This window comes from Tamandua tetradactyla, chromosome 5 (genome assembly GCF_023851605.1).
Source record: "Tamandua tetradactyla isolate mTamTet1 chromosome 5, mTamTet1.pri, whole genome shotgun sequence".
In the NCBI taxonomy this organism is placed as follows: domain Eukaryota; kingdom Metazoa; phylum Chordata; class Mammalia; order Pilosa; family Myrmecophagidae; genus Tamandua; species Tamandua tetradactyla.
Genome location: NC_135331.1, coordinates 86,399,599 through 86,543,777, shown reverse-complemented (window position 1 = coordinate 86,543,777; position 144,179 = coordinate 86,399,599). Strand labels below are relative to the sequence as shown.

The 144,179-nt window shown below is 42.0% G+C and overlaps 2 protein-coding genes, 1 long non-coding RNA gene, 2 other non-coding genes and 4 pseudogenes across 16 annotated transcripts; 4 read left to right on the top strand and 5 right to left on the bottom strand.

Moving 5' to 3' along the window:
* Positions 1 to 17,856: 17,856 nt before the first annotated feature.
* LOC143684372 (saoe class I histocompatibility antigen, A alpha chain-like) lies at positions 17,857 to 21,873 on the bottom strand. Of its 2 annotated transcripts, XM_077161277.1 has the most exons (8): positions 21,773 to 21,873; positions 21,471 to 21,691; positions 21,074 to 21,343; positions 20,547 to 20,822; positions 18,984 to 19,259; positions 18,768 to 18,881; positions 18,127 to 18,174; positions 17,857 to 17,967 (listed from the first exon to the last, which is right to left on the bottom strand). In XM_077161277.1, exons 2-8 carry the CDS (start codon positions 21,532 to 21,534, stop codon positions 17,963 to 17,965), a joined length of 1,053 nt encoding a protein of 350 aa, XP_077017392.1. In that variant the 5' UTR covers positions 21,535 to 21,691; positions 21,773 to 21,873; the 3' UTR covers positions 17,857 to 17,962. The 2 variants fall into 2 exon arrangements, with proteins under 2 accessions (XP_077017392.1, XP_077017393.1); XM_077161278.1 differs by lacking the exon at positions 18,984 to 19,259.
* On the top strand, positions 20,873 to 35,014 carry LOC143684373 (uncharacterized). Of its 2 annotated transcripts, none has more exons than XR_013176017.1 (3): positions 20,873 to 21,315; positions 33,589 to 33,662; positions 34,742 to 35,014. It is a non-coding gene; the product is annotated as an uncharacterized LOC143684373 (long non-coding RNA). The 2 variants fall into 2 exon arrangements; XR_013176016.1 differs by lacking the exon at positions 20,873 to 21,315 and adding an exon at positions 29,528 to 29,649.
* On the top strand, positions 32,589 to 32,694 carry LOC143685412 (U6 spliceosomal RNA). The gene has a single exon (XR_013176642.1). It is a non-coding gene; the product is annotated as a U6 spliceosomal RNA (small nuclear RNA).
* A 13,965-nt stretch (positions 35,015 to 48,979) lies between the features above and the next one.
* Positions 48,980 to 53,705, bottom strand: LOC143682187 (signal peptidase complex subunit 2 pseudogene; annotated as a pseudogene).
* An 11,897-nt stretch (positions 53,706 to 65,602) lies between these two features.
* LOC143684369 (patr class I histocompatibility antigen, A-126 alpha chain-like) lies at positions 65,603 to 88,771 on the bottom strand. Of its 10 annotated transcripts, XR_013176015.1 has the most exons (9): positions 88,677 to 88,771; positions 88,397 to 88,593; positions 87,998 to 88,267; positions 87,475 to 87,750; positions 85,900 to 86,175; positions 85,262 to 85,294; positions 85,047 to 85,094; positions 84,796 to 84,877; positions 71,544 to 71,641 (listed from the first exon to the last, which is right to left on the bottom strand). XR_013176015.1 is itself a non-coding variant. In XM_077161267.1 (8 exons), exons 2-8 carry the CDS (start codon positions 88,458 to 88,460, stop codon positions 65,708 to 65,710), a joined length of 1,119 nt encoding a protein of 372 aa, XP_077017382.1. In that variant the 5' UTR covers positions 88,461 to 88,593; positions 88,677 to 88,771; the 3' UTR covers positions 65,613 to 65,707. The 10 variants fall into 10 exon arrangements, 9 of the variants coding, with proteins under 9 accessions (XP_077017388.1, XP_077017382.1, XP_077017389.1 ...); XM_077161267.1 differs by lacking the exons at positions 71,544 to 71,641; positions 84,796 to 84,877 and adding an exon at positions 65,613 to 65,859; XM_077161268.1 differs by lacking the exon at positions 84,796 to 84,877 and having other exon boundaries at positions 71,449 to 71,641.
* Positions 88,772 to 95,396: 6,625 nt separating this feature from the next.
* Positions 95,397 to 97,231, top strand: LOC143682593 (eukaryotic translation initiation factor 2 subunit 1-like; annotated as a pseudogene).
* An 8,157-nt stretch (positions 97,232 to 105,388) lies between these two features.
* On the top strand, positions 105,389 to 105,495 carry LOC143685387 (U6 spliceosomal RNA). The gene has a single exon (XR_013176627.1). It is a non-coding gene; the product is annotated as a U6 spliceosomal RNA (small nuclear RNA).
* Positions 105,496 to 121,047: 15,552 nt separating this feature from the next.
* On the bottom strand, positions 121,048 to 121,757 carry LOC143683205 (signal peptidase complex subunit 2 pseudogene; annotated as a pseudogene).
* Positions 121,758 to 128,964: 7,207 nt separating this feature from the next.
* On the bottom strand, positions 128,965 to 137,859 carry LOC143682185 (class I histocompatibility antigen, B alpha chain-like; annotated as a pseudogene).
* Between the last annotated feature and the right edge of the window lie 6,320 nt (positions 137,860 to 144,179).

Below are 144,179 nucleotides of genomic sequence, written 5' to 3'. Positions count from 1 at the left end.
TAGCCAAGCTGACACCTGAAACTAACTACCACATGTCCACCCCTTGTCAATTTGGCACCTACATGCATCACCTTAAACAATATTAAGGTGCAAAAAAATTCTCTTCTGGCTGTGGACCTATGAATCTCAAAACAAGTTGTTCTAGTTTGCTAGTTGCCAGAAGGCAATATACCAGAAACAGAATGGCTTTTAAAATGAGGAATGTAATGAGTTGCTAGTTTATAGCTCTGCAGCTGAGAAAACATCCCAATTAAAGCAAGTTTATAGAAATGTCCAATCAAAGGCATTCATCCAGGGAAAGATACCTTCGTTCAGGAAGGCTGAGGAAGGTTAGGGTTTCTCTCTCAAGTGAGAAGGCACATGGCAAACACAGTCAGGGCTTCTCTCTCAGCTGGAAGGACACATGGTGAAAATGGCATCATCTGCTAGTTTTCTCTCCTGGCTTCCGGTTTCATGAAGCTCCCCCGGAGGCGTTTTCCTTCTTCATCTCCAAAGGTTGCTGGCTCATGGACTGTCTGCTTTGTGGTGCTGCAGCATTCTCTGCTCTCTCTGAATCTCTCATTCTCCAAAATGTTTCTTCTTTTATAGGACTCCAGAAACTTATCAGGACCCACCCAAATGGGTGGAGACATGTCATCACCTAATCCAGCTTAACAACCACTCTTGATTAAGTCACAACTCCAGGGAGATGATCTGATTACAGTTTCAAACCTACAGTATTGAATATGGATTATTCTGCCTTTACAAAATGGGATTTTGATTAAAGCATAGCTTTTCTGGGGGACATACGTCATTTAAAACCAGTGCACAAGTTATCTGGTGCCAATGTGCAAAGGAGGATATTTGTAGGATACAGGTTTTCATTTCCATATGGAGAAATTGGAAGGAACACAGATGTAAATCCTGCAGGGCAAATGCCATTGGATTTCAAAGTCTGAAAGTCATTTGTCCTTCAGCTTTAGAAAGTGGCAGCCCCACCCTTTCCAAGGGTCTATGCAGTGGCCTGCCTCTTTCCAAATCAACCTCAGGGGACAGTGAGGAGACTACCTTTTTCTCGGCTCAACTCTCTCCAGGGATTGGGGCCACACCTGGGCTCTCTGCCATTTCCAGAGCACAAGCTCAACCCCTCCATGTGGTGGCAGGCAGGCATTCCCCAGTCCCCTAAGGAGTGTGCTGTACCTTCTCCAAGGCCTGAGGCTGCACAACTCTTCCACTGCAATGAAGTGGGAGACTCATCCTTGCCCTTCAGGGTAAACTCACCCACTCCACGTATATGGGTGGTTCCACTCTCTTGGCTGAGGTTTCTTGGCTTCAGACCTGAGCTTCCATGGTTCTCACTCTGCAAACTCCAATTTTTTGCTTTTGTGTCCCCCTTTGTCCAGATTGGCAGTGATTCTGTTTACACCAACAGTCTCTTCAAGCACTCCAGGACTTCTCCATCATTCTCTTCACAGTTCCTCCAAAATCTTCCCCTTAGCCACCCAAAAAAACATTCCAACATATCTGGTATTTGCAAACCACACCAGCACCTCACTCTGGGTACCAAATCTGTTCTAGTTTGCTAACTGTCAGAATGCAACACACCAGAGATGGATTGACTTTTAATAAAAGAGAATTTATGCATTAGCTGTTCACAGGAAAGGCAGTTAAATTTCAACTGAGCTTCTTTTTTATATGGGAAGGCACAGGGTGATCCCTGCTGGCCTTCTCTCCAGGCCTCTGGGTTCCAACAACTTTCCCCGGGGTGATTTCTTCTGCATCTCCAAAGGCCTGGGCTGAGCTGCAATTGCCAACATGAGGTATGCTGAGCTGCTTGGGCTGTGCTACACTGAGCTCTCTCATTTAAGCCTCACCCAATTAAATCAAAGATCATTCATTGTAGTGGGCATGCTTCCTAGCCAACTGCAGATGTACTCAACAGATGAATTTCACATTCCATTGGCTCATGTCCATAGCAATAGAACTAAGCACCTTCACCTAGCCAAGTTGACACCTGAATCTAACTACCATAGTAGGGATGGAGGTTATGCATGGGATCACCAGCATGGACCTCCACCCATTAAGCTGAACTGGCTATGGCCTGTGCTGAATGCCCAATCTCCCAGCAACGGAGACACACACTCAGACCCCAATATGGCATCATTCTCCAAGGTGATCATCTTGCATTCTCTGCACGCAATGTTTCTGCAAAAACTACCATCCATGGTCTTACAAAATGCCTTATCCACCATCATTGTATTCCACACAGCATTGCTTCTGATTAAGGAACCCACTTCACAGAAAATATAGGCAAGGACGGGCACATGATCATGGAATTCTCTGGTTTGACCATGTTCCCCATCATCCAGTGGCAACTAGGTTCATAGAAAAGTGGAATAGTCTTTTGAAGGTCCAATTGCAGTGCCAACTACATGGCAATAAGTTTCAGGGCTGGGACTCTGTTCTCCCGGAGGTTGTGTATGCACTGAATCAGCATCCACTATATGGTGGTCTTTCTCCCATGGACGGGATTCACGGGTCCACGAGTCAAGGGGTGGAAATGGGAGTGGCACCACTCACTATCACCCTTAGTGATCCAATAGGAAAATTTTTGCTTCCTGTCCCTGAAACCTTAAACTCTGCTGATCTACAGGTCTTAGTTCCAAAAGGAGGAGTGCTCACTGCAGGAGACACAAAAATGATTCCATCAAACTGGAAATTTAAGACTGCCACCTGGCTACTTTGGGCTTCTCATGCCACTGAATCAACAGGCACAGAAGGAGATTACTGTTATTTCTTGGGTGATTGATCCTATCAAGGGGAAATAGGACCACAACTACAAAATGGAGGTAAAGAAGAGTTTTCCAACAGAAATTCTCCACACTCATTCGCTAATACATAGAACTATGTGATGATGGTGTGAGTTATTGATTATATAACAAGAATGGAATGATCATGTGTTCTAGTTTGCTAGCTGCTGGAATGCAATATACCAGAAATGGAATAGCTTTTAAAAAGGGGAATTTAATGAGCAATATTGAATTGGCTTTTCTGGGGTCCACCACAGATTCAGACCAGCACATTCCACCCTTTGACCCCAAAAAGACATGCTCTTTCCAAATGTAAAATACATTCATTCCATCACAATATCAGAAAACCTTAAACCTTTCAGTGGCGATACAAATGAAGTACCAAATTAGAGACAGTATAAAATCTCATCAAGTCAGTTATAGGCATGGTCTGTCCTAAGGCAAAATTCTCTCCATTTGCTCTGGACCTTTGAAAACTCATAACAAGTTATTTGCTGCCAACATACAAAGGAGGAACATTCATAGGATACATACATACACATTTCCATAGGGAGGAAGGAACACAGGGGTCACCGGACCCATACGGTTTCAAAAACCTGTAGGGCAAAGTCCATTAGATTTCAAACTCTGAGAGTCACTTATCCTCAGGGCTTTAGAAAGCGGCAGACCCACCCTTTCCAAGGGCCTACACAGAAGCCTGCCTTTCTCCAAACACAACCTTGGAGGACATTGGGGAAACCACCTTTTTCTCAGATCTATCCTCTCCAAGCATTGGGGATGCACCCAGGCTCTCTGCCATCTCCAGGCATACAGCCAACGCCTCCATGTGGTGGCAGCCAGGGTCTTCCCAAACCTCAAGGAGTGTGCTTCACTCTCTCCAAGGCCTGAGGCGGCATGACTCTTCCATTGCAACGAGGTGGAAGGCCCATCCTCTGCCTTCAGGGCAAACTCACCCTCTCCACGGGCTTGGGTGGGTTCACTCTCCTGGCCCGAGGCTTTTGACTTCAGATCTCAACTTCAATGGTTTTGCCTCTGAAGTTATTTTTCCTTCAATGTGTCCCTTCTCTGAACCCCTCAGTCCAGACTGGCAGCAGCTCTATTTATACAGGTCCCAGAGCACTCTCATTGGCTTTCTGTGCAGTAGTGTTGGGTCATGCCCATCAGACATAAGGAGTTTCCACAAATCTTTCTTGGATAACTCCATGTCCGATCCTGGCTTTCTCTGAAATAGCTGAGTGGTTTCACATTTGGCCAAGACCTCATGTGGGGCACTATTCTCTGGGGACTCCCTTGCTGGAGGCCCAGAATTTTCCAGAACTTCAATTTCTGGTTTCTTTGTACCCAAGAGTTCAGTTTTTAGCTTATCTCTTTCCTGTCGCATTTCACTATAAGCTGCAAGGAGAAACCACGCTGCACTTTTGACATTTAATTTGGAAATCTTCTTTGCTAAATATCCAAGTTCATGGATTTTAAAACCTGCCTTCCAGCCAAAGCCACTGGTCAATTTTTCCAGATTATCTGCCATTTTAAAACAAGGATTGCCTTCCTTCCAGTATGTAATGACACATATCTCATTTCTGTCTAAGACTTTATCAGAAGTGTCTTTAGAGTCCACATTTCTACCAACAGTCTCTTCAAAGCATTCTAGGCCTTCTCTATCAAGTATCTCAGAACTCTTCCAGAATCTTCCCCTTATCCATTTAAAAAGCCATTCCAACACGTCTGGTATTTGCAAACTGCAGCAGCAGCACCCCACTCTCCAGTACCAAAATCTGTTCTAGTTTGCTAGCTGCCGGAATGCAATATATCAGAAATTGAATGGCTTTTAAAAAGGGGAATTTAATGAGTTGCTAGTTTACAGTTCCAAAGCCAAGAAAATGTCCCAATTAAAACAAATCCATAGACACATCCAATTTAAGTCATCTGGGGAACGATACCTTGGCTCAAGAAGGCCAACGACGTTCAACGTTTCTCTCTCAGCTGGAACAGCACATGGCAAACATGGCAGCATCTGCTGGCTTTCACGTGGCTCTACCAAAAAGGGACTCTCTCCAAAATGTTTCCTCTTTTAAAGGATTCCAGCAAGCAGCTTCACATTCAGTGGGTGGAGACACACCTCCATGGAAATCATCTAATCAAAAGTTACCACCCATAATTGGGTGGGTCACATCTTCATGGAAACAATCAAAATGCTCCCACCCAGCAATATTGAATGGGGATCAAAGGGCATGGCTTTTCTGGGGTCCACCACAGATTCAGACCAACACATCATGTGATAAGAATGTTTGTATTTGTATATGGTTGGGTATCATAAAAAATAAAATAAAATAAAAAAGAAGAGTTTTGCTGGAATACAGGAGATCCCCTAGGGCATCTCGTAGTGCTACCATGCCCTATAATTAAAGTCAAAGGTAAAATACAACAACCCAATCCAGCAAAAACTACATATGACCCAGAAACTTTAGGAATGAAGGTCAGGGTCACCTTACCCAGCAAGAACCATTATCAGCTGAAGCGCTTGCTGATGGTAGAGGGAACTTGGAATGGTTAGCAGAAGAAGGCAGTGATAAATAGGAACTATGACCACACAACCAGTTACAGAACTGAGGACTATGATTGTAAGAATATTTCCTCCTGTTTCGTTATGAGTATGTTTGCATTTGTACATAAGGAAAACCTTGTTTTCCTCCTATCATGTGAATAATTTGTATTGTTCCTGTTATAGTATTTAAGTCATAGTGTATGAAGTTTAAGAGTGAATGCTATCTAAGGACTTCCACCTTATTCTGGAGACAAGTAGTGCATTTCCAGTTGTATGCAGGATAGTTGATTGTTACTCAAAATCTATGTCTGTTACTATGTTCTATTTGGAAATTAATTCTATTTCAAGGGGATATATACAGTTGCCAAGTTGACAAGGGTTGGCCTGTGATATTTAAGTTCTGGTGTCAACTTAGCCAAATAATTATGCCTAGTCATCTGGTCAGGCAAGCACTGGCCTGACCATTGCTTCAGGGATATTTCAGGCTGGTTGATTAAATCATCAGTCCATTGATGGCATCTGTAGCTGATTACATCTGAAATCAACTAAGGCTTGCCTCCCACGATGAGATAATCCAAGGCTTTTAAAGAAGAAGAGAGACTGTTTCACTGCTTCTTCAGCCAGCAAATCTCTCCAGTGGAGTGCCTCCAGACCCTTCATCTGAGCTGCCAGTCTCACACACTGCCCAATGCACTCCACTCCCATGGTTGTGTGATGCACCTTTTTAAATCTCGCATTCACAGATCACTCTTATTGATTCTGTTTCTCTTGAGAACGCTGACTTACACAGAGAGACATAATTAGAAATCAAGCTGAACATATTGGGATGAATGTACCAACAGATTGGAATACTTTGAGCAGCAGAGGGTAATTCAATCGTTTCAGTGGGTTTAAAATTTGACTCATTGTCACGTTCCAGTCATGTGTAAACTTGACCAGGTGGTGATGCCCGTTTGTCTAGCTGGGAAGTGCTGGCCTGTCTGTGGCTATGAGGACATTTCGTAGAATTAAATCATGATCGCGTCAGCTGCATCCACAGCTAATTCTATTTGTAATCAGCCATGGGGAGTGTCTTCTGCAATGAGTGATGCTTAATCTAATCACTGGAAGACTTTTAAGGAGGGTTCAAAAGAGACAAGCTCTCTTCCTACTTCAGCAAGTGAGCATCTCCTGTGGAGTTCATCCAGACCCTCCATCAGATTTTCAGCTTAACAGCTTACCCTACAGATTTTGGACTCTATGTTCCCAAGGTTATGTGAGACACTTTTATGGATTTCATATCCACAGATATTTCCTGCTGATTCTGTTTCTCTAGAGAACCCTAGCTAATACACTCATCAAGAGCCTACTCTGGAGGCTGCTCTTATGCATGCTTAAGTTTGGCCTTGCTACCTATCATATCCTGCCAAACCCCAAGCAGGACCATTTCAGACAATCCTAAAGAACACCTACTGGTAGAACTTTCCAGAAAACTTTTCCAGATGGGTCCCTGGACCAGATAAGTCCTGAAACCTAGAGGGCCCAGTCTCTCCAGAACTTCAGATAGTTCCATCTCCCTACCCCATATTACTGACAGACCCTTACAACATGAAAAAGTTACAATGATCATAGCCCAAACACCCGTAAAGAGAAAGGGCTAGAAAGATCAAAGCTGATGGTGGAGTTATATAGAGACGGTAGGGTTGAACAAATGAATATGATTTGCTGAATGATTAAATTGATATCTATTTTAGTCTCCAGTGTCTTAGAGCTTAAAAAACTAAAATTGTGGAATTGTAACCCATCTCAAACTCTGAAATATGTTCCACAATTGATCATGGTGATATGCATTAAAATTCATTGCTTTTTTGTATATATGTTATTTTTCACAAAAAAATAAGAAAAACATTCAATTGTGGTGATAAAAAAAAAATATATATATATATATATATATATATATATATATATATATAAACCTTCTAGCCTCCTATATTCTGGAGCAGCTAGAAGGAAAAACCTGAGAGGGTCACATGGTAGCCTATGACAAAGTCTGGGAACAATCCTATAACTAATTGTGGATGAATGCTTTGAAAACTATTGCTTGTTTATTTCTTTGTTTTGTATATATATGTTATACTATACATTAAAAAAAAACTTGACTCATGCACATCTTGACTCATGAACATCTCAGTCATGGTTTAACTAATGAGATTAGATGTCAGAAATTTTTCAGTATTGGGTACAGGAAAGGAGCAAAAAAATTAGAGACAGAGACTTTGAAACAGATGTGCATGAGCCTCGAGTTCTCCCTCCCTGTCTCTCTCTCAAGGGACTAGAAGATATGCTCTTCCATGCCCTGAAAAACATTGTTTTTCAGGGACCAACTGTATCTTTGTAACACTCTAGATGACTGTTCTCTAAAGGACAATCAGGGAAATTGGAGATGCCCTAATATCACTGGGGTGCTGGGAAGGCTGAGAGTAGAGAAGGTGAGGCACAAACAAGGCAGTTTTCATAACGAATATCAAGAATAATTCATGTGTTGCAATTGTTATTTCTAAATTCTAAGATACTGAGCTATTTGGATATACCCTGGTCATTTGCAGAAGCTTCGGGTATTTATGTCACACTTGAGACTCAGAGTTAGAGTTCTGAGGCTATAGAAGACCACAGCACCCATGGAGGAACTGTTGAAAAAAGGTACCATACTTTGACCAAAGTTATAAACCAGTTGATCTGGATAGGACTAAAGTAGATCAGAATTCAGGGTGAAGGATGATATTGTCCATATTTTAAAAGGTCAACTACTGCATGAGACCAAAGGAATAGATATTTATTTGGCGCAAAATTTATATTTTGGTTACTGTATTATTTAATTTAACTTGCATGGTCAGTTTAGTTGAACACCATAAGTAACTGGAATCTTGAACATAACATAAAATTTGGTTGGTTTTCCCAGGTAAGTGTAGTGCTCCAATATATCCCAAAGTAATTTGGGCAGTGAATAAAGAAGTATTTGTGACATCACCTTACAGAACTGGAAGGAAGGAGGAAATATTTAACTTCTCCATTTGGAGAATTTCTGATATTCTCACAACTAGTGGGGACAGCCAACTCAAAAGGCCACGCCCTGGATCTTCTGGTTCGCCCTTATGAAATGTATTCCTGCCAAGGACAGGCTAAACCTACTTAAAATTAGGCCTAATAGTCAACCCCAGAGAACCTCTTTTGTTGCTCATATATGGCCTCTCTCTCTCTAAGCCAACTCAGCAGGTGAACTCACTGCCCTCTCTCTTACATGGGACATGACTCCCAAGGGTGTAAATCTCCCTGACAGTACTTGCAGGAGGAGCCAGGACCGGGTATCATGGGATTGAGAAAGCCTTGTTGATCAAAAGTAGGGGGGAGAGGGAAATGAGACAAAATAAAGTTTCAATGGCTGAAAGATTTCAAACAGAGTGGAGCAGTCATCATGGAGGTTATTCTTATGCATTAAGATATAACTTTGTAGTTTACGGTGTACTGGAGTAGCTGGATGGAAGTACATGAGAGTGTTGAGTACTGTTCCAGTAGCCTTGATTCTTGAAGACAATTGTATAACTACATAACTATTACAAAGTGACTGTGTGATTGTGAAAATCTTGTGTCTGATGCTCCTTTTATCTATGGTATGGACAGATGAGTAAAAGATATGGGTAAAAAAATAAATAACAGGGGGAACAAAAATTAAAATAAATTGAGTAGATTGAAATATTAGTGATCAAGGAAGGGAGTGATAAGGGGTATGGCATGCATGAGCCTTTTTCTTTTTTCTTTCTTTACTGGCAAGATGCAGTTGTTCAAAAAAATTATCATGGTGATGAATACACAACTAGGTGATGATATTGTGAGCTATGGATTGCAACCATGTTGTGCTGGTTTGAAAGGAGGTATGGACCCTAGAAAAGCTATGTTTTAATCAAAATTCCATTTTCTAATGGCAGAATAATCCCTATTCAATACTGTATGTTTGAAACTGTAATCAGATCATCTTCCTAGCAATGTGATTTAGTCAAGAGTGGTTAAACTGGATTAGGTGATGATGTGTCTCCACCCATTGGGGTGGGTCTTGATAAATTTCTGGAATCCTATAAAAGAGGAAATATTTTGGAGAATGAGGGATTCAGAGAGAGCGGAGAATGCTGCAGCACCATGAAGTAGAGGGTCCACAAGCCAGCGACCTTTGGAGATGAAGAAGGAAAATGCCTCCAAGGGAGATTCATGAAACTGGATGCCGGGATAAGGAATTAGCAGATGATGCCATGTCCACTATGTGCCCTTCCAGATGAGAGAGGAACCCTGACCTTCATCGACCTTGTTGAACCAAGGTATCTTTCCCTGGATGCCTTAGATTGGATATTTCTATAGACTTGTTTTAACTGGGACATTTTCTCGGCCTTAGAACTGTAAACTAGCAATTTATTAAATTCTCCTTTTTAAAAGCCATTCTGTTTCTGGTATATTGCATTCTGGTAGCTAGGAAACTAGAACACATATCAAAAGTGTTCATATCTCAAGAATGTTGGTACGTTGGTCATTGTTCATAATAGAAATACTGAAGAAAAAAAAGGAGAAGACCAGCAGTAACAGCACCAACAGCAGCCTTGCTCTAAGTACAGATACTCATGCCTACTCCAAACCATCTCAACCAAAATTAGATCCTCAGGTAATTGGCGTATAGTAAACATTACCATCCAGATTCACTGCCAGATCTGGGCAGTGTAACTTTGGTGTATGGTCTGAACAAACCATTTAGTTCTGGAGGGTTCAAGGTTCAGGCCTTGTTACCTTTCTCTTCTATGGCAGTGAAAGCTAAATTCCTGAATGAACATGGCCAGATTATGATACCCATTAGTTTGGTGAGGCAAAAAATCTGGCCTGATGGTACTGTGACCATATTTCATGAATTGATTTGCATCTATAATCAGTAATTACATCAAAAACTGATTGAGTCTACAATCAACAAAAGAGGTTATGTTCAACAATGTGGGGAGTCTCCTCATACAATCAGCTGGAGATCTAAAAACCAAGAACTGAGGATTGAAGATGTCAGAAAGAACCATTTCTCCTGTACTTAAGCCAGCCAGCTTGCAACCTGCTCTATGGAGTTCATTTTGCCAAAATTCAGAATCACCTTTGTGAGTTTCCAGCTTGTGGCCTGCCCTACAGAATTATGACTTGGGAGAACCCTGGCTAATATAAAGCTGATGCCTCCTGTGCTAGTTAGAAAATGTTGATGCCTCAGAAAACACATGTCATTTGATCCTAGTTCAATATTGTAGGGTGGGAAACTTTGATTAGATTGTTTCCATGGAGACATGATCCACCCAATTGTAGGTGTGGCCTTTGATTAGATGGAACTGTGAATCTGCCAAACTGAGGTGTGTCTTGATTGCTTTACTAGAGTCCTATAAAAGGGGAAATATTTTGGAGAGAATTCAGAGCCAACAGAGAGGGCCAACATGAGACCCAGATGTATGGAGATGCAGAAAGATAAGGCACCCAGGGAAGCTATTTGAAACTAGAAGCCGAAGGACCAGCAAATGCCAGCCCTGTGCCGTCCCAGCTGACAGAGGCGTTCTGAACCCATTGGCCTTGCTTGAGTCAAGGTATCTTCCCGTAGATGTCTTCATTTGGATATTGTTTATGTCCTCAGAACTGTAAACTTGCAAGTTAATAAATTCCCTTTTTAAAAAGTTCTTCCATTTCTGCTATATTGCATTCCAGCAGCTTTAACAAAGCAGAACACCTCCTTTGAGATTTCATCTATTCTCAAGGATTTAAATATCACTTATATGACATTACCTGCCAAATCTATTTCTCCAGCCCAAGCATTTCTCCTAAACTCCTGACAAATAAGTCCAACCAGCAATTCGACAACTGACAGCCAGAAAATATGCTTTTCCTAGCTAAGCTTAGCAATTTACTCTTTGTACTTAGTTCCCAGGACATTAACCAGACCTTCTGAGGAATGGCATCAAGAACACACTGGGGCCTACTGAATCAGTCACTTCCTCCTCAAAAGACAAAAGTTTGGCATCCCTGAGAATCAGACACTAAGAGAAGTGTCATGAAGACCCTGCCTGCAAGAGCTTGCATGTCAATATCTAAATCTAATTACTAAAGCTGGAACAACAAGACATGCTGAGACAACATAGGATGAGACTTTGCCTGTGACTTCCTCAAGAAAATCCACCATCATTGCTGACTTAAGAAGAATGCATCATGTGGACGTTACTTTTTGACCACTTCCACTTCTGTTGGACTATAAAAACGTTAACTCACATGCCCACTTTGAACTGGTTAAGGAAGATTCTTCCAGCTCCTTGCAAAGTGCACTTGCAGTAAATCACCTTCACACTGAGAGGCATGTTTCTCCTTTGTAGTGCCAGATCAAGCAGGCCCTTCTATGGAATGTGCCATGCTTGCAGTAACACAATCTCAATGCATTTCAGATAAACATCTCAGAGTCACAATTGCCTACACAAAATATCTGTGTTGCCGCTTCTGCAACTATGAACCTTTCACCTTTTTCCCCATTTCTGCTGATGGCAACTCCATCTTTCTAGTCACCTAGTCAGAAATTTTGGGTATCCTCCTTGATTCTTCTTGGTTCATCCACCAAATTCAATACATTAGGAAATCCTGAAAATCAACCTTCAAAGTATAACCAAAGATGATTCTAGTCCTGGCACTGTGGGATCAACAATTCCATCCTGACCAAAAGGGGAAAATGAAGTGTCACTAATAAAGTCTCAGTGACTGAGAGAGTTCGAATACAGTTCAGAGACTGCCGAGTGCAGGTCACTCATATGCAAGCTACAGTTACACATTATAACTTGTCAAACCCCAACCAAAACCATTCCAGCCTATCCTAAAGAACACCTATGGCAATATATAAGATTCTACAACAGTTTCATGCACGAGGGTAACTTTCCAGAAATCTACAACCTCCAGATGGATTCCTGGACAAGATAAGCCCTGAAACCTCGAAGGGCCATCCTCTCCAGAACATCAGCTAATTCCATCTTCTTATCTCATATTATCAACAGCCCCTTCCAACATGAAAAAGTTAGAATGGCCATCGCCCAAATACTCCTAAAGAGTGGAATAGAACGATCAAAGATGATGGTGGAGCTATACAGAGAATGTAGGGTTTAACAAATGCAAATGATTACTGAATTATTAAATTGATATTTATTCTAGTTTCCAGTATCTTAGAGCAGCTATAAGTAAAAACCCAAAATCGTGCAGTCGTAACCCATACCAAACTCCGTACTCTGTTCAACAATGAATTCTTACATTGTGCTTTGAAATCTATTGATTTTTTGAATATATTTTATCACAAAAAATAAAAACAAAATTGATTGTAATGATAAATATTTTTTATCATTATCTCCTATATTCTGGAGAAGCTAGAAGGAAAAATCTGAGAGCATAGTATGGTAGCCCATGACAAACTCTAGAATCTGACTTGTAACTACTTGTTGAAGAATGCTCTGAAAATTATTGCGTTTTTCCTTCTTTGCTTTGTATATATGTTATATGATAAAAATTTAAAAATATATATGTAATATATATATATATAACCTGAATCCAACAGTTCCCACTATTTTCATTGCTCAGACCCCAATCAAAGCAACCAACATCTCTGGTTGGAAGACCGCATTCATTTCCTACCATTTTCCATAATGCCCCACTCAACACTCTCCTCTCATTTCTCTTCAAAGCACAGCAGCCAGAGGGATTTTTTAAAAAGAGGAGCTGTACATGTCTGTGCTGATCTGAATCTGTGGTGGACCCCAGAAAAGCCATGCCCTTTGATCCTCATTCAGTATTACTGGATGGGTGCATTTTGATTGTTTCCATGAAGATGTGACCCACCCAATTGTGGGTGGTAACTTTTGATGAGATGATTTCCATGGAGGTGTGTCTCCACCCACTGAAGGTGAAGTTGCTTACTGGAGTCCTTTAAAAGAGGAAACATTTTGGAAAGAGTCCCCTTAGGTAGAGCCACGTGAAAGCCAGCAAATGCCGCCATGTTCACCATGTGCCCTTCCAGCTGAGAGAGAAACCCTGAACTTCATCGTCCTTTTGAACCAAGGTATCTTTCCCTGGATGGATACCTTTGCTTGGACATTTCTATTGACTTGTTCTAATTGGGACATTTTCTCAGCCTTAGAACTGTAAACTAGCAACTTATTAAATTCCCCTTTTTAAAAGCCATTCTGTTTCTGGTATATTGCATTCCGGCAGCTAGCAAACTAGATCAATGTGCATCTTCTGCTCAGAACCATCTTGTAACTCCTCATCTCACCCAGAGTAAAGGTCAAAACTCCCAATTTCCTCAAGGCTCACATGATCTGGCCATATGTTTTCATGTCCAAGCTGGCAAAAAAAAAAAATATTATGCAATGGGTTGCTCAAGCAATGGGAATTTCTTGCTTCCTAGTTTTGAGGTGAGGAGAAGTTCAAAATCATTTGCTCATTCAGGTGATACTTTCTTTGCAAAGACTTTGACCGTGTGGGGCTGGATTCTGGAGACCCTCAGTCATTGGGTTTTCTGTCGTGTAGCAATTCACATGGTGCCTCTCCTGCCTTCCCTCTCCATCTGACTTTCACTCTGCCTATAAAGGACTCCAGTAATCCAATGAAAGTAGAGCCTGATTTGGTGGGGCCACACCTTGAATGAAGTAACATCTTGAAGAGATCCTAGTTACAATGGGTCCACACCCACCAGAACACATATCCAGACCAAGGACATGCCCAAACTGGGGTACACAGTTCAGTCCACCACACCTTACGCTGATCTCCTCTCAGTTACTCTCTGCTTCACCTGTACCAGCCTCCTCACTCATCCCTGAACAAAAAGACACATCCTGCTGCATTAGTTTTTAAACCTGCCAGAATACAAAACACCAGAAATGGAATGGCTTTCACAAAAGGGATTTACTCAGGAGCAAGTTTACAGTCCAAAGGCTGAAAATATGTCCAAACTAAGGCACCAGGAGGTTACCTTTACTCAAGAAAAGATGATGCCTTCCAGACATCTCTGCCAGCTGAGAAGTCACATGACTGACTTCTGCTGGTCCTTTTCTCCCAGGTTCCACTGCTTTAGCCTCTGTTTCATGTGTGGGTTTCTCACATGGCATCTGTGGACCTTCACTTTGCTCCTCTGGAACATAACTCTGGATTCTGGCCTGCTTAGTATCTCATGGGAACACAGATGGTGACATCTGCTGAAACCTGGGTCTCATGTTGGCTCTGAAGCAACTGTTCTCTAAGTATTGACATCTGCTTTGACCACTCCTCAAAATGTTTCCTTTTTTAAAGTTACTTCAGTAAACAAAACAAGACCCACCTGGAATGGGTGGAGTCACATCTCCATCTAATCAAAATCTCACAGCTACATCTCTGTGGAGATGATCTAATCAAAAGTTTCTAACCTACAACAATGAATCAGGAGTAAAAGAAATGGCTGTGTCTTTAATCCTGTATATCTGAATGTAATGCCTGGATATATCCTAGAGTATATTCAGCAGACAATCAAAAAGTACTGGGAAAGTCCCTTGAGGGATGGGAGAAACAATATGGAACTATTAAACTTTACCAACGGGAAACCCAGGATATTGTGTCAAACATTTGGAAACCCAAATCAATAGGCCAAACCCTTGATCTTGAGCCTTGCTCCCATGAAACTTTTGTATGTAGCAGCGAAGCTTACCTACCTACAGTTATGCCTAAGAGTAACCTCTAGAGGACCTCTTTTGTTGCTCAAATGTGACCAAACTCTCTCTAAGCCCAGCTCTGCAAGTGAAACCATTGCCCTCCCCCATAGCCAAGATATGACATCCAGGGGTGAGTGCGGCCCTGGCACTCAAAATACCATCCTGACCAAAAGAGGGAAAAGAAGTGTAACAAATAAGGTATCAGTGGCTCACAGAGTTCGAATAGGGTCGAGAAGCTAATCTGATCACTCTTACCCAACGTTGAGTTAGACACTGGTAATTTGCAAAACCCCAACCGAAACTATTAAGCCAATCTTAAAGAATACCTACGGCATTACATAAGATTCTACAAAGGTTCCATGTACTAGGGCAACTTTCCAGAAACCTACCTGCAGCAGATAAGTCCTGAAATGCAGAGGGGCCAGCCTTTCCAGAATATCAACTAGTTCCACCCCCCTATCCTATATCATCAACAGCCCCTTTCAACATGAAAAAGTTAGACATAGCCATCCTAAAGAAGGGAGAAAGTAAAAAGGTGATGGTGGAGTTTTCCAGAGAAGGTCAGATTTAACAAATCAATATGAGTGCTGAATTAGTATATTGATATTTCTTTTAGTCTCCAGTACCTTAGAGCTGCTAGAAATAAAAACCTAAATCTGTGGAGTTGTAACCCATATGAAACTCTGAAATCTGATCCACAACTGATTGCTGCCATGTGTTTTGAATTTATTGTTTGTTTATATATATGTCATTTTTCACATAAAAGAAAAAATAAAGAGAAGGAAGAGTATACTAGAGAAGGTAGGATTTAACAAATGAATATGACTGCTCAATCAATATATTGAAATTTCTTTTGTTCTCAAGTGTCTTGGAGCAGCTAGAAGAAAAAATGAAAAATTCTGGAACTGTATACCCCATTCCAAAACTTAAACTGTTACATAACTACCTGTTAAAATGTGCTTGGAAATTTATTGCTTTTTTCTATATATCTTACTTTTCACAATAAAAAAAAATTGTTAAACAAAAGGAAAGAAATGGTTGCCCTCACAAGACTGGATCAGGATTAAAACATGGCTTTTCAGGCACACATAACGGCTTCCAACAGGCACAGCCGCCACTGCCTTTGCACTGGCTGTTGCCCTGCCTGGGAAGACCTTGCTCCTGACACGCTCAGAGCTGATTCCTGCCTGTCCTTCCCACCTTTCCTCACACGCCTCCTTCTCAGTGTGGCATCTTCCTTCCCTCCCACCCCACAGACACGCACACCCTGCACTCACCTTCCCCATGGCACTTTCCTAATTTCCTAAGCTTACAGAACACAGCCTGCTTCTTCCCATCAGAACTGATCTTCCACAAGGCTGGTGATTGTTCCCTACTTGTAATTTACTCATATTTCACAGATAAAAAAAATAACGTGCTATAGCCAGTACTCAACAAATATCTGTGAAGGGGACGATCACTGCAGACCACCTCCTTATTTCAGAGACAACCCCTTATTAATGTAGCCTCAATCCAAACTCTGTCCTGAGGCAGCTGCTGCACAGCATCCACTCACGCTGACATTAATGCCGCCTCTACCTGTTCTCACGAATGTGCTCAACCCTCCACTCACACCCACCCCGCAGCACACAACTTCATTCCCTTTTCAGGCAAGAATGATCCTAGGCTGTGGACCCTGTATTACAACCAGATGGGAATCTGTACTAGACACAGCTTTATAAATTCAGGAGCTTAGACTGGACCCAGCACTAGGAATACAACAGCTAAGGGCAGGGGGAGAGGGTGGGCGAGCAGAGAAGACAGAAACCTAAGAGGAATTGATCCCAGACTAGAAACTATCACATACCTCCTCTCGGCTAATGCCATAATCTGACTTCTTAAAAAATATTTGGGAAAACGTGGAAAGAGCAATCCAGGGAACAGCCCGAGTGGAGGCAGGAGCTGCATGCGGCTGAGAATTAGTCTCTGGATACCACAGACTCCTGTGTTCAGGGGCCGCCCTGTTCCTTGTGGGGACAATGACAGGACACAAGAGTCTTGCTGCCATAAGAGACGGGGACACCCAGGGGAGGAGGAGCCCAGGACTCGTACATGAGAACAAGAATGACCACAGTCCTCTAAGAAAAAGAAGAATCAGCAATAAACACACCCACGATGAGGACCGAGACCAGACCCAGGCCTGAGCGGGGGCTGACCCAGCCACACCGAGCCCTCGCGGCCCACGATCCTGCAGACGGGCGAGGCCCAGGCGATGTCTGAGCCCCTGTGACCACAGCCCTGGTGGGACAAAATCCTACTGAAGGGACGAGGACGAGGGGCAGTGAGAATGGCCCAGCCGAGGAGGGACCGAGTCACAGCCCATGATGTCCTGAGCACCGAGTGGACACAGGCCCCGTCCACCCTCAGCTCCCCACAGCTGTCTCCTGCCCCACCTGCTACGCTCAGCACAGCAAACACACGGATTCTGGAAGGTTCTCAGGTCCTACATTTATTTTCTATCGCACATCAGGAATCCTCCCCTCCTTTAATTAACCCATCAACCCCATTTAATGGCAAAGAATTTGAAAAAAGAAATTCAGATTCTTATATTCATAGGGTAGTAAGAAGGTGTAGTTTTGTGAAACCAGAGTTAAACCAGGGATGGACGCGTCCCTGCCCCGCCTCTGCTGGATCAGGAAGGTGGGTCTGGGGAAGGGAGCACAGGTCCATGGGGGATAGAGTGGGGAGGGGGGTGGATTGGTGGGGAAGAGTGGGCTAGTCTGTCCACATCCTCACATTAAATGTGTAGGAATACAGACACGTGCCAACACCAGCCGCAGAGAGAGAAGTCAGCCGTCGGGGAGAGAAGAAATCTTGCATCAGTCAGTCCCACAGAAGACAGGGTCTCACGCTACAGAAGAAGATAACCAAGAAATATTTCAGGACAGTCACTGTAAATATTGACATTATGAACAGCCCTCCACACATATAAAATGTCCAAATCCCCATCACCCAAGCAAGTCCTCTCAGCCCCAACCCCTCTCCCAGTTCAAGCTCTCCAGGGTTATACCTTTAGAAGCCCTGAGAGACACATCAGAGCCCTGGTAACTGCCGCTGCCTGTGGAAGAACAAAAACAGGATCTGGTCAAGTGAACAAAGGAGATCTGAAAAAAGGAAGAATTATGGGGTGGGTGAGCTGCCCCGTTGGCAACCGTCTGCACTCCCCCAAAGTCTCAGGGATCAGACTTACACCCTCCATCCCACCTCCCCCTCCATCCCACCACTTTTCATAAGCCTAAGTGTAGCTCCCTCCTTTTCCCTCTGTGGGAAAAAACAATTAGTGAGAGGCAGGACATGAGGTACTGTTGATCTAGTCCTGGAACCCAGGGAAGTTTCCAGAACTGTGACTGCAGACCCAGGGCAGGATCAGGAACCATGAGGAAAGGAGATGTGTGGGGATGGGACTATCTGTCCTCATGTACATCTGTTTTCAGCAGGGACCTTCCCTTTGACTGCTGGGAACAGATGCCTCGGTATCATCATTGGAGGAACGTTATCCAAATTAGTGTAGCTGACACGTCCCAGACTGGATCAGCACATGTGTGAGGAGGGGCTTCATGGAACAAGGGATGGGGAAAGAGAAAACTGCTACCCAAGGCTGGAAACCCAGCAATTCCACAAGAACCCTCAGACCCCTGCCCCCTTTCCTACCTGAGCACTTCTTCCTCCAGATCAGAATTCCAGCCACCACAGGCACTGTAACTCCAAGGAGAACCAGGCCAGCCACAATTACCACCAAGGGGACGGTGAACTCTGAAGGTGGCTCTGAGAAGGGAAGGGAGGGTCAGGGGCCCTGACCCTGCTGGAGGAGCTCAGAAGGGCCCCTGCTTTTCCTGAGAAGACGCCCCACACTTATCCCCTCCTTACCCCATCTCAGGGTCAGGGGCTCAGATAGCCCCTCATGCTGCACATGGCACGTGTATCTCTGCTCTTCTCCAGGGAGAACCACCACAGCTGCCCACTTCTGGAAGGTTCCATCCCCTGCAGGCCTGGTTTCCACAAACTCCGTGTCCTGGGTCTGGTCCTCCCCCTCCCGCTGCCAGGTCAGTGTGATCTCCGCCGGGTAGAAGCCCAGGGCCCAGCACCTCAGCGTGACCTCACGGTCAGAGATGGGGTGGTGGGTCATGTGTGTCTTTGGGGGGTCTGTGTGGGAAAGTGAGAACCTTCAGGAACTGTCCATCACCTCTCATGGGCCATTCAAGCAACATTCATGTGTCCATCAGGAAAAAGGACAGGACAGTCTTTGTGGGGGAGGCAGTGCAAACCCCAGACATCAGCCTGGACTCAAGGATCTGGCATCGTCTCCTACTCCTTAGAAATTCTAGGATCAGGGTGAGACATCCTAGGGTAGGAGGCTGCAGGTGTCTGAGGGGAGATCAGAGTTCAAGACCTGACCTGATGATGAATACACAACTATGTGATGATACTGTGAGCCATTGATTGTAACCATGCATGGAATATTTGTATGGTAAGAATGTTCGTGTTTTATGGAATGTTGATATATTGTTTTGGTGTGTCAATTAAAAAAAATTTAGATAAAATTTAAAAATTCCAACATCCCACCAAAGAGAAAGCCATCATAACCCTTTCCTTAGATATCCCTCTTTGAATGTACATGCATGAATTTAAATAATTTAACGTAAATGGAATCATACAGTAATGCTATTCTACATCTGCATTATTTGAGTTAAGAAATATTTCGGTTTTCCTGCTACTTAATATAGTTATGTTACTCTAATTTATAATTACAGTGTTCCTTTAGATGGATGTCAGAATTTATTTAACCAGTATTCTATTGATAGTTTATATATTTTCCAGTTTTTAACTGTTATTTGTAAATGCTAAAATAAATATCATTGCCCATATATCGTTGCATCCACCTATTGGTATAAATTTGTAGAAAGTAAACTGGCATTGTCATTTTAAAATATCTTTAATGTATGCCTATTATAAATAAAAACTTTTTAAAAAAGAAAAAAAGGAATAATTGCATGCTGTTTTTTAGTAAAAATATTTAAAAAAAAAAATAGCCGACCTGAATAGAGGGCGAGTGACCCAGCAAAGCTAGAGCCACACCTCCAAAGACAGTGGTGTGGGGCAGAGAACAGGACCAGAGAAAAATTCACTTAGTTCCCAAAGTTGCCAGGGACAATGGGAACTGCTGACCAGTTATTTCCGGGATCCTCTCCCTCCATCCCCGGAGAGGCTGGATCCCTTCATTGGCCCTGACAGATGTCGGGCCGGCTGGGCAAATCCCTCTCTGATTCAGGGTCTGGAAATCCGGGCTGACTCCCTTCCCTCTGGAAGGAGAGTGTTCCCAAGCAAGAGAGAATTCTGGCATCAATTCTATTTCTTCCCCTGTGGGACGCCAGCGGTGGTCGCAGTCCCAGCCCGAGGGAGACCTGGGAGGAGCCCCGCGGCCCCTGGTACCTGTGCGCTGCAGCGTCTCCTTCCCGTTTTCCAGGTGTCTCCGGAGCCACTCCACGCATGTGCCCTCCAGGCAGGCCCTGAGGAGCTCCGCATACCCGGCCGCCTCCCACTTGCGCCGGGTGATCTGAGCCGCCGTGTCCGCCGCCGTCCAGGAGCGCAGGTCCTCGTTCAGGGCGATGTAATCGTGGCCGTCATAGGCCCACTGAGAGTATCCGCGGAGGAAGCTCCCGTCGGGCCCCAAGTCGCAGCCATACATCCACTGATAGGTGTGAGACCCTGGCCCCGCCCCCACGGTCAGCCCCGCCCACGTCACCCGCCCCGATCCCGGTCCCACGCGGTGATTGTTCGGAGCCCGTTGGGTCTAAACTGAAACTAAACCCAGTAAAAGTCCCTCCGGTTCTTCCTGTTTGGGGGTCGGCGGGTCCCGCGGCCTCGGGGTGAACCTTAGACACAGACTCGGGGCGACCCCGGCCTGTCCGCGCGGTTCCCGGGTTCGTGACCTGCGCCCCGGACCCCGCGCCGCTCACCGGCCTCGCTCTGGTTGTAGTAGCCGCGCAGGGTCCGCAGGCTCACTCGGGAATTCTGTGCGTTGGTCTTGGAGATCTGCGTCTCCCGCTCCCAATACTCCGGCCCCTCCTGCTCCACCCACCGCGCCCGCGGCTCCATCCTCGGACTCGCCGCGTCGCTGTCGAACCGCACGAACTGCGTGTCGTCCACGTAACCGACTTCAACGTAGCGGGAATCCCCGCGGTCGGGCCGGGACACGGTGGTGCTCAAATACCTCATGGAGTGGGGGCCTGGGGGCGGGGGGGTGTTAAGACCGGTCCGATCCTCCCCCCGCGGCTTCCCGGGCTCCTGCGCCCCCGCCGGGCGGGCCCCTCGCTCCCCTCCCCGGGGGCATTTCCCCCCGGACGCCGCACTCACCCTCCCGGGTCTGGGTCAGGGCCAGGGCCCCCGAGAGCAGCAGGAGGAGGGCTCGCGGCGCCATGGCCCGGGTTCACGAGACTGGGGAGGATCCGAGTCCGGGCGGGTCCGCAGGGACTTTATAAGCGGGAGCCGCGGGGACGCTGTTTGGCGTCTCCAGGAACCGGAGCCGCAATGGGAGTGAGCCCTGGGGCCGCGTCACGAGTGTCCGGGCAAAGGATCTGACACAGATTGTGACAGGAAAAGTGAAATTCGGGAGATGGGGATCCCCAGCGCTCGGCCTCCCGACCCCACACACCCACCTCGGGGCGATACCCGGGACCTGGGACCGGCCCTGACCCTCTTCCCCTGCACGGAGCACTCTGTCTCCCGAAGTCCTTTCCTCCTCGCTCCTTCCGGGAATCCCGCCCCCTGAGCCTCATTCCCTGCCTCCCACCCTCACCTCTCCCCAGGGATTGTCCTAACAAAACTGACCCCAGGGACTTAGATGCCAGAGACGGAACTCTCCCTACCAGGGGAGGTGGGGAGCCCGGGTTCTCTCTTTAAACCTGGAGAAGTTGTCCCTGAGGAACCAGATGGAGATTCCCATAGAGACCAGGTTCCTTTTTGTTAAGTACAAAAAGGCAACACGATCTTGAAAACCCTTGAGCACTCAAGAATTTCTTCTGTAAAAGAAATTATATTGATATTGTTCGGTAAACACATAACTTTTCTCATAAAAATTTTTAAAAATAAATTATGTTGGCCCCTTCATACATAAATGTGTCTACCCAGCACTGCAATAAGGCTCACAAAGCTCCAGTTTATTTTCCCAAACAATGTATGTTTTAAACTTTCTTACTGTTAAATATAACATATAGCCAAAGAAAAGTAAAGAAAAGCAAAGTACATTTCAACAAATAGTTACAGAATAGATTTCAGAGTTTATTATGGGTTTACTATTCCATTATTTCAAATTTTTCCTTCTAACTGCTCCAAAATACTGTAGGCTAGAGAAAATATTTTTTTTCTTTTTTCTGGGAAATGACATATATGAAAGAAAAGCAATAAATCTCAAAGCGCATTGCAAATATTAGTTGTAGAACAGATTTCAGAGACTTTCGCAAATAATGTATGTTTGACTCCCAGATTGCTGTTATTAAAGTTATCTTCTTTTCATACTTTGAGTTTGCCTGTGACCTCAGGAGGTTTCTTCAATACAAAGAAGCATGTGAAAAACACAATTGGTTACTGTATTTCAACCAGGAGAGGGGACAAATTGTTATCCCCTCAAAGTCAGTGATCCATGCAGTCAAAATGCCTTGCTCAGTGCTCATGCACTGCCTGTGCTAATGAATTTTAATACCTCAATGATGTGCATATTTTGGGGGGATAGTTGGCAGTATTTTGATTAACCTGATTAACATAAGGAAACCATTAGCTTTTAGGCAGCCCCACAGAATGTATTAATTACCAATTACAAAGAATTCTCTGCTAGGTTCTGTAAATTGTTTAAAATAAATATATTTAAATCTGAGAATTCTGCTTTAGAATTTGCTAACGCTGCTTGTATTAGGGTTCTCTAGAGAAACAGAGTCAACAGGACACTCGCAAATATAAAATTTATAAAAGTGTCTCACGTGTCTGTGGGAACACAGAGTCCAAAATCTACAGAGTAGGCAGTGAAGCCGACGATTCCAATGGAGGGTCTGGAGGAACTCCACAAGAGAGGCTCGCCAGCCGAAACAGGAAGAACCTGTCTGTTCTAAATCCTCCTTATAAGGCTTTCAGTGATTAGATTAAGCATTACTCATTGCAGAAGACACATCCCTTTGACTGATTACAAATGGAATCAGCTGGGGATGCAGCTGACATGATCATGATTTAATTCTATGAAATGTCCTCATTGCAAGAGACAAGCCAGCATTTGCCCAACCACCACTTGGCCAAGTTGACACATGAACCTGACCATGACAGTCTACCCCTCGTCAACCTGGAAACTATACATACCACCTTAAACCATAACTAATTTCTAAATAAAAAAAACAATAAAACACACCTTTTTTCTTTCATCTAACAATAGATGAAAGAACTGTCCTGTATATAACTGGAAACACATTAAATCTCTCCAGAATAGGGTGCAAATACTTTGGTAATATTCATTCTTAAACTTGATATCTTACAACTTAAATAGTGTAACAGGAACAAAACAGCATTACATTCCTCATTTCTGTAACTGATCACGTGGTGGAAGTTCATATTTATTACTACCTTCTTCCACTACCCATTCCATGTTCCCTTTACCCTCAGCAAGCATTTCAGCTGGCCGTGGTTCTTTGCCTGCTCGGCTGACCCAAACCTTCATTCCTGAAGTTTCAGAGCCATTCGTAGTCCTGCCTGGATTGCATCATTGCAGTTTTCCATTGATTTTAATCACAGGGCATGGTAGTACTAAAAGACGCCCTAGGGGATCTCCTATATTCCAAGAAAACTCTTCTTTACCTCCATTATGTAGTTGCAGTCTTTCTTCCTCCTGATAGTCAGGGTCAATTACCCCAGGCAATAATGTAATCCCCTTCTTGGCTTGTTGATCCAGTGGCATAAATAGCCAAAGTGACCAAGTGGCAGTCTTAACTTCCAGTTCAGTGGAATCATTGTTGTTTCTCCTGGAGGAAGCACTCCCCATTTTGGAACTAAAACCTGTACACTGGCAGAGCTCAGGGTCGCATGGACATGAAGCAAAAATTTTCCTAGTGAATCGCTAGGGGTAATAGTGAGTGGGCAAAGGATTACTAGAATTAAGAGACCTAATTGAGATTCCTCAGCTAATAGGGAGAAATGGAGTGTTGGGAACCCTATAAATGGGGGAATTCCTAAGGCCATGAGCACATGCCCAGGAAAGGAACATGTGTTCAGAAAAGACTGGAAAGAACCAAATTTTGTTCTGGGACTGTTCTTCATGTCCATTCCCAAGATGCCCTGAATGAAAGCACCAGCCAACACAAAGCCAATCTGCAAAGCCTGTGAAAGATGTTTTGCATCTGTTAGTTTTGTCTTATTTGTTTGATTAGTTTTTAAATAATTTTAATAGAAATTATAGGTTTGCCTAGAAATCATGCAAATTACAGGGTTTTCATATATTCCCCCAATTAATAACACTTTGCAATAGTGTACTTAATTTCTTACATTTGAGGAAACAATATTATTATACTGATACTGTTAAATACATGCCATAGCTTACATTAGGATTTACTGTTTGCTATGCAGTACTATGGTGTTTTTAATTTTTTTTCTAGTAATGTATATAATCTAAAATTTCCCATGAAATGTGTAATTTAGTGTCAACTGAATGGACATTCTCAATGTAATCACCACCATCCAATACCAAAATTTTCTATCACCTAAAACAAAAAGTGGGTACGAATTACGTATTAACACCCCATTCTGTACCCGCTGTGGTCCCCGCTAAACTGTGTTTCAGTTGCTTACTCTCTAAATTTACTCATTCTACTTATTTCCTCTCAGTGAAATCATGCACTACCTTGTCCTTTTCTGTCTGGCTTTTTTGCTCACATGATGTCTCCAAGGTGCATTCATATGGTCACATATATGAGAACTTCATTCCTTTTTATTCTTTAATAATATTCCATTATACATATATGTAGTATGTTGATCCACTTGTCTGTTGTTGATGACTTGATTTGGATTTTCTCTTAGTCTCAAACCATGAACTAATAAATTCCCATTGCTTAATGAGATCCATTGCGTGGAATTTGCTTACATAGCAAAGGAAACTAAAATACCTCATATGGTAAATCTATACTTAACTTTCTGAGGAACTACCAAACATTTTTCCATAGTGGCTTCACTATTATACATTCCCACCAACAATGAACATACATCCTTATTTCCTTTACATCCTCCCCAAGACTTGTTATTTTCCATTTCTGAAATAATAGCCATTGTAGTGGGTGTGACGAGGTATCTCATTGTGTGCATTTCCCTAATGGCTAATGATGCAGATGGAGCATCTTTGCATGTGCTTTCTGATCATTTGTATCTTCTTTGTAATAATCTATATTCAAATGTTATGTTCATTTTATGCTTCGGTGATTTGTTTCACTGTTGTTGAAGGGTCGGATTTCTTTATGTACTGTGAGTATTAAACTCTTATCAGATACTTCGTTTCCAATTATTTCCTCCTATTGAATAGGTTGCGTATTTACTTTCATGAAGAAACTTTTTTCAACATTTTCTTTTGTATTGTGAAATATGACATATATACAAAAAAACAATATCTTTCCAAGTCCATTCTAACAAGTACTTATAGAAGAGATTTTAAAGGTTGGTATGGGTAACAATTTGACGATTTTTCATTTTTTCTTCCAGGTGCTCCAAGACACTGGAGACAAACAGAATTATGAATATAATGATTCAGCAGTCAAAATCATTTGTTAGATCCTATCTTCTCTGTTACACACCTCCGTCTCTTTAAATAACATCCACCATCACCTTTAATCTTTCTCCTATTCTTTAGGGGTATTGGGACGATGCCCATTCTACCTGTTTTGTATTGGAAGGTGCTATTGATAATATGGAATAAGGGTATGGAACTAGCTGATGTTCTGGAAGGGCTAATCCCTCTGCATTTTCAGGACTTATATAGTCCAGGGAACCATCTGGAGGTTACAGATTTCTGGAAGGCTTCCCTAGTGCATGGAACCTTTGTAGAATCTTATATATTGCTCTAGCTAATTTTGGGGATTGGCAGAAATGGTTGTGGTTGGGGGCTAGCAAGATATAATAGGTAGCAATGTCTGACTGAAGCTTGGATAAGAGTGACCCACAGAGTACCCTCTCGACTCTAGTTGGACGCTCAACCACTGATACCTTATTTGTAATAATTATTTTCTCCCTTTTGGTCAGGATGGCATTGTTCATGTCATGGTGCCAGGGCCAGGTTCTGAACTCTCCCTCTTTTTCTTTTTTTTTTTTCATGGCAGGCACCAGGAATTGTACCCAGGTCTCTGGCATGGCAGGCAAGAACTCTACCTGCTGAGCCACCATGGCCCATCCTCTACCTCATTTTGATAAGCACTTTTGCCACTTAATGAATAATGAATTCTTGGCTGCCAGTTTCTCGCTTTCAGTGCCTTGTATATTTCATTTATACTGCCTTCTCACCTCTGTGGCTTCTGATGAGAATTCAGGAACTAGTCTTACTGAGCCTCATTTGTATCCAATAAATTGCTTTAGTCTTGCTGTGTTTGAGAATCCTTTCTTTGCATTTGATATTCCGATTAGTATATCTCATGGAATGAGTCCTTTAGGATTTAGTCTGTTGGTATATATTATACATCTTGGACATGTAGATTTATATCTTTCAGGTGAGATAAGAAATTTTGACCATTATTTCCTCAAATATTCTTTCTACCCTTTTTCCCTTTTCTTCTTCAGGAATACCCATGAAGCATATGTTTGGTTTTGGTAAATTAATGTGTATTTCATCAAATAAAGAATGCACATAGTTTGAAAACTCATGTAGCATTGGAAAGGCTAAATAATGAAATACAACACACATGTTTTTGTGCTTCATTCTCTCATTCAATTGCCTGGACCTGCTCAATTTTTTCCATTCTTCTATCGGTTCTTTTTTCTGTAAGATTTCAGATGCCCTATCCTCTCATTCACAGACCCTTTCTTCTGCTGCTTCAAATATGTTGTTGTATGCATCGTGTATTTTTAATCTTTTCTATAGTATCTTTCATTCAAACAAGCTGTTTTATTTTTCTATGTTTTTCAAATTCTTCTTATGTTCACCCAATATCTTCTTAATATCCTTTATCTCTTTTTTGGTATGTTACTTCATCTTCTGCAATAGGTTTAAATTTGTTGAGCATAATCAATTAGTTGTTCTCAATCCTGACTATTGTCTAAAAGTTGAATTTGTTCCTTTGACTGGACCACATCTCCCTGTACCTTAGGATGGCTTGCAATTTTTTGCTGGTGTCTAGGCATCTGATTTTCTTAGTAAGTTTACTCTGGAGGTCAGATTCTCTCTCTCTTGCCTTAGGCTTTTCTTTTAGATTTGATTTGTGCTAAAGCTCTTTGTTGACACTAGGTACAACTTATTCTATACCTTTGGGATAGCTCATATTTAATTCATCAGGTTATTTTGTTCTTTATTGACTGTTTTTGGTCCTGGATATATGGTACAATTTTTTTTTGCATGGGCAGGCACCAGGAATTGAGCATACCATATAATTTTTGAGACTCCACCATTTGTGCAATTGTTTGATCCAAGGAGAAAGCTTCTTTCCCTTGTTCTTCCTCCAGGAATGTTGATCTCTTCTCTTTGTTTCTCATTTGTCTTTACGTATTTGAACACTCCTTTCATTATGTCTAACTGCTTCTCCCTGGACAGCTGATTCAGGGAAGAGGATCCCCACAGAGTGGACCTGCCCTAATCAGTTCTTCCCCATCAAACAGGCCGAGGGACCCACAAAGAGGGTACAGATCAGTTCCAAAGTGCCCTGGTGAGGAGATTGGGAAAGACCCCAATCTTTTTGATGGTTCCCAGAATCTCTGCTTTCCAGGCCTGCCCAACAGATGGAGGTTCACTCAAGTGTTCCTTGTGATACGAAACTGGTCCTGTGCTTTTTGCTCTCAAAGGACTCTGCCCCTGCTGGGATGCAGCCGAGACAGAGGCTGCCAGCCACTTTCGGAAACTGTTGCTGAGATCCCAGGCTGACCATTTGAATTCTCTAATCAAAAGCTGCAAACTGGGGCAGTGCAACGGTGGCTCAGTGGCAGAACTCTAGTCTGCCATCCCGGAGATCTGGATTTGATTCCCGGTACCTGCCCATGCAAAAAGAAATAAGAAAAATGCTGCAAACTGTTCTGACATGCCTCTTCCTTTACTCAGGGAAGCGCTGCCCTTCAGCAAACTCTTCCGTGCTGCCTCAAAGGCACTGTGTCTCTAAATTCAGTCCAGCTCTCTCCCCTTTCAGGTGTGGGTTGAAACCTCTTTTGTGGTATGTTCCTTCATCTTCTTGAATAGGTTTAGATTTGTTGCGCATCATCAATTAGTTGTTTTCAATCCTGCGTATTGTGTAAAGTTTGAATTTGTTCCTTTGACTGGGCCACATCTTTCTGTACCTTAGTATGGCTTGCATACTAAGCCATGTTTTTTGGCTTTCTACATATGGCTGCTTTCTGTCCTGGGCGGGTTAAAACTATAGCTGTCCTTGGAGGTGGAACCAGGTAATCCGAATTAGCTAAACAAAGCCACAATTGGTGGCCAGCCATGCTGCCCGCCCCCCCCCCCACCCGACACCTAGCACTCATACTTAGGAAAAGAGGACTGTGCTTTCCAGCACGGAGTGGTATCCATAGCAGCCTGGCACACCTGTGGAGGATGAGCACTGGGGTCCCCAGTGCAAAGAGATCTACTCAGGTCTTCAACACAATTTATCAGTCTCTTCCTTCTGCTCTTTCCTGGATGATGTGTACTGTTCTTCTGTTCTCTGGAGCATTCAAACAATGGTTTCAGACCATTCCTGGCTATTCACTAGCTACCCTGAGGATGAACTGAATCCTAGCACTCCCTATTCCACCATCAGGTTTGCTGGCCCCCTCCATCTTTTAGGTCCCTAATGGTGGTGCTGAGATCCACAACACCTACACCCTGGGACACTACCTGGGACACTATTTCTTTTGTGATGTGGCTGGGATGGGGGCATTTTCAGAGATTTCCCTTTGGCTTTTCACCCTATGGTTGTCCCTTTTCCACAGACCAGGGATCCAACATGAGATCCTTCCACTGCCAAAGATATCAATGCCCATTATACACTCAGGGAATGGAGTAAGAAGCACCATATGGGTCTGGGAACCCAGTGTTCCATTGCAAACCTGGTTTTCCCCCAACTCCATTCATTCCCTGGCCTCTATCAGCCCCCATTGTAATAAGAGAACATGGTGAGCCAGTGGGTATTTGGAAAGTGTCAACCCAAACCCAAAGGTCCAATAATCCTCAACATTTCTGATTATTCTCCTTTCCACAGTAGACCATCCTTTGAGTAAATGGTGCAGGAAGGGAAGGAACTTACTCTGGGCTCGGGACTCAGGGGAACCTGACCTGGAAGTGACAAGACCTCCCAGAGCTAGCCATCTGCAGGGCCCTTCCCAGAGAAGAGCTGAGGTACTCACTGCCTGGTGGAGCCCCTGGGCCTGTAGGGGCCCCTCAGGGTGACCTGGGGGGAGGTCTTTGTTGCTTCCTATTGAAACGGAGCTCGAAGGATATTAAGGAATGATGAGAAAAAAAGAAAGGAAGAAAGAAAGAAAGACACAGACGGGCTCAGGGGGTCTGAAGCTTGAGTTTACTTCAGACAGACTTCAGACAATTTTATTCTCAACCAGATCCTAGTTATATACCACAGGATGTCAATAGATATGCAGGCATTTCCTGAGGGAGCAAGATTCTTATCTCACAGTGTTCTTCATACTTAATATAACTGTTTTGGGTAAACATTCTCTTCCTCACAGACTGCTCTACATAACAATCTCCACAGTTTACTGCCTATCTTGAGGCCAGCAGCTTGCAACAAATTCTGTAGGTCTTGCTTTAAACTCTTGGCTTCTACAGGTCTTGTCAGAAGACAAGGACAAAGATGAGGGTGAATCTCCTCCAAGCCTCTCTCTCTTCGCTCTTAATGGAGATGCTCTGCCACCTGGGCTACATGACCCAGCAGATGCAATGGTGCTAGATGTGCCAGTGGCAAATAGAGACGCTGACTGGAGCCTTGGCAGGCCCTTATGGAGGAATCACAAAACAGACCCTTAAGATTTTGGAGCAAATCTATCTCATCCTCTGTAGATAACTATTCTCTTGAAAAACAGCTTTGGTAGAGACTGAACACTTAACCATGGCCACCAAGTTACCATGAGACATGAGTTACCTCTTACCGGTTGGTGTTGTCTGACCTGCCAAGCCACAAATGGGCAGGTGCAGTAACACTTTCATTATAAAGTGGAAGTGGTACTTATGAGACAGGGCTCGAGTGGGTACTGAAGGCACAAGTTAGTTACATGAGGAAGTAGCCCAAATGCCCATAGCCACCACTCCTGCCACATTACCATCTCTTTCACAGTCCAGATGCTCTCCCAGTCATTTGACTGAGAAAGAGAAAACTCAGTCCTGGTTTACAGTCACTTCTGCATAATATGAGATAGACACTACCCAGAACTGGATGGCTGCAGCACTGTAGCCACTTTCTCACATGTCCTTAAAGATAGTGGGAGGCTCTCAGAGCAGTGCACCTGGTTGTTCATTTCATTTGAGAGGACAACTGGCCAGACATGTATTTTTTACGGACTCATGGGCTGTTGTTAATAGTTTGGCTGGATGGCCAGGGACTTGGAAGTTGCCTGATTGGAAACTTGGCAACAAAGAGGACTGCAGAAGTGGTATGTGGACAGACCTTTTTGAGTGGGCAAGAAAACATGAAAATATTTGTTTTCCGTGTGAATGCCCACCAGAGAGTGATTTCAACAGACTGGATAATCAAATGAATAAGATGAGCCCTTTTGTGGATTCCAGTCGGTCTCTTTCCACAGTCACTCCTGTCCTTGTCAAATAGGCTCATGAACAAAGGGGTCATGGTGGTAAGGATGGAAGTCATGCATGGGCTCAGCAACATGGACTTCCTCTCACCAAGGCCAACCTGACTACAGTCACTGCTGAGGGCCCAATCTTCCAGCAGCAGAGATCCACCCTCAATCCCCGATATGATACCATTCTCCAAGGTGATCAGCAGCCACCTGGTGGCAGGTTGATTTCATTGGCACGTTTCCATCATGTAAGAGGCAGTGATGTGTTTTAAATGGAAAAGACATGTACTCCAGAAATGGGTTTGCTTTCCCTGGAAGTATTGTTTATGCCAAAATTATCACCCATGGATGATAGAAGAAAATGCCTTCCACACCATCATGTTATATTCCACACTGCATTACTTCTGATCAAGGAACCCACTTCATGACAACTGAAGTGCGGGAATGGACACATGCTCATGGAATTCTCTAGTCTTACCATGTTCCCCATCATCCTGAAGCAGCAGGATATATAAAACATTGGAATGGCCTTTTGAGGACTCAATTACAGTGCAAGTAAAATGTCAATACCTTCCATGGCTGAGGCAATGTTCTTTAGGAGGCTGTGTATGTTGTGAATCATAGTCCACTTTATGATGCCGTTTCTCCTATAGCCAGGATACATGAGTGGGCTGGTTTGAAAGGATTTATGTTCCCTAGAAAAGCCCTGTTTTAATCCTAATCCCAATTTGTAAAACCAGCTGTTTATCCTAATCCCTATTCAGTATGATAGGTTGGAAACTTGAGTTATCTTCATGGAGAGGTAACTTCACCCAATCCATGTGGGTCTTCATTAGTTTACTGGAATCCTTTAACAGCAGAAGCATTTTGAATAAAGCTTTAGAACACAACAGAACCACGAAAAAGAGAGTCCACCAGCCAGCAACCTTTGGAGATAAGAAGGAAAATGCCTCCCAGGGAACTTCATGAATCAAGGGGCCTGGAGAGAAATCTAGTAGATGTCACCATATTCATCCTGTGCCCTTCCAGCTGAGACAGAAACCCTGAACATCATCAGCCTTCTAGAACCAAAGTACCATTCCCTGGATGCCTTAGATTGGACATTTCTATAGACTTGCTTTAATTTGGACAATTTCACAACCTTGGAACTGTAAAGTTGTAATTTATTAAGTTCCCCCTTTTAGAGGCCATTCTGTTTCTGGTATATTGCATTCCGGCAGCTAGCAAACTAGAACAATGGGTCCAAGAATCAACGGCTGGAAATGGGAGGAGCAACACTCACTATTAGCCCTAGTGAAGTTCTGGAAAAAATTTTGCTTTCTGTCCCTGAAACCTTGAGCTCTGCTCAGGTACAGGTCTTACTTCCAAAAGGATGAATGCTTCCGCCAATAAACACAATGATGATTCCATAGAACTGGAACTTAATATAGCCACATGGCCACTTTGGGCTTCTCACGCCTGTAAATTAATAGGCAAAGGGGCATTATGGTACTGGCTGGGGTGATTGATCCTAACTATCAAGGGGAAATAGGGTCCTTGCCTTGGTTACACATACACCAAAATTGAAACAATACAAAGATTAGCATAGCCCCTGCGCAAGGATGATACTCAAATTCATGAAGGGGAAATAAGAGTGAACCTACACAATAAAAGTAAAGAAAAGTTTTCCTGCAATGTAGGAGATCCATTAGGGCACCTCTTAGTTACCACCATGCACTGTGATTAAACTCAATGGAAAACTGCCACAACAAAATCCAGGCAAGTCTCTCACTGAACTCACCTCTCACCTACAAGGGACCTGACTTCCCAGGGTGTTAATTTCCCTGGCAATGTAAAACCTGAATCCCAGGCATGAGCTGGGACCCAGCATTAAGAGAATGAGAAAGCCTTCTTGACCAAGAGGGTAAGAGAGAAATGAGACAAAATAAAGTCCCATTGGCTAAAAGATATCAGAGTTGAGATGTTGTCCTAGAGGTTATTTTTATGCATTATATACATATCCCACTTTAGTTTATGGTGTATTGGAGTGTCTAGTTCAACAATGAAGCTGTTGAACTGTATTCCAGGAGACTTGATTCTTGAAGAAGACTGCATAACTATATAGCTTTTACAATGTCTCTGATTCTCCTTTAATACAGAGTATGAATGGATGAGGAAAAAAATAAGAATTAAAAAATAATTTAATACAGCAGGCAGAATTCTTGCCTGCCATGCTGGAGACCTGGGTTCGATCCCTGGTGCCTGCCAATAGATAAATAAATAAATAGATAATAAATAAATAAATAAAATTAATAGGGAGAGATAAAGGCTAAATATTGGGGAGATTGAAATTCTGTGGGTCAATGAGAAAGAGGGGAAATGGGTATAGAAAGTATGAGTTTTTCTTTCTGGAATAATGCAAATGTTTTTAAAATGATCATGGTGAAGTATACACAAGTATATGATGATATTGTGAGTCGCTGATTGTATAATATGGTTAGGCACCAATGTGTGTGGCTGTTTCTAAATAAAATTATTTTTTTTTATCCAGGCAGGACTTCCTATGGCCCAGAAACTTCATGGATGAAGGGTTGGTCACCCCATCAGGCAAAGAACCCTGGCCAGGTGAGGTGCTTTCTGAGGGGTAAAGGGAACGTGGAATCAAAAGTGGAAGAAAGTAGTGATAAATATGAACTACCACAATGTGACTATTTAAAGAAATGAGGACTGTAACAGAAATGAGGACTGTGATGGCATGGATATTTCTTTTTTACTTTGTATTTTCACATAAAGCATTTGTATTTTACATAAAGGAAGTATCTTTGTTTTCTTCTCTATCTTATCCCTTTATCAAATGACATAAGTTGCATTGTTTCTGTCATAGTATTTAAGTTCTAGTAAATCAAGTTTAAGAGTGAATATTACCCAAGGACTTGCATCCTATTTCTGGAGAGATTTAGTAGGTTTCCAAGAGGACAGTTGAATATTGTTAGGCAAATATATGTCTGTTTTTGTTTTTTTTTCCTTTAGAGATTAAGTAAAATTTAAGGTGACATGTTTAGGAGCCAAGTGACAAGGAGTGGAATGTAATGGTTGGGTTCATGTGTCAACTTGCTCTGGTGATGGTGCCCAGTTATGTGGTTAGGAAAGCACTGGCCTATTTGCCACTGCCAGAACATTTTGTGGATTTAAATCATCAGTAAATTGATTGCATCTATGGCTGTAGTTGTCTAGAGCCAATGAAAAAAAGAGTCTTCTGAAATCAGCTGAAGCCTTTAAAAGGAGAAATTATGACTTCAGTACTCTGAAGAGACAACTCTTTACTTTAGCCAACTGGTTTCTCCTGGAGAATTCATCAAAAACCTTCATCGGAATTTCCAACTTACAGCCTGCCCTATGGAATTTGACTCTTGCATAGCCACAGTTCCTAGAGACACATGCATAAAATCTAATATTATTTACAGATATCTTTTTTTTTTCTCTATTTCACTAGAGAACCTTGACTAACAAATTACCACCCACATTGGGTACTCTCTTTGTCTCTAACATTCTATCTTCCTGCTATTCCTAAAGCCACAGCCCCATCTCTCTCTCTCTCTCTCTCTCTCTCTCTCTCTCTCTCTCTCTCTCTCTCTCTCTCTCTCTATCTATCTATCTATCTCATTCTCTCTCTCTCCCTCTCCCTCTCTTCTTCTGCCTTCCAGGGAGTACTGGTTCACTTCTTCCTGGACCCAGCTCTAGGTGAAAATCTGGGCTCTGCCTGAAATTTGCTGAAGGAAACGCTCACAGTCCATGGCTTGGGAAGAACATGGGCACATTGAAAGGGCTGGGAGTTGTGATGAATGAAGATGGGTCTGCATCACGATTTTCCTCTCGAGTTCCAGGGAACCATCCTTCCCTCATTCCCTTGGACATGGGAAGAGTAGTTGGAATGGGGACATTATTCAAGTGAAAGAAAAATAAAGGTATTTCCTCTCTCTGTTGGACTTCTTCCTCTTACATTGATGGACAATGTTTGTGGTATAAGTTACACTCATTTTTTGCAAAAGTACCAGAATTCATCAATATAGAGACTCCCTCTGAACTTAAACAGTATCTTTTAGGAGGGACTCCAAACACCAGAGAAGAATTTCCAGGACACTTGGCAACTAGAGCCTTGAGACAAATGATTTCAAGAAAGCATTAAAGTATTCATGGGCAAATAGCCAGTAATATTTGGCAAGTACAGCTTGCATTTAATAAAATAATCAATTATAGGGTGGAGTTAAATCAGAATGACTTGTTTCCTTTCCATTTTTATTTGGATGTAATTTTAACCTTAGAGAATTGTTGAAAGGTCAGTACAAAGAAATCCCATATGCTTTCCCCCCAAATCACCAACAATTAACATTTTACCACATTTACTATACATATAAGGATGCGACAGGAATTGCAGGTATCACTGTCCCTTCTCCCTAAATATTTCAGCATGTTTTCCAAATAGGCACATTCTTTCATAATCAGAGCACAATGAGCAGAATCAATACTATTGCCCTTATTCAAATTTCTCAAGTTATGTCAACAATGTCTTTTATATGATTTATCTCCATCTGGGATCTTATCCAGGAACACACATTGCATGGATTTGTCTGTATATTTCGGCTTCCTATAATCTAGAACAATTTCTTAGACTTAGTCTTTCAGGACCTTGATATTTTTGTAGAGCCCACGTCATTTATTTTGCAAAGTTCTTCAACTTAAGTTTGTTTGATGTTTCCTCTTGGTTTGATTCAAACTATACTTGTGGTAAGTGATGCCTTTGGAGCAGGAGTATCACAGCAGTGACGTTGTCTCCTTCTCTGACCTTCTCAGCAGGGGCCCTTGATGTCAGTTTGGATCCTGAGGGGTGAGATTAAGTTGGCCATTTGGTTAAAACTGTGTCTGCCAGGTATTTCCACTGTAAAGTTACTCTTCTTCCTCAAAGTTGAGAAGTAACTTGTGACAAGACACTTCGAACTATGTAGATATTGTGTTCTTGACCAAACTTACACTCGGACATTTTTATGGATGATTCTTGGCCTGTATCAATTATTATTACCATGGTCACAAAACAATGGTTTTGAAACTCCACTTTTATACTAGTTCACATTCCTTAGTAAAAAAAAAAAAACCCTTTCCTGTATTCTACATTTACTGATTTATGTGCCCAAGTATAATCAGTAGGCATTAATGAATTTTAATTTAATTTAATGGGGTATAAATGAAGGGCTTGTTTTATATCCTGATTCTGTTACTTTATTGCTGGTGTAAACTTGGACAAGTCACTGAATGCCTATGTGTCTTAGTGGCACCCTTTTAAAGAGCAAAGAGAAAAAAGCTCTTTGTAAGGTTCTTGTAAGGTCACCTCTAATATGCACAGAGAATGACCAGCCAAGTCTCCGATACTGAATTATTGAATGGGTGGACTTCAGGCATAGCATGCTGCCTCCTACAGCAGGTTTCACGAGAAGGTACAATGACTTGTTTTCAGTTACTCCAGGCCTGCCAATCCTGCGTGCAGTGCAGAATTAAAGAAGGCATCATCAGGAGTTCCGGAAAGATGGCCGAATAGGGTGGATTGAGTTCAGCTCTGCTCCAAGGAAAAGTTAGAAAAGGGAGGGAGGGTGACTGAGATGGTGATTCAAGAGTGCACCACATACAGCAGCCTTGGTTGCAAAAGCTGAGGAACTGAGAAGCAGAAAACTGGAGCCTAATGAGGAAGCACAGAGCCCACAGGAGTGTACGGATGGGGAGACAGGGACTAGGAAGTAAGCCAAGCCACGTTCCTTGAACGCACTACCCTCACCAGCACAGCTCCATGACCCACTACTCCCACCTCACCAACCCCTAGCACACAAACCCACCCCACATTCCATCCGAAATGCAGCCTAACCTACCTTTACTACACCCCTCCTGAGCACTATTTCACCCTCCCTGCTCCCCGTAGGCTGTTGCCAATGCATAAAGGCTACAGGCACATACCTCCATATCCAGGATACACTGCCCATAGTATCACACAACCTCACCCCACTTCCCTGAGCTCTGTGTGACAGTTTACAGATCTCCTAGACGCACACATGTGCTCAGCCCCCAGTTACACCCCTCAGCTCTGGGAACATCCGTTTACAGCACACCTAAACCCACACATGTGCACAGACCCCAAACATGTCCTTCAGCTCTGGGAACACCAGTTTATGGCACTCCTAGAAGTGCATGTGAATGTCCATCAGTCACACTTCCCAGCTCTGAGAACGTGCTGGCCAGTGTACTGGGTCACATCTGCCCCCAGCCCATGAAGGCATGATACTGACCTGCTGTCATAGCTCTGCACATGCACAAAGGATCCCATACCCTAGACCTGAGCAACCAGGGTTATGTCCCTGGGATGTGTGCACCCGCAAAGCTACACCGTCCCTGGCTGCTGTGCACCCATGTTCACAAGACCCAGCATAACATCCCTAACCTGTGCCTATACTGCAATGTTGTGCCCTGCCCCATGCCCTGCATCCTGCTACACATCCACCCCATAAACACAAGGCTTAGACTACTGAAGGAAATCAACTCCCAAAGTAAATCAATCAAGGTATTCACAAGGGAAAAAAGCAATAGAAGATCACTAAGCATATTACAATGCAGATAGATATAGCCCAGCCTAATGACCAAAGGAGATTAATGCACCAGAGGAGACACAGGTTTGGGAACAACTAATCAAAGATGTTCATATAACTCTACTTAATAAAATAAGTGAGATGGCTAATGACATAAAGGAGATCAAGAAGACAGTAGAAGAACAAAAAAAAAAAAAAAGAATAAATAGAAAAGTGGCAGATATCACAGAGATTAAAGACTCTGTTGACCAAATAAGAAACATGCTAGAGGCACACATCAGCAGATTTGAACAGATAGAAGAAAGGATAAGTGAAGTAGAGGAAAGGATAACTGATTTTGAACACTCAAAAAAGCAAAAGGTAAAAAGATGGAAAAAATTGAACTGGATCTCAGGGAAATGATAGGAAAAACAAAGCACACAAATATAAGAATCATTGTGTCCCAGAAGAAGAAAGGAGTAAAGGGCTAGGAAGAGTAGTTGAGGATATAAAGGGGCAAATTTTCCAAAACCTTATAAAGGACATAAATATAAGTCAAAGAAGCCCAATGAACTCCAATCAGAATATATCCAAATAGGTCTTACCCAAGACACATACTAATCAGTCTGTCAAATGTTGAAGAGAAGCAGAAAATTCTGAAAGCAGCAAGAGAAAAACAATCTACTACATAAAAGGGAAACCATATAAGACTGAGTTCAGACTACTCAACTGCCACCATGATGATGAGATAGCAGTGGTATGATATATTTAAGGTCCTGAAAGAAATATTTCCAGCCAGGAACTCCACATCCACCTGTTCTAGTTTGCTAGCTGCTGGAATGCAATATACCAGAAATGGAATGACTTTTTAAAAGGGGAATTTAATAAGTTTCTAGTTTACAGTACTAAGGTTGAGAAAATGTCCCAATTAAAACAAGTCTATAACAATGTCCAATCAAAAGCATCCAGGGAAATATACCTTGGTTCAAGAAGGCAGAAGAAGTTCAGGGTTGCCTCTCTAGTGCGAAGGCATATGGCGAACATGGTCAGGGTTTCTGTCTCAAGTGGAAAGGCATATGGCAAACATAGTCAGGGTTTCTCTCTCTCAGCTGGAAGGGCACATGGCGAACATGGCATCATCTGCTAGCTTTCTCTCCTGGCTTCCTGTTTCATAAAGCTCCACAGAAGGTGTTTTCCTTCCTCATCTCCAAAGTTGCTGGCTAGTGGACTCTGCTTTGTGGTGCTGCAGCATTCTCTGCTCTTTATAAATCTCCCATTTTCTCCAAAATGTTTCCTCTTTTATAGGATTCCAGTAAACTAATCAAGACCCACCCAAATGGGTGGAGGCGTGCCTCCACCTAATCCAGTTTAGCAAGCATTCTTGATTAAATTATATCTCCAGGGAGATGATCTGGTTGAAGTTTCAAACATACAATACTGAATAGGGAATAGAAGAAATGGCTGCCTTTAAAAATAGGATTAGGATTAAAACACGGCTTTTCTAGGGCATATACATCATTTAAATTCAGCACACTGCCCTAATTGTCCTTAAAACTCAGGGAGATTCCCACTGTCTGCCCATGCAAAAAACCAAACAAACAAAAACACACACACACACACATTCAGGGAGAGTTTAAAATTTTCACAGACAAATCGTGAAAGAATTTGTCAACAAGAGACAGCCCTACAAGAAATATTAAACCAGTTGAAAAAAAAAAAAAGACAGGAGAGGGAAGTTTAGAGGAGGTCACAGTATTGAAGTGTGCCAGTAAGGGTAACTTACAGGATCAAAAGAGAAAGAGGGAAAAAGAGTATATAGATCTGACAAATAAAATCCAAAGATAAGATGGTGAATTCAAGAAATGCATTTCAGTAATAACATTGAATGTTAATGGACTAAACTTGCCAATTAAAAGATATAGATCTACAGAACAGATTAGGAAATATAATCCAGGTATATGCTGCTTACAAAAGACTCACTTTAAACAAAAGGCTACAAATAGATTGAAAGTGAAAGGACAGAAAAAGACTCTCCATGCAAGCTGTAACCAAGAGAAAGCAGATGTAGCTATACTAATATTGGACAATACAGACTTTAAATGTAAAAACATCACAAGAGACAAAGAAGGACACTACATATTAATTAAAAGGACAATTCACCAAGAAAATATAACAATCATAAATGTATATGCTCCCAATCAAGGAGCTCCAAATTACATGAGACAAACAGTGGTAAAACTGAAAGGAGCGATAGATGTTACAACAATAATAGTAAGAGACCTCAGTACACTACTTTCTTTTATAGATAGAACAAGTAGAAAGATGATCAACAAGGAAACAGAGAAGTTAAACAATTTGATAAATTAATTAGCCCTAATAGACATACATAGGTCATTGCACCACAAAACACAAGGATATACATTCTTCTCTAGTGCTCATGGAACATTCTCCAGGATAGATCATATGCTAGGGACCAAAACAGGTCTCTATAAATTTAAAAACATTGAAATCATTCAAAGCACTTTCTCTGATCACAATGGAATGAAGCTGGATCTCAATAACCAGCAAAGAACAATAACATTCAAAATATATAGGGAGATTAAATAATACAATCTTAAACAAACAGTGGGTCAAAGGAAAAATTGCTAGAGAAATCTGTAGCTCTCTGAAGATGAATAAAAATTTGTATAAAATTTATCAGAACTTATGAGATGCAGCAAAAGCAGTGCTGAGTGGGAAATTTGTTGTCTACATGAAAAAATAAGGAAGCAAAAACTGAGGACTTAACTGCTCACCTGGGGGAACTTGAGAAAAAGCAGCAAACTAACCCCAAAGCAAATAAAAGAAGAGAAATAACAAAGATTAAAGCAGAATTACATGAATGGGAGAACAAAAGAACAATAGAAAGAATCAATAAAACCAAAAGTTGGCTCTTTAAAAAAATCAGTAAAAATTGAAGGGCCACTAGCAATATTGACAAGAATAAAAGAGAGAGGACACAAATAAAATCAGAAATGAGATGGGGTGTGAACTCACAGTTCCTAAAGAAATAAAAGAAATCATAAAACGATACTATGAGCATTTTATGCCAACAAACTAGACAACTTAGTGGAAATAGACAAATTCCTGGAAACACACAATCAAGCTACATGGACTCAAGAAGAAATAGAAGACCTCAAAAAACCAATCGCAAGTAAAGAGATTCAATCAGTCATCAAAAAAATATTCTTTCAAAGAAAAGCCCAGTGCCAGATGGCTTCACAGGCATTTTATCAAACATTCCAAAAAAGAACCAAAACCAATCCTGCTCAAAATTTCCAAAAATTTGAGGAAAAAAGGAACACTACCTAACTCAGTTTATGAAACTAATATTATTTTAATACCAAAGCTTGATAAAGATACTATAAGAAAAAACAACTACAGGCCAATCTCCCTAATGAACATAGATGCCAAAATTCTCAACTAAAAACTAGCAACTCGAATCCCACAACACATTAAAAGAATTATACTCCATGAAAAAAATGAGGTTTATACCAGGAATGCAAGGATGGTTCAACACAAGAAAATCAATTAATGTAATACAGCACATCAACAAATTGAAGGCGAAAATCACATGATAATTTCGATTCATGCTGAAAAAGCATTTGAAAAAATTTAGCATCCTTTTCTTATAAAAACACTCCAAAAGATAGGAATCAAAGGTAACTACTTCAATATGATAAAGGAAATATTTGAAAAACTGATAGCCAGCATCGTTTTCAATGGAGAGAGACTGAAAACTTTCCCCCTAAGATCAGGAATGCGACAAGGATGCCCACTGTCACCACTATTATTCAAAATTGTGCTAGAAGTTCTAGCTGCTGCAGCCAGGCAGGAAAAAAGAAATAAAAGGCATCCAAATTGGAAAAGAAGAAGTAAAACTTTCATTTATTTGCAGATGACATGATTCTATACCTGGAAGATCATGAAGAATCTACAGCAAAGTTACTTAAGCTGATGAACAAATTCGGCAAGGTGGCAGGATATAAAACTAATGTGCAAAAATCCATAATGTTTCTATACACAAGCAAAGACCTAACTGAGGAGTCATTTAAGGAAAAAAACCCATTCAAAATAGCAACTAAAAGAATCAAGTACCTAGGAATGAACTTTACTAGGAATGTAGTGGACTTCTACACAGAAAACTACATAACATTGCTAAAAGAAATCAAAGATCTAAATAGGTGGAAAGGGTAAGCCACCGTGGCTCCACAGGCAGAGTTCCCACCTGCCATGCCAGAGACCCAGGTTTAATTCCTGATGCCCGCCCATGCAAAAATAAATAAATAAATAAATAAATAGGTGGAAAGACATTCCCTGCTCATGAAGGTCAAATATAGTTAAGATGTCAATTCTGCCCAAATTAATCTACAGATCCAACACAGTAACAATCAAAATTCCAACAACCTACTTTGAAGACTTGGAAAAGTTAGTTGCCAAATTCATCTGGAAGGGAAAGAGGTCCAAAATAGCAAAAATCATCCTAAAAATGAAGAAGAAAGTGGGCGGTATAACACTCCCTGAGTTTAAAACCTATTATAAAGCCAGAGTGATCAAAACAGCATGCTACTGGCACAAAGATAGAAGCATTGACCAATGAAATCAAATTGAGAGTGCGGAAATAGACCACCAAATCTGTGGTCAACATTGACAAGGCCTTCAAATCCTCTGATCTGGGTCAAAATAGTTTTTTCAATAAATGGGCATGGAAGAACTGGATATCAATAGGCAAAAGAATGAATTAAGACCCTTAACTTACACCCTATACAAAAATGAACTCAAAGTAGATTAAATGCCTAAATATAAGAACTAGCACCATAAAACTTCTAGAAGACAATGTAGGGAAACATCTTCAAGACCTAGTTATAGGAGGTAGCTTCCTAAACTTTACACCCAAAACACAAGCAACAAAAGAAAAAATACATAAATGGAAACTCCTCAAAATCAAATACTTCTGCACCTCAAAAGACTGTGTGAAAAAGATGAAGAGGAGGCGAAGTCAATGGAGGGAAATATTTGGACATCACATATCAGACAAAGGTTTGGTATCCTATATACACAAAGAAAACATACAACTCAACCATAAAAGAACAAACAACCCAATTATAAAATGGGCTAAAGATATGAATAGGCATTTTCTGAAGAACAAATACAGATGACTCAAAAGCACATGAAGAAATGTTCATTTTCATTGGCCATAAGGGAAATGCAGATCAAGACTACAATGAGATACCACCTCAAACCTATAAGAATGGCTGCTATTAAACGAATAGGAAACCATAAATATTGGAAAGGATGTGGAGAAATTGGGACACTTATGCACTGCTAGTGGGAATGTATAATGGTGCAAGCACAATTCAAGACTGTTCAGTGGTACCTTAGGAAACTACATATTGAGTTGTCCTATTACCTAGCAATAGCACTACTTGGTATATACCCAGAAGAGCGGAAAACAATGACACAAACAGACATTTGCACACCAGCGTTCATATAGCATTATTCACAATTGCCAAAATATGAAAACAAACCAAACACCCATCAGCAAATGAGTGGATTAACAAATGTGGTACATACATATGATGAACTATTATGCAGCAGTAAGACCAAATGACATCCAGAAGCACATGACAGGATGGATGAACCATAAGGACATAATGCTGAGAGAAGTAATTCAGTCTCAAAAGGATAGATACTGAATGATACCACTTTTATGACCATGGTAAAGGTAAAATCAGAGGCTTATAATAGAGAATATGGGGGACTTGGAGAGATGGGTGACCGGTTAGCTAACGAGGTTGAACTCCAACGTAAGGGAATAGATAAAAGTGAAGGCTCAATTTTCTACTGAGTCTATAAGGAATATTACCATATTGAAATGAACAAGATTGAAAGGGGATGTATAGACCTACATGTCCCCCTGATTAACATTAGATATAAATTAGTTCTTGCAAGAACTACTTCAAAGGTATGAGTCGTGTACAGAGTGCTTAAGTCCAGGACACAGGGGGAAAATTGTTGCTGCATGCTATGGGCTATGTTTAACAGAAAAACATGAGCAGCACCACAGCAACAGCAGAGGTAAATAATGGGGGGAGGGACAAGAATTAAGAGGAGGTTTAATGTCCTATTTGGTGAGGGTGGTTTTATTGGTTTTCTTTCTCTTGGGAACAATGAAATTATCTAAGATGACAGTGTTGATGAACTGTGGACTCTGGGCACTATACATGGTCCCTGATGAAAGCAGGTGGCTGAAGGATGCACTGACGGAGAAATAGATTGGTGAATGATGGTGTATACTTATAAATGAGTGTTGTGCTACTACAAAAAAGAATAAAGTCCTGAGGCAAGCAATAATGTGAATTAATATGTGGGACATTTGGGGAGGCAAAATAAGCCAGAAACAAAAGAACAACAATGGTATGGTCTCATTTAGAAAATGCTTACCAGAAAACAGGGGCCTAAATTGTAAGCTTTTATAGCAGACACATTTAGTCTGGAGTGGTAATTATTATTGTGGATTTCGAGAGACTGATATATATAACCTGATATTTAGAGATGAGATCAAAGCTGACCAGGTTGGGGTTAAAGTAATTCAAAACACAGGGATAAGGAAGACAATGTCTATATTTTAGAACCACACATACTCTTTGAGACCAAAGGAAGAAAGCTTTATTTGGTCTGGAACCAAAATTTTCTGTAGCACATAATCTAACTCAACCTATATGTATAGCCCATTTGAACAACGGGAGCTCAGAATAAGAAAGAGTTCCCTTAATCCTGTAGAGCTCAGTGTAATGCCTGGATCATCCTAGAGTATATTATGCAGATAATTAAAATGTATTGGCAGTGTCCCTTGAGGGTTGGGAGAAAATATATGGAACTATTAAATTTCACCATCAAGAAATCCCCTGAGGGGCGGGCCACGGTGGCTCAGCAGGCAGAGTTCTTGCCTGCCATGCTGGAGACCCGGATTCTATTCCCAGGGCCTGCCCATGCAAAAAAAAAAAAATCCCCTGATGCTATCATACATTAGGGACATCAAGGTCAAGCCCTTGATCTTGAGGCTTATTCTTGTGAAGCTTATGTAGGTAGCAGAGAAGGTTAGCCTACCTATAGGTATGCCCAAGAGTTACTTCTGGAGGACCTCCTTTGTTGCTCTGATGTGGCCTCACTCTCTCTGAGCCCAACTCTGCACGTGAATTTATTGCCCTACCCACTACCTGGGACATGACATCCAGGGGAGAAAGTCTCTTTGGTGATGCGGGAGATGACTCCCAGGGATGAATCCAGCCCTGGCACTATGAGATCAACAATTTTATCCTGACCAAAAGGGGGAAAATAAATGTATCTAATAAAGTATCAATGCCAGAAAGAGTTCAAATAGGGTGAGGGTTTACTCTGGAGGTTGCTCTTATACAAGCTTCAGTTAGAATTGTTAGGTATCATAACCTGCCAAACCCCAACCAGGACCAATCCTAAGGAACACCTAAGGCAATATATAAGATTCCACAGGGGTTCCATTCACTAGTGTAACTTTCCAGAAACCTACAACCTCCAGATGGGTCACTGGAGGATTTTCAGATAAATCCTGAAACCCATACGATCTAGCCCCTGTAGAACGTCAGATAGTTCCATCTCCCTACCCCATATTAGTGACAGGTTCTTCCAACGTGAAAAAGTTAGAATGGCCACAGCCCAAACACCCCTAAAGAGAGGCATACCAACCTCAACTAATTGTGGTTCTGTGCTTTGAAATATATAGCTTTTTTTTGTATATATGTTATTGCTCACAAGAAAAGAAGGAAAAAAGTCAATTGTGAAAATAAAAAAAAGTATTTTTGCCCTCTAGCCTCCTATATTCTGGAGCAGCTAGAAGGAAAAATGTGAGAGGACTGTATGGTAACCCATGACAAACTCTGAGATTTGTCCTGTAATCACTTGTTGAAGAGTGCTTTGAAACTATTGCTTTTTCCTTCTTTGCTTTGTATATACGTTATACTACACAATAAAAAAGTAAAAAAAAAAAAAAAAGAAGACAGGCATAGCAAGTTCAAAGATGGTGGAATTATACAGGAAAGATAAGATTTAACAAATGAATATGACTGCTGGATCATTAAATTGATATTTCTTTTAATCTCCAGAATCTTAGAACAACTAGAAGTAAAAACCTAAAATTGTGGAATTGTTCTCCATGTCAACCTCTGAAATATATTCTATGACTAATCATGGTGCTATGTTTAAAAATATAGCTTTTTTGTATATATGTTATTCTTCTCAAAAAAAGAAAGAAAGTCAAATGTAGTGATAAAAAAGAAATATTTAAGCCTGCTTGCCTCCTATATTCTGAAACTGCTAGAAGGAAAAATCTGAGAGGGTCATATTCCAGCCCATCACAAACTCTGGGATCTGTCCTGTAACTAGTTGTTGAAGAGAGCTTTGAAAACTATGGCTTTTCTCTTTCTTTGCTTAGTATATATATTATACTATACAATAAAAATGTTAAAAATTAATTAATCAATTAATTAATTAATTTTAAAAAGGCACCATCGCCACGCTACAGCACCTTGAACCTTGCAAACAGTGACTCATGATTTTCGCTTGCTCCTTTCTCTGGGCATGTCCAAACTGTAGACACCAGAAATCTCAAACAAGACTCCACTCAACACTGAGGATACGAAAGGAAATGATTCCACAGAGCCATGATACTGGCTTGTCTACATTTTGTATCATTAGCTTCTATCCTTATACCAGGGATTGTCAGATACTCGTCTAGTGCCCCGCACCCACCACCCCCCAGTGGGCTGGGGGCAAAGATCACCTTCACATGCACAGACCATAAAAAGTTAGGTGTGTAATGAAGAGCTGTCCCACATGCAATGGCAACAAAAAACATTTTTTTAATTAAAAAAACTGGATAAGTGTGCAAATTTACATAGGTAAAACTTTAAAACCCTCCTGAAATTTACAAAAGTGGATTGGAACAAATGGAATGATATAGAATTTTCTTGGAAATGAAGACTAATTCAAAAGCTGTCTTACAAAGTTAATTTGTACATTTCACACACCCTGATATAAATATGAACAACTTCTTTTTTCACAAGTTACACAAATTGATGGTAAACTTTATGTGAGAAATAACTAAATAAGAATAATCAGGAAATCCATGTAAAAGAAAAGCAAATTGAAGAGTGGGAAATTAAAATTAAAATATTTGATAAATTCCCTGTCATTAAGACTGTGACACTGGTTTATGAATAGGCAGACCAATGAGACAGAATAGCAGTTCAGACACAGAGCCGCATGTACAGCAAAACTGGTCCTCACTTCATCCCTTTAACTCATCCCTAGATGTCCTGCCATGATGTGAAAAGCATTAAATGAAAAAAGTTTCCTAATATAATAGTGCATTTATACTGACATGATTCTCAGACCACCTTAACAGTCAGAAAAACGTGTCAACGGAGTTATGAAAGCCACTTTATGCAAGTAATGAAAAAAATTAAAAGAAAACAAATGAAATCTCCCATAAATCTTAATGAACTGAAGGTTCACTGAACTCTCTAAAGTAGGAAGGATCATCCTGACAATTGATGTGTTTCGTGGACAAGGAGCATGAAGGAATCTCAAAAGCTCCTATTTTCCTGAAGTGTAATAACTTCCCAGAACATCCAACTGATTCAAGATTTTCTTACCTTTCACTATTTGGTAATATTGCATATACAGTAGACAAATTAGCTGTAATACCTCTTTTTCCCATAATCTCTTTTGTGATGTCTCTCTCTTATCTTAATCATCCCTGCCAGAGGTTTGTCTTCTCAACCAGTTTAGAGTTCTGTAGATCATCTCCATTTTTCTTTTGTTAACTTATCAAAGATAGGATTATTCTAATATATACATTGAATGACAAATTTCAATGTGTTTATAAGTGGTGCTTTCATTACTGGGCACTTCTAAACATTCAGCCATTTCCTGCTTTCAACCTGGAATTGTGGGGAATGTCTCTTTTTGCCAGTTTCTACGTGAAGCATTTGGTGGGGGCACTTTTGTCAATATAAAACTTCTTTACTGCATTGAAATTATAGGATTCTGTATGAAATAAAGTATTTAATTCTGTTGAGACTTATTTTATGGCCTAATTCTTTGAAAGAGAGAAGGAAAGAGGGCTATTAGGAGGGAAGGTGGGTGGGAGGGAAGGAAGAAAATAAGCAGGTGGGTAGGTTGGTAGATGATACAGTTTTTATTGGTATTAGGCAAGTACTCTATAGCCTAATTTATTTACAGTTGTTTTTTGAGGTTCCCCACAACATAAAATCTGTCGTTTTAAGGTGTACAGTTTAATGGGTTTTAGTATATTCACAATGTTTTGCAAACCAACAATCCTATTTCATTCCAGAAAATTTCCATCACCCCAAAAAAGAAACCCAATAACTGTTAGCAGTCATTCCCAATTCCCTATTCTCCCCTCCCCCCAACCCCTAGCAAATTCTAATCTACTTTCTCTCTCTATGGATTTGCCACCCTGTATACTTCATACGAATGGAATCACACTATACAATTTCAATGTCTGGTCATTCACTTAGGCTAATGGTTTGAAGGTTCATCCATGTTATAGCATATATCAGAACTTCATTCACATGTAAGAATAAATGATATTCCATCGTATGGATAGACTACATTTTGTTTACCCATTTTATCAGATGAAGGACATTGGACTATTTTCACTTTTAGATTAGCATAAAAACTGTGCTGTTATACGTGTAACCTGGTATTTAGAGATAAGAACGAAGCTGATCATCCTAGAATATCTTAAGCAGATAATCAAAAGTATTGGCAGACTCCCTTGATGGATGGAAAAAATATATACGGAACTATTAAACTTTACCACTGGGGAAACCCCTAATATTGTATCAAATATTAGGGACACCTAAATCAATAGGCCAAGCCCTTGATCTTAAGGCTTACGCTTGTGAAGCTTATGCATATAGTGGAGAAGCTTAGCCTACCTATAGAAATGCCTAAGAGTTATCTCTGGAGGGCCTCTTATGTTGCTGAGATGTGGCCTCACCCTCTCCAGGCCCAACTCTGCAAGTGAAATCATAGCCCTCCTCCCTACGTAGGACATGACATCCAGGGGTGAAAGTCTCCCTGGCGATGTGGGAGATGAACCCAGGGATGAGTCTGGCCCTAGAACCATCGGACAATACCATCTGGAACAAAAGGGGGAAAAGAAGTTTAACTCACAAAGTATCAGTGGCTGAGATAGTTCAAATAGAGGGGAGAGGCTACTCTGGAGGTCACTCTTACACAAGCCTCAGTTAGACATTGCTACCTATCATAACTTGCCCACCCCCAACCAAAACCATTCCAGCCAATCTTAAAGAATGCCTTGGGCAATATATAAGGTTCTACAAAGGTTCCATGCACTGGAGTAAGTTTCCAGAAACCTACAACCTCAGGTAAGTCCTGAAACCGAGAGGGCGCAGCCTCTCCAGAACATCAGCTAGTTCTACCTCCCTACCCCATATTATTGAGAGTCCCTTCAACATGAAAAATTAGAATGGCCCATTGCCCAATTACCCCTAAAGAGTGGGATAGAAAGATCAGAGGTGATGGTGGAGTTCTACAGAGAAGGTAGGTTATAACAAACGAATATGACTGTTGAATCATTAAATTCAATATGTCTTTTGTTCTCCAGTATCTTAGAGCAGCCAGAAGTAAAAATCTAAAATGGTGGAATTGTAACCTGTTCTGAAATCTGTTCTATAACTAGTTGTTCTGCTGTGCTTTGAAAATTATTGCTTTTTTATATATATGTTATTTTTCACAAAATAGAAAAAAAGTCAATTGTGATGATAAAAAATTATTTATTCCTTCTAGCCTCTTACGTTCTGTTTCCGCAAGAAGGAAAAATCTGAGATGATGGTATGGCAGCCCATGACAAATTCTGGGATCTGTCCTGTAACTACTTGTTGAAGAGTGATTTGAAAACTATTGCTTTTTTCTTTGCTTTGTATACGTTATATTATACAATAAAAAGTGTGCCGTGAACATTTGTGTATGAGTTTTATGTGAATATACATTTTCAATTTTCTTGTGCATATATACAGCTAGGAAGGTACTGCTATCAGGTTAAATGGTAACTCTATGTTTAACTTTTTGAGGAACTGCCAAACTGATTTCCCCAGCAGCTGCACTGTTCTACACTCCACCCAGTAATGTAAGAAGGTCCAATTCCTCCACATCCTTGTCTAGAATTCTTGTTTGTTTTTTATTATGGCTTCCTGAGGGGGAGAAGCAGTACCTCATTTTGGTTTTGATTTGCATTTCCATATAGACAAAGGACGTTAAGGTAATTTGCACGTTCTTATTGCTCTCTCCTTTGGAGAAATGTCTATTTATATCCTTTTCCTTTGCCTATGTTTAACTGGATGACTTTTCTTTTTATTGTTGAGTTGTAGTAGTTCTTTATATATCCTCAATACCAGAACCTTATCAGATATATGACTTGCAAATATTTCTCCCATATAGTGCATCGTCTTTTCACTTTTGATGGTGTCCTTTGACTCACAGAAAAATTAAATTTTTATGAAGCCTGTCTTATCTACTTTTTCTTTGGGTCTTGTGCTTTTGGTGTCATATAAAATAGTTGTACATATGTTTCCTCCTAAGAATAAGTTTAGTTCTTATATTTAGATCTCTGAATCATTTTGAATTAATTTTTACATGGAGCTATGTATGAGTCCAACTTCATTTAATTTGCATGTGGATATACTGTTGACCAAGTGCAGTGGCTTTTTTACATTTATCTGTGTGTCTGTGAGTTTCTGAAAGTAGCGTTCTAGAACCCCAACATGAGGGTGGGTTGTCTGTTTTCCTTGTGATCCTACTCATTTTTACTTCTAAACTGCAGGCTCTGTTGTTCGGTGTTGACAACCTGTGGTCAGTTTTGTTGCCTTGGAGGACCCTCCTTTCCGTCAGGAGGAAATATGTTTCTCACTTGCAGTGGTTCTTAAGTAAATTCTGTTTCTTAAATGTCATCACTATAATGATGCCAACTCTATTTTGACTAGCATTTGCTGGTATAACTTCTCGATATTTTATTTTGAAATATGTGTCTCTTGTAAACATCAAATGGTTGGATTGTTTGAAATTCCATTCTGAAAATCTCTATGTGATAAAATGTGAGCTTCAGGGTTTTGTATTTACTGTGACTGCTGATATATTTGGACCTATTCACACTATCATATTGTTGCTTGCTTTTATTCAGTATTTTTTCTTAATTTTTATTCCTTTATTTTGTGTTGATTACACTTTCCTTGTTCCCTGTTTGTAAGTATATAATGTGTTAGGTACTTGTGATAAAAAGGCCAACTATAAATGGTATAAAGGAACTGGAGTTTATTTGGACTCAAGCAGCTCCTGGTTTTGGTTCAGCCATTTGATGATATCAGGGTGAGAGCGTGGTTGCGATTCTCTAGGCCTTGGTCCCATGCCGGTCACCTCAAGAGCACAGGATGGCTGCTACACTCTAGACATCATGGCCTTGTTCCAGGCAGGGAGAGAGATGGGGAAAGGGCCAAAGACTCCATTGTCTTGGGATGAATCAAGTCCTTCCTCTTTAAAAGAAAATATTTCCCAGGATTTCCATGTATCTCCACTTCTATATCAGTAGCCAGAAGTAGGGGAAAAAAAAAAAAAAAGAAGGATGCTACCCTTGATCAACCACTGGAATGTGGGTAAGGAGAGGTGTTTTGGGGTGGAGCTAAAATGCCTAAGTGGTGTCTACCATATGTAATTTGATTTGGTTTTGTTCTGATAGTTTCTATTTTCATTGTTTTAATGGTTGCCAAGAATTTTTTCCATATCCTCTTTCATTTTATCAAAAAAAATTAGAAAATGACAGTTAATAAAGGGCACAAACAAAGAAACAGGGATACACTAGTGGAAAGCATAGATAGTATCAAATAAAAATACTACTGGCTTCCTTAATTGGGTAAGTGCACAAAATATAACAGGTAGAAGATCTGTTTTCAACAAATAAAAAAAGCTGTGGTGTGTGTGTGTGTGTGTGTGTGTGTGTGTTTATTGTCAGCCTTTTATGTTTCTTTCAGGGGAAGACACAGGATATTTAGTCTGCAGATGCCATGGAATGGGCAGAGTCAGCTATTTACTTAGACCAGTGGCTCACAACTTTGCAGAACATTGGAATCATTGGAGAGTTTTTAACAAATCTGATTCCTGAGTCCCAACTTCATAGATTCCTGTCCTGGGATCAGAATTATCCTGGGATCTGGGGCGGGTTGGGGGAAGCTGTCTTGTTTTAAGTCTCCATAAGTCAAATATTTACACACCCATGAAAACAGTGTGTGAAGTAAAGCTGTCATACACAAGAAGTTGTATCTAAAGCAAACAGCTGTTGAAACTGGAATTAACACAAGCCAGCAACAGGTTTCACAATTTTAAAAACTGATTTTTTAAATACTACACGGCACAAAGCTACATTGTATAAAGGACTGCTACTTATGAAGGAAAAAGTCTGTAGGGCTTTCAACAAAAATGATTTAGCAGAAAAGCAAATGAAAACAATGTAATCAGGGTGGGCCATGGTGGCTCAGCAGGTAGAGTTCTTCCCTGCCATGCCTGAGACCCGGCATGAGTCCTGGTGCCTGTCCGTGCAAAAAAAAAATACACCATAAGCAGCCCATGCAAAAAAAAAAAAAAAAACACCATAAGCAGATCAAGGAGGTTACAGTGAGACATCAGAGTTATGTTTTCTCATATCTGTGCTTGAAAGCCTATATATGCAAAATGGCCTAAAATTTTAGGACATTTGTAACAATTCTTAGTTTTTTTCACCCATTTTAAGTTGACTGCTACTTTTCACCCCCTACCCTGTAATTTGTCATGATCCAGTAGAGAGACAGCTGCTTTAAGAATTGACTGTTTTACTTTTTTTTCTTTGGCAAGACTGTGTTGGAGTCTGGATATTTATGCTCCCATGCATCCAATGCCAGTGTCCACTGTGTTCAAGGAACTTAGCCATAGTCTTGGTGAAACCAGCCTCCCGCTGCTGCTTTGTTCTTCCACTGATAAGTGTAGCTTCTTCAGCGTGCATTTGTCATGGAACCTTTTGGGCCTGGAGGACAGTAGCCAAATAACATCAGATCCATCCCTGTAGAATGTTTTCTATTGGCCATAAGAAAGATGCTTCTCTCCGTATATGAAGTATAAATGGTGATGATTCCCATTACCACAAAGAGGATATGATACACAAAGCCACATTGGGTCTGGACTCTGGAAAGGGCTGTAGATAGTCCCAAATCACAGCCACAGTGGCAAAAAGGAAACAGGAGATCGTTCTAATGGTGAGGAGCTCAGCAATTAAACCAATATTCTCTGCATACTTGTACATTTCCAAAAGAACAATTTTGGCAGAATCATCCAAAGATTTTTTCACAGCTCATCCATTCTACTCGTCAATTGTCATAAGCTACTCATTAGTCCTCCACTTAACCCACAAGCCACTGCAGCTACTGCCTGTCCCACTGCTGATGCCACAGCAGTTCCAGCCCTGCCTGCACCACCACCACCACCTCTCCTCCTGTTCAGCCTCTGAGCTCATCTTGTCCATCTCTGCTCTACCAATAAATTTTGAAAATACAAACATTTTTTTCCAAAGAATTCATCAGAATTTTATTTTCTGCTTGAAGGTGAGATGATCTTAACATGATTTACCTTTCCTCTGAAAGACTTTCATCCAAAGTCCATGTCCCATGTTGTGATCTAATTTCGGATGCAGGAATGCACTATGTGAAATTGCATCCATATGCAAGATGCATGCCATTTTGTTGAGCATAATGGAAGAACCAGCTTTGGAGAGCTGTATTGAAAATCCTGGAATCCTGGTGTTAGTATATGTGTACAGAGTCTATGCCAATGAGGGAACGTGTTGGCTGTAGTGATTACACTACAACAGTCCTGTGATGTGGATCACCTTTTTCTGACTGCACTTATAAAGGTGCATTATCTCTGGACTTGGGGCTTTGTGTCTGATTCTTTGGACGTAGAAGAGTTTATGTGAGCAACCTAATAATATTTAGTAAATGCCCTTTGTTTCAGCTTACTAGGAATGGCTTCTGTTTTCTGCAACAAAAACCCTTGACTAAAATATATATTTTGGGTAGCACATTATCTAATTTAACTTGTATGGTCAGTTGATTCAAACACCATAATTACATGGAAAATTGAATAGACAGCGAGAGCTTGTTGGTTTGTACAGTTTAATGTGATGCCCTGTTACATTCCAGAGTAAATTGGGCAGGGAATAAAAAAGTACTTGCAAAGTCCCCTTGGGGGACTGGGAAGAAAAGGGCTAATATTAGACTTTCCCATCTGGGGACAAACAACTCAATAGGCTGAGTCCTTGATCTTGGGGTTTGCCCCTGTGAAACTTTTTCCTGTAATGGCAAAACTAAGCCTACCTATAATTATGCCTAAGAGTCGCCCCCAGAGAACCTCTTTTGTTACTCAAATGTGGCTTCACATTTGGGTAGATGAACTCACTGCTCTCCCTCCCACCTATGTGGACATGACTCCCAGGGGTGTAAATCTTCCCGGCAACACCTTGGATGAACCAGGACCTGGCATGATGGGATTGAAAAAGTCTTTTTGACCAAAAGTGGGAAGAGAGAAATGAGACCAAACAAAGTTTCGATGGAAGGGAGATGTCAAACAGAGTCAAGAGGTTATGCCGGAGATTATTCTCACCTATTATATAGATATTCCTTTTCAGTTTATGGTGTATTGGAGTGGCTGGAGGGAGGTACCTGAAACTGTTGATTTGTACCAGTAGCCTTGATTCTTGAAGAACTTGTATAATTATTTAGCTTTTACAATGTGACTGTGTGATTCTGAAACCCTTGTGGTTGATGCTGCCTTTATCCAGGGTATGGACAGATGAGTAAATAATGACACCCTCGCCGCCACTCCCTCACTGCCGGCTGGCGGCCCCTTGCATGGCTCAGTCCCTCCCGCTCCGGTGCACCGCAGCTGCGGGGACTTTCACGTGCCCTCCCTCGGAAAGAATCGTGTGTTCATGGACCGCGTGTTCCGGAGGCGCGGGGTGCCGCCTCTACAGCCACACATGTGAGTCTGCGAGAAGGGGAGGCCGGGACACCGACCAGGACCCCCAGCTCAGGGTCAGGGCTCCCACCCGGCGGCCCTGGCCTCATCCGCCAAATCCATGGCCCCCGACCCGGTCTCCAAGCCATGACCATCACCCAGCCGATCTCCGTCCGGACCCCTACCTCGGACCCGAGTCCCCACCGTCCACCCTACAGCCCCCCGGCCCCGATGCTGACTCGGACCTTGTCCGCCTGACCCTCGCTCAGGACCCAAACCACTACCCCAGCCAGGACTCATGACCCCGGCCCGCCGCTGCGCTGTGCGGCCTCCCGGCGCCCTTAGCTCGCTGGAGCCAGAGCCCGGGCAGCTGCGCGGGGCCCAGGTTTGTGGCCAGGGCACCTCCCGCCATCCTCTGCTCGCATAGTTTGCACAGATTTTTCAGAACCAGCACGTGGTCGTACCCAACAGAAATGTTAAACGTACTTCATTGGAACAGTTTACCCAAGACAAAATCTATGTCTTGTTCATTGATAAAATTTTCACTTTTGCTTGTTCACATTAAAATAGTGAAATTTTTCACAACAGTAGTTTTTTAAAGCTCCTTTCTCCTTATACTATTTTAGGTAGCCTGAAAATGGAAAACCATTCAAAGAATGGCTTTTAAATCTGTGCTTTGAACCTTAAACTTTTGGGAAATGGAATAATTTTGAACACCACTTTAGAAATGTCAGTTAATGATTTGGAAACTATTATTAAGTTATGTAGTGCATTGAGTGAGCCCATAAGAAATTGTCAATACCACTACAAAGCAATTCAGTTTAATTCTATATTTTCATCTAGTTAAAATTTACTCTGCTCAAAAACAAACAGAAATTTGCTCTCTAGGTAACGCTAATTATTTCTAAGGGGCTCATTTCTAGACCACTGCAAATACAGACTTTGTACAGCAACTAGGATTTTATCTGCTTACACTTGTTGGAAATGCTGGGAAAAGCCATTGCCATTCTTAATTCCTTGGGTTTTTATAACCAGTGGTATTGCTTAGATAGCCTGGAGAGATGCACTGATTACTCTTTAAACCTTGGTAACAAGCATTTTAAGGAGTGTTACTTTTAAGCCAAAATGCTGTTTATGGGTACTTATACTGTGGACTGTGTGGAATAGATGGGATTCTGTTGTAGTTTGCTAGCTGCTAGAATGCAATATACCAAAAACAGAATAGTTTTTAAAAAGGGGAACTTAATAAGTTGCAAGTTACAGCTCTAAGGCCATGAAAAAGTCCCAATTAAAGCAAGTCCATAAAAAATGTCCAATCTAAGGCATCAGGAAACAATACTTTGGTTCAAGAAAGCCGATGAGGTTCAGGGTTTGTCTCTCAAGAGGAAAGGCACATGGCAAACATGGCGATATGTGCTAGCTTCCATTCCAGGCCTCTTGCTCAATGAAGCTACCCTGGGACTACATTCCTTCCTCATGTCCAAAGGTTTCTGATGACGTGCGCCCTCTGCTTCATGGTTTTCTGCTTCTCTTTTTCTCCCGTCATTCTCTCGTCAGTCTCTGCTCTCAGAATCTCCAGCGTTTTCCAAAATGCTAATCAAGTAATTAAAACCCACCTGGAATGGATGGAGACACATCTCCTCTACTCAAGTTTAATATCCACAATTGATTGAGTCACATCTCCGTAGAGATATACCAGTCAAGTTTCCAAACTATAGTACTGAAAGGGGAGTAGAAGAAACAGCTGCCTTTGCAACTGAGATTAGGATTAAAACATGGCTCTTCTAGGGTACAGAAATCCTTTCAAATGAGCACAGGCCAGATGCCTGCCTTAAAGGTGGCAGTTAGCTGTTTCCCGATAACTTATACTGTGGACTGTGTAGAATAGATGGGAAATGATATATTTACTCTGCAGGTTTTAAATTTTTTCCATAAAATAATTCTTATCATCCAGCCAAAACCATTTGTGTTGAATGGAATAATACACACACGGACTTCTTATACTTAAAATAAGTTAATCTTTGGACAAGGGGAGCAGAACTCAGACTGGTTTTGAGAGGCAGAGTCAGGTTTGCAATGGAGATGAGTGGGGTCCCTCACTTCCCAGCTGTGTGCCTGCTGGTGAGAGCCCTGGGTGGCTGTGGCCAAACCAGTCAAGGCTTCAAGGGCCAGGAGCCTCTGCCAGGCTCACAGTGTGGGATTTGGCTTTTTGTGGCATGAAATAAGTGGATCGTCTCCCCCGTTTTTTTACAGCATCATTTTTAAGTGCAAGGTGTAGGGTAGTGACAGATACAGGTTAACTGAATAAATATTGTGAAAGGGAAGATGGACCCCTGCCAGTGATCCTCACAATCCGAACAGCAGTAAAAATTGCAGGAAAATGACACTGGATTCATCACACCCAGATCAAAAAGGCTATCTCAGACCAGCTACAGGAAAAATGGACCATCCAGTGAACGCCAGATCCATTAACAATAAGACTTTCCCAGGACCCCTCTGTCTCTTCCTAATCTTCTTGCCGTGTGCCTTAGAAAACCCCCACAAATTGCTGAACAGCATATATCAAAAAAAGAATACAAACAGTAAAATTACTGGTCTTGCGAACCCACTATCAACACATCCTCACACAAGAACAGGATCCAGAAACAATGATTTGATTCTCTCCTTAAAACCAGTGGGGAATGTAAAGGATCAGGAGCCTGACCCCAGCCGGGGTGGAAAGTCCCCTCCCAGGCCCATAAACACCCGGTAAGAGGGAACAGGGTGTGGGGATTACGCAAATATGTTTTTGCAAAAGCTAATGGCATTTTTCACTTCTGTAGATAAGCTTGTTTGCTTACAGCTGCAAAACCAGGATGTGGTTCTGTGAAGACTACCGCTCCTCTTCTGCTTCTGCGGATAAGTTTGAGGTTTTAGCCTTCATAAGCCCAACTTGCAAGCCCCACAGGGCTGCTCTCTGAATCTTCCTTCTTGGGGTTTCTGAGGCAGTCGCCGGCCGGCTAATGAAAACTCCAAATTGGTTTGCAGTTTTGAATTTGTGGTCACTCTTTCAGTGTGCCCCACAATAGTCCTTGTTCCGCTTTTTAGCTGCCAGAATGCAATATACCAGAAATGGAATGGCTTTTAAAAGGGGCATTTAATAAGTTACAAGTTTACAGTTCTATAGCTATGAAAATGTCCTAATTAAAGCAAGTCTGTAAAAATGTCCAAATTAAGGCACCAAGAGGTTACCTTTATTCAAGAAAGGCTGAAGAAGCTCAGGATTTCTCTCTTAACTGAAAAGGCACATGGGGACATCCACTAGTTTCCTCTCCAGGCCTCTTGCTTCATGAAGCTCCCCCAGAGTCATATTCCTTCTTCATCTCCAACGGCCTCTGGCGGGGTGGGTTCTCTGCTCCGTGGCTCTCTCATCATTCTGAAGCTTTTTCCAAAATGGATCCTCTTTTAAAGGATTCCAGTAAACGAATCAAGATACATGTGGAATGGGAGGAGTCACATCTCCCTCTATTCAAAAGTTAATACCCACAATTGGGCAAGTCACATCTCTGTGGAGATAATCTAATCAAACGTCCAATAGACAGTGATGAATAGGGTTTAAGAGAAATGGTTGCTTCTGCTAGAATGATTCAAAATAAAACATGATTTTTCTAGGGTACATAAATGCTTTCAAACCAGCACAGCCTTAATTGTGGAAATACTGTCCTAAAAACATTTGTCTTGCACTTAAGCACTGTGTTCAGTGTGACTTCACAAGCTCGTCAGTTAGAAATCAAATCTATAAGCTTAAAGGCATGTGTATATACAGCAATTATGCTCAATATGAAATATTACAAATGTTTGCTTCAGATTTGTCTATTGAATTGAAGATCACTGTGGAGTGCAAAAAAGAAAACCCATGGTTGGTCTCTTATTTAAACCACAGTGATTTTATTCAAATTGCAAGTATTAAAATGAATTTATGTTTCACTGTTCATATTAAAAATTTACAGAGATTTGGAGGAGTCCAAAAAATAATCAAATAAGGTCAAAAAATGAATAAATAACAGAAGGGGATAAGGCGTGAAAAAAATTAGGCAGATTGCAATAGTAGTGGTCAATGAGAAGGAGGAGTAAGGAGTGTGGGATGTATAGGATTTTATGTTTGTCTTTTATTTCTTTTCTCCAGCATGATGCAAATGTTCTAAAAGGGATCATGGTGATGAATACATAACTACGTGATGATATTGTAAGCCATTGATTGTATACTTTGTATGGACTGTATATGTGTGAAGATAGATCAATAAAAATAGCTTAAAAAAGAAAAGCTGGACCTCTATTTGGTTTGATAATGCTGCCAGAATGAAGTATATGAGAAATGAAATGGCTTTTTAAAGGGGAATTCATTAAGTTACAAATTTACACCTATAAGTCCATAAAAATGTCCAAACTAACACATTCATAGAAAGATACCTTGTCTGTCACATGGGAAGTCATGTGGCTGGTGTCAGCTGTCCTTATTCCTGGTAACATTGCTTCCAGCTTCTGAAGCCAGTGGTTTCCATTCTAAGCATCTGTAGGCCTTCACTTAACTCCACTGGGACACGAGTATAGGCTCTGTCTTGCCTAGCATCTCATGGGAAGGCACATGACAATATCTACTAGCCTCTGCATCTGCAAATGTTTGTGTCTGCATCTACATCTCCGTCAGAATTCCAGGCATCTCCAAATGTCTGCATCTCTGTTGGTTCTGAAGCAACTGTTCTTCAATTGTCTGCATCTGAAGTTTCTACAAAATGTTTCCCCTCTTAAAGGATGCTAGTACTAATCAAGACCCCCTTGAATGGGCAGAGTCAAATCACCGTCTCATCAAAAGGTCACACTCGCAGTTGGTGTTTCACATCTCCGTAGAAACAATTCAATCAAAGTCTCCACCCTAAACAATAGGTCTGCACCCGCAAAATCTTGTGGATTAGGAAGGAAAAGATGGTTTTCAGGGGTATATAAAATTTCAAACCAGCACAACTAATGTGGTGATCATTTCCTAAAGAGTTGCAGTAATTACTGGTTCATTAAAGAAACAGCAATCTGAAATAGGTGATCTGGATTGTTTGGACAAACAGCAGTGAAAATATGATTTCGACTAGAGAACAGAACAGTGATACTCCAGGACATACATGGGAATAATAGCTATGGAATTACCAGCTGTATATACGTGAAATGAAGTGTACATGGCCCTGAGCAAATCATTCTATAAGCCAGAAGGAAAGGAACGAGAGATTCCAAGGCTTCCAGGAATGTAGTTTGGCCTCTTCTAGCCGCACTGAAGAGCTTCAGGAAACTTCTTAAATACTTGGCATGAAGTTCAGACAGATGACTAAGAAGATTCTGTAAACATCTCTGCTGATTTAAAAGGATTATGCACCCTAGAAATGTCAGGTTTTAATCCTGATCTATCTAGTGGAGGCAACCTTTTCTTTCAATCCCTATTCAGTGCTTTAGGTTGGAAACTTGGTTAGATATCTCCATGGAGATGTGATTCACACAATGGTGGTATTAATCTCTGATCAGAGGGAGATGTGGCTCCACCCATTCCAGGTAAGGTCTTGATTAGTTTACTGGAATCCTTTAAAGAGCAAACCTTTTGGAAGAATTTGTAGAGCCCACACAGCCATAGATCTTTGGAGATATAAAGGTTAAAGTCCCAAGAGAGCTTCATGAAACAAGGAGCTTTGAGAGAAAGCAGATGCTGCCATGTTTGCCATGTACCTTTCCAGTTGAGAGAGAAACCCTGAAGGTCATTGTCCTTCTTGAGCCAAGACACCTTCCCTGGATTCCCATACCTTGTTTTAATTTAGATATTTTCACAGCTTTAGAACTGTAAACTTACAACTTAATAAATTTCCCCTTTGAAAGGCTATTCTGTTTCTGGTATATCACATTCTGGCAGCTAGCGAACTAGAACAGATTTCAATACCAGAGAAGTTGGGTGCTGATGTGGTTTGCAAACACCAAACATGTTGGAACAGTTGTTTAAATAGAAGAGTCCTGAGGAACATAATAAAGAAGGCCTAGAATACTTTGAAGAGACTTTTGGTAGAAATGTGGACTCTAAAGATACCTCTGACAACGCACTAGGGAAAAATGAGGGATGTTTCATTGCAAACTGGAAGGAAGATGATCCTTGTTTTAAAAAGGCAGATAATCTGGCAAAATTGACTAGTGGCTTTGGCTGGAAGGCAGATTTTAAAAGCCACAAACCTGGATACTTAGCTGAGATTTCAAAATTAAATGTAGAAAATGCAGCCTCGTTTCTCTTTCAATTTATAGTGAAATGTGGCAGGAAACAGGCAGGCTGATGACTGAACTCTTGAGGCTCATAGAAACCAGAAGTTGATGTTCTGGAAAATTCTGGGCTTCCAGGAAGGGAGACTCCATAGAATGGGCCCCACATAAAGGTTTGGCCAAAAGTGGAAGCAGTCAGCCATTTCAGAGAGCACAAAATTTGGAGATGGAGTTATCCAGGAAGGATTTGTGAAAACTCCATCTGTCTTGTTGGGCGTAATCTAAGCCTACAGCATAGAAAGCCAACAAGAATGCTATGGCATCCATATAAATGCAACCACTGCCAGTCTGGACTAAAAATCTCAGAAAAGGGATAAAGTGAAGGTAAAATAACTTCAGATGCAGAACTATAGAATCTGATGTCTCAAGCCAAGAGAACTTGGGCGAGGAGAGTGGACCCACTCAAGCACTTGGAGAGGGTGACCTTGTCTGGAAGGAAGAGTATGGACCTTCTACCTGGTTGCAGTGGAAAGTTGTGTTGGCTCAAGCCTTGGAGGGGGTGGAGCACATTCATTGGGGGTTGGGGTGAGCCTAGCTGCCACCAAATGGAGGGTTTGAGGGTGTGCCCTGGAGATGGCAGAGAGTCCAGGTGCAGCCCCGATGCTTGGAGAGGGTTGAGCAGAGAAAAAAGTGGTATCCATAATATACACCAAGGTTGCATTCAGAGAGAGGTGGGACCCTTGGAAAGGGTGGGACTGCAACTCTTTTAAGCCTTGAAGGTAAATGACTCTAAGACTTTGAAATCTAATGGAGCTTGCCCTGAAGGTTTTTGAAATTGCTTGGGTCCAGTGATGCCTATCTTCCTCCCAATTTCTCCCTATGGAAATGGAAATATGTATACTATGACTGTCCCTCCTTGTATGTTGGCAACAAGTAATGTGTTCTGAGTTCTGCAGGTCCAGAGCCAGAGGAGAGTTTTTCCTTTGGACAGACCATGCCTGTAGCTGACTTTGATGAGATTTTATACTGTTTCTGACTTTGTATTGCGTTTGTATTGTTATTGAAATGGTTTAATGTTTTCTGACATCGTGATGAAATGAATGTATGTTGTATGTGGGACAAACAGGTCTTTTTTAGGGTCCAGATGGTGGTATGTGCTAACTTTAAAATTTCATGTACCCTAGAAATGCCATGTTTTAATCTTGATCCATCTTGAGGAGTAAGGTTTTTATTTAAATTCCTACCTAGTACTGTAGGTTGGAAATGTGGTTAGATATTTCCAAGGAGCTGTGACTCACCCATTTATGGGTATTAACCTTTGATTATAGGGTGTGCTGGTTTCAAAGGATGTATGTTTCCTAGATAAGCCATGTTTTAATTCAAATCCCATTTCATAAAGGCAGAATAATCCCTATTCAATACGGTATGTTTGAAACTGTAATCAGGTCATCTCCCTGGAGATGTGATTTAATCATGAGTGGTTAAGCTGGATTAGGTGACAACATGTCTCCACACATTTGGGTGGGTCTTGATAAGTTTCTGGGAGTCCTATAAAAGAGGAAACATTTTGGAGAATGAAGGAGATTCAGAGAGAGCAGAGAATGCTGCAACACCATGAAGCCCATGAGCCAGTGACCTTTGGAGATAAAGAAGGAAAACACCTCCCGGACACTTCATGAAACTGGAAGCCAGGAGAGAAAGCTAGCAGATGACCCCGTGTTCGCCATGTGCCCTTCCAGGTGAGAGAGGAACACTAACTGTGTTCGCCATGTGCCTTCTCACATGAGGGAGAAACCCTGAACTTCATTGGCCTTCCTGAACCAAGGTTTCTTTCCCTGGATGGATGCCTTTGATTGGACATTTCTATAGGCTTGTTTTAAATGGAACATTTTCTTTGTCTTAGAACTGTAAACTAGCAACTTATTAACTTCCCCTTTTTAAGTCATTCCATTTCTGGTACATTGCATTCTGGCATCTGGCAAACTAGAACAGAGTGAGATAAGGAAACTGCCCCTAGGTAAGCTTCATGAAACAAGAAACCTGGAGAGAAAGCAGATGTTGCCATGTTTGCCATGTGCTTTTCTGGTTGAAAGGGAAACCCTGAGGGCGGGCCGCGGTGGCTCAGCGGGCAAGAGCGCTTGCCTGCCATGCCGGAGGACCCCGGTTCGATTCCCGGCCCCAGCCCATGTAAAAAACAAACAAACAAAATATAATAAAATAAGAAAATGTTTAAAAGATGTTTCCCTTTCTTCCTTCCTTCCTTCCTTCTCTGTCTTTAAAAAAAAAAAAAAGAAAGGGAAACCCTGAAAGTTATTGGCCTTCTTGAACCAAGGTATCTTTCCCTGGATGCCTTAGATTGGACATTTCTATAGCTTTACTTTAATTTGGACATTTTCACAGCTTTAGAACTATGAACTTGCAACTTAAAAAATTTCCCCTTTTAAAAACCGTTCTGCTTCTGTTGTATTGCATTCTGGCAGCTAGCGAACTAGAACACCATCTAAAAATGATGTCCTATTTCTTAGAGCCAGCAGAGCTGAAGGAGCCAAAAGTTAAATGCCTTTTCTGAACCATGGAGATTGTGAAATTACAATAGATTCTGAGTTCTTAGTCTTATCAGGAATATCATGTTTAACACATGGATTGAAAAGGATTAAACCCTTCAAATTGGAAAAGAGAATTTGAGTCTTTTTTGGAGTCACCAAAGACAACAGTTCCTCTTTCAACAACAAAGGTAAGTTCTTCTTTCCATCTAATAAGGCTCTCTGTGCCTTGACAGTGATTCTGTAATGAACTGACCTGAGGAAGTGAGGCAACCCTGGAAGGGATAGCACATTCTCCCATGCCCCACCTTAATTGCTCTCCATTGCTTCAGATTTGTAGTTACAGTCATATCCAAGTATAATTCACACAGCAAATTATAAAGTCAATCAAATTCCAGAGGAGAAGTTTATGCAAAAAAAAATTATAATATTTAATTTTATGTCACAAACAAATAAAGACAATATGTGTGAAAAAATATCTCTAAGAAGAGATCACTTGAGAATGCAAAGGGAGTAGCAGCCTGGGTTTTGTAAGGCATTGCAATGGACACAAGATGGAAATGGTAGCCATAGCTCTGAGTGGAAAATGACAGCATAGAAAGGCCAAGTTCCCCCCAAACTCTCAATTGTGTGTTAAAATCTCAACTTTTAAGCAGATTATTTAACTTGTGCAATGAAAAAGTTTTGAGAGAGATGTCCTCAATGTTCATCATGTAGTTGCATATGTCAGGATTCATTCCTTCTTACTGCTGAATGATATTCCATCATCAATATTTGGAGATGCAGGGCCCAGCAGACATTACCATGTACCTTCCTATGAAATGCTAAGCAAGACAAAACTCAGAGTTGTGTCCTGGAGGAGCTTAGTGTGTGCCCAAAGACATCAAGTGAGGAACCCCCAGAGGAAACAAAGATTGAAAACAAGAGATCCCAGGACCAAGGGCCCACCATATGTCAGCGACATGCTTTCCCAGCTGACAAAGATGTGGTGGGCACCATCAGCCTTTATTGAGTGAAGTTTTGCCCACCTCCTCCTTGTCTGCTTGTAAGTGATCATCCAAAAGAGAACAGTTGTCAACGGAGCCTTTGACAGTGCAGACATGGGAGTTAATAACTGTTCTAGTTTACTAGCTGCTGGGCTGCAATATACCAGAAACACAATGGCTTTTAAACAGGGGAATTTAATAAGTTGTTAGTTTACAATACTAAGCCCAAGAAAATGTCCCAATTAAAACAAGTCTATAGAAATGTCCAATCTAAGGCATCCAGAGAAAAATACCTTGGTTCAAGAAGGCTGAAAAAGTTCAGGGTTTCTCTCTGAAGTGACAAGGCGCATCGCGAACATGGTCAGGGTTTCTCGCTCATCTGGAAGGGCATGTGGTGAACACGGTGTCATCTGCTAGTTTTCTCTCCTGGCTTCTTGTTTCATAAAGCTCCCTGGGAGGCATTTTCCTTCTTCTTCGCCAAAAGTCACTGGCTGGTGGACTCCCTGCTTCTCACAGCTACATCGTTCTGCTCTCAGAGACTCTCACATTCTCCAAAATGTTTCCTCTTTTATAGAATTCCAGTAAACTCATAAAGACCCACCCAAATGGGTGGAGACATGAATTCAGTTTAACAACCACACCTGATTGAGTCATATCTCCAGGGAGATATTATAATTACAGTTTCAAACATACAGTACTGAATAGGGATTAGAAGAAACAGCTACCTTTACAAAATGGGATTAAGAAAAAACATGGCGGGCGGGCCGCGGTGGCTCAGCGGGCAAGAGTGCTTGCCTGCTATGCCGGAGGACCCCGGTTCGATTCCCGGCCCCAGCCCATGTAAAAAACAAACAAACAAACAAAATATAATAAAACAAGAAAATGTTTAAAGATGTTTCCCTTTCTTCCTCCCTTCCTTCCTTCTCTCTGTCTTTCCTTCCCTTCCTCCCTTTCTCTAAAAAAAAAAAAAAAAATTTAAAAAAAAAAAAAACAAAAACATGGCTTTTCTAGGGTACATACATCCTTTCAAACTGGCACAATAACCTTCCAAAACGTAGCTGTAAACTTCACACAGGATGAATGGGCACTGCTAGAAACATTCGAGACGAAGATGTTCAGAAAAGTGATACTGGAGAATAGCTATCATCTGTTCTCAGTGGGATGTCATATCTGCAAAGCAGATGTCTGTTTCCAGTTGGCACAAGAGAGAAAGTGTGGAGAGAAAGAATGGAGTTTCTCCAAAACCAGAGGCCACTAGGAAAATCACCTGTAAAAGGCAAGAAATTATATAATTCAATTTACCTACAAGAAAGATCATTCTCACATCATGTCATTGTAAGCATCTCACACGCGAAAGAATTCCTTTCGATGTAATTACTTCCAAGTTTCCACTCTCAGATTCACAGTGACTAAACATGCATTAATTCTCATGAGAAAGAAATCATATTTAAGCAGACCACTTGGAAAAGTCCTCAAAGACCAGTCATCTTTTAATCAAAATAAGCAGATTCACACTAGAAGCATGTCATATAAATGCTATCAAAGTGCTAAAGCCTTTATTACAAGCTCTGGCCACAGACAATATAATGAAACTCAAAGTGAATATAAATCACATGACTCCCTTGATGTGGAAAAGCATTCATTAGATTTTCTCACCTTACAGGACACGAGAGAGCTCACTCTACAGGACACTGGAGAGAAACCCTTAGAATGACATGGAAGAAAGTCTTCAGTCTTTCTTCTCCCCACAGACAAAATGAAAGAATTCACACTGGAAAAAACCTTATGGATGTCACTAATGTCGGAAAGACTTCAGACAATATTCTCATCTTCAACAACATGAGAGAACTCACACTGGAGAGAAACTATGTGTAGGTAATCTATGTGGAAAAGCCTTCACTCAGCATTATCATCTTCAACCTCATGTGGGAAGTCATACTGGAGAGAAAGCCTATGAATATCATACGTGTTGGAAAGCCTTCAGACTTTCTTCTACCCACAGACAAAATGAGAGAACACACACAGGAGGGAAACCCTTTGAATGTCATCAATGTGGGAAAGCCTTCACTCAATGTTCTCATCTTCAATATGAGAAATCACACTGGAGAGAAACCCTGTGAATGTCAACCATGCAGAAAACCTTCAGTCAACCTTCTTACCTTCTACAACCTGAGAGAAGTCACACTGAAGAGAAGTCATATGAATGTGGCAGATGTGGGAAAGCCTACAGTCTTTGTTGTACCCTCAGACAATGAGAAAACTCTTGCAAATGAAATCTTCTTAATGTCACCTACGTAGAAAAGCCTTCAGTGGTTACTCTTATTTTAGATGAGCTTAGAGGGCACACACTGCAGAGAAACTCTATGAATGCCATACATGTGGGAAAGCCTTCATTGATAGGAATTCAGACAACATGGGAGAACTCACACTGGAGAGAATGTGTATATATGCCACCTTATGAGCAAAATCCGTCACTAAATATCATCTTAGAGAACATGAGAGAGCACACACCTGGAGTAGAGGCCTATGAACGCCGTACATGTGAGGAAGCCTTCAGTCATTGTTCTACACTCAGATAACATGGGACTACTCAGACTCGAGAGAAATGCCATGAAGATCATCTATGTGGGAAACCTTTTGCTCATACTTCTATGCTGAGGCAACATGAGAGAATGCACAGTGGACATAAGCCATAAGAATGTCATCTATATGGGAATACCTTAATTTTCCTAACCTTAGGTAACGTATTTTTCAAGCTTTGGAGTAAACCTATATCATCAAAATGGGGAAGCTGTCAGTCAACATTCTGAACTTAGATCAGATGAGAGAACACATGCTATGCGTTTGGAATATGGAAGAGGTTTCAGCCATACTTTAATCTTTAAACACACCAGAGAACTCACATCCTGAAGAAGCACTATGTAATCAATAGGGTAGTGCCTTTATTTATCTAGTCTACCAAAGCTGCCAGAATGCAACATACCAGAGACGGATTGGATTTTAATAAAACAGGTTTTATTTCGTTAAAAACAGACAGTTCTTTAGAAGAAAGGCAGGTAACTTTCAACTGAGATTCTTTCTTACATGGGAAGACACAGGGTGATCTATGCTGACCTTTTCTCCAGGACTCGGGGTTCCAACAACTTTCCCAGGGGTGACTGCTTTCTGCATCTCCAAAGGCCTGGGCTGAGCTGCGAGTGCTGAGATGAGGTATGCCGAGCTGCTTGGACTATGCTACATTGAGCTTTCTCATTTAAGCGTCCAGACAATTAAATCAGACACCATTCATTGCAGCAGCCATGCCTCCTAACCAACTGCAAATGTATTCAGCAACAGATGAGCTTCACATGCCATTACCTCACATCCACAGCAATAGAGCTAGGCATTTTCACCTGGTCAGGTTGACATCTGAACCTAACTACTACACATAACATATAAAAACCTCACAATATAAATGAAATGGATTTGGAAAGTCCTCATTTACCACTCTATTGAGCAATCAAAACCAGTTACATGTGAGGAATTCAATGTTTGTACTCAATATGGGAACACCTTAATTGGAATTTCTTCTTTAAATGAAATGAGGGGGCTCCACAGGAATGAATCCCCAGGTCTGTAATCATCATACATTGTCATTCAGTGAAACACAAGCTTTGAGATACTAAAAATGGTATTATGTAGATGAGGGGATCCAAAGGTTTAGAGAGATGGGAATACTAGAGTAGATTTACCATGGAAGACCTGCTCACACACCCCAGGAGTATCCAGAGCACACATCTTTCACCAAAACCTTCAGAAATAAATTTTGAGACTAGCACCATCATCCCTGAAGAGCTCTGTAGTTGCCCTTCTCTGTAGGTCAGATATTATTGTCAAAACTGCTGTCACTGAGTGGAATTCTTAAACTCAATGGGGATGATCAGATCCTGAATTGGCTGAAGCCATGTGGTGTTAGTTAATCACCATAGAAAAGGTGGACATGCCACCATCATAGACAGCAGACTCAAAGCAGCAGTCAAAATAATCTGACACACACAGAGACTTGTGGCGCTGGCTAGTAGATCATGGGTACCTAGAAGTAAAATAAATGGCCTGCTCAACTCTTGTTTGAGCTGTAGACACAGATTTCTAGGTCAGGTGAAGAGAAGTCTAACCTGAATTTCAAAAACAGAGAATCATGACACCTTAATCAGTTTCCAGATTTGAGACAGTTTTCAGACCGAGAGCCCCTCAACTGAGGGGAGGGCCAGGTATCCAAGGGGAAGGACCCTTTTACACCGCCCAAAATTTACACTGTTAACCTTCCTCCCAGCCTTCCCCAAGGAGACATATGGCCTTTTGCGAGGTGACTGTGCACTGGGAAAAAGGAAATGAACAGATATTTCAGAGATTATTAGACACTGGCTCAGAAGTGACACTAATTCCAGGAGACCCAAAACATCACTCTGGTCCACCAGTCAGAGTAGTAGCACATTCTAGAACTCAGGTCACTAATAGAGTTTAACTCAGGTGCATTACATAGGGGGTCCCGAGACCCATTCTGTGGTCATTTCCCCAGTTCCAGAATGCATAATTGGAATCGACCTACTCAGCAACTGGCAGAATCTCCACATTGGTTTTCTCACTCATGGAGTGAGGGCTATTATGGTGGGAAAGGTCAGGTGGAAGCCACTACAACTGCCTCTACCTGGCAAAATAGTGAATCAGAAACAATACCAAATTCCGGATTGCTGAGATTAGTGTCACTCTTAAGAACTTGAAGGATTCAGGGGTGGTGATTTCCACCACATCCCCATTCAACTCTCCTATTTGGCCAGTGAAGAAAACAGATGGGACTTGGCAGTTGAGAGAGGATTATCATAAACTTAACCAGGTGGTGACTCCTATTGCAGCTGGTGTTCCCACGTGGTATCATTGCTTGAGTAAATAACACACTGCCTGGTATGTGGTATGTGGCTATTTATTTGACAAATGCTCTTGTCTCAATAGCTGTCAGTAATGACTAACAGAAACAGTTTGTATTCAGCTGGCAAGGCCAGCAGTATACCTCCACTGTCCTGCATCAGGGCTGTATCAACTCTCCAGCCATATGTCATAATCTTGTCTGCAGGGAATTGAATGGTTCTCCCCCCTCCGAGACATCACACTTGTCCATTTTATTGATGTTATCATGCTGATTGGACCTAAGTAGCAACTACTCTAGACTTATTCATAAGGGATTTGCAGGTCAGGGGATGGGAGATAAGCCCAACAAAATACAAGAGTCTCCCATCCCTGTGAAATTCCTAGGTGTCCAGTGAGGGGCATGTCAAGATATCGCTTCTAAGATGATGGATAAGCTGTTGCCTCTGCCCCTCCTATGACCAAAAAAGAGGCACAATGCCCAGTTAGTCTATTTGGATTTGAGAGACAACATATTCCTCATTTGGGTGTGCTACTACAGCCCATTTCCAATGTGGCAAGAAAGGCTGCTAGTTTTCAGTGTGGGCTGGAACAAGAGGAGGCCCTGTGACAGGTCCTGGCTGCTTTGCAAGCTTCTTTTACTTGGGCCATATGATCCAGCAGATTCAATGGTGCTGAAAGTTTCAGTGGCAAATAGCGATGCTGTCTCGTGCCTTTGGCAGGCCCATATAGGAGAATTACAACACAGATCCTTAGAATTTTGGAGCAAAGCTTTGCCATCTGCTGCCGATTACTACTCTCCTTTTGGGAAACAACTGTTTCTAGGCCTTAATTTTTTTCCAGAGGCTGAATGCTTAACTATCGGCCACCAAATTACTGTAAGACCTGAGTTGCTTATCATGAGGTGGATGTTCTCTGACCCACCAAGCCATAAAGGGGGCATGTGCAGCAGCACTCCATCATAAAATGGAAATGGTGTACAAGAGACAGGACCCAAGCAGGTCCTGGAGGCACAAGTAGGTTACATGAAGAAGTGGCCCAAATGTATATGGCCCACACTCCTGTCACATTACCTTCTCTTTCCCACACCAGAGCTATGGCCTCTTGGGGAGCTCCTTACAGTCAGTTGACTGAGAAAGAGCAACTCAGACCTGGTTTATAGATGGTTCTGCATGATATTCAGGGACCAAGATGGAAGCGAACAACTGTAGCACTACAACCCCATTCTGAGATGTCCTTAAAAGACATGGTGAACCTTGTGTCTGATGCTTCTTTTATCTACCTTATGGACAGATGAGTAAAACATATGGATTAAAAATAAATAAATAATAGGGGGAACAAATGTTAAAATAAATTAAGTTAATTGAAATGCTAGTGATCAATGAAAGGGAGGGGTAAGGAGTAGGGTATTATGAATTTTTTTTCTATTTTCTTTTTATTTCTTTTTCTAAATTGATGCAAATGTTCTAAGAAATGATCATGATGATGAATATACAACTATGTGATGGAAAAAAAACAAGAACGGGGGAAAAAGAAAAGACAGTGGTGAGGGTAAATCTTCCCAGTGGGTGATACTTCTAGAACTGAACCTGGTTGTTCATTTTGCTTTGAAGGATAATTGCCCAGAATTGCATTTACATACTGACTCATGGGTTGTTGCCAATGGTTTGGCTGGATGGTCAGAGACTTGGAAGGAGCATGTTTGCAAATTGATGACAAAGAGGTCTGGGGAAGAGGTATATGGATAGAGCTTTCTGAGTGGGCAAAGAACTTGAAGATATTTGTGTCCCATGTTAATGCTCACCGGACGGTGACTTCAGGACAGGAAGGCTTTAATAATCAAGTAGATAAGATGAGCTGTCCTGTTTCCTTAGCCCAATGGGCTCATGAACAAATTGGGCATGGTGGTAGGTGTGCTAGTTTGCTAGCTGCTGGAATGCAACACAACAGAGACTGATTGGCTTTTAATAACAGGGAATTTATTTCATTAGTTTTTCAGAGGAAAGGCAGCTAACTTTCAACTGAAGTTCTTTCTTACATGGGAAGGTATACAGGGTGATCTCTGCTAGCCTTCTCTCCAGGTCTCTGGGTTCCAACAACTTTCCCTGGGATGATTTCTTTCTGCATCTCCAAAGGCATGGGCGGAACTGCAAGTGCCAAGATGAGGTATGCTGAGCTGCTTGGGCTATGCTATGTTGAACTCGCTCATTTAAGCCCCAGCCAATTAAATCAAACATCATTCATTGCAGCAGGCATGGCTCCTAACTGACTGCAGATGTACTCAACAACAGATGAGGTTCACATGCCATTGGCTTATGTCCACAGCAGTAGAACTTGGCACCTTCACCTAGCCAAGTTGACACCTGAAACTAACTACCACATGTCCACCCCTTGTCAACTTGGCACCTACACGCATCACCTTAAACAATATTAAGGTGCAAAAAATTCTCTTTTGGCTGTGGACCTCTGAATCTCAAACAAGTTGTTCTAGTTTGCTAGCTGCTAGAATGCAATATACCAGAAATGGAATGGCTTTTAAGAAGAGGAATTTAATGAGTTGCTAGTTTACAGTTCTAAGGCCGAGAAAATGTCCCATTTAAAGCAAGTTTATAGAAATGTCCAATCAAAGGCATCCATCCAGAGAGAGATACCTTGGTTCAGGAATGCTGATGAAGTTCAGGGTTTCTCTCTCAAGTGAGAAGACACATGGCAAACAGCTTCTCTCTCAACTGGAAGGGCACATGGTAAACATGGCATCATCTGCTAACTTTCTCTCACATTTTGTGTGAAGTGGGTTCCCTAATCAGAAGCAATGCTGTGTGGAATACAATGATGGTGGATAAAGCATTCTGTAAGTCCATGGATGGTAGTTTTTGCAGAAACATTGTGTGCAGGGAATGCACACTAACCACCTTGGAGAATGGTGCCTCATCTCAGCACTCACAGCTCAGCCCAGGACTTTGAGATGCAGAAAGAAATCACTCCGGGGAAAGCTGTTGGAATCTAGGGGCCTGGAGAGAAGGCCAGCAGAGACCATCCTGTGCCCTCCCACATAAGAAAGAACCTCAGTGGAAAGTCTGCTGCCTTTCATCTGAAGAACTAACAAAATAAATCCCCTTTTATTAGAAGCCAATCCATCTTGGTGTGTTGCATTCCAGCAGCTAGCAAACTAGTTGTCTCCCACAATGAGATAATCCAAGGCTTTTAAGGAAGAAGAGTGACTCTTTCACTGCCTCTTCAGTCAGCAAATCTCTCCTGTGAAGTGCCTCCAGACATTTCATCTGAGCTGCCAGTCTCACACCCTGCCCTATGGATTCTGGAATCTTCCATTCCCATGGTTGTGTGATGGACCTTTATAAATCTCACATTTACAGATCACTCTTATTGATTCTGTTTCTGAGAACGCTGACTTACACAGAGAGATATAATTAGAAAGCAAGCTGAACACATAGGGCATGAATGCACCAATGCAGAGTCTGGATTCATTGGAATACTTTGAGCAGCAGAGGGTAATTCAATCATTTCAGTGGGTTTAAAACTTGATTCATTTCATGTTCAGGTTATGGTAAACTTGGCCAGGTGGTGGTGACCATTTGTCTAGTTGGACAAGGGCTGGCCTATCTGTGGCTATGAGGACATTTCATACAATTAAATCATGATCACGTCAGCTACATCCACAGCTGATTCCATTTGTAATCAGCTAAGGGGAGTGTCTTCTGCAATGAGTGATGCTTAATCTAATCACTGGAAGCCGTTTAAGGAGGATTCAAAAGTGACAGGCTCTCTTCGTGCTTTGGCCGGCAAGCTCTCCTGTGGAGTTCATCAAGACCCTCCATTGGATTGTCAGGTTCACAGCCTGCCCTACAGATGTTGGACTCTATGTTCCCAAGGTTACGTGAGACACTTTAATAGATTTTATATCCACAGATATTTCCTGCTGATTCTGTTTCTCTAGAGAACCCTAGCTAATACACTCATCAAGAGGCTACTCTGGAGGCTGCTCATATGCATGCTTCAGTTACAACTTGCTACTTATCATATCCTGCCAAACCCCAATCAGGATCATTTCAAACAAACCTAAAGAACACCTACGGCAATATATAAGATTACACAAGCATTCCATGCCCTAGTAGAACTTTCCAGAAAACTTTTCCAGATGGGTCCCTGGACCAGATAAGTCCTGAAACCTAGAGGGCCCAGCCTCTCCAGAACATCAGATAGTTCCATCTCCCTACCCCATATTAGTGACAGACCATTCCAATATGAAAAAGTAACAATGACCATAGCCCAAACACCCCTAAAGAGAGGGCTAGAAAGATCAAAGTTGATAGTGGAGTTATACAGCGACATTAGGGTTGAACAAATGAATATGATTTGCTGAATGATTAAATTGATATCTCTTTTAGTCTCCAGTATCTTAGAGCTTAAAAAAACTAAAATTGTGGAATTGTAACCCACGTTAAACTCTGAAATATGTTCCACAATTAATCATGGTGATATCCTTTGAAATTTATTGCTTTTTTGTATATATGTTATTTTTCACAAAAAAATAAGAAAACATTCGATGTGGTGATAAAAAATATATCGGGCGGGCCACAGTGGCTCAGCAGGCAAGGACGCTTGCCTGCCATGCCAGAGGACCCTGGTTCGATTCCCGGTGCCTGCCCATGTTAAAAAAAAAAAAAAAATATATATATATATCTAAGCCTTCTAGCCTCCTGTATTCTGGAACAGCTAGAGGGAAAAATCTGAGAGGATCATATGGTAACCTATGACAAAATCTGGGAACAATCCTATAACTACTTGTTTAAGAATGCTTTGAAAACTATTGCTTGTTTATTTCTTTGCTTTGTATATATGTTATACTATACAATAAAAAAGATTTTTAAAAAAACTTGACTCATGCACGTCTTGACTCTTGAACAACTCAGTCATGGTCTAACTAAAGAAATTAGATGCCAGAAATTCTTCAGTATTGGATACAGGAAGGGAGCAAAAAATTAGAGACAGAGACTTTGAAACAGATGTGCATGAGCCTCGAGTTTTCCCTCCCTGTCTCTCTCTCAAGGTACTAGAAGATACACTCTTCCGTGCCCTGAAAACCAGTGCAGGACCAACTGCATCTTTGTAACACTCTAGATGGAAAGTTCTCTCAAAGACAATCAGGGCAATGAGAGATGCCCTAATATCATTGGGGTGCTGGGAAGGCAGAGAGTAGAGAGCGTGAGGCACAGACACTGTGGTTTCCATAACAGATATCAAGAGTAATTCATGTGTTGTAATTGTTATTTCTAAATTCTAAGATACTGAGCTATTTGGATATACCCTGGTCATTGACAGAAACCAGGAGTATTTATGTCACACTTGAGACTCGGAGTTAGAGCTCTGAGGCTATAGAAGCCAGCAGCACCCCATGCAAATTGTTGAAAAAAGGTACCATACTTTCACCAAAGTTATAAACAAGTTGATCTGGATAGAACTAAAGTAGATCAGAATTCAGGGTGAAGGATGATGTTGTCCATATTTTAAAAGGTCAACTACTGCATGAGACCAAAGGAACAGATATTTATTTGGTGCAAAATTTATATTTTGGTTAGTGTATTATTTAATTTAACTTGCATGGTCAGTTTAGTTGAACACCATAAGTAACTGGAATCTTGAATACGACATAAGATTTGGTTGGTTTGTCCAGGTTAGTGTAGTGCTCCAATATATTCCAGAGTAATTGGGCAGTGAATAAAGAAGTATTTGTGACATCCCATTACAGAACTGAGCAGGTAGGAAGAAATATACTTCCCCATTTGGAGAATTTCTGATAGTCTCACAACTAAAGGGGACAGCCAACTCAAAAGGCCAAGCCCTGGATCTTCTGGTTCGTCCCTATGAAACGTATTCCTGCTGAGGATAGGCTAAACCTACTTAAAATTAGGCCTAAGAGTCAACCTCAGAGAGCCTCTTTTGTTGCTCAGGTGCAGCCTCTCTCTCTAAGCCAACTCAGCAGGTGAACTCACTGCCCTCACTCCTACATGGGTCATGACTCCCAAGGTTGTAAAATTCCCTGACAGTACTTGCAGGAGGAGATGGGACTGGGTATCATGGGACTGAGAAAGCCTTGTTGATCAAAAGGAGGGGAGAGAGAAATGAGACAAAATAAAGTTTCAATGGCTGAAAGATTTCAAACAGAGTCGAGCAGTCATCATGGAGGTTATTCTTATGCATTAACATACAACTTTGTAATTTATGGTGTATTGGAGTGGCTGGATGGAAGTACCTGAGATTGTTGAGCACTGTTCCAGTAGCCTTGATTCTTGAAGACAATTGTATAACTACATAGCTATTACAAAGTGACTGTGTGATTGTGAAAATCTTGTGTCTGATGCTCCTTTTATCTACTGTATGGACAGATGAATAAATGATATGGATGAAAAAATAAATAACAGTGGGAACAAAAGTTAAAATAAATTGAGTAGATTGAAATACTAATGATCTAAGGGAGTGGTAAGGGATATGGCATGTATGAGTTTTTTTCTCTTTTCCTTCTTTGGTGACGAGATGCAGTTGTTCAAAAAAATGATCATGGTGATGAATACACAACTAGGTGATGATACTGTGAGCCATGGATTGCAACCATGTTGTGCTGGTTTGAAAGGATGTATGGACCCTAGAAAAGCCATGTTTTAATCAAAATCTCATTTCATAAAGGCAGAATAATCCCTTTTCAAAACTGTGTGTTTGAAACTATAATCAGATGATCTCCCTGGAGATGTGATTTAGTCAAGTGTGGTTGTTAAGCTGGATAAGGTAAGGACATGTCTCCACCCATTGGGATGGGTCTTGATAAATTTCTGGAGTCCTATCAAACAGGAAACATTTTGGAGAATGAGAGATTCAGAGACAGCAGAGAATGCTGCAGCACCACGAAGAAGAGAGTCCACGAGCCAACTAACCTTGGAGATGAAGAAGGAAAATGCCTCCTGGGGAGATTTATGAAACCAGAAACCAGGAGAAGGAGCTAGAATATAATGACATGTCTGCCATGTGCTCTTCCAGATGAGAGAGGAACCCTGACCTTCATCAGTCTTGTTGAACCAAGGTATCTTTCCCTGGATGCCTTAGATTGGACATTTCCATAGACTTGTTTTAATTGGGATATTTTCTCGGCCTTAGAACTATAAACTAGCAATTAATTAAATTCCTCTTTTTAAAAGCCATTCCATTTCTGGTATATTGCATTCCAGCAGCTAACAAACTAGAACACATGTCAAAAATGTTCATATCTCAAGAATGTTCATATATTGGTTGTTGTTCATAATAAAAATACTAAAGAAAAAAAAAGGAGAAGACCAGCAGTAACAGCACCAACAGCAGCCTTGCTCTAAGGCTACTAAGCAGACCCTCATGCCTACTCCAAACCATCTCAACCAAAATTAGATCCTCAGGTGACTGGGGTACATAGTAAAGTTTGCCTTCCAGATGCGCTGCTGGATCTGGGCAGTGTAACTTTGGTGTACGGTCTGAACAAACCATTTAGCTCTGGAGGGTTCAAGATTCAGGCCTTGTTACCTTTCTCTTCTATGGCAGTGAAAGCTAAATTCCTGAATGAACATGGCTAGATTAAGGTATCCATTAGTTTGGTGAGGCAAAATCTGGCCTGATGGTACTGTGACCGTATTTCATGAATAGATTTGCATCTACAATCAGTAATTATATCAAGGGCTGATTGAGTCTGCAATCAACAACAGAGATTAGGCTCAACAATGTGGGTACTCTCCTCATTAAATCAGCTGGATATCTAAAAACCTAGAACTGAGGATTGAAGATGTCAGAAAGAACTATTTCTACCTCTACTTAAGTCAGTCAGCTTGCAGCCTGCTCTATGGAGTTCATTTTGCCAAATTTCAGAATCACCTTTGTGAGTTCCAGTTTGTGGCCTACCCTACAGAATTATGACTCAGGAGAACCCTGGCTAATACAATAGCTGATGCCTCCTGTGCTAGTTAGAAAATGTTGATGCCCCAGAAATTACATGTTGTTTACTCCTAATTCAATATTGTAGGGTGGGAACCTTTGATTAGATTGTTTCCATGGAGACATGAGCCACCCAATTGTGGGTGTGGCCTTTTGATTAGATGAAACTGTGACTCTGCCCAATTAAGGGGTGTCTTGATTAGTTTACTAGAGTCTTTTAAAAGGGGAAACATTTTGGAGAGAGTTCAGAGCCAACACACAGAGCCAACAGACAGGGCCAACACAAGACCCAGATGTTTGGACATGCAGAAAGAAAATGTACCCAGGGAAGCTATTTGAAGCTAGAAGCTGTAGGACCAGCAAATGCCAGCCCTGTGCCTTCCCAGATGACAGTGGTGTTCTGTACCCACTGGCCTTTCTTGAGTCAAGGTATCTTCCCCTAGATGTCTTCATTTAGACATTGTTTATGGCCTCAGAATTGTAAACTTGCAAGTTAAAAAATTCCCTTTTTATAAACCCTTCCATTTGTGGTATATTGCATTCTGGCAGCTTTAACAAAACAAAACACCTCCTTTGATGATTTCATCTAGTCTCAAGGATTTAAATATCACTTATATGACATTACCTGCAAAATCTATTTCTCCAGCCCAAACATTTCTCCTAAAGTTCTGACAAACATGCCCAACCAGCAATTCAACAACTGACAGTTGGAAAATATGCTTTTCCTAGCTAAGCTTAGCAATTTACTGTTTGTATTTAATTCCCAGGACATTAACCAGAACTTCTGAGTTCTGTTTACAGAAATAAGACAACAGAATGGCATCAAGAACACACTGGGGCCTAATGAATCTGTCACTTCCTCCTCAAAAGACAAAAGTTTGATATTCCTGAGAATCAGACACTAAAAGAAGTGTCATGAAGACCCTGCCTGCAAGAGCTTGTATGTCAATATCTAAATCTAATTACTGAAGCTGGAACAACAAGACATGCTTGAAACAACACAGGATGAGACATTTGCCCGTGACTTCCTCACAAAAATCCACCATCATTGCTAACTTAACAAGAATGCATCATGTGGACATTACTTTGTGACCACTTCCACTTCTGTTGGACTATAAAAACGTTAACTCACATGCCCACTTTGAACTGGTTAAGGAAGATTCCTCCAGTTCCTTGCAAAGTGCACTTGCAGTAAATCACCTTCACACTGAGAGGAATGTTTCTCCTTTTAGTGCCAGATCAAGCAGGCCCTCCTATGGAAAGTGCCATGCTTGCAGTAACACAGTCTCAATGCATTTCAGAAAGACATCTGAGTGTCTCAATTTCCTAAATGAAACACCTGTGTTGCCCCTTCTGCAACTATGAACCTTTCACAGTCTTCCCCATTTCTGCTGATGGCAACTCCATCTTTCTATTCAGCTAGTATGAAATTTGGGGTATCCTCCTTGATTCCTCTTGCTTCATCCACCAAATTCAATTCATTAGGAAATCCTCAAAATCAACCTTCAAAATAAAACCAGAGATGATTCCAGTCCTGACATTGTGGGATCAAAAATTCCATCCTGACCAAAAGGGGAGAAAGAAGTGTCACTAATAAAGTTTCAGTGGCTGAGAGAGTTCAAATAAAGTCAAGAGACTGCAGAGTGCAGATCACTCTTATGCTTCATTTACACAATATAACTTGCCAAACCCCAATCAAAACCATTCCAGCCTATCCTAAAGAACACCTATGGCAATATGTAAGATTCTACAAAAGTTTCATGTACTAGGGTAACTTTCCAGAAATCTACAACCTCCAGATGGGTTCCTGGACAAGATAAGCCCTGAAAGCTCAAGGGGCTATCCTCTCCAGAACATCAGCTAATTCCATCTTATCTCATATTATCAACAGCCCCTTTCAACATGAAAAATTTAGAATGGCCATAGCCCAAATACTCCTAAAGAGTGGAATAGAAGGATCAAAGGTGGTGGTGGAGTTATACAGAGAATGTAGGGTTTAACAAATTCATATGATTGCTGAATTATTAAATTCATATTTCTTTTATTTTCCAGTATCTTAGAGCAGCTAGAAGTAAAAATCTAAAATTGCTGAATTGTAACCCATACCAAACTCTGTACTCTGCTCACAACTAATTGTGTTGTGCTTTGAAATCTATTGATTTTTTGCATATAGGTTATTGCAAAAAAGAAAAAAAATTGATTGTAATGATAAAAAATATTTTTTATCCTTATCTCCTATATTCTGGAGAAGCTAGAAGGAAAAATCTGAGAGCATAGTATGGTAGCCCATGACAAACTCTAGAATCTGCCTTGTAACTACTTGTTAAAGAGTGCTCTAAAAATTATTGCATTTTTCCTTCTTTGCTTTGTATGTATGTTATCTTATATGATAAAAAGTTAAAAATATACATATATATATATAACCTGAATCCAGTACTTCCCACTATTTTCATTGCTCAGATCCCAATCAAAGCAACCGCCATCTCTGGTTGGAAGATCTCATTCATTTCCTACCATTTTCCCTAATGTCCCACTCAACACTCTCCTCTCATTTCTCTTCAAAGCACAATAGCTAGAGGGATCCTTTTAAAAAGAGGAGTTGTACATGTCCATCTTCTGCTCAGAACCATCTTGTAACTCCTCATCTCACCCAGATTAAAAGTCAAAACTCCCAGTTTCCTCAAGGCCCACATGATCTGGCCATATGTTTTCATATCCAAGCTGGCAAAAAATATATTATGCAATGGGTTTGCTTAAACAATGGGAATTTATTGCTTCCTAGTTTTGAGGTGAGAAGAAGTCCAAAATCATTAGCTCCCTTAGGCAATGCTTTCTTCACAAAGACTTTGGCTGTCTGGGGCTGGATTCCGGAGAACCTCAGTCATTGGTTTTTCTGTCATGTGGCAATGCACATAGTGCCTCTTCTGCCTTCCCTCTCCATCTGACTCTCACTCTGCCTATAAAGGACTCCAGTAATCCAGATGAAAGCACAGCCTGATTTGGTGGGGCCACACCTTGAATGAAGTAACATCTTGAAGAGATCCTAGTTACAATGGGTCCACACCCACCAGAACACATATCCAGACCAAGGACATGCCCAAACTGGGGTACACAGTTCAGTCCACCACACCTTACACTGATCTCCTCTCAGTTACTCTCTGCTGCACCTGTACCAGTCTCCTCACTCATCCCTGCACAAAAAGACACATCCCTGATGCATTAGTTTTTTAGCTGTCAGAATGCAAAACACCAGAAATGGAAAGGTTTTCACAAAAGGGATTTACTCAGGTGCAAGTTTACAGTCCAAAGGCTGAGAATATGTCCAAATTAAGGCCCCAAGAGGTTACTTTTACTCAAGAAAAGGTGATGCCTTCCAGAACACCTCTGTCAGCTGAGAAGTCACATGACTGACATCTGCTGGACCCTTGCTCCTAGGTTCCACTGCTTCAGCCTCTGTTACATGTGTGGGTGTCTCACTTGGTATCTGTGGACATTCACTTAGCTTCTATGGAACACAACTCTGGAATCTAGCCTGCTTAGTATCTCATGGGAACACAGATGGTGACATCTGCTGAGACCTGGGTCTCATGTTGGCTCTGAAGCAACTGTTCTCTTTTGTATTGTTGCTTTGACCACTCCTCAAAATGTTTCCTCTTTTAAAGTTACTCCAGTAAACCAATCAAGACCCACCTGGAATGGGTGGAGTCACATCTCCATCTAATCAAAAGCTCACAGCTACATCTCCATGGAGACGATATAATCAAATGTTTCTACCCTACAAGAATGAATCAGGAGTAAAAGAAATGGCTGCCTATTTAATCCTGTATAGCTTAATGTAATGCCTAGATACATCCTAGAGTATATTCCGCAGACAATCAAAAAGTACTGGAAAAGTCCCTTGAGAGATGGGAGAAACAATATGGAACTATTAAACTTTACCAACGGGAAACCCAGGATACTGTGTCAAGTATTTGGAAACCTAATTCAGTAGGCCAAGCCCTTCACTTGAGCCTTACTCCCATGAAACTTATGTACGCAGTACAGAAGCTTACCTACCTAAAGCTATGCTTAAGAGTAACCTCTGGAGGACCTCTTTTGTTGCTCAAATGTGGCCAATCTCTCTCTAAACCCAAATCTGCAAGTGAAACCATTGCCCTCCCCCATAGGTAAGATATGACATCCAGGAGTGAAAGTCTCTCTGGAGGCATGGGAGATGACCCACAGGGATGAGTGCAGCCCTGGCACTGTGGGGTCAAAATACCATCCTGACCAAAAGAGGGAAAAGAAGTATAACAAATAAGGTATCAGTGGCTCACTGAGTTCAAATAGGGTCGAGAAGCTAATCTGGTCACTCTTACACAAGGTTCAGTTAGACACTGCTAATTTGAGAAACCCCAACCAAAACTATTACAGCCAATCTTAAAAAAATACCTATGGCATTATATAAGATTCTATAAAGGTTTCATGTACTCGGGTAACTTTCCAGAAACCTACAACCTCCAGATGGTTCCTGGACCAGACAAGTCCTGAAATGCAGAAGGGCCAGCCTTTCCAGAATATCAACTAGGTCTATGCCCCCATCCTGTATTATCAACAGCCCCTTTCAACACGAAACAGTTCATGGCAATAGCCTTCCTAAAGAAGGCAGAAAGAAAAAAGACGATGGTGGAGTTAAACAGATAAGGTCAGATTTAACAAATCAGTATGAGTACTGAATTCGTATATTGATATTTGTTTTAGTCTCTAGTACCTTAGAGCTGCTAGAAATAAAAACCTAAATCTGTGGAGTTGTAACCCATATGAAACTCTGAAATCTGTTCTACAACTGATTGCTACCATGTGTTTTGAATTTATTGTTTGTTTGAATATATGTCATTTTCACATAAAAGAAAAAATAAAGAGAAGGAAGAGCATACTAGAAAAGGTAGATTTAACAAATGAGTATGACTGCTCAATCAATATATTGAAATTTCTTTTGTTCTCAATTGTCTTGGAGCAGCTAGAAGATAAAATGAAAACTTCTGGAACTGTACCCCATATCAAATCTTAAAATCTGTTACATAACTACCTGTTAAAATGTACTTGGAAATTTATTGCTTTTTTCTATATAACTTATTATTCACAATAAAAAAATTGTTAAACAAAAAGAAAATAAACAGCTGTCCTGACCAGACTGGATCAGGATTAAAACATGGCTTTTCAGGCGCACATAACGGCTTCCAACAGGCACAGCCGCCACTGCCTTTGCACTGACTGTTGCCCTGCCTGGGAAGACCTTGCTCCTGACACGCTCAGAGCTAATTCCTGCCTGTCCTTCCCACCTTTCCTCACACGCCTCCTTCTCAGTGTGGCATCTTCCTTCCCTCCCACCCCACAGACACTCACACCTGCACTCACCTTCCCCACGGCACTTTCCTAATTTCCTAAGCTTACAGAACACAGCCTGCTTCTTCCCATTAGAACTGATCTTCCACAAGGCTGGTGATTGTTCCCTATTTTTAATTTATTCATATTTCACACATAAAAAAATACCGTGCTATAGCCAGTACTCAACAAATATCTGTGAAGGGGACGATCACTGCAAACCACCTCCTTATTCCAGAGACAACCCCTTATTAATGTAGCCTCAATCCAAATGCTGTCCTGAGGCAGCTGCTGCACAACATCCACTCAATGCTGACATTAATGCTGCCTCTACCTGTTCTCACGAATGCTGCTCAACCCTCCACTCACACCCACCCCGCAGCACACAACTTCATTCCCTTTTCAGGCAACAATGATCCTAGGCTGTGGACCCTGTATTACAACCAGATGGGAATCTGTACTAGACACAGCTTTATAAATTCAGGAGCTTAGACTGGACCCAGCACTAGGAATACAACAGCTAAGGGCAGGGGGAGAGGGTGGGCGAGCAGAGAAGGCAGAAACCTAAGAGGAATTTGTCCCAGACTAGAAACTATCACATCCGTCCTCTCTGCTAATGCCAGAATCTGACTTCTTATAATATATTTGGGAAAACTTGGAAAGAGCAATTCAGGGATCAGCCCAAGTGGAAGCAGGAGCTGGACAAGGCTGAGAATTAGTTTCTGGATACCAAAGACTCCTGTGTTCAGGGGCCGCCCTGTTCCTCGTGGGGACAATGACAGGACACACGAGTCCTGCTGCCATAAGAGACGGGGACACCCAGGGGAGGAGGAGCCCAGGACTGGTGCACGAGAACAAGAATGACCACAGTCCTCTAAGAAAATGAAGAATCAGCAATAAACACACCCACGGTGAGGACCGAGACCAGACCCAGGCCTGAGCGGGGGCTGACCCGGTCACACCAAGCTCTCGCGGCCCACGGTCCTGCAGACGGGACGAGGTCCAGGCGATGTCTGAGCCCCTGTGACCACAGTCCTGGTGGGACAAAATCCTACTGAAGGGACAAGCACGAGAGGCAGTGAGGATGGCCCAGGCAAGGAGTGACCGAGTCAAAGCCCACGATGTCCTGAGCACCAACTGGACACAGGCTCCGTCCACCCTCAGCTCCCCACAGCCGTCTCCTGTCCCAACTGCTACACTCAGCACAGCAAATACACAGATTCTGGAAGGTTCTCAGGTCCTACATTTACTTTCTCTCATATATCAGGAATGTTCCTCTCCTTTAATTAACCCATCAACCCCATTCAATGGCAAAGAATTTGCAAAAAGAAATTGAGATTCTTATATTCATAGGGTAGCAAGAAGGTGCAGTTTTGTGCAACCAGAGTTAAGACAGATGGACGTGTCCCTGCTCCGCCTCTGCTGGATCAGGAAGGTGGGTCTGGAGAAGGGAGCACAGGTCCATGGGGGGATAGAGTGGAAGGGGGGATGGATTAGTAGGGAAGAGTGGGCTAGTCTGTCCACATCCTCACATTAAATGTGTAGGAATGCAGACATGTGTGTTGCTTCCTATGAAACGGAGCTCAAACGATATTAAGGAATGATGAGAAAGAAAGAAAGACTGATGGGATCATGGGGTCTGAAGCTTAGCAATAAAGACAATAGACAACTTTGTTCTTAACTAGTTCCCGCTTATATACTGCAGGGTTTAGTGTGACAAAAAGCAAGCATGCATTTCATGACAAAGCAGAGTGCTTACTTTTCAGTATTTTACTCCCTACATACAAGAGATAGCCAAAAAGACCTTGGGGTTTAAGAAAAAACAAACATTCTCTCCCTCTCAGACTGTCCTCCAATTAAGCAGATAATAGTCTCCACAGTTTACTGCCGAAGCCACTCTGAAGCCAGTTGCTCCCAATAAATTCCACAGGTTTTCCATTAACCCTTGCTCCTACACACTTGCACACACCAGTTGCAGAAAGAGAAGTCAGGAGTCGGGGGCGAGAAGAAATCTTCTATCACTCAGTCCCAGAGAAGAGAGGGTCTAAACACTACAGAAGAAAATAATCAAGAAATAATTCAGGACAGTCACTGTAAATGTCGACATTATGAACAGCCCTCCAAACATATAAAATGTCCAAATCCCAGGAATCCCCATCACCCAGGCGTGTCCTCTCTGCACCCAACCCCTCTCCCAGTTCAGGCCCTCCAGGGTTTCACCTTTAGAAGCCGCAAGATACACATCAGAGCCCTGGGAACTGTCGCTACCTGTGGAGGAATAAAAACAGGATGTGGTCAAGCGAACAGGGGAGATGTGAGAAGAAGAGGAATTATGGGGTGGGTGAGCTGCCCCATGGGCTCCCGTCTACACTCCCCCAAAGTCTCAGGGGTCAGACTTACACCCTCTGTTCCACCTCCACCTCCCCATCACTTACCAGCAGCCTGAGTGTAGCTCCTTCCTTTTCCCCCTGTGGGAAAAACAACTAGTGAGAGGCAGGACATGAGGTCCTGGAGATCTAGTCCTGGATCCCAGGGAAGTTTCCAGAACTGTGACTGCAGACCCAGGGCAGGATCAGGAACCGTGAGGAAAAGAGACATGTAGGGACTGGACTATCTCTCCTCATGGACATCTGTTCTCAGCAGGGACCTTCCCTCTGACTGCTGGGAACAGGTGCCTCAATACCCTCATTGGAGGAACGTTATCCAAATTAATGTACCTGGCAGGTCCCAGATTGGATCAGCAGATGTGTGATGAGGGGCTTCATGGGACCAGGGGAGGGGAGAAGAAAAACTGCTACCCAAGGCTGGAAACGCAGCAATTCCACAAGAACCCTCAGACCCCTGCCCCCTTTCCTACTGAGCTCTTCTTGCTCCAGATCAGAATTCCAGCCACCACAGGCACTGTAACTCCCAGGAGAACTAGGAAAGCCACAATTACCACCAAGGGGATGATGAACTCTGAAGGTGGCTCTGAGAAGGGAAGGGAGGGTCAGGGGCCCTGACCCTGTTGGAGAAGCTCAGAAGGGCCCCTGCTTTTCCTGAGAAGATGCTCCACACTTATCCCCCTCCTTACCCCATCTCAGGATGAGGGGCTCAGACAGCCCCTCATGCTGCACATGACACGTGTATCTCTGCTCCTCTCCAGGGAGAACCACCACAGCTGCCCACTTCTGGAAGGTTCCATCCCCTGCAGGCCTGGTTTCCACAAACTCCGTGTCCTGGGTCTGGTCCTCCCCCTCCCGCTGCCAGGTCAGTGTGATCTCCGCCGGGTAGAAGCCCAGGGCCCAGCACCTCAGCGTGACCTCACGGTCAGAGATGGGGTGGTGGGTCATGTGTGTCTTTGGGGGGTCTGTGTGGGAAAGTGAGAACCTTCAGGAACTGTCCATCACCTCTCATGGGCCATTCAAGCAACATTCATGTGTCCATCAGGAAAAAGGACAGGACAGTCTTTGTGGGGGAGGCAGTGCAAACACCAAACATCAGCCTGGACTCAAGGATCTGGCATCATCTCGTATTCCTTAGAAATTCTAGGATCAAGGTGAGACATCCCAGGGTAGGAGGCTGCAGGTGCCTGAGGGGAGATCACACTTCAAGACCTCACTGGATGATGAATACACAACTATGTGATGATATTGTAAGCCATTGATTGTAACCATGCATGGAATGTTTTTATGGTAAGTATGTTTGTGTTTGTATGGATTGTTTGTATATTGTTTTGGTGTGTCAATTAAAAAAAATTAAGATAAAATTTTAAAATTTCAACCTCCCACTGAAAAGAGAAAGCCATTATTAAACCTTCCCTTAGATATCTCTCTTTGAACGTACATGCATGAATTTAAATAATTTAATGTAAATGGAATTATACAGTAATGCTATTCTACATCTGCATTATTTGAGTTAGGAAATATTTTGGTTCTCCCGCTACTGAATATGTTATGTTACTCTAATTCATAATTACAGTGTTCCTTTAGATGGATGTCAGAATTTATTTAATCAGTATTCTACTGATAGTTATTTATATATTTTCCAATTCTTAACTGTTATTTGTAAATGCTAAAATAAATATCATTGCCCATATATCGTTGAGTCCACCTATTGGTAGAAATTTGTAGAAGGTAAATTGGCATTGTCATTTTAAAATATCTTTAATGTATGCCTATTATAAATAAAAACTTTTTTAAAACATAAAAAAGAATGCATGCTGTTTTTTAGTAAAAATATTTTTAAAAAATAATAATAAGAGACTTGACCTGAATAGAGAGGGCGCGTGACCCAGCAAAGCTGGAGCAAGACCTCCAAAGACAGTGGTGTGGGGCAGAGAACAGGACCAGAGAAAGTTCCAGGTGGTGCCCAAGGCTGCCACGGACAAAGGGAACTGCTGACCATTTACTTCCGGGAATCCTCTCCCTCCATCCCCGGAGAGGCTGGATCCCTTCATTGTCCCTGATAGAGGTTGGGCCTGCTGAGCAAATCCCTCTCTGGTTCAGGGTTTGGAAATGTGGGCTGATTCCCTCCCCTCTGGAAGGTGAGTGTTCCAAGGCAGGAGAGGATTCTGGCATCAATCCTATTTCTTCCCCTGTGGGACACCAGCGGTGGTCGCAGTCCCAGCCCGAGGGAGACCTGGGAGGCGCCCCGCGGCCCCTGGTACCTGTGCGCTGCAGCGTCTCCTTCCCGTTCTCCAGGTGTCTCTGGAGCCACTCCACGCATGTGCCCTCCAGGTAGGCCCTGAGGAGCTCCGCATACCCGGCCGCCTCCCACTTGCGCCGGGTGATCTGAGCCGCCGTGTCCGCCGCCGTCCAGGAGTGCAGGTCCTCGTTCAGGGCGATATAATCGTGGCCGTCATAGGCAAGCTGATGGTACCCGCGGAGGAGGCGCCCATCGGGCCCCACGTCGCAGCCAGACATCCGCTGGAGAGTGTGAGACCCTGGCCCCGCCCCCACGGTCAGCCCCGCCCACTTTCCCCGCCCCGATCCCGGGTCCCGGGCGGTGATTTTTCGGAGCCCGTTGGGTCTAAAATGAAACTAAACCCAGTAAAAGTCCCTCCGGTTTTTTTTGCGGGTCGGTGGGTCCCGTGGCCTCGGGGTGAACCTTAGACACAGAATCGGGGCGACCCGGCCCGTGCTCGGGATTTCCGGGTTCGAGACCCGCGCCCCGGGCCCCGCGCCGCTCACCGGCCTCGCTCTGGTTGTAGTAGCCGCGCAGGGTCCGCAGGTTCACTAGGGAATTCTGTGCGTGGCCCTTGGCGTTCTGCGTCTCCCGCTTCCAATACTCCGGCCCCTCCTGCTCCACCCACGGCGCCCGCGGCTCCATCCTCGGACTCGCCGCGTCGCTGTCGAACCGCACGAACTGCGTGTCGTCCACGTAGCCGACGACGATGTAGCGGGAATCCCCGCGGTCGGGCCGGGACACGGCGGTGCTGAAATACCTCATGGAGTGGGGGCCTGGGGGAGGGGAGGGGGGTGAGACCGGCCCGACCCTCCCCCCGCGGCTTCCCGGGCTCCAGCGCCCCCGCCGGGCGGGCCCGTCGCTCCCCCTCCCCGGGGGCATTTCCCCCCCGACCCCGCACTCACCCGCCCGGGTCTGGGTCAGGGCCAGAGCCCCCGAGAGCAGCAGGAGGAGGGCTCGCGGCGCCATAATTCCGGTCCCAGGTTCTGGGGAGGATCCGAGTCGGGTCGGGTCCGCGGGACGCTGATTGGCTTCTCCAGGAGCGGGAGCCGCAATGGGAGTGAGCCCTGGGGCCGCGTCACGAGTGTCCGGCCAGGAGAACCTGACACAGGTTGTGAGACGGAAAGTGAACCTCGGTGAGATGGGGGATCCGCAACGCTCGGCCTCCCCACCCCACACACCAACCTCGGGGCGAGACCCGGGACCTGGACTGGCCCTGACCCTCTCCCCCTGCACCGAGCACTCTGTCTCCCAGAGTCCTTTCCCCCTCTTTCCTTCCCGGAATCCCGCCCCCTGAGCCTCATTCCCTGCCTCCCACCCTCACCTCTCCCCAGGGATTGTCCTAACAAAACTGATTCCAGGGACTTAGATGCCAGAGACGGAACTCGCCCTACCAGGGGAGGTGGGGAGCCCGGGGTTCTCTCTTTAAACCTGGAGAAGTTGTCCCTGAGGAACCAGATGGAGATTCCCATAGAAACCAGGTTCCTTTTTATTAACTATAAAAGGCAACACGGTCTTGACAACGCCTGAGCACTCAAGAATCTCTTCTGTAAAAGAAATTATATTGAGATTGTTCTGTAAACACATAATTTTCTCATAAAAATTTTTAAAAATAAATGATTTTGGCCCCTTCATACATAAATGTGTCTACGCAGCACTGCAATAAGGCTCACAAAGCTCCAGTTTACTTACCCAATGTATTTTTTAAACTTTCTTATTGTTAAATACAACATATATCCAAAGAAAAGTAAGGAAAAGCAAAGTACACTTCAACAAGTAGTTACAGAACAGATTTTAGAGTTTATTATGGGTTACTATCCTATTATTTCAAATTTTTCCTTATAGGTGCTCCAAAACATTGTAGGCTAGAGAAAATATTTTTTTTCTTTTTTCTGGAAAATGATATATATGAAAGAAAAGCAATAAATTTCAAAGCACATTGCAAATATTAGTTAAATACTAATACTAATACTAAAGCAAATTTCAGAGACTTTCCCAAACAATGTATTTTTTTACTCCTAGGTTGTTGTATATTAAAGTTATCTTCATTTCACACTTTGAATGTGTGGCCTCAGGAGATTTCTTCAATACAAAGAAGCAGGAGAAAAGCATAATTGATTACTGTATTTCAACCAGGAAAGGGGACAAATTGTAATCACCTCAAAGTCAGTGTTCCTTGCAGTCAAAATGCCTTGCTCACTGCTCATTCACTGCCTGTGCTAATGAATTATTAACACCTCAATGATGTGCATATTTTATTGGGGCAGTTGGCATTATTTTGATTAACCTGATTAACATAAGGAAGCAATCAGCTTTTAGGCAGCCTCACAGAATGTATTAATCACCAATTACAAAGAATTCTCTGCTAGACCCTGTAAATAAATTGCTTAAATAGCTATATTGAAATCTGACAATTCCACTGGGTTAGAATTTGTTCCAATTCTTTCCTCCTCTCCTACTTCTCTGTCTCTCACCCTTCAGGCACCCTTCTCCCCTTAGTCTCTACCACCCCACTTCCCCTCAACTGTGACACTAGTGCCATCTGTCCCTGCCGCCCACAAACTATTCTGCTCACATTGATCAAGTTCCTGCTAAGGACAGTCAGATAGCTCATTCGGGGTAAGAAGCAGTCAAGTCACAGTAGACTTGGACAAAGGATTACTAGATACAGGAGACATAATAGAGCTTCCTCGGCTGATAGACTATTTCTAGGGAGACGATGGGGTGTTGGGAACCCTCTAAATGGGGGAATTCCATTATACGTATATACCATATGTTTATCAACTTGTCTGTGGTGATGCCTTGATTTGGATTTTCTCTCACCTCAAAACCATGAACTAATAAATTCCCATTGTTTAAGCAGATCTATTGCATGGTATTTGCTTATACAGCAAAGGAAACTAAAATACCCCTTATGGTAAACCTATATTTAACTTTCTGAGGAACTGCCAAACATTTTTCCATAGTGGCTTCACCATTATACATTCCCACCAACAATGAACAAATATCCTATTTCCTCTACATCTTCTTCAACACTTGCTATTTTCCATTTCTGAAATAATAGCCGTTTTAGTGGGTGTGAAGAGGTATCTCATTGTGCTTTTCATTTGCATTTCCTTAATGGCTAATGATGTAGATGGAGCATATTTTCATGTGCTTTCTGGTCATTTATATCTTCTTTGGAGTGATCTATATTCAAGTTTTATGTTCATTTTATACTTGGGTGATTTGTTTCATTGTTCTTGAAGGGTAGGATTTCTTTATGTATTGTGGATATTAAACTATTATGAGATACTTGGTTCCCAGTTATGTTCTCCTATTGAGTAGGTTGTTTATTTACTTTCACGAAGAAGGTTTTACAACAATTTTTTTGTATTGTGAAATTTAACATATATACCAAAAAGCAAAAGTTTCCAAATACATTGTAACACGTAGTTATAGAAGAGATTTTAAAGGTCACTGTGGGTTACAGTTCCATAATTTTTGTTGTTTTCTTCCAGGTGCTCTAAGACATTGGAGACAAACAGAAATATCAATATAATGATTCAGCAGTCATACTCATTTGTTAAATCCTATCTTCTCTGTTATACTCCTCCTTCTCTTTAAATAACATCTACCATCACCTTTGATCTATCTCCTACTCTTTAGGAGTATTTGGGCTATACTCATTCTAACTTTTTTACCTTGGAAGGAGCTGTCGATAATATAGAATAGGGGGATGGAACTAGCTGATGTTCTGGAAGGGCTGGCCCCTCTGCATTTCAGAACTTATATGGTCCAGGGACCCATCTGGAGGTAATAGGTTTCTGGAAGGTCATCCTAATGCATGGAACCTTTGTAGAACGTTAAACATTGTCCTCGTGTGTTTTAGGATTGACAGGAATGGTTTTGGTTGGGGTTTGACAAGTTATGATAGGTAGCAATGTCTGACTGAAGCTTGCTTAAGAGTGACGTGCAGAGTAGCCTCTTGACTCAGCCACTGATACCTTATTTGTTACACTTCTTTTCCCCGTTTTGGTCAGGATGACATTGTTGATCTCATGGTGCCAGGGCCAGGCTCTGAACTCTCCCACATTTTTGATGAGCACTTTTGCCAGTTAAGAAATTCTTGTCTGGCATTTTTTGTCTTACAGTGCTTTAAATATCTCATACCACTACCTTCTCACCTCCGTGGCTTCTGATGAGAAATCAGAAATAGTCTTGTTGAATCTCACTTGTTTGCAATAAATTGTTTTTCTCTTGCTGTGCTCAGAATTCTCTCCTTGCATTTGATTAGCATATCTCGTAGAATAAGTCCTTTAGGATTTATTCCGTTGGTATCATTGTACTTCGTGGATATGTAGATTTGTATCTTTCATATAAGTTAGCAAATTTTGACCACTATTTCCTCAAATATTCTTTCTACCCTTTTTCCTTTCTCTGTTCTTTTGGGAACATCCATGAAGCATATATTTGTTTGTCTTTTAAATTAATGTTTATTTCATCAAGTAAAGAATACACATAGTTTGTAAACTCACGTAGCTATGGAAAGGCTAAACAGCACAATCCAACACATATGTTTTTGTGCTTCATACTCTCATTCAATTACCTGAGACCCTGCTCAATTTTTTCCGTTCTTCTCTCTATCTGTCCTTTCTTTTGTAAGATTTCAGATGTCCTATCCTCAAGTTCACAGACCCTTTCTTCTGCCTCTTCAAATATGCTGTTGCATGCCTCTAGTATATTTTTAATCTTTCTATTGTACCTCATTCCAATAAGCTCTGTTTTATTTTTTCATGTTTTTCAAATTATTCTTATATTCACCCACTATCTTCTTAATATCCTTTATCTCTTTTGCCATATGTTCCTTCATCTTCTTGAATAGGTTTACATTTGTTCAAACATCACCAATTGTTCTCAATCCTGTGAATTATCTAAAGTTTGAATTTGTTCTTTTGACTGGGCCACATCTTCCTATACCTTAGGATGGCTTGCAGCTTTTTGCTCATGTCTAGGTACCAGGTTTTCTCGGTAAGTTTACTCTGAAGGTCAGTCTCTCTCTCTCTCTCTCTCTCTCTCTCTCTCTCTCTCTCTCTCTCTCTCTCTCTCCTCTCTCTCTATCTCTCTCCTCTCTCTCTCTCTCTCTCTCTCTCTCTCTCTCTCTCTCTCTCTCTCTCTCTCTCTCTCTCTCGTCTCTCTCTCTCTCCTCTCTCTCTCTCTCTCTCCTCTCTCTCCTCTCTCTCTCTCTCTCTCTCTCTCTCTCTCTCTAGCGCACGCGCGTGCACGCCTTAAGGTTTTCTTTTAGATTTGATTTATGCTAAAGCTCTTCCTTGACAGTAGGTGCAACTTATTCTATACCTTTAAGGTAGCTCATATTTAATTAATCAGGTTATTTCATTCTTTTCCAACTGTTTTTGGCCCTGGATATGTGGTACAATTTTTTAGATAGCACTATTTGTGCAATTGTTTCACGCCCAGGAGAAAGGTTCTTTCCTTTGTCCTCCTCCGAGGATGTTGATCTGTTCTCTATGATTTTTTTTTTTTTTTGGCATGGGGAGGCACCGGGAATTGAACCTGGGTCTCCAGTATGGGAGTTGAGAAGTCTGCCTGCTGAGCCACCGTGGTGCACCCTTCGCTATGTATTTTAACACTCCTTTCATTATGTCTAGCTGCTTCTCCCCAGAGAGCTGATTCTGGGAAGAAGATTCCCACAGAGTGGACCTGCCCAAATCAGTTCTTCTCTGTCAAACAGGCCCAGGGACCCACAAAGGGGTGCAGATCAGTTCCAAAGTGCCCTGGTGAGGAGACCAGGAAGGACCCCAGTCTTTTTTATGGTTCCCAGAATCTGTGCTTTCCTGGCCTGCCCAGCAGATGGTGGTTCAGTCAAGTGTTCCCCGTGGTCCTAAATTGGTCCTTTGCCTTTTGTTCTCAAATGGCTCTGCCCCTGCTGAGGTGTGGCTGAGGCAGAGGCTGTCAGCTCCTTTAGGAAACTGTTGTTGAGATCCCAGACCTGCCATTTGAATTCTCTAATCAAAAGCTGCAAACTGCTCTGACAGGCCTCTCCCTTTTCTTGGGGAAGCGCTGCCCTTCAGCAAACTGTTCCCTGCTGCCTCAAAGGGACTGTGTCTCTAAATTCACTCCTGCTTCCTCCCCTTTCAGGTGTGGGGTTGAAACACAGGCTGCTGGTTGCTTTCTGTCCTGGGCAGGCTAAACCTGCAGATGTCCTTAGAGCTGGAACCAGGCTATCTGAATTAGCTGAACAAAGCCACAGCTGGGGCCCAGCCATGCTATCCACCCCACTGACACCTGGCAATCATTCTTAGGAAAACAGAACTTTACTTTTCAGCCAGGGAGTGGTTCCCAAAGCAGCCTGGCACACCTGTGGGGGATGAGCACTGGACTCCACAGTGTGGAGAGGTCTACTCAGGTCTTCACCACAGTTTATCAGTTTCTTCCTTCTGCTCTTTCCTGGGTGGTGGACAGTGTCCTTCTGGTCTCTGGAGCCCCCAAACAGTGGCTTCAGACAGTTTCTGGCTATTTACTAGCTGCCCTAGAGAACGAAACTAGCAGTCCCTATTCCACCATCATGACTTGCTGACACCCCTGCAACTTTTAGGTCCCTAATGATGCTGCTGAGTTTCACAACACCCACAGCTTAGGACACCGTTTCATATCTTATGTGGCTGGGCTGGGCCATTTCAGAGATTTCCCTTTGATTTTCCACACTATGGCTATCCCTCATCCACAGACCAGGGATCCAATGTGAGATCCCTCCACTGCCGAGGATATCAAAGTCAATTATGCTCTTGGGGAATGGGCTGAGAACCACCACATAAGTCTGGGCACCCAGTGTTCCATTGTAAGCTGGGCTTCATTCCAATTTCATTGATTACTTGCCCTATCTCAGCCCCCATTGTAATAGAACGTGGTGAGCCTGTCGGTATTTGGGAATAGTGTCAACCCAAACCCAAATGTCCAATAATCCTCAACATTTCTGTTTATTCTCCTTTCCACAGTGAGCTATCCCTTGAGTAAATGGTGGTAGACCGCTTTGCAGAAAGACAGGAGAAACGGTCACAGCACTCATGTGCCATGGTTTACAGGGACCTACCTCTTCGGGATATGATTCAGCCAGGGATTCTGAATCTGAAAATTGGATCAGGTCTGAGAACTCAGCAGGAAAATCATGAATTTTTATGGAGACAGTCACCCTCAGCCTCATGCTCAATTCTTCTCATTATTTTTTTAATGGTAAACCTTAAGCAGCCCCCTTGTTGGCCATGCATCTTTTGGCCCAGAGACACCCTGCCCTATTAACCTTCTCCACAACAACCTGAGATCAAGTTCCTTTGCCTGCTCCTCCAGGGTTGTTATGGTAACTGTGGCCTCCTGGTTTCTGGGGATTAGGTGCCACCACTTGGCCTCTAGTTCTTCACAGACCTGACCATCCTCATGTACAGTAACTATCCTCATGGATGGTAACTCTGTAACCACCTTCCTCTACCCTCATCACCCGCCTTCAGAGAACAAGACCTCAAAATTTGCTGTGATGCCTTCTCTCTCAACAGCCCATTCCTGATGGCTTTGGGAAAAGGTGTGTCCTCTGGGTCCTCTCATGGAACTTGGCCCTCTCATGGGTTTTCTGGCCTCATATAATATATCCACACTTGCCTCAGCCTCTTTATTACATCCTCCAACATCTGCCAGGGCAACTGACTCTTATCTACTTGATTTTCCAGTCTACACAGAGCCGCCCCAGCACTGAGTTTGCCCCAGGCTCTAGGACCCTTGATAAACATGTGTCCGAAAAAAGTGCCCAGGTGGCTGGTGCAGATCGGTGGCTAGTACAGGTGGAACAAGTCTCATCTCCCCAGTTACAGATTGCAGCACGGGTCCCTGGTACAGAATTCAGACACATTCCTCAGAATGCCAGGTTTAAGTTGTAGGTTTTATCAACACCAGTTTCTTGAGATGGAAGATGTAGTGATGATGAATGTAAGATCCATTGCTGATCTTGAAGATGATTGCATAATGATATAGCTTTCACAATGTGACTGTGTGATTGTGAAAACCTTGTGTCTGATGCTTATTTTCTACCTTATTGACAGATGAGTAAAACATATAGTTAAAAATAAATAACAGGTGCAACAAATTTTAAAATAAATTTAGTAGATTAAAATGCTAGTGAACGATGAAAGGGAGGGACAAGCAGTATGATATGTATGAATTTTTTCTGTTGTCTTTTTATTTCTTTTTCTGAATTGAGGCAAATGTTCTAAGAAATGATCATGATGATGCATATGCAACTATGTGATGATGTGAATTACTGATTATATATGTAAAACGGAATGGTCATATGTTAAGAATTGCTTGTGTTTCTTTCTTCTCATATTTTTTAAAAATTTAAAAATTAAAAAAATTAAAAATAAATAAATTTATTTTTAGACTGAAATGCTGGTCATTGGTGAAGGAAAGGGGCACGGGGTATGATATGTATGAATTTTTTTCTTTTTTCTTTTTATTTCTTTTTCTGAATTGAGGCAAATGTTTTGATAGGTGATTGTGGTGATGAATATACAACTATGTGATGATATTGTGAGTTACTGACTATATACTAAGAATGGAATGATCATATGGTAAGGATGTTCGCTTTGTATGTTGTCATCTTTTAAAAATATTTTTTAATTAAAAAAATGCGTATACATAAGTTTAGATAGAATTCAGGCTTAAAATGAAAGCATCAGTCCTCAGAACCATTTTTCCTTACCTCTGACTCCACTTCCGACTTCCAGGCTGTTTGTTTGGGTTTCTTGTTTTAACTGTTTTTTTCTGATTACATATTTTAAATAATAAACAAATATTTTCTTGGGGTAAAAAAAAAAAAAAAGCCCATTGCTGAAATGGGGGCTTATGTCCGCTTGTTGGAATACAACAACCTTGAAGGCATGATTTCTCTTAGTGAGTTGTCCAAAAGGCATATTCCATCTATAAATAAGCACACTCATCTGAATTGGGAGGAATGAATGTGTGGTTATCATTAGAATAGATAAAGAAAAAGGCTATATTGATTTGAAAGAAAAAAGAGTTTCTCCAGAGGAAGCAATAAAATGTGAAGACAAATTCACGAAATCCGAAACTGTCTTCAGCATTCTTTGTGATGTTGCTGAGGTTTTAGGATACACCAAAAACAAGCAGCTGGAGAGCTTGTTCCAGCCGACTGCCTGCATCTCAGATGACAAGTACAAGAGGCCGGATATGGTGCTATGATGCATTTAAGCATGCAGTCTCAGACCATCTCTTCTGGAGAGTTTAGATTTGAACGAAGGTGAATGGGAAGTACTCAATAGCAATATTAATAGGCGTTTGACCCCACAAGCTCTGAAAACTAGAGCAGATATTGAAGTGGCTTGTCATGGTTATGAAGGCATTGATGCCAATGAAAGAAGCCCTGAGAACAGGTTTGAATTGTTCCACAGAAACCATGCCCACCAAGATTAATCTAATAGCTCCTCCTCGATATGTGATGACTACAACAACCCTGGAGAGAACGGAAGGTCTCTCTGTCCTCAATCAAGCTATGGCTGTTATTAAAGAAAAGACTGAGGACAAAGGGTTGTCATCAGTGTTCAAATGCAGCCCAAAGTGATTACAGAACAGATGAAACCGAACTTGCATGGCAGCTGGAGAGGCTTGAGAGAGAAACTGCAGAAGTGGATGGAGATGATGATGCAGAAGAAACAGAAGCCAAAACTGAGGATTGACTTTGTGGGAAACAGAGACCAATTTAAGGAACATAAAGCAGGACTTCCAGCTGTGCAGTCTGAGACTTGAAAGTTTTGCATTATTGAAAACTTCAAAACAAACATTTTTAATTTCCAAGTAATTAAATGTTTAGCAGACTGTAACATGAAATGTCCTCCTAAATGTCAGCTGTTTCAACAGTAGCTTCAACAGATTGAGCATTTTTTTAAGGGAGCAACCAAATTTCACTGGAGACAGATTTAAGGTAAAACAATCCTTAAACCTGACCTGTGATTTCCATTTCCAATGTGCATAAACTGGCACCCCTTGGTAGTTCAGTGCCTCTACGGAGTTTACCAGGGGCACCCGCAACAAACAATCCCAATCCTCTATATAAAATACACTCAAGCAAAAATTAAATAAATTTCTATGATATTAAAAAAAAAAAAAGAAAGAAGTGCCCACAAACCAATGAGTTTCTGTTTATCCAGGCTGACACTGGAGGACTCTTAATCAAGAGCCCTCAAATTCCAATCCATATGTACTCTTCTGGTTCCTTCATATACATCCTGTCAGGTTTTAGATGGTAGCCGACTGAAAAATCAGAGAAACTGAGTCCGAGTTAAAAACGTTTATTGTCCCAGGGCAAGGTTCCTGGGTCTGGGTGCTCAGGGTGCGGGCCAGGGAAGTCGCGCCCCCTTATGAGCAGCAGGGTTAGATATAGGCTAGTTACTTGGGGTGCTGACGATGCCTACAGGGCCTCCTGTGGTAGGTTAGGAGTTTCACGCGCTTTAGGGCGGGGGGGGGGGGGCCAGGGGGGGACATAGTTACGGGCTGTGCGCAGTGGGGGTCCTTTGTTTGTCAGGGCAGGTCCTGATTGGCTGAGTTTGAACAGCTGTATGCCCAGATGTTCAAGGGTTTATTTTGGGTGGGGGCCTTCTAGCCAGAGGCTACCAGTCCAGGCCTTACACATCCCATCTAATTCCTGGAATTATTTAGGTGTCAAGTCTATTTCCCCCTTGTGGGATGGGATACGGGGGTGGCTGCATGGACTGGGAATCAAGCCTGAGTCTCCTCATGGCTGGCGAGCATTCTACTGCTGAACCCCCATGCACCCCCTAATTCCACTTTATTAACTCCACTGCTTCCCCACCAGGTTGTGCTGGGATTTAACCCTCGTTATTGAACTGGCAACCAGGACAGGAGGAGAAGCAGGGCCAAAGTGGCATAACTGTTTCACCACGGGGGTGAGACTTCCGCAGCATCTCCCAGTATGGTGGAAGTGCTAACTTGATTAGAGAAGGGGGAGTCTGCTCTGCATGCCCAGAAGGCTGGGAGAATAACGATCAGCATAAACCTGTTCCAGTTTGCAAAATCGTAGCCTTTCCCCACCAAGGCTCACAGTTTCACATCACAGACCTGCTTTGATGAGCACTGAATGTTTCTGGAGGTCTATGGCCCTACAGTTATATGTTCAGCCTGCCAGACCACACTTTCTACCCTTCGTCATCAGATGATGAAGGCCTCTTGATAAGCTCCTGCAGAGGCTCTCACACTTAACTAGCATCTGCTGGTTAACAACCTCTGGTTCTCATTTTCCTTCTATAGAGCAGCAATACAACTTAGCAGTAACCAACTCCACCGTCTTTGTAGGCAACCACTCTTGTCATTTTTCAATCGTTTTTATCATCACTTGCCTCAGCATTCCCCCACAACAGAACATCTTCTCAGATACCCATCAGTGAAATCCTTATCGGATGAACTGTCCCCTTGTGCCATGGACTCTCTGAGTTCCCCTACCAATGAGGAGGTGTCCTCTTGCCTGCAAGGCAGTGAGTGAGCCAGTCCCAAATCCCCACCTTTCTGCCTATTTTCCTGGAGCACTCGTGATAATACTTGTGTTAGTGAGGTTCCTGACACCCAAATACTATGAAACATGCAAGAATTTTATTTGGACAAGCACCTGTGAGATTAAATGGGATACAGACAGAGAAAGCTGGGGAGCCATCAGACTCATTTACAACAGTGCCTTCAAGTGAAGAAGAGAGAGGAGGAAGGTGGGTTGCAAACATCCAAATGCAGGGCAGGAAAATTCAGTAAATGCATCTAAGTCAGCCTTCAGTGGAGGTACAGTCCTGCCTTAGTTTCCCTGTTGTTCTCAGTATTTGGCCGGAAGAAGCCCAAAGGAAGTATTTTAGTTTCCTAGGCTACTTAAACAAATACCATGAAATGGTGTGGTTTAAACAATGGCTATTTTTTTGTTCATGGTTTTGAGGCCAGGAAATTGTCCAAATGAGGGCATCATCAAGTTGATACTTTCTTCCCAAAGGCTGGAGTTCTGGGACTGGCTTCCAGCAAACTTAGTCCTTAGTTTGTCACCTGGCAAGGCACATGGTCTCTCCCCCTCTATTCCAAATTTGTTCATTTCAGCTTCTGCCTTCCCCATCTGTGGCTCTCTCTCTTTAATGTCTGAATTCATTCTGTTTATAAAGGACTCCAGTTACAGGATAAAGATCCATTCTCAGAGAGGTGGGCCACAAGTTAACTGAAGTAACCTCATTGAAAGTTCCTACATACAAGAGTGGATTAAATTTAAGAGCGTATTTTTCTGGGGTGCATACAGCTTCAAACTACCACATTCCTCTCTGTGAACCCCAAAAGACGTGTTCTTCCTATATGCAAAATAAAGTCATTCTATCACAACATTCCAAAAGCCTTAAGTGATTTCGATAAACAGTGCTAAGTATAAACTGTCATCAAAATCGGTTGTGGTTGTGGTTCTCTGTGGCATAATTTCCCTCAGTCTGTGGACTTGTGCAACCTAGAGAACAAGTTATCTGCCTCTAAAATACAATGGAGGGACAGGACTAGGATAAGCATGCCCATTCCTATCGGCATAAATTGAAAGGAAAATAGAGCTTACAGGTCACAAACAATTCTGAAACCCTGCAGGACATACTCCATCAGATTTACAGCTATGAGAGTCATCGATGGAACCATGTTTTCTCCTCTGACCCTGATGAAACAGCAGCCCCACCCCTTCCAAATGCGTGCCCAGGCACCACCTGTCCTTGAACACTGATGGGAAGGCTCCACCCTCTCTGAGCCTCCAGATGTCTCCCAGGCTCTGCTCAAAGCATGGGAGTGGCGGCCAGACTCTGCACAATCCTCAGGACATTTGCTCCAACCTCTCCAAAGAATGGGCGGCAGTATTCTCCCTGGACAACAGGGCAGAAGACGCGCTCTCTCCAAGCACTGGGGCAGACTCACCCTTTCCACACACAGTTAGACCTGCTATCTTGGCCCCATGTCTGTCTCCATCCAGACCTCATCATCCACGGTCTTGCCCTTTAAGGGAGGGAAATGATGCCTGGAAGATGGGCTTCCTGGCCAGGGAGCTACAGGGTTTAAGACTCTGAGGTTTGGAGTAAGTTGCCCCAATAAAATCCCAGGGTGATTTGAACAGTGAATAACAATTAATATTTGCAAAGTCCCTTTGCGGGAATGGCAAGAGATTGGGAAAATTCAGCTTCCCCATTTGGAGAATTCCTGTTTTTCTGGCAAGCAGTGAGGACAACCAAATCATTAGGCTAAGCCCTCAATCTTGGGGTTTGTTCATATGAAACTTATCCCCACAAAGGATAGGCTAAGCCTACTTAAAATTAGGCCTAAGAGTCACCCCCAGAGAATCTTTTCTGCTGCTCAGATATGGCCTCTCTCTCTCAGCCAACACGAAATGCAAACTCACTGCCCTCCCCTTCTCTACATGTGACATGACTCCCAGGTGTGTAAACCTTCCTGGCAAGGTGCAATAGTAATCCTAGAATGAGTTGGGACTCAGCGTCAAGGAAGTGAGAAAACTTCCTCAACCGAAAGGGGGAAGAGCAAAGTGAGACAAAATAAAGTGTCAATGGCTGAGAGATTTCAAACAGAGTCAAGAGGTTTTCCTGGAGGTTAATCTTACCCATTATATAGCTATCACCTTCTTAGTTAAGGTAAATTGGAGAGGCTGGAGGGAACTGCCTGAAACTGTAGAGCTGTGTTCCAGTAGCCATGTTCCTTGAAGATGATTGTGTAATGATACAGCTTTCACAATGTGACTGTGTGATTGTGAAAACACCCAGTCTGATGCTTCCTTTATCTATGGTATGGACAGATGAGTGAAAAATATGGAATAAAAATACATAAATAATAGGGAGAGAAAATGTTAAAATAAATTGAATAGAAGGAAATACTAGCGGTCAATGATAGGAAGGGGAAAGGGGTATGTATGTATGTATGAGTGTTTTTCTTTTTTCTTTTTATTTCTTTTTTCTGGAGTGATGTAAATTTCTGAGAAATAATCATGGTGATGAATATACAGCTATATGATGATATTGTGAGCCATTGATTGCACAATAAGTATGGAATGTTCATACATTAAGAATGTTCACATTGTATGTTGGTTATTTTATTAATAAAAATTAAATAAATAGATAAATAAATAATAGAGAGAACAAATATTAAAACAAATTGAATAGATTGAAATACTACTGATCAATGAAAGGGAGTAGTAAGGGGTGTAGAAAAAAAAATAGGGGGAACAAAGTTTTAAATATATTGGATAGATGGAAATACTAGTGGTTAACAAGAGGGATCGGTAAGGTATAGTATGTATGAGTTTTTCTTTTTTCTTTTTCTTTATTTTTCTGGAGTGATGCAAATGTTCTAAGAAATGATCATGGTGATGAATATACAACTATGTGATGATATTGTGAGCTATTGATTGCACACCAAACATGGAATGTTCATGTATTAAGAATGTTCATGCTTGTATGTTGGTTTGTTTTATCAATAAAAATTAAGAGAAATTCATTTTTTAAAAAAAGGCTCTGAGGTCTGACCCCCCAGCAGGGCTCCAGGACCACCGGGCAGAGCCCATGTGACTCCAGCCGTCCCATGACCACAGCTGTGGAAACCAGACGGGAGCTGCAAAGCGTCTTGCAAATGAAGGGGATTTCTAAGGTAATGTATATTTGAAAATGTCATTCAAAATGTTCTAAAGGTTGTACAGCGGAAAGTCTCCTGTTTCCCAGGCTCATCAAGAACTCTGTTTCTGCCAGAGTTGAGCGTTACCATTTTCTCATGTAACCCCCCTGAACATTAAAAAAATAATAAAACGTACAAATATTGTTGTTGATACTCCAAGAAGGAGCACAGAAAAGAAACAGAGTAGAAGTATGTGCTTCTACCTTTCTGATATGCTCGCTCGCTCTGGAGTTTCCTTTAAGACGTTGAGGGTAGGGATGGAAACCTCAGAGGCAGAGCAGGTCCCAGCGCTCTCCCGTCCTCTTCTCCCGCCCCACCCCGAGCCTGGCGCCTGGAGCCCGGGGCTGCTCAGAGGCTCTTCCTGCCTCCACTGACGTCCAGCCCCCGGGTGAGCACCTCTGCAGGGCTCAGGGCACAGCCTGTTCTCTCCCGGGCAGGATCCTGAGCAGAGCGGGGGAGGGGGGGGCGCGTGTGGCCCTGGGGCTGAGGATGGATGACCCCAGCTGTTCTTTCCACCTCCTCAGCCAGGACCTCCCCAGGGTCTCCCTCAGGTCCCCGCAGCTGGACAAGGTCAAGTTTGGGTTCTGAAGTATTGCCCAAAATCAACGCTGAAATGGATATTTTTCCCCCTTGAGTGTCCTGGGACTTTGGCCTCAGGGCAGACTGAGGTCTCCTCACAACAGTTGGTTCCCAGGTGCTGCGTGGACTCAACACGTATATTGGGTGCCCCATACCCACCCCTCAGCTCCCGGGATGGGACCGAGGCCTCCTGAATCTCTTGTTTCTGCAGCTGCTTCTGGAGGGGCAGCACCTCCTCCCAGGAACCTGTCCGCTGAGTGTCCAACCACGGTACCTGAGGCGTTAGGTCCAAGACAGATGGGCAGCTCCTGCAGAAGAGAAGAGAGCAAGGCTTTAGGGAAAACAGGGGGTTCAAGGCCAAAAAGGAGAGGAAGAAGCCAGGGAGGGGAGCAGCATGGAAAGGGCTGGTTCAGGGCAGCCTGTGGAGTCGTGTTTAGAGAGGGGTTTCCAGGGTACTGGGCACAGGTACCCAGGCCGACACTACAGGACCAACCCTGGACCTGAACTTTTGGGAGTTTCCAGGGTCCCACTCCCTGCACCAGGATGTTACTAGCCTTGTCTGGCCACCCAGCTGGGGAGAACAGGAGGTGACTGCTTTACTTCTGAGGGTTTGCCCTGAAGTGTCTTGTATTTTCTGACTTGGCTTCTTAAAACAGGCGTCATTTGGGAACAGTCAAGCCACATGAAGCCGCAGGTGGAGGGGAGCCTAGACACCCCAGCACACAGACCCAGGGGACTCCCCACAGGCAGCGCCAATGGTAGCCCTGCCCAGAGGCCTCTTGGTGGCTCTGGCCCATCAGGCCTGGATGCTGCAACCCTAGCCCATGTCTCATGGCACAGGACAGCTGCCCAGCGGTGCCTGTCACCCACTGAAAGAGACACAGGAAAACCTTGTTTTCTTTTGGGATTGTTTGGGATAACCCAACAGTTGATAATGGGAATATGTGCCATGTAATTCACTATTGGTATTATGTTTTTATTTACTGTCTGTCTTTCCTGTCAGACTGTAGGCACCGGGACAGCAGGGCTTTGTCTGTCCATCTAGGCTCCTCAGGCCTGATCTCTGGATGAGGGGATGGCAAGGTCACACTGCAAAAGTGCATGTGGGATGTGAGAAACTGTTTAGCCATCTCTGGAAAAAGAAACCTATACAGTATGTTGGAAAATGATAGGATATATAGAGGGGCTAATTGATGCAAAGCAGAATTTTTGTTCAAGAAAATGGATGAGGCAGCTCTTTTAAATAGGGTGGTCAGGGCAGACCTCAAGAAGGTGACATCTGCACAAACATGAAAGAAGTGAGGAACTGAGCTGTGCAGGTATCTGAGGAAAAGCATTCCAGGAGGGACCTCCACACATATCACAGTCCTGCACGGGGCCAGCACTAAAGCTCCAGTGGGAAAGCAAGTGGGGTCACCTGAGGACAGACTTTCTTGATGCAGTTGTGGGGATCTGACTCTTTTCTGCCCAGGTTTTTGGAAGTCCTGGGGGCTAGGGAGGGGGAAGCACTGATGTGTGGAGAAAGACTGGGATCTGGAGTGGAGAGGCGGGGGTGGGGTTCTGCCCTTACCTGATCTCTCTGCTCTCCCTCTCTTGCATCTGTTTCCCCAGGGTCCTAGTGACCTGACAAGGGCCCTGAAGGCCATCACACCCTTGAGTGGCCCAGCATTTGGCTCCTCCCTGCCACCAACACTCTGACTTGGCTGTAGGAAGGGAAGGAGTTGACCCTGATTCAGGACTCAGGGGAACCTGATCTGGAGGGATGAAACTTCCCAGAGCTGGGCAGCTGCAGGGTCCTCCCCAGAAAGGAGCTGAGGTAACAACTGCCTGGTGGAGCTCCTGGGCCTGTAGGGGCCCCTCGGTGTGACCTGGGGTGAGGTGTTGTCAGAAGACAAAGGATGAATTAGCTTTGAGCATATCAGAAGCAAGGTCTTCCCAGGCAGGGTAACATACAGTGTAAGGCAGTTGGTACATGTGCCAGTTTGAAACCATTATGTACTCCCAGAAAACCCACATGTTAATCCTTATCCAATCTTGTAAGGGCAGTCATTTCTTTAGCTCTGATCCAATATTGTAGGGTGGAAACTTGATTGGATCAAGACCCACCTGGAGTGGGTTTAGTCACAGCTCCATCTAATCAAAACCTCACACCCCAAATCGAGTATGTCACATCTTCATGGAGGTAATCCAAGTATGTATCAACACTTTGTAAGCGGGGCAATGTTCTTCAGGAGGCCGTGTATGCTCTGAATCAGTCCACTCTCGTAGCCAGGATTCATCGGTCCAGGAATCAAGGAGTAGAAATGGCAGCGGCACCACTCACTATTACCCCTAGTGATCCAATGGAAAGATTTTGCTTTCTGTTCCTGAAACCTTATGTTCTGCTGGTCTACAGATCTTAGTTTCAAAAGGAATACTTCCACCAGAAGACACAACAATGTTTCCATTGACCTGGAAGTTAAGCTGCCACCTGGCCACTTTGTGCTCCTCATGACTCTGAATCAATGGACAAAGAAAGGGGTTACTGTGCTGGTTGGGGTGATTGATCCTGACTATCAAGAGGAAATAGGGTGCTTGCCTTAGTGGCACATATACTATAATTGGAATTATACACAGACAATTAGCATGGTCCCTGCACAAGGATGACATGCAAATTCATGAAAGGGAAATAGGACTGGAATTACACAATAAAGATAAAGAGTTTTCCTGCAATAGAGGAGATCTCCTATGGTGTCTTTTATTTACTACCACTCCCTGCGATTAAACTCAATGGAAAACTGCACAACAAAATCCAGGCAGGACTACCTATGGCCCAGAAACTTCAGGGATGAAGGTTTGGTCATGCCACCAGGCAAAGAACCATGGCCAGGTGAGGTGTTTGCTGAGGGAACATGGAATGAGTAGTGGAAGAAGGTAGTGATAAATATGAACTACCACCACGTGATCAATTACAGAAATGAGGACCGTGATGGTGTGAATATTTCTTCCTTGTTTTGTTATGAGTATATTTGTATTTGTACATAAAGGAAATATCTTTGTTTTCTTCTCTATCTTATCCCTTTATCATATGACATAAGTTGCACTGTTTGTGCCATAGTATTTAAGTTCTAGGATATCAAGTTCAAGAGTGAATATTACCCAAAGACTTGCATTTTATTCTGGAGAGATTTAGTGGATTTCTGGTAGTATGCAGGATAGTTGAGTATTGTTAGGCAAAAAAATTTCTGTTACTGCTTCTCATTTAGAGATTAAGTATAGTTTAATGTGATGTGTATAGGTGCCAAGTTAACAAGGGGTGGAATGTGATGGTTAGGTTCAGATGTTAACTTTGCCAAGTGATGGTGGCCAGTTATCTCCCCAAGCAAGTACTGGCCTCAATGCTACTGCCAGGACATTTTTTGGACTTAAATCATTAGTAAATTGATTATGTCTATAGCTGATTGCATCTATAATCAACTAAAGAGAGTGTCTTCCGCAATCAGTTAAAGGTTTTAAAAGGAGAAATGGTGACTTCAATCAGAAGAGACAACTTTTATCCCTACTTTTACCAGTTGACTTCTCCTGGAGAATTCATCGAAAACCTTCATCAGAATTTCCAGCTTGCAGCCTGCCTTATAGAATTTGGATTTGTGCATAGCCATTGTATAAATTCTCATTATTTACAGATAGCTTCTTTTCCCTCTGTTTACCTAAAGAACCCTAGCTAACTCATGTACCTCCACCTTCACTACTGGAAACTAATTTCCCTCTAACCTCTTTCTTTCCTACTATTCCTTCTGCCGCAGCCCCAACATCTCACCTTTCTCTCTCTCTCATTCTCTCTCTCTCCACTCTCCTACCCTCCATGGAGTAATGTCTTGCTTCTGCATGGATCAGCTCTTAGTGAGAGTCTGGGCTCTATCTGAGGTTTTCAGAAGGAAAGGCTCACAGTCCATGGCTTGACAAGGAACATGGGCACATTGGAAGGGTTGGGAGTCATGATGAATGAAGATGGCTCCACATCATGATTTTTCTTCTCAAGTTTCATGGAGCCATCCTTTCCCCATGATGTTGCATAATAGAAGAGCAGCCACAATGGGGACATTTTTGAAGTAAAAAACAATAATAATAAAGGTATTTCCTCTCTCTGTTGGACTTTTTCTTCTTGCATTACTGATTAATGTCTGTGGTATATGTTACACTGATTTTTTTGAAAGTTCAAGAGTTTCTCGATAGGGAAGTTCTGAACTTGAACATTTTCTTTTCAGAGGGACTCCAAACACCAGGTAAGAATTTTATTTATTTATTTATTTTTTAACATGGGCAGGCACCGGGAAGTGAACCCAGGTCTCCAGCATGGCAGGTGAGAACTCTGCCACTGAGCCACCATTGCCCACCACACTAACGAAGAATTTTAAGGACATTCTAACAACTGGAGACTTGAAACAAATGATTTCAAGAAAGGGTCAAAGCATTCATGGACAAATAGCCAGTAATTTTGGCTAGTAAAACTTGTGCTTAATAAATTATGGCGTGGTGCTAAAGTCAGAAGGACTTTTTTCCTTACCATTTTTATTTCAATGTAATTTCAACCTTAGAGAAAAGTTGAAACTTTTGTAGAAGGAAATTTTATATACCCTCTCCCCCAAATCACCAACTAATAACAGTTTGCCACATTTACTATACATGTAAGGATTTGATAGGAAGTTGTATGTATCACTTCCCCTTCTCTCTTAAATATTTCAGTGTGTTTTCCTAAAAATAGGCACATTCTTTCATAATCAGAGCACAATGATTAAAATCAATACTAATGTCCTTACTCAAATTTCTCAAATTATGTCAACAATGTCCCTTACATGAATTATCTCCAGTCTGGGATCTTGTCCAGGAACACACATTGCATGGATTTATCTGTATCTTTAATTTCCTTTAATCTAGAACAGTTCCTCAGACTTAGTCTTTCAGGACCTTGATATTTTTGTAGAGCAGGCCATTTATTTTGCAAAGTTCTTCAACTTAAGTTTGTCTGATGTTTTCTCTTGGTTTGATTCAAGTTACACCTGAGGTGAGTGATGCCTTTGGGACAGGAATATTATAGCAGTGATGCTGTCTCTTTCTCAGAGCTTCCCATCAGGAGCCCATGAAGTCAGTTTGGCTCCTTAGGTGAGGTTAGTTTGGCCACTTAGTTAAAGCTGTGACTTCCAGGTATTTCCACTGTAGTTACTCTTCCTCCTTGAAACTGAAAAGTGACTTGTGACAAGATATTTTGAAGTATGTAGATATTGTGTTCTTGACCAAACTTCCACCTAGACATTTTTATGGATGATTCTTGCCAATACCAAATATTATTATCATGGTCACAAAACAATGGTTTGGAAACTCCAGTCTTACATTAGCTGGCATTCTGCAGTAAAGAAAAGCTTTCCTGTATTCCACACTTACTGATTTTTTGTGCCCAGGTAAAATCAGTATGCATTAGTGAATTTTAATTTAATTCAATGAGGTATAACTGAAAGGTTTGTTTTATATCCTGATTTGTCACTTAATTGCTTGTGTGAACTTGGACAAGTCACTGAAAATCTATATGTCTTAGTGTCATTCTGTAAAAGAGCAAAGAGTAAAAGCTCTTCTGTAGAGCTCTTGGGGAGGTCACCTCTAATAGGCACAGGAATGGACCAGCAGAATCTCTGATACTGAATTATTGTTCATGTAGACTTCAGGCACAGCATGCTACCTCCTACATCAGGTCTTACACGAAAGTTCAATGACTTGTCAGTCACCCCAGGCCTGCCAATCTTGAGTGCAGTGCAGAATTAAAGAAGGCATCATCACCACACTCTAGCCCAGTGAACCTCCAAAACAGTGAGTCCTGATTTTCACTTGCACCTTTCTCCAGGCATGCCCAAATTGTAGACACCAGACCAGAAATCTCAAACAAGAGTTTACTCAACGCTGAGGATACCAAAAGGAAATAATCTACAGAGCCATGACATTAGGCTGTCTACATTCCATATCATTAGCTTCTATCCCTTATATCAGGGATTGTCAGGTCCTGGTCCAGGGACCCCCAGTGAGCTGTGGGCAAGGATCACCTTCTCATGCACAAACCATAAAAAGTTAGATGTGTAATGAAGGGCTAACCCACATGCATTAGCAACAAAAATGTTTTTTATTAAATGAAAGAACAGAATAAGTGTGCAAATTTACATGGGGAAAAAGTTTAAAACATTCCTGAAATTTACAAAATGGATTGGGACAAATGGAAGGACATAGAATTTTCTTGGAAATGAAGGCTAATTACAAAGTTGTCTCACAAAGTTAATTTCTACATTTCACACCACCTGATGTAAACAGCAACAACTTCTTTTTTCTCAAGTTAGATAAGTTGGTAAAGTTTATGTGAGAGAAAATGACTAAGTAAGAATAATCAGGAAATCCTTGAAAAAGAAGACCAAATTGTAGAGTGGGTGTCTAGCTTTGACAAGGTAAAAATACTTGATAAACTCCATGTCATTGAAACTGTGACACTGGTCTATGGGTAGACAGACCAGTGGGACAGAACAGCAAGTCCAGACAGAGAGCCACATGCACAGCAACTGGTCCTCACTTCATCACTTTAACTCATCCCTGGATGTCCTGCCACTAAATGAAAAGCGTTAAATGAAAAAAAAAAGGTTTCCTAATAGTAAAACTTACAGTGTATTTATACTGACATATATTCATAGACCATCTTTACAGGCGGAAAAAGGTATCAGTGGGGCTATGAAAGCAAGTTTATATAACTGATAAAAAAATTTAAAAGAAAACAAATGAAATCTCCCACAAAACTTAATGTACTGAAGGTTCATTGAACTCTCTAAAGTAGGAAGGATCATCTTGACAGTGGATGTGTTAGGTGAACAAGGAGTGCGAAGGAGTCTCAAAACCCCCTATTTTCCTGATGTGTAATAATTTCCCAGAATGTGCAACTGATTCAAGATTTTCTGCATCTCTCACTATTTGTTAATATTGCATATACAGTGGACAAATTAACTGTAACACCTCTTTTTTCCATAATCTCCGTCATGATGTCTCTCTATCTTATCTTAATCATCACTGCCAGAGGCTTGTCTTCTCAACCAATTTAGTGTTCTGTATATCATCTCCATTTTTTGTTAATTTATTAAAAGATGCAATTATGCTAATAAATGCACTTTACGACATAAATTTTTAAATGTTCATAAGTGGTGTTTTCATTGTTCTGCACTTCTAAATGTTTTGTTATTTCCTGCTTTCAACCTTAGATTGTGGGGAATGTTTCTTTTCATAAGTTTCAACACAAATCACTTGGTGGGGGCACTTTTTTCAGTATCTAACTTCTTTATTGCATTGAAATTATAGGATTCTGTATGAAATAAAGTCTTTAATTCTGTTGAGACTTATTTTATGGATTAATTCTTTGAAAGAGAGAAGGAAGAAGGATATTAAGAAAGAAGGAAGGAGGGAGGCAGTGAGGGAGGGAGGAAAGGAGGGAAGAAAATAAGTAGGTAGATAGATAGATGATAGAGACAGTTTTATTGGTATTAGCAAGTCTTCTATAGCCTAATTTATTTTGCAGTTGTAGTTCTTGAGGTTCACACAATACAAAATTTGTAATTTGAAGGTGTACAGTTTAATGGTTTTTAGTGTATTCACAATGTTTTGCAAAGCAACAATACTATACCACCAGGAAATTTCATCATCCCAAAAAGAAACCCAAACCTGTTAGTGCCTATACCTGTGTTGCAACACATCACCACACTGTTGTGCCCTGCACCGTGCCTTGCATCCTGCTCCACATCCATCCAGCAAACACAAGGCTTTAGACTACTGAACAAAATCAACTTCCAAAGTAAACCAATTAATATGTTTACATGCTGTGAAGACAGAAGATCACTAAGCATATCATGAGGCAGACAGATATGGTCCAGCCTAAGACCAAATTAAAACACCAGAGAAGACACAGATGTTGGAACAACTAATCAAGGATGTTTATATAACTCTACTAAATAAAATAAATGGAATGGCTAATGACATAAAGAAGATCAAAAAGACACTACAAGAGCATAAAGAGGAATTTGAAAGAGTAAATAGAAATATAACAGATATCACTGAATTAAAGATGCTAGAGCTATACATAAAAAATATGCTAGAGATACACAACAGCAGATTTGAAGAGGCAGAAGAAAGAATAAGTGAACTAGAAGACAAGACAACTGATTTTGTACACTCAAAAGAGCAAATGGCAAAAAAGATGGAAAATTTGAAATGGACCTCAGGGAAATGATAGACAAAACAAAGCAAGCAAATATAGGAATTATTGGTGTCCCAGAAGGAGTAAAAAAAAAGAGTAAAGGGCTAGGAAGATTAGTTTAGGATATAATGAAGGAAAACTTCCAAACCCTTATAAAGAATATAAATATGCAAGTCAAAGAAGTTCAATGAACTCCAAATAGAATAAATCCAATAGGCCTTCCCCAAGAAGCATACTAATCAGTCTGTTAAATGTTGAAGAGAAGCAGAAAATCATGAAAGTGGCAAAAGAAAAACAATCTACTACATACAAAGGAAACCACATAAGACGAAATTCAGACTACACAACTGGCCCTATGGAGTTAAGAAGGCAGTGGTATGATATATTTAAGATCCTTAAAGAGAAAGACTTCCCGTCAAGAATTCTGTACCAAGTCAAATTGTCCTTAAAAACTGAGGGAGAGATTAAAAGTTCACAGACAAACAAATCCTGAAAGAACTTGTCAACAAGAGACCAGCTCCACAAGAAATACTAAAAGGAGTTCTGTCCACTCAGAAAAAAAAGGCAGGAGGGGGAGTTCTGGAGAAGGGCACAGAATTGAGGAATACCAGTGAAGGTAACTTAAAGGATAAAAAGAGAAAGGTGGAAAAGAATATATAGATCTCACAAATAAAATCCAAAAGATAAGATGATAGATTCAAGAAATGCCTTTTCAGTAATAACTTTGAATGTTAATGGACTAAACTTACCAATTAAAAGACATAGATTGGCAGAATGGATTAAGAAATATTATCCAGCTTGCAATTACTGCTTGTAAGAGACTCAATTTAGACATGAGGTTACAAACAGATTGAAAGTGAAAGGATGGGAAAAGATGTTCCACGCAAGTTGTAAACAAAAGAAAGCAGAAGTACCCATACTAATATCAGACAAAATAGATTTTAAATGTAAAGACATCATTAGAGACAAAGAAGGACACTATATAGTAATTAAAGGGTCACTCACCAAGAAGATATAACAATCATAAATGTTTATGCTCCCAATCAAGAAGCCCCAAAGTTCATGAGAGAGACATTGGCAAAACTGAAGGGAGTGATAGATGCTTCAACAATAATAGAAGGAAACTTCAATATGCCACTCTCCTCTATAGATAGAACAACCAGACAGAAAATCAACAAAAAAGTAGAAAAATTAACAACTTAATAAATGAATTAAATCTAACAGACATATATATATATGTCATTACACCCTCAAAACACCAGGATATACATTATTCTCTAGTGTGCATGGAACATTCTCCAGGAAAGGTCATATTTTGGGGCACAAAACATAAGTTTAAAAACACTGAAATTATTCAAAGCACTTTCTCTGATCACAGTGGAATGAAGTTAGATATCAATAACAACCAAAGAACGAGAACTTTCTCAAATGTATGGAGATTAAATAACATACTCTTAAACAACCAGTGGGTCAAAGAAGAAATTTCTAGAGAAATCAGTAGCTATCTGGAGACAATTGAAAATGAGAATACAACATATCAGAATTTACGGGATGTGGCAAAGGCTGTGCTGAGAGGGAAATTTACTGTCCTGAATGCCTATATTAGAAAGCAAGAAAGAGGAAAATCAAGGACTCAACTTCTCACCTGGAGGAACTTGAGAAAGAACAGCAAACTAACCCCAAAGCAAATAGAAGAAGAGAAACAAAGATTAAAGCAGAGTTAAATGAATGGAAGATCAAAAGAACAACAGATAAAACCAAAAGCTGCTTCTTTGAAAAATTAAATAAAGTTGATAGGCCACTAGCAAGACTGACAGAGAAAAAAAGGAGAGGATGCAAATAAACAAAATCAGAAATGGTGGGGGGGGTATTACTACAGACCTTGAGGAAATAAAAAAAAATCATAAGAGAATACTAGGAACACCTATATGCCAAAAAACTAGACAACTTATGTGAATGGGCAAATTCCTGGAAATACACAAACAAGCTACACTGACTCAGGAAGAAATAGAAGATCTCACCAAGTCAATCACAAGTAAAGAGATTCAATCACTCATAAAAAAATCTTCCTATAAAGGAAAGCCCAGGCCAGATGGTCTTCAAGGGGGAATTTTACCAAACATACCAAAAAGAACTTAACACCAATCCTGCTCAAACTTTTCCAAAAAATTGTGGAAAAACAAATACTTCCAAACTCATTTTATGAAGCTAATATCACTTTAATACCAAAACCAGGAAAAGATATTATAAGAAAGGAAAACTGCAAGACATCTAATGAACATAGATGCAAAATTTCTCAACAAAATATTAGCAAATTGAATCCAACAACACATTAAAAGAATTACAAACCACAACCCAACCAAGTGGGGTTTATCCCAGGAATGCAAGGATGGTTCAACACAAGAATATCAATTAATGTAATACAGCACATTTAAAAATTGAAAGGGAGAAATCACATGATCATCTTGATTGATGATGAAAAAGAATTCAACAAAATTCAGCATCTTTTTCTGATAAAAACACTTCAAAAGATAGGAATCAAAAGTAACTTCTGGGCAGTGTAATGCTGGCTCAGTGTCAAGAATTCTTGCCTGCCGAGTTGGAGACCCGGGTTCGATTCCTGGAGCCTGCCCATGCCAATAATAATAATAATCATATTAACTTCCTCAATATGATAAAAGGCATATATGAAAACTTAATAGCCAGCATTGTATTCAATGGGGAGAGACTGAAAACTTACACCCTAAGATCAAGAACAAGACAAGGATGCCCTATGTCACAACTATTATTCAACATTGTGCTAGCTAAATCAATCAGGAAGGACAAAGAAATAAAAGGCATTCAAATTGGAAAGGAAGAAGTAAAACTTTCATTATTTGCAGATGACATGATATAATACTTGGAAGATCCTGAGAAATCTACAACAAAGTTACTTGAGCTAATAAACAAATTCAACAAGGTGGTGGGATATAAAATTAATGTGCAAACAGCAATAACATTTCTATTCACAAGGAATGACCTAACAGAGGAGTCATCTAAGGAAAAATTCCATTCAAAATAGCAACTAAAAAAATCAAATACTTAGGAATGAACTTAACTAGGGACGTAAAGGACTTGTACACAGAAAACTACATAACATTGCTAAAAGAAATCAAAGATCTAAATAGGTAGAAAGACATTCCCTGCTCATGGATAGGAAGGCTAAATATAGTTAAAGGATGTCTATTCTACCAAAATTGATCTACAGATTCAACACAGTACCAATCAAAATTTCAATAACCCACTTTGAGGATTTGGAAAAGCTAGTTACCAAATTCATCTGGAAGGGAAAGAGACCTGAATAGCTAAAAGTATCCTAAAAAAATAAAGTGGAAGGATTAACACTTCCTGACTTTAAAACTTATTATAACATTACAGTGGTCAAAAGAGCATGGCACTGGTGCAAAGACAGAAGTATTGACCAATGGAATAAAATCAAGAGTGCAGAAATAGCCCACCAAATCTATGGTCCACTAATTTTAAAGAAGGCCCCCAAATCCACGAAACCGGGACAAAACAGGCTTTTCAAAAAATAGGGATGAGAGAACTGAATGGCAATAGTCAAAAGAATGAAAGAAGACCCTTACCTTACACCCCATACAGAAATTAACTCAAAGTGGATCAAACACCTAAATATGAGAACTAGCACAATAAAGCTTCTGAAAGAAAATGCAGGGAAACATCTTCAAGACCTAGTAATAGGAGGTAGCTTCCTAAAGTTTACACCCAAAGCACAAGCAGCAAAAGAAAAAATAGATAAATGAGAACTCCTCAAAATGAAATGCTTCTACTCTTCAAAAGACTTTGTCAAAAAGGCGAAGAGGCTGCCAAGTCAAATGGAGAAAATATTTGAAAATCACTTATCAGACAAAAGTTTGATATCCTGTATACACAAAGAAATCATACAATTCAAAGACAAAAGAATAAACAACCCAATTATAAAATGGGCTAAAGATATAAATAGGCATTTTTCTGAAGAGCTCAAAAGCACATGAAGACATGCTCATTTTCATTGGCTATAAAGGAAATGCAGATCAAGACAACCACGAGATACCACCTTGCCCCTAAAAGAACAGCTGCTATTTTACAAACAGGAAAGCATAAGTGTTGGAGAGGATATAGAGAAACTGGGACACTTATGCACTGCTGGTGGGAATGTATAATGGTGCAGCCACTGTGGAAGACTGTTTGGTGGTTTCTCAAGAAACTAAATATCAAGTTGCCCTATGACCCAGCAATAGCACTACTTGGTATATACCCAGAAGAGCTTAAAGCAATGACACAAACAGACATTTGCACACCATTGTTCATAGCAGCATTATTCACAATCACCAAAAGATAGAAGCAAACCAAATGCCCATTAACAGACAAGTGGATCAACAAAATGTGGTATCTACATATGATGAAATATTATGCAGCAGTAACACAAAATGATGTCCTGAAGCACGTGACAAGATGGTTGAGCCTTGTGGACATAAAGTTGAGTGAAATAAGCCAGACACAAAAGGATAGCTACTGTATGACCCCAATTTTATGACCATGGTAAAGGTAAAATCAGAGGCTCATCCTACAGAATATAGGGGACTTAAAGATACATAGAAGCCAGAGATGGGTGAAGCTAATGAGGTTGAACTCCAAAGTAAGGGAATAGACAGAAGTGAAGGCAGTTCTTTCATAAGTCTATGAGTATTATTTCCATATTGAAGGTGAACAGGGTTGAAAGGGGTTGTATAGACCTATGTGCCCCACTGATTAACATTAGAAATATAAACAAGTTCTTGCAAGAACTATTTCCAAAGTATGATTCATATACAAACAGTGTTTACATCCAGAGTACAGGGGGAAAACTGCTATTGCATATTATGGGCTATGTTTAATAAGAAAACATCAGCAGTATCACAGCAACAGCAGGGGTAAATAATGGGTTGAGGGACAAGAGTTAAGGGGAAGTATAGACTTTCTGTTTGGTGAGGGCATGTTTATTGGTTATCTTTTTCTTGGGAACTATGAAATTATCTAAAATTGAGAGTATTGATGGACTGTGGAGTTTGGGCATTTATATATTATGCCTCATGAATGCAGATCATTGAAGGATGCACTGATTGAGAAGTAGATTGGCAAATTATGGTGTACAAATACAACCAAATAATGTGCTGCTGCAAAAAGGAGTGAAGTCATGAGGCATGCGATGATGTGAATGAACCTATGGGACATTTGGTGAGGCAAAATAAGCCAGAAATGAAAGAGCAATCATAGTATGGTTTCACTTTAAAAAGGCTTATAAGAAAACAGTGGCCTAGATTGTAAGCTCTTATAGCAGACATATTTAGTTCAGAGTGGTAATTACTATTTCTGGATCTTGAGAAGTTGTTTTATATATCTATATCCTGATATTTTGAGATAAGAATGAAGCTGATCAGGTCAGGATTAAGTTAATTCAGAGCACAGGGGTAAGGAAGACATTGTCTATGTTTTAGAACTGCACCTATTCTTTGAGACCAAAGGAAGAAATGTTTCTTTTGTCTGGAACATAAATTTTCCATAGCACATAATGTAACTCAACTTGTCTGGATAGCTCATTTGAAAAGCTGAAACACAGGGAGCCCAGAATAAGAATGAGGGCCTTTAATTCTGTATAGCTTAATGAATGCCTGGATATATCCTAGAATATAGTAAAAAGAAAATAAAAAAACATTGCAAAGTCCCTTGAGGGGTGGGAGTAAAAATATGAAACTATAAAACTGTACTATAAGGGAATCCCCTGATACTAGGTCAAACATTAGGGACACCCAAATCAATAGGCCAAGCCCTTGATCTTGAGGCTTACTCTTGTGAAGTTTATGCAGGTAGTAAAGAATCTTAGCCTGCCTATAGGTAGTTCTAAGAGTTACTTCCAGGGGACTTCTTTTGTTGCTCAGATGTGGCCTCACTCTCTCTAAGTCAAACTCTGTAAATGAAATCATTTCCTTCCCCCCTACATTTGTCATGATATTCAGGGATAAAAGTCTCACTGGCAATATAGGATCAACTGGCACTATGGGATCAACAATTCCATCCTGACCAAAAGGGTGAAAATAAGTGTAACTAATAAATTATCAGTGGCTGAGAGAGTTCAAATGGAGTTGAGAGGCTACTCTGAAGCTCACTCTTATACAAGCTTCAGTTAGACATTGCTATATATCATAACTTGCCAAACCCCAAACAAAACCATTCCTGTCAATCCTAAAGAACACCTAAGGTAATACATAAGATTCTTCAATGGTTCCATGCATTAGGGTAACTTTCCAGAAAACTACAACCTCCAGATGGGTCCCTAGACCAGATAAATCTTGAAACCAACAGGGCCCAGCCTCTCTGGAACATCAGCTAGTTCCATCTCCTTACCCCATAGTATTGACAGCCCCTTCAAAAATGAAAAAGTTGGGACTTCCGGAGAAGATGGCGGCTTAGTAAGACGTGGGTCTTAGTTCCTCCTCCAGAAAAGCAACTAAAGAAACAGAAACAATACGAAACAGCTCCCGGAGTCACGACAGAGACCAAAAAGACAGCGTACCCCAATCTGGAACAGCTGAACGGGCAGGGAGAATCTGATGCGGTGAGATACCCGAGGGGCGCGCGTTTTCCCGGCCGGGGCGGCTGGCGACTGGGGTCCCCTCCACGCACGTGGCTCCCCGGTCTGACTGGGAACGTTGGATAGCGGGGCCCTCCCGTCACGCTTGGCGTTTCGGGCCAGCTGGGCAATTAGGACCGGCACGCTCCCAAGCCGCGGTGGCCAGCGACCCCCGCCTCCACGCGGGTTTCCCGCGGTTTCCCGGGCCGACTGCCGTGCAGACAGACGAGCACCACGAGCGCCACCTACTGGGCAGGAAAAGAAAAACAGAGCCCAGAGATTTCACAGAAAAACCTTTCAACCAGCTGGGTCCCACACCAAGGGAAATCTGATCAAATGCCCAGACACCAGCAGAAAATAATGGATGACGCTCGGAAAATTGAAGATATGGCCCAATCAAAGGAACAAACCAATAGTTCAAATGAGATACAGGAGCTGAGACAACTAATGCTGAATATACGAACAGAAATGGAAAAACTCTTCAAAAACCAAATCAATAAATTGAAGGAGGACATGAAGAAGACATGGGCTGAACAAAAAGAAGAAATAGAAAATCTTAAAAAACAAATCACAGAACTTATGGGAGTGAAGGACAAAGAAGAAAAAATGGAAAAAACAATGGATACCTACAATGGTAGATCTAAAGAGACAGAAGCTACAAGTAGTGAACTGGAGGATGGAACATCTGAATTCCAAAAAGAAACAGAAACTATAGGGAAAAGAATGGAAAAACTTGAGCAGGGGATCAGGGAACTGAATGACAATATGAAGCGCACAAATATACGTGTTGTGGGTGTCCCAGAAGGAGAAGAGAAGGGAAAAAGAGGAGAAAAACTAATGGAAGAAATTATCACCGAAAATTTCCCAACTCTTATGAAAGACCTAAATTTGCAGATCCAAGAAGTGCAGCGCACCCCAAAGAGAATAGACCCAAATAGGCGTTCTCCAAGACACTTACTAGTTAGAATGTCAGAGGTCAAAGAGAAAGAGAGGATCTTGAAAGCAGCAAGAGAAAAACAATCTGTCACATACAAGGGAAACCCAATAAGACTATGTGTAGATTTCTCAGCAGAAACCATGGAAGCTAGAAGACAGTGGGATGATATATTTAAATTACTAAAAGAGAAAAACTGCCAACCAAGACTCCTATATCCAGCAAAATTGTCCTTCAAAAATGAAGGAGAAACTAAAACATTTATAGACAAAAAGTCACTGAGAGAATTTGTGACCAAGAGACCAGCTCTGCAAGAAATACTAAAGGGAGCACTAGAGTCAGATACGAAAAGACAGAAGAGAGAGGTATGGAGTAAAGTGTAGAAAGAAGGAAAATCAGATATGATATATATAATACAAAAGCCAAAATGGTAGAGGAAAATATTATCCAAACAGTAATAATACTAAAAGTTAATGGACTGAATTTCCCAATCAAAAGACATAGAATGGCAGAATGGATTACGACCCAGCAATACCACTGCTAGGTATCTACTCAAAGGACTTAAGGGCAAAGACACAGACGGACATTTGCACACCAGTGTTTATAGCAGCATTATCTACATTTGCAAAGAGATGGAAACAGCCAAAATGTTCATCAACAGACGAGTGGCTAAACAAACTGTGGCGTATACCTACGATGGAATATTATGCAGCTTTAAGACAGACTAAACTTATGAAGCATGTAATAACATGGATGGACCTAGAGAACACTATGCTGAGTGAGTCTAGCCCAAAACTAAAGGACAAATACTGTAAGGTCCCACTGATGTGAACCGACATTCGAGAATCAACTTGGAATATATCATTGGTAACAGAGACCAGCAGGAGTTAGAAACAGGGTAAGATAATGGGTAATTGGAGCTGAAGGGATACAGACTGTGCAACAGGACTAGATACAAAAACTCAAAAATGGACAGCACAATAATACCTAAGTGTAATGTAACTAGGTTGGAACACTGAATGAAGCTGCACCTGAAATATGGTTTTTTGTTTGTTTGTTTGTGTGTTTGTATCTTTTGTTTTTTTTCTCTTTCCTTTTTATATATATATATTTTATTAGTATTATTATTTTAATTCTCTTCTCTATATTAACATTCTATATCTTTTTCTGCTCTTTTGCTAGTTCTTTTCCTAAATCGATGCAAATGTACTAAGAAATGATGATCATACATCTATGTGATGATACTAAGAATTACTGAGTGCATTTGTAGAATGGAATGATTTCTAAATGTTGTGTTAATTTCTTTTCTTTTTTTTTGATTAATAAAAAAATTTAAAAAAAAAAAATGAAAAAGTTAGAATGGCCATAGCCTAATACCCTAAAGAGTGGGATAGAAAGATCAAAGGTGATGGTGGAGTTATACAGAGAAGTTAGGGTGTAACAAATGAATATGATTGCTGAATCACTAAGTTGACATTTCTTTTAGTCTCCAGTATCTTAGAGCAGCTAGAAGTAAAATTGTGAAATATTGACCCATGTCAAACTCTGAAATCTGTTCTACAACTATTTGTGGTGCTGTGCTTTGAAATTTATTGCTTTCTGGTATATTTTATTTTTCACAAAAAAAATAGTTGACTGTGATGATTTAAAAAAATTTTATTCCTTCTACCCTCCTATATTCTGGAGCAACTAGAAGGAAAAATGTGAGATGATGGTATGGTAGCCCATGAAAAACTCTGGGATGTCTCTTGTTGAAGAGTGCTTTGAAAACCATTACTTTTTTCTTTCTTTGCCTTGTATATATGTTCTATTATACAATTAAAAAGTTTAAAAAAAAAAAAAAAGGAACACAGGATGGCTGCTGCAACTTTAGACATCACAGCTCCATTCCAGGCAGGAAAAGGGAGAGATGGGGAAAGGGCAAAAGACTCCATGGCATTGGGATAAATCAAGTCCTTCCTCTTTAAAGGAAAATATTCCCCAGGATTTCCATGTATCTCCACTTCTATATCAGTAGCCTGAGCAGGAAAAAAGAGGCGACCCTTGATCAACCACTGGAATGTGGGTAAGGAGAGGTGTTTTAGGGTGGAGCTAAGATACCTAAGTCGTGTCTACCACATATAATTTGATTTGTTTTTGTTGTGATATCTTCTATTTTCATTGTTTTCATGGTTACCAATATTTTTCCATATCCTTTTTCATTTTATTGAAAAAATTAGAAAATGACAGTTAATAAAGGGCATAAACAAAGAAATAGGGACACACTAGTAGAAAGAATAGAGAATATCAAATAAAAATGCCACCAGTTTCTTTAATTGGGTAAGTGCACAAAATATAAAGAAGAACTTTATTTCACCCATTTTAAATTCACTGCTTCTTTTCATCCCCCACCCCATCATTCTGTATGATCCAGCAAAACGATGGCTGTTTTTAGAACTGATTGTCTTACTTTTCTTTCTGTGGTGAAACTGTCATGCAGCCTGGATATTTAGGCTCATACGCATCCATGACCTGTGTCTGTTGTGGTCAAAGAACTTAGCCATAGTCTTGGTGAAACCAGCCTCCACTGCTGCTTTGTGCTTCCACTGATAATGGTCAGCTCAGTGTGCATTTGCCATTGAAACGTTTGAGCTAGGAGGACAGTTGCCAAATAACATCAGGATCCATCCTTGTAGGATCTTTACTATCAGCCTTGAGAAAGATGCTCTTCTCCTTATATGAGCTATAGCAGGATCCCATCATCACAAAAGAGGATACAACACACAAAGCCGCAGTGGGCATGGACTCTGGAAAGGGTTGTATATAATCCCAAATTAGAGCCACTATGGCAAAAAAATAAACAAAAAGGAGAACAGGAAAATGGTGAGATGACCACCACTTAAACCAAATTCTCCATATATTTGTACTTTCCCAGAAGAACAATTTTGGCAGAATCATCCAAAGATTCTTCACAGCTGGTCCATCCCAGTGGTCAATTTTTACAAGCTAATCATTAGTCCTCCACTTAATCCACAAGCCAGCACAGTCCACTGCTGGGGCTACAGCAGTCCCAGCCCCATGTGCACCACAACCACTTCTCTCTTTCTGTGCAGTCACCATATTCATCTTGTCTACCTCTGGAACCAATAAATTTTGAAAATATATTTTTTTACCCAAGAAGCTAAAGTCAATCAGAATTTTATTTTCCCCTTGAAGGTGAGTTGATCTTAACATAATTTACCTTCCCTCTGAAAGATTTTCTTCCAAATCCCATTCTGTGGTGTAATTTTGGATGCAGAAATACATCATGTAAAATTGCCTAATATGCAGATACATGCCATTTTGTTGAGCATAGTGGAAGGACCAGGTACGGGAGAGCTGTAGTGGAAATCCCAGCACCCTGGCCCAAGTATGTATGTGCAGAGCCTATGCCAAGTGAGAGAAAGTGTTGGCTGTGGTGATTGTGCTAGAACAGTCCCATGATGTAGATTACCTGTTTTCCTAACAGTATTTACAAAGATGCATTATCTCTGGACTTGTGGTTTTTGTGTCTGACTTTTGGATAAAGGAGAGTTTATGTGAGCAACCTAATAACATTTAGTTAATGCCCTTTGTTTCAGCTTACTAGCATGGCTACTGTTTTCTGCAACAAAAATCTTTGACCAAAATTTATATTTTGGGTAGCATATTATCTAATTTAACTTGAACTCTCAGTTTATTTGAACATCATAATTACATGGAAATTTGAATGGCGAGTGAAATTTTGTTGGTATGTACAAGCTAATGTGACACCCTAATATATGCCGGAGTAATTTGGGGAGAGAATTAAAAAAATTTTCAAAGTCCCCTTAGGGGATGGAGGAGAAAAAGAAAAATATTCAACTTCCCCATATGGAGAAGTCATGATTTTCTTGCAAGCAGTGAGGACAACCAATTCAATTGATTAAGTCCTCAATCTTGGGGCTTTCCCCTATGAAATTTATTCTTGCAAGGGAGAAGCTATGCCTACCTATAATTATGCCTTAGAATAAGCCCCAGAGAACCTCTTTTGTTGCACACATGTGGCCACTCTTTTTAAACCAACTCAGCAGATGAACTCACTGCACTCCTCTCATGTGGAACATGAACCCCAGGGCTGTAAATTTCCCTGGAAATGTAGGACAGAACTCCTGGAATGAGAAAGGACCCAGTGTCATGGGATTGAGAAAGACTTCTTGACCAAAAGGGGGAAGAGTGAAATGAGACCAAATAAAGTTTCAGTGGCAGAGATATTTCAAACAGAGTTGAGAGGCTATCCTGGAGGTTATTCTTATGCATTATATAGATATCCCATTTTAGTTTATTGTGTACTGGAGTGACTAGAGAGAAGTACCTAAAACTGTGGAACTGTGTTCCAGTAGCCCTGATTCTTGAAGAAATTGTATAACTATATACTTCTACAATGTGACTGTGTGGTTGTGTAAACCTTGTGGCTGATGCTCCCTTTATCTAAGGTATGGACAGCTGAGTCAATAAATAAGGACACCCTCACCACCACTCACAGCCAACCTCACACCCTGCCCTACAGATTTTGGACTCTTCCATTCCCACAGTTGCATGAGACACCTTTATAAATCTTATATTCACAGATCTCTCTTTTTGGTTCTGTTTCTCTAGAGAACCCTGACTAACACAGCTTGGTAACAGGAGTGGTTCTTGAGTAACAGAATCTTAAAAATGGGTTTTCACAATTGGTTTTCTATTCTGACTAGATTCAGAGGCACTAAGAACTATTTCCAATAATCAAGATGGCACTGATGGTCAATGAGGTGAGCTGGCAAAAGAAGTACTCAAAATATCACCGTTAGATTCTGCTAATTGTATGTTTATATGAGACAAGCTCTGGGTGATAATGTTTTTGCCACCTTCATGGAATTTTGTGGAATTAAGATATATGATGTTGGCTGGTTGTTGTTAGATATATTGATACAGTGTTGAGGGAAAGGTATGAGCCAAAGGCTTCAAATTCAAAACTTAGCTCCATGTGAATGATGTAAAAATTTCTATGTGTGCCCTGAAAGAAAATCTTATTTCTTGTGGTCTTAGACTTGAGATTTCTGAAAATCAGACACAAAGCCTCATTGTGTGAGTAGCAGATTTACAACATAAACTAAGTTCTCAACCTTGAAGGGTGCCTGTTGTTAAAATAAGGGCTTTGATTGGAAAAGAATAGCATCCTAAAATGTGGGATGATGACATATCACTTGATAATGATGGTGATGAGGAGACGGAATCGGTAGAATCTGCTGAGCCTTTGCTAGCTATATCTATAATGCACTGCCCTGAGGAAGCAGCTTCCCAGCTTCCAATCTTCTCAGAAGAGTCTGCCACCCAACCTCCACCTAATGAGATTAAGCCTTCATTGCCTGCTAACGTTGTAACCACCTCTCCTGGGAAAAGAGCCATCCCTTCTCTGAATGGAATGACTAATCCTGCTTCACCAGATGAAACTGCAATGGAATGCCCTGAGGTAATTTGCTTGAAAGACACTTCCACAGCTTTTCATGATCCATGCCACCACCCATCTTTTCTTCAAAACCTATAACTAGATCAAAATCCCAACTGGCCCCATAAGATGAGGTACAAAGTGTGACCCGTGAGGAGGTACATTATACTCCAAAAGAACTGCATATTACCTCATTTAATTTGTATGGTCAATTTAGTTGAACACCCAAAATTACATGGAATCTTGAATAGGGTATGAGATTTTGCTCATTTTTCCAAGGTAGTGTGATACCACTATATATCCCAGAGTAATTTAAGCAGTGAATAAAGAAATATTTGCAGAGTCCCCTTGAGGGATTGAGGAGAAAGGAGGAAATATTCAACCTTCCCATTTGGAGAATTTCTGATATTCTCTAAAGCAATGGGGACAGCCAAATCAACAGGCAAGACCTTGATCTTGGGGTTCACCCCTATTAAACTTATTCCTGCAAAGGATAAGCTAAGCCTACTTAAAATTAGGCCTAAGAGACACCCAGAGAATCTCTTTTGTTGCTCAGACGTGGTCTCTCTCTCTAAGCCAACTCGGCAGGTGACACACTGCCCTCACCGCTACATGGGACATGACTTCCAGGGGTGTAAATCTCCCTGGCAAAGTGAGAAAGAAATCCCAGAAGGAGCTGGGACCTGGAATCATTGGATTGAGAAAGCCTTCTTGACCAAAACGGGGAAGAGAGAAATAAGACAAAATAAGGTTTCAGTGGCTAAGAGATTTCAAGCAGAGTTGCAAGGTTATCCTGGAGGTTATTCTTATGTGTTATATAGATAGCCTATTTTAGTTGATAGTGTATTGGAGTGGCTGGAGGGAAGTATCTGAAACTGTTGAGCTGTGTTCCAGTAGCCTTGATTCTTGAAGATGACTGTGTAACTATATAGCTTTTACAGTGTGACTGCATGGTTGTGAAAACCTTGTGACTGATACTCCTTTTATCCAGGGTATGGACAGAGGAATGAAAAAATATATGGATAAAGAATAAATAAATAATAGCTGGGACAATGCAAGACAAAAATAATAGTAGGGGGGATAAGGGGTAAAATAAATTGGGTAGATGGAAATACTAATGGTCAATGAAAGGGAGGGGAAAGGGACATGGTATGTATGAGCTTTTACTTTTTTATTTTTATTTCATTCTCTGGAGTGATGCAAATGTTCTAAAAAATGATCATGGTGATGAATATACAACTATGTGATGATACTGTGAACCACTGATTGTACACCATGTATGGACTGTATGTGTACAAAGATGTGTCATAAAAATATATTTTTAAAAAAGTGAGATCACAAGACAGCAGTAGCAGCATCATCAGCAGACTTGATGTAAATATAGACCCTCCTGCCTACTTCCATTCCATCCGAATAAAAATGAGATCCTCAGGTGATTCCGGTGCACAGTAAAGTTCACCTTCCAGATGTGTTACCAGATCTGGGCAGTCTACCCTGTGTGGTCTGAACAAACCAATTAACTCTGGAGGGTTCAAGGTTCAGGCCTTGTTCCCTTTCTCTTCTATGGCAGTGAAAGCTAAATTCCTGAATGAACACGGCTAGATTATGGAATCCAGTCATTTGGTGAGGTAAAAACTGGCCTTATCATACTGTGAGGGTATTTCATGAATGAATTTGAATCTATAATCAGTGATTACATCTACAGCTGATTTGTATCTATAATCAACAGAAGAAGTCAGCAATGTGCGGAGTCTCCTCATACAATCAGTTGGAGATCTAAAAACTTAGAAGAGAGGATTGAAGAAGTCAGAAAGAACCATTTCTACCTCTACTTGAGCCTACCACCTTGCAGCTTGCTCTAAAGAGTTCAGCTTGCCAGAATTCAAAATCACCTTTGTGAGTTTTCAACTTGTGGAATTATAACTCTGGACAACCCTGGCTAATACAATAGCTGATCCCTCCTATGCTGGTTAGAATGTGTTGTATGCCTCAGAAAAGCCATGTCCTTTAATTCTGATTCAATATTGTAGGGTGAGAACCTTTGAATAGACTGGTTTTCATGAAGACACACCCATGCAATTGTGGGTGTGGCCTTTTGATTAGGTGGAGCTGTGACTCCACCAAATTAAGGTTTCTTGATTAGTTTACCAGAGTCCTTTAAAAGGGAAACATATCGGAGAGAGTTCAGAGCCAACAGCCAGAGCCAACAGAGAGGGCCAACATGAGACGCAGACACTTGGAGATGCAGAAAGAAAATTTCCTAGAGGAAAGCTGTTTGAAATTAAAAGCCAAAGGTCCAGCAAATGGCAGCCCTGAGCTTCCCAAATTGACAGAGGTGTGCTGGATCCACTAGCTTTTCTTGAGTCAAGGTGTCTTCCAGGATGCCTTAATTTGGACACTGTTATGACCTCAGAACTATAAACTTGCATGTTAATAAATTCTCTTTTTAAAAAGCCATACCATTTCTGGTATGCTTTACATTCCACAGCCTTAACAAACCAAAACACCTCCTCTGGTGATCTCATATATTCTCAAGGATTTAAATATCACTTATGTGACATCACCTTCCAAAACTATTTCTCCAACACAGACATTTCTCCTAAACTCCAGATTCATATAACCAGTCAGTAATTCAATAACTGATAGCTGGAAATTATGCTTCTCCTAGCTGGGCATAGCAATTTACTCTATGTACTTTGTTCCTAGGACATTACCCAGACCTTCTCAGTTCTGCTTACAGAAATAAGATAACAGAATAGCATCAAGAACACGCTGACATTAATGCCACCTCTAACTGTTCTCACAAATACTGCTCTCCCCTCCGCCCACACCCACCCCCTTTCACTTCCCTTTTCAGAAAAGCACACAGTTTCACTTCCCTTTTCAGAAAAGAACAATCCTAGGCAGTGGGCCCTGTTTTATAACCAGTTGTGAATTTTGTAATAGACCCAGCTTTATAAATTCAGGAGCTTAGATTGGATCCAGCACTAGGAATACAACAGCTAAGGACAGGGGGAGAGGGTGGGTGAGCAGAGAAGACAGAAACCTAACAGGAATTTATCCCAGACTAGAAACTATCACTTCCCTCCTCTCTGATAATGTTAGAATCTGGTTTCTTAAAAAATATTTGAAAAAACTTGGAAAGAGCAATCCAGGGAACAGCCCGAGTGGAGGCAGGAGCTGGACAAGGCTGAGAATTAGTCTCTGGATACCACAGACTCTTGTGTTCAGGGGCCGCCCTGTCCCTCGTGGGGACAATGACAGAACACACGAGACCCTCTGCTGTTAGAGACGGGGACACTCAGGGGAGGAGGAGCCCAGGACTCGTACATGAGAACAAGAATGACCACAGTCCTCTAAGAAAACAAAGAATCAGCAATAAACACACCCACAATGAGGACCAAGACCAGACCCAGGCCTGAGTGGGGGCTGACCCAGCCACACTGAGCCCCCGCGGCCCACGGTCCTGCAGACGGGACGAGGCCCAGGCGATGTCTGAGCCCCTCTGACTACAGTCCTGATGGGACAAAATCCTACTGAAGGGACGAGGATGAGGGGCAGTGAGGATGGCCCAGCTGAGGAGGGACCAAGTCACAGCCCACGATGTCCTGAGCACCGACTGGACACAGGCCCCAACACCCCTCAGGACCCCATGGCCATCACCCATCCCCATCTGCTATATTCAGCACAGCAAACACACAGATTCTGGAAGGTTTTCAGGTCTTATAGGTAATTCACCAAACATTTTAAGAATGTTTGTCTCCTTTAATTAATCAATTAACCTCATCTCATTAAAAGAAATTGAAAAAATAAATTCAAAGTCAGATTCTTATTTTCACAGTGTGCCAGTTTGAAAGGATTTATGTACCCTAGAAAAACCATGTTTTAATCCTAATCAATCTTGTGGGAGCAACTGTTTCTCTTAATCCCTATTCAATAATGTAGGTTGGAAACTTGTTTAAGTTATCTCCATAGAGATATGACTCACCCACTTCTGGGTATTAAGCTTTCATTAGAAGAAGATGTGACTCCACCCATCCCAGATGGATCTTGATTACTTTACTGGAATCCTTTAAAAGAGGAAGCATTTTAGAAAAGCCTTTAGATTCTGAGAGAGCAGCAGAGACATAAGAACTACAAAGTCCACCCGCCAGTGACCTTTGGAGATGAAGGAGAATGCCCCTGGGGGAGCTGCATGAAGCAAGAGGCCTGGAGAGGAAGCTAGTAGACATCACCATGTCTGCCATGTGCCTTTCCAGTTGAGGGAGAAACCCCGAACATCATCGGCCTTTGAGTGAAGGTAATCGTTGTTGTTGCCTGAATTTGGACATTCTTATAGACTTGCTTTAATAGGTACATTTTCACCACCTTAGAACTGTGGACTTGAAACTTAATAAATTCCTGTTTTTAAGTCATCCATTTCTGGTTTACCGCATTCTGGCAGCTAGCAACTTGGAACACACAGTGTAGTGAGAAGGTGCAGTTTTGTGGACCAAGAGTTAAGACAAGGATGGAGGCGTCACTACCCCGCCTCTGTTGGATCAGGAAGGTCAGTCTGGGGAAGGGAGCATAGGTCCATGGGGGGATTTTGGTGGGGAAGGGTGGGCTAGTCTCCCCACATCCTCACATTAAATGTGTAGGAATGCAGACACATTCAGACACCAGTTGCAGAAAGAGCAGTCAGGAGTGGGGGTGAGAAGAAATTTTGTATCACTCAGTCCCACAGAAGACCCGGTCTCACACTACAGAAGAAAACAATCAAGAACAAATTTAGGTCTGCCGCTGTAAGTGCTCACATTACAAACTGTCCTCCACACATAGAAAATGTCCAAATCCAAGGAATCCCCATCACCCAGGGGTGTCCTCTCCGCCCCAACCTCTCTCCCATTTCAGGCCCTCCAGGGTCTCACCTTTAGTAGATGTGAGAGACACATCAGAGCCCTGGGCACTGTCACCACCTGGGGAAGAAAAAAAACAGGATCTATTCAGAGCCCCTAGTGGTGATGTGAGTAAAGGAAGAATTTATGAGTTGGGTGAGCCTCCCTATGGGCTCCCGTCTACATTCCCCCAAAGTCTCAGGGATCAGACTCACACCCTCCATTCCACCTCCCCCTCCATCACACCACTTACCAGCAGCCCGAGTGTAGCTCCCTCCTTTTCCACCTGTGGGAAAAAAACTAGTGAGAGGCAGGACATGACGTCCTGGAGATCTAGTCCTGGATCCCAGGGAAGTTTCCAGAATTGTGACTGCAGACCCAGGGCAGGATTAGGAACCATAAGGAAAGGATATTGTGGGGACTGGACTATCTGTCCTCATGGAGGTCTGTCCTCAGCAGGGATTTTTCCCTCCAACTGCTGGGAACAGGAGCCTCAGTATCATCATTAGAGGAACATTATCCAAATCAAGTGTAGCTGACAGGTCCCAGACTGGTTCAGTATATGTGTGAGTAGGCACTTCATGGAACCAGGGATGGGGACAGGGAAAACTGCTACCCAAGGCTGGAAACCCCCAAGTGGGACAAAAACTCTCAGATCCCCGGCCCCTTCCCTACCTGAGCTCTTCTTCTTCCAGATCAGAACACCACCACAGCCACTATAGCTCCAAGGAAAACCAGGACAGCCATGATTACCACAATGGGGATGGTGGGCCTCAAAGGTGGCTCTGAGAAGGGAAGGGAAGGTCAGGGCCCCTGACTGGCAGATGTCAGCCCTGACCCTGCTGGAGGAGCTCAGAAGGGCTCCTGCTCTTGCTGAGAAGAGGCCCCCACCCTGATCCCCTCCTTACCCCATCTCAGGATGAGGGGCTCAGCTAATTCTTCGTGCCAAACATGGCACATGTATCTCTGCTCATCTCCAGAAGGCGCCATGACAACTGCCCATTTCTGGAAGGCTCCAACCCCCACAGGCCTGGTCTCTACAAACTCTGTGCCCTGGGTCTGGTCCTCCCCGTCCTGCGGCCAAGTCAATGTGATCTCTGCCAGGTAGAAGCCCAGGGCCCAGCACCTTAGCATGACCTCATGATCAGAGATGGGGTGGTGGGTCATGTGTGTCTTTGGGGGATCTGTGTGGGGAAGTGAGAACCTTCAGGAACTGTCCATTACCTCTCATGGGCCATTCAAGGACTGCTCATGTGACCATCCTAAAGGACAGGACAGTTTTGGTGGGGGAGGCAGTGCAAACCTCAGACATCAACCTGGACTCAAGGATATGGCATCATCTCCTATTCCTTGGAAATTCTAGAATCAGGGTGAGGCATCCCAGGGTAGGAGGCTTCAGGTGTCTGAGGGACTATAACTTCAAAACCTGACCTAAGTAGAGGGTGAGTGACTCAGCAAAACTGTAGACAGACCTCCAAAGACAATGGATGTGGGGGAGAGAGTGTTCTGGGTGGTCCCAAAGGCTGCCAGGGACAAAGAGAACTGCTGACTATTTCCTTCAGAGATCCTCTTCCTCCATCTGTGGAGAGGCTGGATGCCTTCATTGTCCCTGACAGAGGTCTAGCCCTCTAGGCAAATCCCTCTCCGGTTCAGGGTCTGGAAATCTGGGTTGACTCCTTCCCTCTTGGAAGGAATGTGTTCCAAGGCAGGAGAGGATTCTGGCCTCAGTCTTATTTCCTTCCCTTGTGGGACACCAGGGTGGGCCGCAATCCCAACCCAAGGGAGATCAGTGAGGTGCCCCTGGGCCCCTGGTACCTTTGTGTTGCCCAGTCTCCTTCCCATTCTCTAGATATCTTTGGAGGCACTCCATGCACCTGCCCTCCAGGTAGGCCTTGGTGGTCTCTGCAAATTGCCCCAATTCCCAGTTGTGCCGGGTGATCTGAGCCGCCAGTCCGCAGTGGTCCAGGAGCGCAGGTCCTCGTTCAGGGTGATGTAATCATTGCTGTCGTAGGCATGCTGGTCATACAGGCTCCACATTGCAGTCAAACATCCTCTGGAAAGTGTGAGACCCTGGACCCGTCCCCACGGTCAGCCCCGCCCACTTTTCCCCCACCCAGATCCGTCTTCCCCCTGCCCTCCCCCACCCCCCGGTGGTGTTTGGCCGGAGGGTGTTTGGGTCTACACTGAAAAGCAAACACAGTAAAAGTCCCTCCTGCTGCCTCGGGGTGAACCTCAGAATAAGACTTGGGATGACCCCGAGGGAAAGTGAAACTCGGGGAGATGGGAGATCCCCAGCGCTCAGCCTCTACACTCCACACACCAACCCTGGGGCAAGACCCAGGTCCTAGAACTGGCCGTGACCCTCTCCCCCTGCACCGAGCACTCTGTCTCTCGGAGTCCTTTCCTCCTCTCTCGTTCTGGGAATCCCTCCCCCTGAGCCTCATTCCCTGCTTCTGACCCTCACCTCTCCCCAGGAATTGTCCTAACAAAACTGACCCCAACAATTTGTATGCCAGAGAGGAAAATCGCCCTACCAGTGGAGGTGGGGAGACCAGGGTTTTCTCTTTAAACCTGGAGAAGATGTCCTTGGGGTACCAGATGGAGATTCCCATAGAAACCAGGTTCCTTTTTGGTAACTACAAAATTATTAACACCACCTCTGGCAGTTATTCTTTGTTCCACAAAGAATTGGTGTGAGAAGAAAAAGCTTTGACACAAAGAAAGCAGGGAATTCTCTGTCCCAAGAGAGGGCCAGAGCCTTGAGTTCATTTTCTGCTAGCTATTTACCAGGTAAAGGGGCCATTTGGAGTTAAGCTATCCATTGAACACTAGGGAAGGTTCCCATTTGCCTTGAGGAGATATCTTTACTTTTAAAGATAAAGCAAGAATTTTCTCTTGAGTAGATGTTCCAGATAAGCAAATGCCACAGTTAGGCAAAGCAGACAGATATGCAAGTGACACAACAAGGAAGACAAATATCTTGAGCTGTTTTCAGCTTAATAAACAAGTTTTCCACTGCGTGAGGACATGCAAACCCAGATCAAGCTTACAAATGTGTTAACCATATCTTCCCCACATCTCCCCCTTTTTATTTATTATGGATGTTGATGTTGATGTTGGCAATGACTGTAAAGGTGAAATTTCAAGTAGGGCTACTCGTTTTTGTTGAGTCTGGTGAAGATGAAAAATCGTAGAACAAATCATTCTGAGGGCTGAAAGAAATAGAAAAACTGTAAGTATACCAAATACAGATAAAATCCAGAATCAAACACTTAATCCATGAAAAATATTAGATGGATTAAGCCAATTAAGGTTATCATTTAAGGTATTGAAGACTTTTTGTTGAGTAAGTGTTTGAATTTGGGATAACTGTTTGCAATGTTAGCACTTCTAGAAGATGAGAGGAAAAAGCTCCTTGAAGGTGGGATTTTATTAATTACCAAGAATGAAGTGATTCATTCCATGGTACTGGGGTGACACATGTTTTATTAAGTTCCCAATCACATTGCAGCTCCTGTCTTGTAAAAAGAGTATGCTGTCTTTCACCTAACCATAAGATTGATGCTTCTAAAGCATCAAGTCAGGTTAATATCTGAGTATCAATTTGGGTTTGAACAATCATTTCATTAGTGACAATGGTCAAATTTGATTGACTGTATGAGCAGTCTGAACAGATTCAGCTAGTGCTGCCACTTCAATAGCTGCAGTAGCAGCTATCAAAATAGCAGATAAAAGCAATAAGGAAGTCTAATAGACATGTTGCTCTGCTCACCCAAATGGAAGATTTATAATTAAGATGAGAATGAAGAAAATACCCACTGCCAGGTGTTGGGTCAAAGTCATTAAGGAATCCACACAAGACAGTCAGTTAAAGCTTAACAGATTTGTTGAAGGGAGAAAGCAGGTGGGAGCCAGCAAAAGAAAAGAAAATGGCTCCAGCCCCCTTTATGAGAGCTGCATTTTTAAATAAGAAAACCATGCTGAAGTGGAGGGTGACTGCTAGGTGGTTTTCTGTCTTTTGACTGGATGGGGGCTTGACTTATGATCTGATTGGTTGCTGGGGTTCTGATGCACTGCTCTCCTTTGATGTGCAGCTGCATGTACTGTCAAGGGTTATCAAGCAGAAACAGGCCTTGACTGCATGCCTATAGTTGTTTATCTTATAGGCATGCCTTGCCTTGCTTCATTCGCCTTCTGAGGGCTGAAGCACTGGCATGTCTGGACTTTTAAAACATCTTTCAAACATAAGCCTTCTGATTTTTTATCTGGCTGCCACATGTGGTTCTGTCAAAGAAGCTAAAGGGTCCCCAGGTCAAAAAGTCTCTTTTATATGTAAAGCTTTTTTTCTGACACCTGACATTCTGCCTTTTTCTCTTAATAAAATGGAATGAAGCTGGGGTTGGATTTGGATTAATGCTTTAGCTTAGCTTGAAGTAATTTTTGAAGGCAGCAGGAATGTTGTGTTCTTTCTTTAGCTACTTCCTGCTGGGTAAGGGCATAGTTGGCCAGGGGAGGCAATTGCTTTGACCAAAGCAGGGGCATTACTGATGGAGTTTTGGGACATCTTCTTTTGAAATGAACTGATAGTGATGTTTTTGTTGCAAAAGGAGCAGATTTTCAAATTTCTGTTGTAGCAGGAGTACATTTTCAGAATGTTGCTGGTTGGCCACAGCTGCTATTGACTCATCCTATGCTGGGCTGGTCTTGAAGTTCTTAAATTTAAGTGTTCCAATAGGTGTGCATAAATATAATTGGTTGAGGTTCCTTGTCTGGTTAGGAGGATGTCAGGGTCCATTTCAGCTGGTTGTTGAGTCAGCCTAAGCCTGGAGAGGTGAACCCAGAATGTTAACCCTGATAATTTAGCTGCTGTTGGGGTGGTGAGTAAAGCTAGGTATGGTCCTGTTCAAGAGGGGGATAGAGAATTTGGTTGAAGATTTTTTTGATATACATAGTCACCTAGGGATATGCAAGGATTAATGGGGCTTCAGGTAGCTTGAGGTAGGATGGTATTTACATAATTTCTAAGAGTTGCCAGACTTTGATTTAAAATGGGAGGCAGTCTCTGTAGGAGGAGACTGGGGGAAAGAGGTTGCCAAGTAATAAAGGCCTTCTGTACATAATTTCAAAAGGGCTTAATGTATGGAGTTTTCATGGGGCACTTCAAATCTTGAGAAGTACAATTGGTAAAAGTTTAAGACATGGGCTGGTTTGAAAGGATGTATGTTCCCTAGAAAAGCCATGTTTTAATCCTAGTCCCATTTTGTAATGGCAGAATAATCCTTATTCAATATTGTGTGTTTGAATTTGTAATTATATCATCTCCTTGGAGATGTGATGTAATTGAGAGTGATTGTTAAGCTGGATTAGGTGATGACGTGTCTCCACCCATTTGGGTGGGTCTTGATTAGTTTCTGAAGTCCTATAAAAGAGGAAAGCTTTTGGAGAATGAGAGATTCAGAGAGAGCAGATCAGAACTACATAGCCATGAGAAGTACAGTCTATCAGCCAGCGACCTTTGGAGATGAAGAAGGAAAATGTCTCCTGGGGAGCTTCATGAAACAGGAAGCCAGAAAAAGAAACTAGCAGATGACACTGTGTTCGCCATGGGCCCTTCCAGATGAGAGAGAAACTCTGACTGTGTTTGCCATGTGCCTTCTCACCTGAGAAAGAAACCCTGAACTTCATCAGCCTTCTTGAACCAAGGTGTCTTTCCCTGGATGCCTTAGATTGGACATTTCCATAGACTTGTTTTAAATGGGACATTTTATCAACCTTAGAACTGTAAACTAGCAACTGATTTAATTCCCCTTTTTAAAAGCCAATCTGTTTCTGGTATAGTGCATCCTGGCAGCTAGCAAACTAGAACAAGCCATGGTAATTGAGTCTGGGTCTTTAACCTAGTTAAATGTATTTTAATTATGCCATTCATTCATTCTACTTTGCCTGATGATTGGGATTGGTAATGGGGTATGTAATTGTCAATGTGTAACTCGGGCTTGTGACACTTGCTGTGTAATTTGGGAAATAAAGGCAGGGCCATTGTCCAGTCATATGGACATAGGGAGGCCAAACCTAGGAATAATGCTTTGCAATAAGACAGGCATTACTTCAGAAGCCTTTTCTGAGATGGTAGAGAAGATTTCAATCCATTCTGAAAAGGTATCTACAAAATCTAAGAGGTATTTGGGTGGTGCGATAGTGGCTCAGTGACAGAATTCTTGCCTGCCATGCCAGAGACTCAGGTTTGATTCCTGGTGCCTGCCCATGCCAATAAAAAAAAATTCTAAGAAGTATTTAAACTTTAACTGGTGGAAGATAAGTAAAGTCAATTTGCCAGTCTTCCCGGGGATGTGTCCTCTTGCTTGATGGAAAGGATGGGGGTAGAATTGAGATTGCCCTGAGTAGTGAAATGCTGACAAATGGCGCATATTTTAGTGATATGCTTGAGCTCTGAGCAAAGGTTAGGATGACTTAAAGTTTGAGATAGGAGAGGGGATAGTGGCTTTGTACTAATATGAAACTGGTCATGAAGGTCAGTTAAAATTTTCCATACGTGCTGTTGGGGCAAGATTACTTTATCATTTAGGTAAAATCATCCTTCATTGAGGGTGACACCAAGTTGGGCCAAGTCTATTTGCTCTAAGGTGGAGTAAGCAGGTGCTGGGGTGAGCATTATTAGAAGCTGAGTAGGGATCTGAGACTGTCTTTTTGCTGCTTTATCCACTCTGTTATAACCTATTGAAATAGGGTCCTTTCCACTTTGATAACCCTTACAGTGGGTAACTGCTACTGGGCAGGGGTTTGTGCTGCCTCAAGAAATTTAAGGACAAGAGTTTTATTAATAATTGGAGAATTTTTAGAAGAAAGATATCCTCTCTCTTTCCATATAGCTAGATGTGAATGAATAATATGGAAATCATATTTAAAGTCAATATAAATGTTAGTGGAGTATTCACTGCTAACTTGAGAGCTCTGGTGAGGGCTATAAGCTCTACCTGTTGGGAAGTGGTACCAGGAGGCAGAGGTCCAGATTCAGTTATCTCCTGGGCAGACACTATAGCATATTCTGCTTGTTTAGAAGAGTTTTTAAAAGCACTGCCATCAATAAACCAAGTATTAGTGGGAGGAGGCAGAGGGGAATCCTTTATGTTGGGAAATTGATGAAGGAAATTATCTATGGTTTCCATAAAGTTATGCATAGGCTTCTGATGCTTTAGAGGAGTAAGGAATTTTGCTGGGTTAGGACTTGTAGGTGAATAGGGTGTTTTAACCTGGGGGTTATAAAGGACCTGCACATGTAGAGATTGAATGCAAAAGGGGGAGGCTCTAGAAATAGCTTGGAGAGTTAAAAGGGAAGGAAGCTTATGAGAAGAGGGGACAGATAATTGAGTATATGGCACAAGTTTAAGATATTCTTGTAGAGAAGTGCTGCAGAGGCTAAAACTCTGAGAAAAATTGGCTACCCTAAGAAAAAGGAGTTTAAAGCTCTGGAGAAATAAGAAATTCATGAGTGTCCAGCCCACTTGTCCGGCTTAAAATTCCAAGAGCAAAGCCATCTTTCATGTCTACATACAGTGTAAAAGATATTGTTGGGGTCTGGAAGAGCTCAGGCTGGGGCCTGGGTGTGGGCTGTCTTGAGCTGTGAAATAAATGAATACAAATTCATGAAATTTATATTCAATGAAAATAAATGTTAGATAGCTAAAGGGTCATCTAGTGGGTCCTGGAGGTATCCTTCAGTGACTTGATATAAGTTTTTAGCCATGAGCCCAAAATTGAGGACCCAGGTCCAGAAAAAAGTGGCTAAACCGAGGAAGGAAAGAAGTTCTTGTCTGGTCTGGGGGAGGGGAATATTAAAATTATCTCGTTGCATTGAGTGGCAATGCTTTTTTTGGTAGGGGAGAGAGAAGTCCTAAGTGACTTGGGGCTTAGAAAACCACCCTTTATCTTTGGAGACTTTATATTCCTCTTGCTGTAAATAGTTAATGAGGGTGACTGTGTGCTCCTGTGATAAGGCCCCAGAGTGATTGCACAGTAAGAGATCATCCGCATGTTGAAGCAGTCTACTAGGATTGTAAATTTGATGTTTGTAAGTCAGAAGCTAATGCTTGTCCAAATAAATGAGGGCTGTCTCTAAAGCCTTGTGGTAAAACTGTCCATGTTAATTGCTTAGAACTTCTGGTAATGGGATATGTCCAAGTAAAGTCAAACAGGTCTTGAGAGTTTGGAATAGTTTCTTTACTATGGAATAGTAAAGAAAACATCTTTAAGGTCTAAGACCATATAATGCATAGTATTGAGGGGAATTTGGGAGAGCATAGACTATGGATTAGGAACTATAGGAGTAATGGACATGGTGGCTTGGTTAATTGCCCTAGGATCTTGGACTAGCTGGTAAGTGCCATTTGGTTTCTTTATTGCTAAGATAGGTGTACTGACTGGGGAAGCTGCTTCTCTGAGGAGTCCAGAGGTCAATAACCTCTCAACTATGTGTTTTAGGCCCATGAGAGCTTGCAAGGGGTGGCGGTTTTCCCTACCCAGGAACTGGCTTTTTTCTAGCCATAGGGGCAGAGCTATTTCCTTAGGGGAATAGAGTGTTTCTTTCATGGACAGGATTAAATGGCATACTTTATTCCTGTTAATTGAAGGGTTGCTTTAAGCTTTGTTAAAATATCTCACCCCAATACAGGTGTAGAATATCTAGGAATTATTAAAAACCTATGAGAAAAGTTATAATTTTCTATACTGCAGGCTAGGGGTATATTTTAAGGGGAACTGAGCACTGACCTGCGATACAGATGACTGAAATTAAGGAGGGAATGAGCTGCTTCAAATGCTCAGGCAGGACAGAGTATGTGGTGCCCATGTCTAAAATGAAAGCAATGGACTCACCTGCCACCTTTAAGGTTATCCTGTGCTCTAGTTTGCTAGCTGCCAGAATGCAGTATACCAGAAACAGAATAGCTTTTTAAAGGGGGAATTTAATAAGTTGCTACTTTACAACTCAATTTACAACTTTCTCAATTCTAAGGTTGAGAAAATGTCCCAATTAAAACAAGTCTATAGAAATGTCCAATCAAAGGCATCCAGGGAAAGACACCCTGGTTCAAGAAGGCCAATGAATTTCAGGGTCTCTCTATCAAGTGAGAAGACACCTGGCGAACACAGTCAGGGTTTCTCTCTCATCTGGAAAGGCATGTGGCAAACATGGCATCATCTGCTAGCTTTCTCCCCTGGCTCCTTCACAAGGCTCTGCAGGAGGCCTTTTCCTTTTTCATTTTCAAAGGTTGCTAACTGGTGGACCCTCTGCTTCTTATGGATATGTCATTCTGCTCTGTTCTCTCTGAATCTCTTAGTTTCCAAAATGTTTCCTCTTTTATAGGACTCCAGAAACTAATCAAGACCCACCCGAATGGGCGGAGACATGTCACCTAATCCAGCTTAACAACCACTCTTAATTACATCATATCTCCAGGGAGATGATCTAATTACAGTTTCAAACACACAAGGCTGAATAGGGATTAGAAGAAGTGGCTCCCTTTACAAAATGGGATTAGGATTAAAACATGGCTTTTCTAGGGGACATACATCCTTTCAAACCAGCACACCCTGTGTTCTAGTTTGCTAGCTGCTGGAAGGTAATATACCAGAAATAGAATGGCTTTTAAAAGGGGAATTTAATATGTTGTTAGTTTACAGTTCTAAGGCTGAGAAAATGTCCCAATTAAACAAGTCTATAGAAATGTCCAATCACAGGCATCCAGGGAAAGATACCTTTATTCAAGAAGGCTGATGAAGTTCAGGATTTCTCTCTCAAGTGGAAAGGAACACAGCAAACATAGTCAGGTTTTCTCTCTCATCTGGAAAGGCATGTGGTAGGTAAGGTGACATCTACTAGCTTTCTCTCCTGGTTTCCTGTTTCATGAAGCTCCTGGGAGGCATTTTCCTTCTTCATCTCCAAAGCTCACTGGCTTAGGGGCTCTCTGCTTCTTGTGGCTATGTCAGTCTGCTCTGCTCTCTCTGAATCTCTCATTCTCCAAAATGTTTCCTCTTTTATAGGGCTCCAGAAACTAATCAAGACCTACTCAAATGGGTGGAGGCACGCCTCTACCTAATCCAACTTAACAACCACTCTTGATTAAATCACATCTCCAAGGAGATGATCTAATTACAGTTTCAAACATACAATACTGAATAAGGATTAGAAGAAACAGCTGCCTTTACAAAATGGGATTAGGATTAAAACATGGCTTTTCTAGGGGACATACATCCTTTCAAACCAGCATGCCCTGCATTCTGTGGTGGTGATGGTCATAGTCAAGGCTATGCCAGAGCCTGGGCCTCATCAGTCTTCTGTGATTAGTCTGAGGAGGTCACCCAGTTCTGGAGCTGGTGACACCTATTCAGGGGGTGAATGCTGTCTGAACCTGTGGTTAGAGGCTAGAGGACAGTTGGCCCTGTAGTGGCCTGTTTGGTGGCCATGGGCAGGGGCTTGGCAGTGGGCCTGCATACTATGGAGAGTAATGGGGTTTGCTGCAAAAAGTTTATTGGCATATGCTTTAGCCACACCCAAATGGAATCTTACTTCTGGGGTTGTAGTAGAAGTTATAATAACATAAACATCCTGATATGTTAAGTCATAAGATTGGGTTAAATATTTAAACTCTTTTGTAAATTTAGTTGGATCTGCTGAGAAAGACCTGAGCCATTTTTCAACTTGACTTAGGTCTGAAAGAAAAAAGGGAACATGAACTCTTGTTATGCCTTCCCATCCTGCTACTTCTTGTAGAGGAAACAGACCCTTTGATGGGGATTTAATATAGGTGCTGGACCATGAGATCAAGTGAAAGGAGGTAGAGAAGCTTGGGGAGTTTGTGTAGAACCAGGGAGAGGGGGAGAAAAAGTGGGTGCCAAGGTAGGAGAGATCTTATTGGAGGAAAGGAAAGGTGTGGGGGGTGAGGAAGAGGAAGGGGAGTGGAGGGGGTTAGGGAGGACTGCGGAGAGGGAGTATATTCAGGATGGGGATGGTCAGTGGGATCAATGGAGAAGTGACTGGAGGACTCCTCAGTGTTAAGGGGGGTCCATAAAGGGAGAGGCAGAAGGCTTAGAAGGTTTTTCATTAAGGAGGAGGATTTGGTATGAAGCAACAGAGTGGCACTGAGAAGATCAAGACCTGAGGGTTCAGAAAACTTGGGAGTAGGGAGCTTTGGACCATTCGTTGTTCCACCAAATAAAGTTATCAAGTTTAGCAAGAATTTGACAATCCAAAGTACCATTTTCTGGCCAACATTTTCGTTGTTCTAAAGAGTATTTCAGCCAAGTCATATTGCAGAAGAAAATACTTTTTTTGTTTCATTTCCCCCTTTTAACTTGGAGTTTATTGAGATTATGAAGTAAACATCTGAGAGGAGTAGATTTAGGGGGAAGAGTAGTTTTAGAGTTACTGTGAAGTGATTGAGCATTATCCATGGTTATGTGAGGAAGGGGAAGCCCATAGAGGTCTGCTTATGGGAGGCTTACATTTAACAGCCCCCTTGGAGGCTTACGGTCTCCTTGGGGATGTGAGGCTGATGTGTTTGAGGACTTGCTCATGGGAGGCTCAAAGAATTCTGCTAGTGAGAAGCTTATGACTACCAGCTCCCTTGGAGGCTTATGGGCCCACCAAGATGTAGCTTACGTGAGACTAACAACTCAGATCCATGATCCTTTGTGGTGACAAAGTCCCCAGTTTATCATTGGAGACCAGGAAATTGTGTGCAGTCTTTCATTCAAGGCATCCCCTGAACTACTGGATGCCCCAGTGTATAGCAAAAATGTAATTTCTCCCTGATATTGGCCCACCTTTAGATTTGCAAAGGCTTCTGGTGGGTCCTTCTCATCAACCCACTGTAATCGAAGGCATGGCAGGAGAAGCTGTTCAGCTAAGTGACTTGGTTTCTGCACTTGGAGGGCAGCCTGGGGAACACCCAGCCAGCATTTGTGCTGGCCCCTTGGCCACTTGTCACTGGGCCTTGCCTAGGTGCCAGTTACCAGGAGTATTGTTTACTCAAGAGTGAAGTAGAAAAACAGTGCTGAGAAAAGGTTTGTTTGCAGTGGCTGTGGGGCACATGCTGGCCCCAGCAGCTCTGCAGCCATTAGCTATGTGCTGGTTAGTACTGCAGGGAGGGGCAGGTGGTCTCTGCCAAGCCAGGAACACAGGCAAACCAGAGCCACTTGGCAGACGCAGGGCACAGAATACCAGGGCTGAGAGTGTGGGCTCGGCACCTCCCTGGCCCCCTCTTCTAAGCCCCCAAACCCTTCTGCCATGTGTGGCCCACCCCCAGGATCCCAAGACTGCACAGCTGCTGACCCCTCTGGGGGTGGGGACCAATGCCAGGGATGAGCCAGCAGGGATGGGCCAGTGATGGGTTTGCCAAGAGGCCAGCACAAATGCTGGCTGATGTTCCCCAGGCTGCCCTCCAAGTGCAGAAACCAAGTCACTTAGCTGAACAGCTTCTCCTGCCATGCCATTGATTATAGTGGGTTGATGAGATGAGCTCACCAGGAGCCTTTGGTAAATCTAAAGTTGGGCCCATATCAGGGAGAAATTACATTTTTGATGGACACTGGGGCAGTTTGATGTTCTGTGACCCATATCCCAAAGGGGATCAAATTCTCTAGTAGTTCCCTCACAGTTTCAAGGGTAAAGGGGGAAAGATTTAAAGTACCCATTTTCAAACCCACTAGTATCTATTGTGAAGACAACCAACTTATAAGCCCCCTGCCATACATTCCAGAAGCTGGGAGTAATTCGTTGGGAAGGGACCTGATAATGCCCATCAGATGAGCTGATGGGAACACCTCGAGACTACTACATAGAAGACCAGCGAGAGTGTTGCAGCACCTGTATAAAAAGAGTCACTGCCAGTTGGGACTTGGAGGGACAGGGAAGGGATACATTGGAGGAAAAATTACTTCAGTGGCAAAACTATGGAGGCTGGGGTCTGAAGTCAGGAGGCTTTGGGCCAGGGAAGAGGATCCATTCAAGCACTTGAAGAGGGTGAGTTTGCCCTGAAGGCAGAGAATGGACCTTAAACTTTGAAATCTAATGGTTTGCCCTGAAGTTTTATGAAACTACTTGTGTTTGGTGACCCCTGTGTTCCTTCTAATTTCTTCTTATAGAAATGGGAATATGGAACCTATGACTGTCCCTCCTTTGTATGTTGGCAGCAAGTAACTTATTCTGAGTTTATAAGTCCACAGCCAGAGGAGAATTTTGCCTTTGGACAGACCATGCCAGTAGTTGACTTTGTAAAGGACCTCTTCCTTAAGAATTATGTACTAGCTTTGTCCTCTACTCTGTCATCCCTCAAGCATCTTGACTTGCCAGCTCAGACCCCACCTCTTAAATTTGCTGCCCATCAACACCAACCTGACAGTTGGGTCCTTATCAAATCATGGAAAGATTCCAAACTCCAACCAGCTTGGGAAGCATGTTGACAACTGAAATGGTCATCTGAATGGCAGAGAATGGCTGGACTCACTACACCTATGTGAAAGGACTAATACCTGAGCCAGATGATAAGTACTCAACAACACAGTCTCATTCCTGGAAAATAACTCCAAGCTTAGGCCCTTTAAAATCATGTTAAAGAGACAGTAGTTGGGAGGGTAAAGGGGGTTTTTGGATTTGAAGTTTGAATTTCATACTTTATCATAGTTAATAGTGACCCTTGCCAAATGAAAGTTTTACTCAAGTAAGACAGATGAGGGATCTGAGGCCCAATTAAAAAATGAGAATAATTATACTAGTCATAGTGATCCAAACTGGAGATGCAACAAGCCCTGTCAAACTGGTAGTGAATGTGACTGAAGGTTTAAAGTCCCACACCGTACAATTTGATAAAAGGCAAATTCAGCAAACTCACCAAGAAGGAGATGGGACAAAAGAGTTTAGGCAAAAGCTTTATTTCAGGGAAAACCAGAGCCACTGAGCAGTGTTTCAAGAGAAAGAGAAAAATGGCTGCCCTAAGGTAGTGGGAGGATAGGGTTTTTTAAGGCTTAGGGTTAGAGAGTTGGGGGGCAAGGGTGAGTCAGGTCCCTATTGGCTAGTTTTCAGAAACAGGGAGCTAAATTTGAAGTTGGCAGCTTTCCATTGGTAAAGTTCAAAATTTAAATGCTGCCTTAGGCATGTAGGATTATAAATGCTTGAAACATCTGATCCTTAGCAAATAATAGATTGTGGAGACTTAACAAATCAATAGTGATTGGATGAGAAAAACAAGTGTTTGTGTCCAGAATCAGTAGGGGGTGTTACAGTTAAACCTCTTCTTGCTCCTCCTGGGATGATGTATGATGGACTACCCAGCTTCAAGAATGGACCGTGGACATGGGATTAATTTCACAAACCTTAAGTCAATGTAATCAGTGATGATAATCATCAAGAAAGCAGACAAACATACAGTATGGGGTGGCAGCAGAGATGCAATAGTAGTTGATAGAATATATGGGATGTTGGCTGACCTACCTGGAAAAGACCCTCTGGGAAGGTTCAGGATACAAGTCTTGTCCTAACACCAATAATGCACTCTCCAGTTAACCCTTCAATAGTGCCTAAAGACACTCAGCTAGAGGTTAGTTCCCAATTAGAATGATCCCAAAGTTTTCAGGATAGGCAGAACAGAAAATTTGGAGCAAATCACAGGGATAGAGACAGGATACAGAGATACAAATGCCTTGGTGAAATGGATCAAATATATAGTCAGAGTCTAGACAAAAGCAACTGTTGTGCTTGCACAACAGGCTGACCCACTGCTCTTGTTGTGCCCTTTCCAATGGGTATGAAGGAACACGAAAAGGAGTTCAAATGCATGGTATTTCTTTTTCAGAATACAGCTCCTGATGGAAATTGTAGTACATTGTTCTCTCTTTTCCCACCAGTCAGGGGTGGGAAGTCAAGGCCATACTGCCTTCTTGCCTTAGTTCAGGAAATCACTCTGCCTGACTCTCTAGATGGGACGAAGGACTCCAGAACCTTGGGACCTTGGTCTTGGGCATCCAAGCATGGGATGTGACTAAGGTTAGTACTGGCAACTTCCCCAGTTTATCCCTACCCCAAGCAGGCCTTTGGTGGTATTGTGGAAAGGGCATCCTTCAACCAGTATTACCCAAGAAGTGGAAGGGGTAATACTGTGTCTGGTCCAATTG

Excerpts from the sequence above, each read along its gene's own strand:
- LOC143684372 (XM_077161277.1), bottom strand. The coding sequence starts at position 21,534 with ATGGCGCCGCGAGCCCTCCTCCTGCTGCTCTCGGGGGCCCTGGCCCTG. Across the intron at positions 19,260-20,546 it reads GGAGACGCTGCAGCGCACAG|ACCCCCCAAAGACACACATG; the intron begins GTACCAGGGGCC and ends TTTCCCACACAG. Across the intron at positions 18,175-18,767 it reads CTGGAGGAAGAAGTGCTCAG|GCAGCGGCAGTTACCAGGGC; the intron begins GTAGGAAAGGGG and ends GTTCTTCCACAG.
- LOC143684369 (XM_077161267.1), bottom strand. The coding sequence starts at position 88,460 with ATGGCGCCGCGAGCCCTCCTCCTGCTGCTCTCGGGGGCTCTGGCCCTG. Across the intron at positions 87,751-87,997 it reads CTACAACCAGAGCGAGGCCG|GGTCTCACACTCTCCAGCGG; the intron begins GTGAGCGGCGCG and ends GGGCGGGGCCAG. Across the intron at positions 86,176-87,474 it reads GGAGACGCTGCAGCGCACAG|ACCCCCCAAAGACACACATG; the intron begins GTACCAGGGGCC and ends TTTCCCACACAG.